This window comes from Scomber scombrus, chromosome 3 (assembly GCF_963691925.1).
Source record: "Scomber scombrus chromosome 3, fScoSco1.1, whole genome shotgun sequence".
Classification (NCBI taxonomy): Eukaryota; Metazoa; Chordata; class Actinopteri; order Scombriformes; family Scombridae; genus Scomber; species Scomber scombrus.
In genome coordinates, this window is record NC_084972.1 from 6,963,806 (window position 1) to 7,107,984 (window position 144,179).

A 144,179-nucleotide genomic window follows, 5' to 3' on the forward strand; every position below is an offset into this window, starting at 1 on the left:
TCCTCTCCCTGCCTCTCTCAGTACCTGTCACCAGTAAGTCAAGGGCAACATGCACTTCACACCAAGCCTGACATTCTGTGTGTGTGTGAGTGAGAGTGTGTGTTGTGCTGATAGAGGGCCCAGATTTAATGATGCACACCTGGTCCTCATTCATAATGGAAGGAAGATTTCATATTAATTTGGTGGCGGTCCCGCTGTCCAGGGTGATGTCGAACAGCTGTACAGATCCAGTTTTCGCTGCATAATGTATGATATCTCACATTTATTTAAAAGCAAAGGAGTGAAGTTGTCATTGTTCTAGCTGTAAACAACACAAAGGCAACTGACTGACTAACCGCGTAATTAAAGCCTTAATGAGAAAATGAACTTTCAAAAAGCGAGACAGTTTGACAGAAAACGTCCCAAAACACCTCAAGTTAAAGTTCTTGCAAATATATTTTTTTTCACCAGCATGTGGTGGGTGGCTGGGTGACTGTCAGGCGTAGGTGTAGGTGCAGGTGCAGGGTGTAGGTGTAGGTGTAGGCATTTGTTACTTGGTGCTGCAGGAGGATTGGTTTGTGTTGTACAGTACGTGGGCAGGATTGACAGATTGTGCCGCATAAGGCAGAATAAGATGACCTGATCACCTTTCAGTGGTCAACATGAATTCATGCTTAAGATGCCAAAAAAAAGAAAGAGAGCAAAGTCAACTTTTCCCATTTTGAAGAACAACATTTATATTTAGTGAAATATAAAGAAATGCATATATTCCTAAATGTACCTGAAGTTTCTACGATGGGAGATTTTGGAGGAATTTAAAGGAATTTGGTCAAAAATAGAAAAAGAAGCAATTTTGAAAGAACAGACAGATCATTTTTAGCTACAGTGTCAAGGACATGTTCACATTTTCAAGTCTAAGTCTAAGCAGTGCTCACAAGCCTATAAGTACAGTGAAAGCATTATTAGTTGCTGTAATTGTTCCTTCTCTCCGTACCGGCTGTAAAAACATATCCTCGTTGCACTCATTTTAATGTAAGTGATAAGGCACAAAATCCACAGTCCTTGTTCTGTGCAAAAAGAAAAAAAAAAAAAAGAAAAAAAAAATTATATATATATATATATATATATATAATTCAGCTGGAAGTAATAGGAGGCTGCGGGAGTCAGCGTTTGTCAAATCAGGTGTGTATCTTACAAAGTGTCTATCTCTCTGCCAAGGCTCAGCATGGAAACGCTGTCTGTTGAAGCACAAAGAGGGAATTTCATACTAAAAACAATGCACTTAATAACTGTGTCTGCTGAAGCCTCATATTAACTTCAGCTGAAATTTGGAGTCCACTTTTTGTACAGAACAAGAAATGAGAAATTGCTTTGACTAAAATTGCCTTAAGAAGAAACCTCTTAGTGGCCAGTACAGATAACAATAATAATGATAATTATTATAATATATCATAAAAATGTAATAACACGTTATTCATAGAGAGTTTTTCAAGGTACTCAATGGTGCTTTAAACAAAAGAAAAAAACATGAAAAAGGTGATAATTATTTTAGGTCATAGTGGATGGTGGGTGATGTTCTAGGCTGCATTTTATTAAATAGTGTGCCTAATATTTTGTCGGCTCTGTTAACATTCATGAGGGGGGCAAAATATTAGGAACACCATTCAATATAATGCACCCCAGTACAGGTACAGTACCACTTAGTATGATTTCAATAATGAACATAAAGTAGAATTATCACATTTTTGACAATGTTAACAAGAACTGAAAATGTATAAACTTAAAAAGTGTAGAATTTATGGAAGAGCTGTTGTATTGAATTAGATCCTTATGAAGTGGCTTGTGAGTGTATAAAACACAATAAAATCAAGATTATATATTAAAAAAACATTAGAGGTTTTTTTTTATTGCTTAGGCACTAAATTATAACTATACGCTATTTTACAAAACTCTACACATTAACCACAAAACCCTTACACCAAACCAGAAAAACATTACACATGTCTTGCAAAAACAAACAATTCTGGCTAAACTCTTAAAAAAATGTTTTTGCATCGATACAGTCACACAAACCATCATTTGAATAAGCACCCAGAGCACCAACTACACACTGATAGTCCTGTGTGCAGGAAAGACCAATCTTCAATCAACTTTAACAAACCAATATATACAAATCAATACAAATATTATTATAAAAAAAATTTCAAAATGTTCTAACACTCCTCAAACAACAAAAGCACAGAAAAAGGAAACAAAATCATTTGTGTTCATCACAGCATAGTGCTCAAGCTATGATTAGCAAATGAACTGATTATCTACAAGTGTTTTCACATGTGTCGTTGTGGAAAGGCAATTGGCAAAATAGTATAGCAATACAGAGACCAATGCTTACAGTTTTACTAGAAGTGTGTTATTAAATTGCAAACAGTGAGTTGCGTTTACAGTTTGCAAAAAAAGTGTGACAGAGCAGAGAATAGCACTCAGTTTGGCACACTTGGTAAATGCATTGGCTACAAGTGTTAATGGTTTGAAAGATAGTGCTTCATGAATCACTGATAGTGTTTACGCATTCAGGAAAAACTATAAGCATACATAGGAAGTACATGTGGCAATGTGACAAATCCACCAGACTCATTTCAACATAAAATCATACAGCCATAAAAGACTCATATATATCAGATAAGAACATGAACAATTCCACATTCACTGCAGCGGGTCGTGTGAACTTCACAACTTTATAGATGTGAGAGGCTGCAGTGAGATTTGAGAAAGTGTGATTGGTTTTGGGTGTTTGTGTGAAGAAAAAAAAAATCTACATGCTTATAGCTCCTGCAGCAATGTTGTCTGTGGCCTAAAACCTGCTGGCACGTGGGAGTATTTTCTTCTGTCCACATGCCCAGATATTCTGTTACAGATATAAATCCCATTGTGCAGGCAGTTAGGCATTTGCATTTCCATTGATTCTGATTCATCAAGAATAAATACTGTCAGAGCAGTTGTTCTTATGAAATACAGTATTTGTCCCACGTAGTTGTGTTGAAGTGAACCCCTGTTTAGGGAGTTCAGTCTAGTTTCAATGACAGCTTGCTATTTGAGATATGACGTGAATATAAGCAGCGGGTCATCACAACACAGATTGCGGCACACCGATTTTACCTCAATTAAAGACCACCCACAAGTCTAGATTGTGACAAATGAAGGCATTTATACACCCGATGTTGCATGAGCTTTGAAATGTGCTGCGTGACAGCATGAACAAAGAACTTTAGAGGGAAAACTAAAAGATTTTTGCATTTTAATGACCAGAAGAAAAATACTAAACACCAATCTGTGTGCAGCCCTTAATAGTGAGGAAAGATTTGACAGTGCTTAACAACATTAAAAAGCCTTGAACACCTACACAGTTTTCAGTTATTCAATTATTCTGGATAGACCTCTGTCCAGGTTCAAGTTTGGCAGAGCTTTCTCTCTCCATGTTTACTGTGTGTTTTTGTTTTCAACTTTCAGATAAGAAGCCAAAAATATGAGGCTCAATGCTTAACAGATGAAACTGCCGTTATAGGGAAGCAACCATACTCAGACATTACAACCAGAAACAAGAACAAACAAATACACTCCATGAACTCAGTCCTGGTTGATTTAGGATACCTGTGGTTACAGGCAGTAAAGGCAATTTTATAGGCACCAAAGTTCTGTTGGAAATAACACATGCATCGACCACTGGGGAAGCTAAACACACCTTGAACATCTACTCTGTCAGAGGTGCAACAGCAGAAGAGGAACTACTACTACTAGTAGTAGTGAATCTTAGATGCACATTGCCGGTAGGAACAACTGGAGCTTTTTTAGCAGCAGACATTTTTTGCCTGCCATAGGACGAAAAGGTGGGAGGCCTGTCAAGCTTTGTATTTCTGATGATGAAGCATGGCGCTGTAGTAAGAAATATACTAGAGGCATTATAAGAGTTTGGAGGTGGTAGTCCTGTTTTTTTGTTTTAGTTTTAGCTTTAAAAAAAAGAGTAAAACTGTAACTGTGTGTTAATCTTCTTAGATGTAGGCTGCAATTCATAGTATGTCTGGTTAGTATCTGTACTGTATCTGTACAGTAGTAGCAGTATAGATTAGTATGGTAGTCTGAGGTTATAACCCTGTCCATGACAAGAAGCTGTGTCTGAAATTAAGGACCCACAGTTTCAAAAGATTACTTAGAATATCTGCCACCATTATCATTATAAACTGCATGTGAGATGTAACAATATAAAGCTTAGCATAGCAACAACATCAAGGACTAGGGCTTAGTTAATAGTCAATTCCAAGTCCTGATATTTACATGCTGGCTGCTACAACCCAAAAGACAATCAAGGTAAAGGGAAGGGACATAACGGTGCTGTAAACAGGCATTTAACACCATTTATTGTGTAGAAGAAGAAGGAGAGGCCTGATTGGAGGTGATACGATGGTCCAACTAGAGAAGAGGGATCCAAAGCGGAGGGAACCAATCAAGGAGGTGGAGCAGTGCAGCGTTGGCTCATTACCGGAACACTTCAGGGAACCGAGCAATATTTTATCTTATTAGTTCCACCTGTATATTTTTCCCATGACAAGTGAAAATGTCTGCTGTTAGAAAGGTCTATTATGTTCATCAATTCATCCCGACAAGCCCAAGTTGTTGTGCTCGGAGATTTGGCTAATGCCCCAGCTGGTGTGGCCACTGACTGAGATGCCAGATGAGAAATATCATTACCCAGCAGGTCCTTCCCATTTTCCCCCACCTTGTGCCTGCCCACTAATAATTCTCTCCTGACTTATTATCCTTTGGGCACATAAGAGAATTTGATACATTGCATACTGTCACACAACAGGTAAAATATTTATTTTGTTGGTTTTGCTCTCCGTTTCTGCTGCCAGGGAAGGTTGATGTATTATACAAAGGGCTCCACAGAAGCAATGCATGACAGTGTACAACAAAACACTTTATGTCTCAAAGTGAAATATGATATTGATTGATACTGTGGCGTGTTCACCTGACAGTCTGCCATGGGGCTGAATAGGAGAGGGCTTCTTCTGTCAAAGAGTGGCAACCCTGAGAGACACATGGGGCACAAACACACACTTGCAAATACATTACATCTCTATATTAAATCTAAAATTAGATTGTTTTGCAAAGCAGAACCCAAATGTCTATTAAAATCTCTTAAATGACCGTGTATATGACCACTCATAGAAATCCATCAGATGTGGTTATCGATGTGTCATTTGATGCTTCCAGTATAATGCATTGCAACAGGCAGCACCATACTCTTTCTTTATCACAATCCGTTGTGCTACTGTATCATATTTTCGTGTTAATGGCTTCCACACCAGGTCGATTCATATGTTTGGAGACAAGCTAGTGGAGCAGCTTGATTGTACTGTCTGGTGTTACTATGTTATCATTGCATTAGCTATTAGCTATGTACATTACCCATATAAAGGACAATCCAGACAGATATAACCTATCATTTTCTTAACCTGTTTATTCCTTTTCCTATTCAGTGTTACACAAGGTTGGAGGTTCTACGGCAAGCACTGATTGAACCTTGAGAAACACACATACAAATGGTTACTGGGCTGGGAGCTGAGCCAAGGCCCTTTACACTGGGAGGAAACAGTGCTAACCAGTGAGCCACAATATGACACCTCTGGACATTATTTCCTTTTTTTAATTAGCTTTTTTTTCATCCATGTCTTGGCAAATTGTGTAGTTATTATAATTAAAAAGATACATTGTAACCCTTTGCTATGAAAAAACAGTGGATCACAACATAATACCCCCCAAAAGACAATTCTTTCGCTACCCTGAATTAAATTAAACTCATGTTGGAGTAGACAGCCAAAACAATTGCTTTTATAATGTTTTTGCCTTGAAGGTGCAATAATACATTCTGCTGCCCCATTACACATGAACATCATATGCGGTATTTGTTGCAAAGAAAGTTGATGCGTCAGGATTGTTGGTCAATACCAGTGACTTAATGATTGCCTTGTCAGATGCATAGACTTCAGATTTTTCAAAAATGCACCACAGACCCTGGTGTAGCACTGCAAACACGGCTAAAGTGTCATGTTGTCAAGCCCAAAAAAGCAGATCACATGCAATATTATGATTACACAATGACTTTTATATTAGACTGTTCCATTGTGCACGGTTTACTTTCAATTACAACTTTCAGGTTGAATGCAGGAAGTAGTGTGTCGAGAAAGGCTGTGGAAGTTGGTTTGGGGGATGGGTATATCTGCATTTGAGTATTTTGAGTGGTTCCCATTTCGGACCAACAATTGATTTGTACAATGGCCACTTAACCAAACCTTAACCATGTTCTTCAAACTCCAAACTTAACCATACCTTATACTTTATACCATCATCATGATTTTTCACAAACCACAGCTCATTAAAGTCTCCGACTAATTAAGTTTATACTACTTATTTACAACAGCAAGATTGTGTTTTTAATCTACATAATGAGGAGACATAAATAAGACAATGTTGATAGTCAACACACTGTATCAGTAAATTACTCACTGACAATATGTTTTATCTGTTTTCATACAATTTTTTCTTGTAGAAGCTAAAGTATGATTTAGTTATGTTTAGGTACAAACAGCACATGGTTTCATTTCTCTTGACTAAATATTGAAGCAGGTGACAGTGACTTGAGGCACAAGACACAATGTGTTTACTGTAATAACATCTAATTGAAACCACAATCTTTCCTTAACCAAAGTGCTTTAGGTGCCTTAATTTAACCACATGTGAGACTCACGTATCCGTCCTCACCACCTGCTGCAGCTCGCGTGTAGTACAAAAATGTAGCAATTACTTCATTCAAAAAAATGACATGATTCAGGCATATTTGGGAAAAGAAGTACATAAAAATAACCAGTGTTTGCATTCTCAGTCTGTCTCTAACCATAACCAAATGTTTTAGTTGCGTAACCTCAGCCCTTATTGTTTGTGTTATCTGATTAAAATCCCTCCTAATAATCAAAGTATTTCCTAATATTAACCGATGATGGTTACCATGTGCAGATACTTCAGAAATATAATGGCAGTAGTTGTCAGAAACATTGCCAGTCCTAATCTGTCCAATATTAACATTCTGTCTCATTGATTGAGTTCTGTTGGCTTAATTTTATTACCAAGCTTTATTGTCTTTTTTTGAAAATGTGGCAATATTTGTTCCATTTATTAAAAAAAAAACCAACAAAAAGCCATTTGCTAAACACTTAAGAATATTACTAGCCATTAATAAAAGTCAATAAATTCTGCCTTAATGCTCTTTTAAGTGGTTTAAAAAACACACCAACATACTGCAGTTAATCACATTTTTCTATCCAGATTATATTAGATAAAATGTTTAGGCATCGATCCCACTGTGTAAATTGAACGCACAGGCGAAAACAGCCACTGGCTCCATTATAAGAGTTTATCATGGCAGTCACCCACCCTAACTGTGTGTGTAGGAAGACAGAATATCTGCGTTGAGGGGGCTCAGAGCTGGAGCCAGGACATCTCAGCGCTTCCTGATAGTGTCGATAGTGCTTATTCAACACCCGGAGACCAGTGAATCAATGATCATTTAACTGTTAATCAATCACAACTCACTGTTATTCTCATAAGACCACTGTAGCTTCATTACTGTTCGACAATTAACACTGCCAGGAGGGTGATTGGTACGCTGACTGCCATGATTAATGTGACTATAAAATGGGAGGAGGTCAAATGAATTCAAATTTAGTTGATAATTAATTACGGGGTAGTTATTAATTTATTATAGGATAAGGTTATTGTGTTTGATTGCTTCCTCCTGACACGTATCAACATGACTGAGGCTTAAAAATACAACTTTAACTGCGTTGGAGAAGCAGGAAAAGCTGTTTGTGTTGATGTTGTTGATGTTGGCCCGAAAATCAGAAGAGTGATAGATCTGTCCTTTTCTTGTTAAAAGTTTGTCACAAATCAGTGAGCCTGGTAATTGTTATTCTTATTTATTTGTACTTATTTGTATGTGTGGCTGGTATCACATAAGTTTCAAGCCATGCACTTTTAGCAGACCTGGACTGACTGTTTAAAACCAAAAGAAATGTATAGTTCCTCATGGAAAAAGGTGATTTACATGATGAAGAATAGCAGGTACTGTGGCAGACAAATGCTAAATTGTGTCCAGATAATGAGATGACTAAAGACACCATCACAGCACCTCCTACCCACTGTCATCCCAGATGGCATATTTACTGTCAGACATTGAAAATACAATAAAACACACACACACACACACACACACAATCCTTGTTTTACCTCCGTCTCTTTCCCCTGTGTGAGATTTAAGCGTTCTCCCACATCCTATGTACTTCATGTCTATTGATGTGTTTGTTTATTTGCAGCTTGTGCTAGAGGTTAGTGTTACAGCACCTTGAGACTTGAGACCGCTCTGATATTTTTGGACAGAAAGGCTGCAACAAGAACGAAAGGACAACATTTTGAAGTCAATAAGTCTGCCTCTGGGTTCATATCCTTTTGCAATCCAGCCTTGGTTCACTGGCACATTGAGAGCTCAATTTTGCACATTTGCTTCAATTCGCTGCCAAAGTGCTAATCACATGGGAACCTGTAGTCACACTTCCCGGCAAAAAAAAAAAAAATTTAACGTTGATTAAATTTTAATACAACAGCCTGCAACAGCGCTTGAAATGTAAAAGCTGAAAGCCAAAATGAAAACGGCATCTGTGGTCAACTGTGACTGCTTAGTGCTGTAAATCAGAGACTAAATAGGCTCAGATTTATATATACTTTTTATTTTTTTTTATTTTTACAATGCCACCATATCATAATATACTAAAAGTTGTTTTTTAAGCTTGACAGTTTTCAGACACATTCAAGAGATACGTATATATGTACTGGCCTCGACCCTGTGTGAAGCCACGACAGGAAGAAAGTGGGAACAAGCACAGATGAGCTTGTTATCCGAAGAACCTGTCAATTAAGGCAGAGAAACATACAGTACGCAGTGAAAATATACTCCTCCTGAGCCTTAAAGGGGTGCTCCAGCGATTAGTGTTGCACTTCTATACAGTTGGTGGACTTGAGAGAGACGGGGTAAGAAAAAGAATGGGGGGAGAATCAATACAGCAGAGGTGGGGATATCCTCACTTTTAGTGCCTTGTATAGGTGAAGCTCTAAAAACAGTATTACACCATCCCCTGCATCTTTCAAACAACACACCACCTGCAGCGCCAAACAGACAGAATGCTGTAATGCGATGAAACAGTCTTCTTGCCATCACTGATAAAATGGAATACTTGGAAGGACAATGCAGAAGAAATAACCTGGTCATTGATGGTATAATGGAGTCACTTTGAGAGGCATCGGCCGAGTCGGAGGAGGAGGTGAAGAAGGTCTTCTCAGAAAAACCGAAGCGGCAACAGGAGATCGAGGTGGAGAGAGCAGAGAAAACTGTGGCTGGAAGCTACAGACCCAAACCAATAGTGGTATAGATAAGATACGGTATAGGTAAGATATAAGGACAGATCAGCCGTGTTGCAGAGAGCCAAAAATCTAAAAGGTAAAGACAAATGCTATCAAGAGAACAGTCATGTATAGAGCTATGAAGGAAAGGAACTCACTCCAGAGACACATCACACATAAACACAGTAAAGTTTGATCCAAATCATTAGTAAAACAACATTTTTTGAACAGAAACAATGAAATGTGTAGGTGCTAGTAGGATTAAGTAAAGTAAGTTGCATATTGCAAATATTAAAAAACTTAATATAAATATTGATGAATAAATAATCATAGTTATAATATTGTACTGATTATACTGTGCATCATGTGTATGTATGTATTGTTTGTTAATGGTGCATTTGCACATATGTGTATGTATGTGTGTATGAGTGGGTGTATATATGGACATAAATATCCATATAAATGATAATATGGGAATTATATAGGCTATATAATATGTAGGACTGATTATTCAGTGATATTTCTGATCTATTGAATTATTGGTTATTGATGTTAAAGACCCTTTTCATTTCTGTGGATTGCTGATGATATGAGTGTCAGTGTGTGTTTTGGATGATAAGAGAAACAGACGACTGAAAGAACATTTATATAATTGACATTATCTGAAGACACTACTGTATTTCGTTTTTGTTTTTATTATAATTATTTCTATGCATATGTGTGTGTGTGTGTGTGTGTGTGTGTGTGTGTGTGTGTGTGTGTGTGTGTGTGTGTGTGTGTGTGTGTGTGTGTGTGTGTGTGTGTGTTTGTGTATACGGCAAGGCTCAGTAAATGGGAATCCTAATAAACTAAACTAAAGCAGTTTGTAGCTGTTTGTTTAAGCTCCGCTAATTAACATTTTTATATTAACAATGGGTGTGTGCTCTAATATGCATTTTAGTATCTTTTAGATCATTGTTTTGTTTTTATGGCCTCCAAATGTACTGCTTTGGTTCACTCTCACAACTCTCATCAGCCCTTTAATGGTTGTTTTCAGCAACAACAAAAAAGCTCTGATAAGCAATCTGCTACCTGCCCAGCACCAAACAGCAGACAGACAAAGTTAGCAAAAATCAATTGATGCTGCTTTAACATTTTGTAGTCTGCAGGCTGGAGGAACGATTGGCCTGGTGACGTCTGCAGGGATTATTTTCTCAGACTACAGCCACAGAGGACATTACACAACCAGTTTCCACAGGCTGAGTAGTTCTTGTGACGAGTAAACTGATCTTTCATGCTTCTTTAAAGTCCCGCTGATAAAACAATAATTTCTAAATCAACAACAACAATATACAGACATTGAGTAGCGAAAACGGCTTTAACTTCTTGCAGAGGAAAAAAAAATTGGTTTTGTGCTTTAAGAGAAGATTTGGAGGCTTTCCCATTGACCGCCCCATAGCTAAATGTGTTTTTTGGAGCCAGCACCTGGCAGCGATTAGCTGTTTATAGCAAATTACCGGTCATTCTCACATTGTTTATCAGCTATATTCTGCAACAGTATGACTGCTTTGCGGTGTACATTGCCTCTGTGGCGGCGAGTTTGCTCCTGGTATTGCTTTACAACAGGTCCTTGTGGAGACTGAACACCCTTTTTATCCCTTAGCCTGAAGTCGCAATCAGATAATTGTTTCTCAGAGCAACCATTTGAGACTGCAAAACCATGTAATCCCCAGTGCTGCTCTGATGGTGCTACAATGGCACAAGCTGAAACTCTGAGGGTGTCATTGTGAGCTTGTTTCTGAAAAGACATGCTTTTCAGAATTGCTTAGGTTAGGATAGGGACAACAAATACTTAAGCCATAGTGGACTATCGCGAAGGCAACATATATTATCAAAAGGTTGAATTTTCTCTCCACCCTAGAATGATGTGTTTGTGTTACGAAATCAGCTGATTTAGTGGAATCGTATCTGTCAGCTGCTGTTGCTGTTGCTGTAGTCTCCTATAATGGATGAAAGCTTAATTTCTCCTTCAATTAGGACCCCAAATCTGCTTTTCAAGTATTTGAAATTCAGTTGTTGTTGGGTTTTTTTATTGCTTTGTGCACATTTGCCATTCTACCCCGAATGTCCTCCTGGCATTTATCATCACTATATTACCTGTCAGCTCTCTGCCTCTGTCATGTCCCCTCCTGCGCCGTATGGGAATTTTTGTATGCACATTCTACTCAAGCACGACAGCATTGTTCTGTGTGGGCTGCTTTTAAAAGATGCGACTGTAACACTGTTGCAGAAAGAGAGAGAAAGAGAGAGAGAGAGAAAGCCGGCAATATGGTGGCATATCTCAGGGACCAATGTGTGTGTGTGTGTGTGTGTGTGTTACACTTGAAGAGGATGAGAAGAGAACCTTTAGATTGACCTTTGGAGACTGACACGGTGAAATCACAGCCGTGGCATTTCAACTAAGCCAAATTATATTTAGAAATGAAATGACTAATTGCAATAGAGAGCTTCAATTCCCACCTCTCATTATTTATTTCAGCTAAATCATTACTCAGGGTAAAGAATTGATTGAAATGTAGGTTTTCTTTTTTCTTTTTTTTTCTTCTCTAAGAAACAACATCCCTAATATATTCAGTGTAAGAGCTCCTTACCACTCCCCGAATGTCTCTATTGCACGAACACGGAGGAAAAAGTAAGTGTTTGCTTGCTATGCTTAATACATACAGCATGGTGAATAATCTATTTATAAAGAGAGCACACATAGTTGCTACTTTTCAGCTTTTTTTCTTCTTTTTTTGTGCAATTTAAAGTGTTGTTATTCCCCACGGGCAATCAACTTTTCATGAGAGCTTTTGGTTGCAGCTCGTAATGCTTTTAAAAGCATGCAGGGACAAAAAGCTTTCCTGCAGATTGCTTTTGTTTATCTAATTAAAAATTGAATTTAAAAGAGGTAAATTTGCTGACTTCTTGCAGAACAAATATTTAAAATGGTGAGAAGTGTTAGTGCTGGGCTTTTTATCTCCACTGGCGCTGGTGGAGAAAAATGGTTTTAGAGCAGTCCACTTCAACTAACTGTGTATATTTCATTCACCGTCTCCTCAATACAATGCGGTGTGCTTTTGTCGTTTTTGTCCATCTCTGGAACATTTTTAAACCAGTTAGTCATTTTCCTTTTCCTTATTCTTTTTTTTTTCTTTTTTCTTTCCCGGCAGCGATCCAGACAAAATAAAGCCTTTCACGTCAAAACCTGAAGCAGAGCGATTTCAAAGTCGCCCTCTTTGTGTAGAAATCAGCCGGTGCCGCAGCCTGCAGCCGGCAGGTGTTGGTCTGTCTAACAGAAACGATGAGACGCACAGTGCCGTGTGCTCGTCTCAAAGGTGTCAGTCATGTTAGCAAAATAACTACTGTCTGGTTGAATCCTGATCCCAGCCTGGAAGCCTTGGGCCCTGTGCCTGCACTGGTTGACAGACAGGTGCTCTGCACCTGGAGTCAACCTACAAAGAATGTTACTGAACTAAAGTGAACTGAACAGTAGCCTTTCTATACACTAAAGAAAAATCCCTCAGGATCACGAGGCTCAGAGCAAAATTAAATGTTTGAATGATGAAACGAGCATGAACTTCAAAAAATGTCCTGTGCGCACTGACTGTAAAGCATCATTCAGAGTCATCAGTAAGTTCTCCACCAGTTTAAGTTGATATTAAATATATTATAAAAAGTGTCACTTTTGCTTGCGTTAATATTCTGTTGCAAATGCTCAGTCAGGCAAATTTAGGGTACAAACTGAGCTTTACTTGAGTTAAAGGATAATCTTGGTTTCATATCATTGGCTATTGTTTCATGAAACAGTATGAAGCATGTTTACGTATCAAAGTAATTGCTGAGATCAGAACAGTGACATCATTACAACAAAGTCTGAAATGGTATTAACCAAATTACTGAGTATTAAATTAGATTAAATTGCTGTCTTGGTCTAATCAGATGGATTACATTGTTGCTATGAGAGGACAGGACATTGTGATCGCTCTGTGTATGTTCCATCTTCTGTTATGGCTTGTGTTGTTAGATCTTTTTTTTTCTGCCACACTTTTCTACCTGTGCTAATGCATGTGAGTTACATAAATGGACGTCAATGCTCACTGTGGAGGAAAAAAAATCCAATCTGCTCTTCTGTTATTTGTGCAAAAATGTCATTTGGATTCTTCTTCTTTTAGTACTTCTTTTGTCATTGTTACAAAGGCGCCAGTCGAGCACAGGGCAACTGATTGTACCATTCCAATAAAGAGATTTTATATTAGCCTGACTTTTCCTAATTTGATCCACAGTATACAAAATGGAAATAAAATCCTTTTTTTTTTGTTTTTTGCAGCTGATATACACTTTTATATATGCAAATGTACAAATTTGACCTGTAAGTAATAAAGTAAAACAGTCATGAAGTCATGAAGTAATAAAGTAACAGAAACCGAACAATGAACACTGCCAAACCCTTGCTGACCCCCTACCAAATTAGATGCGGTCAGTTTTACTACCAGGTGTCCTAACCCTAACCCTAACAAAACGCCTGAGTCTAAGGTGTTTACAGAAGTTAAGGCACAAACATGACACAAAACATCCCTCACAGTTTTTGTTTTTTTTTATTTAAAAATCAGCATTTGAAAATGTTGTATTCATCATATTCTCAAATAGTGATTGTGAATGTAACTTTTCCATAAGATTAATCAAACATGTATTACTGACTGATGGGGAATTTATGAATGAGTATTGGTGTAGAGACTATATTATGAGTCAGAATATGAACAGAATGTTGGGGTTAAACTTCTTGCGTGAATCTCAGGAAGACTAGTACACACTTTGTGAAAGGTGATGGGAATCCAAATAAAGAATAACACAACTTTGTTCATATTTGTACTGATAAACATGATTTTACTACTGATGTGTCCTTTTCAGTGAAAAAGACACCTCGGCCTCTCACTTAAACAACTATTTCTAGCACCACTGTTTGCTTAATGCAGGAACTCCAGTCTCCTGATTGTGAATACCACTCTGACTGGGCTGTGATTTGTATCATTTAAAAAGAAAAAAAACGGCAGCGGCACTTCAGCAGCCTGTGATTTCTATCAGACAAACATCTTGCGACGAAAAGCAGCTGCAACACCCAACAAGCTTTGCATTGTGAGATTCCAACATTTGATCAGAAGTGTGGAGGCTCTGAAATGTTTATTTGGAGTTTGGTGTGGGTGTGATATTATCAAATCCCACTGCAAAAAAGAAAAGAAAAGAAAGTGTTTTGTGTTGTGCTTGTGAATCATTCCAAACAGGCATTTTTATTCAAATGTGCCTATTGAGGCAGTCATATTCAAATGCTAAAATAAATCTTACTTGATAACATGAAACACTGTGTAACTGTCACAAGCATGTCAGTGAAATGGATTTGGCTCTGGCAAAAAAAGAATCACAGGTGTTTAATTTTTCAGGCGTTTGTGTCAGGATTGGAGTGTGTATATTTCATGGGCTGTTCCTGATACTAAAATTCACATCTAAAGAACACTGTCAAATGATTAATACAACAGACCCAGCTGTGATTTGTGTATATCGTGCAAGATACAGAGAAATAGTACAGTGCTAATCTTCAAAAAAAACAAAACATGAATAATGACAAAGCAATGAGGTGTAAGTAGGCATGGTATGTGGTTTCATTTACAAGGGCTTATATAGATCATTCTATTTCCTCTTTTCCTTCCATCTCCTTCACTTTCTGCTCTGAAAGGAAAGACAGCTCTGCAGCGTTAGCGCATGCTACCCAATACTTATTATCCTGCAGTCCTGTTGAAATTGCAGAGCTCTTTCTCCATTTTGGCTTTCACTGTAAATTCATGTGCATAGATCAAAAGGCTATATGGTCCTGGCTCTGCGGGCTAAGATTGTTGTCCAGGCCTGCCGATCTAATCCGGGCCACACTACTTGTTGTATGGGAAGAATAATGAGCAGATTCTTGGCTGATGCTGTGAGCATGCCAGAGGCAAATCTGCCCTCCATGTGTCTCTCCGAGCATGAACACTGTGAACAGGAAGACCCCAGAAGTTTACCAAGTGCACTGAGGGATCATCGACATAAGGGAATATTACTAAATACAGTTTGGGACATGTTTGAATACAGTAAGTGTCTATAACTGCAATAGTGCTGCATAATGGGGTTCTGCTGTATATGTGAAAAGCCTCCAAATCTTCTCTTAAAGTATAAAATATACTGGTTTAATGGAGAAGCAATGCTGCTGCTAATACTGCTGTATTTTTTTATTGCGGCTGATGCTTTATGGCAAAACATTATCATCATCAAACTGCATAGAAAAACTAATCCTCACACTCAAATCTGTGTAAGAACCTTTTTTTACAGCAAGCTTTCAATCCGAGACCTTCTGTAAGACTTGAACAGATAGAGAGTGAATGCAGCAGTATAAAGGGCTGAGAGAACATGACCTGATTGGCCTTAATGCAAAACACTTGTGTCAATCAGTTGAACTTGTTTGGTTACCAGTTCTCTACAGTCCTTTATACCACCGCATTCATGTGCTGCTTGTGATGCTTTGAAGAAGGTCTCTAAAAAAAAAAAACAATACAAAAAGCTCGCTATTGAAAAGCTAGTCGAGTGTGCGGATGCTTTTCTGATACACTTTAATTTATTTTTAGTTCCGGCAATATAGCTATGTCTGATACCAGGTGAGCCGTGTATTTTTCTCTATTTTTGAAAACATTACTACAATCAAAAATATGATATATCATGAAATGTGAAAACATAAAATATAGTGTTTCTCCAAATAATTTACTGATGTGCAGACCTTTAAAAAAAAAGAAAAGAAAAAAGCAATAATTTCATTACACGGTCCCCTTTACATTTGTATGTTGTGTGCTTGCAAAAGGACACAAATAGAGTCATGTGACAATACACGTGACAGGCTATACTGTAGATTCCTGATGATGGTTTCACCTTATTCCACTGATTGACAGTTTGTGGTGGCAATGCAGAAAAGAAGAGGTGATTGATAACAATGGATTAAAAAAAAAATGCATTCATAACGTGACCTCCAAACTAAAAGATAAAATATGTCTCTTACTGCCTTCATAAACATCCCCTATGAGTGTTTTCTGAATATGCATTCAAGGGCATCTACATAAATCTACTTGTACATAATGGCAAAACTTATTTTAGAACAGGTAGGTTTATTATGTGCTTTTTAATTAAATGTTTGCATTTTTCATACGAGGATATACATATGCACAACTAAACCATTACTGTAAGCATCAACCACTTACATGGAGTACTCCCTCCTGCTGCCGTTCACAGGAAATAGGGTTTACAGATTAATTGAGATTGCTTAATAAAAAAAATAGTTGCTGCTTTAAAAATAGTATCATTAAAATCATTAATTTGAAAGGTGAAATGTCTCATAACTGTGCAGAAAAGCATTTACTGTTAGATCCTGTTGTGTTCCTACAACAGGTGTGAATATCATTGTTACAGGGTTATTTAAGCCACTATCTAGCAGTTGCCTATACAGTGCTGCCTTTGCCAGCAGCTGCACCGGTGGGGGTTAGATGCAAAAGGTGACATCACAGACTTCTGTTATGTTGCCAGTTCAAACTAAAATGCTAATTTGTTGTCTGTTGCAGCAAACATATCTGTTCTGTAAGAATTTATTTATATTTTTGCGTCATGATAATTTTGCATTAATCTGTTTGCAGTGTTGGGGAGTAACTAGTTACATGTAATTACAATATAAATGCAACTGTAATCCGTTACAGTTACTTATGAAAAGGTTGATGATTACAAAGGGGGTTACATGTGAAGTCACACCTTTAAGATGTTGCTCATTCTTTAATATTCAACATGTTACTGAGAACATATATTGCTGTTTTAAATTCTTTTAAATCAGTAGTTTTGTTATATTTCGTAAATAAATCATGATGTGGGCTTATTTGGAGCACACATGGGCTTAAATTGTGTCACAGTACCAATTAAGCCCATGCCAGACGTTTGACTTTTTCATAGAATATCTTTATTTTATATTCCAAAATCTACATGAACTAATGAATACATTTTCAAATGAGAGATACATCTTGCTTTATTAGAAATGATCTCCCTTATAAATCATGTCAGTATCCATGAAAAACACCTGAACTTAGATGTTGGTGCTTAATGGGGACACTTACCCTAACAGCTGAAAATTAGAAAAGTATTATCAAATGTTATATGTCACTTTAAGTAGTTGAAATAGTTATTACGTATTACATTTTAAATAGAGTAACTAGTAATCTGTAACCTATTACATTTCCAAAGTAACATTCCCAACACTGTCTGTTATCTGTTTATATGGAGAACTTATTTCAACTTATTTCAATAAACCAAATCAAATCGTGCATAAAGCAATAATGTCAATGCCTGTGTTCAATCACAGACATAGCACACAGTCACACTGAGCCTGACCGCATACTGCTACACAACACAAGAGAGAACACAGACTCTGAACAACAACCCACATGAGCGTTCCTAATATCTCCTTCTTATCTAACTTGCAAACAGGAACGAGACCCCAAACAAACGTTCAGTGGGAAAAAGTACACTACTAACATAGTGCAGCAGTTAGCAGGCTAGGAAGCTCATTAGTAGCTCATTAGTTGCGCAGCTGCAGCACATTATACAGCATGCAAACACCCCTGCAAAAGTCATCATGTCAAATGCAGGTGTGGTTATTACCCTTCAGTACCATTGTTAACAACACGCTATCTGCCCATGACATGTATCCACAGCAGTTTGTTTACTTCGTCTCTATTTCCTGTGGTATTACACTGGCCCTCTGGCATCCTCCAAGCTATTGTCAAATAAACCCAGACAGGGGCACACCCCACCAGCTGGCTGAGAAGAAAAGGAACATTCCTGACTTTTTTTTCATAAAGATCACTTTTCCGTTCTTTGGATATTACAAAACAAGTAACAATGCATTTTTAAAAACAGATTGACATTATTTTTTATTGGGATGACTAATTTTAACTGATGAACTGGAAACACTGGAGCAACAGATGACTGCTTTCTTCGACAGCGATGGCATTTCTGTGGACAGCAAGGAAATCGAGGCGTGTCACACGCTCCCATGAAAAGGACAAGAAGGGCAAAGCAGCAATAATAATTTGATTTACGAACAGACAAAACCAAACTGCATTGCTCAGACAAGGAAGAAGACTGAAGGGAACTAATGTATGCGTGAATGAGCACTTAACTAAGAAAAACGCTGACATTGCCAGTGGGGTGCGCTGGCTAAGGAAGCTGGGGGAAAAAATTCAATCGACATGGACGACCAACTGCAGAGTATTCATCAAGCTTAACGGGTCACCAGAGGAGGCAAAGGTGCTCTGCATCAGAGAGATTGCAGAACTGGATAAGTACCAGTAACTCCCAAGTCAGCAGGGTAATCAACATGTTTGTCTGCATACTGTAATGGACTTTTGGACACTAAAAAATCAATGAACTTTGAACAAGACATTGATCCCAAGGGTAATTTCTTCATTAACTTAAACAATAATTGCTGTTATTACACTGAAGAACTGTTTAGCAGGAATAATAAGTCAAAGCATGGTTTGCCAGTTATTGAGTTAAACAGCAAGAAGTGTACTTGCAAACATCCAAAACATTAAAGAATATTTAAATCAATTTAACTGTTCAATATTATTGAGGTATCTGAGACCTGGCTCAACAGAAGGCATGGATTTTGAGATTGATGGATATGACATACATTAATACATTAATAGAAAGACCAAGAAAGGAGGCTTTATATATTGATGGGTCAATGACGTTTTTTTGTGTCCATGGAGTTTAGTAAAATTTTAAGGGGTTAAAATGTGAAAATAAATGTATGAATAGACCCAGCATAACATTTCTGCTTTTAATCCATTTTGAGACAATATATTAGAGATAATGGCAAAAATGTCTAAGTGGTGTAACCATAAAAACAAAATTCTCAATAAAACACCATATCAACTAGTTTGGCATGATCTTACATTATAACTTTTTTATTCATATATCATTTTAAATTAAATAATTATTTGTATAAGTACATTTAAATACACTGTATGTTGATAAAATATTCATTATTCATCATTCTTTTGTGGGTACACCGTTTGACATTTTGAGGAGCATTCGGTCTTACTTTTGGTTAAAAAAAATGGTGCAAATGTCATTTCAAATGTCATAAAACCAACAAAAATACAAAATGTACTAACAAACCTGATTCTGCAAAAGTTATTTTTGAATTGCTCATCTTGTCAACCCTTATTTGTCACCTTATATGACTAGAGCCTTGTTTATATAAAGTAGAAAACATGTCTACAACCATTGATGATTTGATGGAAAATGGGGAAAAAGAAAAATTTAATAAGTTGTGTGTACAGAGCACTTGGATCCAGCATTGAAATATTGAAGAAAAAGATGGGAGTAATGTTTGCTCAATCAAATTAGAAGGTTATGTTTATTTTGTGTGGATTTTTATATAGATTTGTTGAATCCCAACAAGCATAACATGACTGAGTTTATCAATGCGACATATACAGTGAGTCTTCATCCAAAGCTCTCAAAACCAAGCAGATAACAACCCACTGTACCACTCTATTTGACAATATGTTCTCAAATAATACGGACAACAATATAGTGAGCGGGTTGCTAATGAATGATATACTGTAAGTGACCATATACCAGTTTTTGTTATGTATAGCTGTGATTATGTGAAAGCTATAGATTACAGGAGAGTGAGAAGAGAAGAAGCTGTGAGTGCACTTCGAAATGAATAACTTAAACAACACAGGAGAGAAGTATATGCTGAAAATGTGGCCAATAATGCATTTCTAAGTGCATTCACAACACTATATGATAAAAACAGTATAATAAGAAGCAAAACCATATATCCAGATATACTGTGGACTGCACACTGCCTATAAAAGAAGAAGACTCTTTATAGGCATTTCATAAAATATAGAATGATAGAGGCAGAAAATAAATGAAAAAAGATACAAGAGTAAGTTAACTAAAATTATGATAATATGCAACAAAATGTTAGAGAGAAACAAAGACAATATCAATGGCATATAATATATAATGGAGCATTAAATAACATTATTACAAACAAAAGCCACCCTTAGTATTTCATTGACTATGATACAACTAAAGACAATGGAGAAATGAGGATTCAGTTTGAATCAAAGCTGTAAAAAGAAAAAAAGTGATGAATACATTTTGTTAACAAGTGTAAGAAAAACATGTCAACTGACTTCAATGGAACTGATATTACTTTAATTAAGAAAGTCATTGATGGTAATGTAAACCCACTGACTTATATCTGAAACTTGGCTTTCACAACTGGCACATTTCCATATATAAAAATAGAAAAAAATTGCTAAAGTATCCCATGATATAAAGCTGGGGATAGACATCGCTTTACCAATTACAGGCCTGTGTTCTTACTTTGCCAGTTCTCTAAGATATTGGAAAAAGTCTTGAAAGGTTGGATAATTTCATTTAGAAGAAAAAATTGTTGTCAGATAGTCAGTGAGGGTTAAGATCAAATAGATTAGTATCTATGGCATTAATGGAGTTAATCAAAGAAATAACAAACTGAACTGATAACAAGAAGCATGCGCTGGATATATTTATAGATTTTTTGTATTTGATACAGTTGATCATTAAATCTTATTTAATAAAATGGAAAGATATGGTACCAGAGAAGTGGGGATGAATTGGCTGAAAGGTTATATGGTAAACAGAGCAATTAGAGCAAATTGCTGACAACAAATCAACATGCTTGGGCATTACTTGTGGAGTCCCACAGGGGTCAGTATTAGGCCTCATACCATTTTGTGTATTAATGACATTATGTAAGTTAGTTAGTAAGTCTATTGAAATTCATTTTATTTGTGGACAATACCAATTTTTTTTGTCCTGAGGAGAATTTACATCAGCTTTTCAAATCAATCACAGCAAAAATGACAGAAAGTTAAAAATGTGATTTGACAGACAAAAAATACTGTGTCATTAAATCTCAACAAAACCAAACTTGTGTTTTTTGGAAATCGATCATGGACCTGGTAGAATTTAAGACTGCACAAATATTATACAAAGCAAGAAATAATCTACTTCCTGGCAACACACAAAAAACTGTTGTCAGACAGGGGCGAGGGGTATAATTTTAAGAGGAATCATTGTATTTGTACTGCTCTCAAAAGTATGTGTATTTCACATTGTGGGGTGAATTTGTGAAATGGGTTAGAGGAGGAACTTAATGAAAGCAGAAACATAAATCAATTCAAAAAAAGTTATAAAAAATAGTTTTTGAAAGGTACACGGATGAGGAGGGGGCGTTCTTCGCTCATGACTGTGACACTCATGGTGGATGCTGTTATTGTTCTTGTTTTTGTTGTTGTTTCTTGCCATATAATTGTATTCAGATGTGTGAAAATTGTAATGGACAATGCAAATTAAAAATAGTAAAACTTCTGCTTGTTACAAACGAGCTGCAGCAACTAATGTTCTGCATTAATTAAAAATGCTCACATCTCTGATTTTGCTTCAGCCAAATGTAAAATTAGTTTTTATTCAGTTTTTTTTATTATACATGTTTTTCAAAATAAAGTTTATCAAATCAAATCAAATGTTGCCTCATTTTATGTTGTAGCGAAATACTAAAATATATATTAATATAAAGAATAAAGATATTGAAAGCAAGCTTGAAGGAGCTTTAAAGGTACAGTGTGGTGAACCACCACACCTCAATATAAATTGATTTGAAAGAAACCAATACTGAAAGTAAAATATACAGCATTGACTGGCTGTCACATAAGATGTAATTACATAGCTGTAACCTGAAGATAGATATATTAGCATATGAAGATTGCAGGGATTGCACATATAATAAAACCATTCGGACCCACAATAAGATATGATGACAGATCTGTGATCATGGGAATGTGGGAATATGTTTTGAATACACTGCTGGTGAGCCTGCGGTTGGATGTGACGTGTGCTGGTGGTGATTGATTGTGTTGTTATTGCTAAGGACTCTCTTCCGGCTGCCTCCGGGATCCTTTTCGATCCATCCACTGTCTGTTTGTACTGCTGCTCATAAATTTTACAGCCAGTGCTGGAACCTACTGGGAGTTTAAACAATTGCTTTATTGATGAATTTCCCTCATACAACGAAGAGCACCACACCAGGCATGGTACTTTTCACCACAGCAAAATGAATATAGCTGGGTCGTTTGTTTGTTTTTTATTTAAAACTGATAAGTGGAGAGATGTTCTGTAGGTGGATTGCCCTTGAAAATGTTTTGCCGGTGCTCTATATTTACTGCCTTTCTGGTCTCTAAAGATGAAATGTATCTTGAAATGGAGAGTTGAAATCCTGGTTTATTTTGCTTTGCAAGGTCTAAATTGTTTCATTACCTTCCCTGTGGTGAAATAAATATAAAACTGTAGCACTGAACAAAGACAGACTTTGGAATTAGCATTAAAGGCTCAACATTATTCATTATAAAAGTAACCTCAGACATTACATTGCTCTGTAGGAAACCTAAATTAATTACAATGAGTAGTGCTGCTGTGATATAGGTGTTGTATATGTGTAAGAAAGAGAGAGGGCACGGTTTACAGCTTGTGTGATGCTATTTATAGGTGCAGGGTATTATGTTAGTGGGTGGATTATTGGTGTTATTAGTCTTGTGCTACTAACCTACATAAGAGGACTTGGGAAGATATATTATGTCATTAAAGTCAGCTTCTTTAGATGGTCACCAGATCAAGCCCAGTCACCTATTGAAATCAGTGAATCAGTACGACATTGGCTGTTTTTAAAGAATAAATATTGCAAGGAAAACATGTTTAATTCTTGCCAGGATCAGCTCCAGGTTCCTGGTGAGTCAACCGGGGGTTGGGGAAATGGAGTACTGAAATATTTATCAGAGCGTTGCATATTCAGCTGAGGGTCCTTTGTGCGTGCTCGTGTGATCTTTCACAACACGTTCACAAATTAAATATTTATCACATTTAAATAAAAAGGCTAGTGCCGGGTCTCACTGAGTGGTTGTGCGTGCATGTGTGTGTATGTGTGAGTGTGTATGTCTTAGTGCATGAGGGGAGAAGCGAGCCATGTGCTATCAGGGATGATTGGTGTGGAATCCCGGGAGGCGGGGGTGTGTTGAGCCTGTCAGGATGGAGATATGAGACTCACCTTCCTATCTACTCATTCACAGAGACCGGAATCAGCCTCCGCTTAACCAGCGCGCTGTGGCTACTGAGGGGGCTGCAACAAACAAAAAAGAGCACTGTACTCTATTTCTGACCTGATGCTGCAATATAGCACTACATACATACACAGTTACATATGGAAATAAATGACTTCCCAAAGGCAAAACACATGCACACTAATCACGTTGTTGTTTTGCTTTTGATTTCAGCTTCTCAGATAAAATGAATGGATACAACACTTTTATATGTATCTCTTTTCTCTCTGGTATTGATTTAAAAAGGGAAATCCATCCAAAAGAAAAAAATATGTCGATAAAAATAATACTAAAAAAGAATGAAGAGAATGAAAGGGGAATCCATATACTTGATTCCTAAATATGTATGGTGTCTTCATTTTGCTATGAATTCAACAAAGAAGGATTACTGAAGTGTATCTAGCTATTGATGACTATTATATGCTTAATACAGAGCAGTGTGACAATGTAAAAGTTAACTTTATAAGAAGTGGCGTGGCGTGACTTTTCCACTATGTGGGGCTACGGAACTAGGTAGCTTTGTGTACTTTGGCCGCATGCAGCCAGCTGCTGGTGGCTAGTGGCCATGTTAGCACTTTCAAAAAGCTTATGTTTTGGTAATAAATAATAATAATAATAATACATTTTTTGTAACGCACAAATCTCAAAGTGCTACAAGGTAAAACATCAATATAAAAGACAGATTTTTCAGAAAATTCGAACATAAAACATCATAAAGATACGAGCATAAAAGCAGCAACCAGCAAGGTTAATTAGAAGTCAAAGGTTCTGCTAAAAAAATTAATGTTTTAAGTCCTTTTTTAAAACAGAGTCTGCAGTTCCCTCAGCTGGTCAGCTGGAAGGAACAGAAGGCCTGAAGACCCATGGTGCTGAACTTAGTCCACAGGGATGGGATGTTTTGCAGGGGGTAAATATTATCTGTTATAAAATCTGGCATCAGTTCTTGGGTGTAAAACTTTACGTCACAAGTCCAGTTGTGAATTTTTTGTAACTTTCTGTAACCAACAAATCAGACAATCACACCCTCTTCATGTAGTGACTAGCTAGTTAGAGCTGTAGAGTGGAGAATAAGGACAGGATTTGAACGTCTTTCTCACACAACTACTACTTCTGATACTTGAATTGCCTTGAAAAAAGGAAAGAAAAGACTGTCTGTGGCGTTTTGCCCATTCTAACAATGACTGTGTCCGGTCCCTTGCTATGATGGCAGGTATTTGGAGGAGCTGTAAACATTGCCTCAGACATGGTTGAATGACACAGCACAAAACTAGATTCTTTCAAGCAAAGTGGCGTTAAAGGATAGGGTTGCAATTTTTCAAGTCAGTCTTAGAAAAAGGTGGCCATATGAAGAGTGAGAGAGGTTTTCCTCACTGTAATCGTTCCTTCTGTTCATACTGATTATCAAAAGAGCCTCTTAAATGTGATTTCAAAGTAGGTGAGAAGGGCCAAAATCTACAGTGTGCCCATTCAGTCATTTAGTGCTAAAATGCATTTAAAAGTTGATGTGAAGCTTAAATGAGGTTTCAGCAGTCTGAGTTAATCATATCAAGAGGATTGATTGATTCATTTTAATTTATTATTGTGTCATGTACAAAGTGCGTAGCCCAACAGGGGTTACAAGACACCACAAAAAAGCACAGACCAGATACTAGATACAGGTCATGCTAAACAAGTAAACTATCCTGACGTTTTTTTCAAAGCTTTAGAGACAAAAAGTAGCCAACTTATGAACATTAAAATTTAAACAACCATTCCATTCTGTCATCATCAGAGCACCAAAACGTTTGTGGATTTTGAACAGACATTTTCATTAAATATCAAATATCTTCCACATTTACACTCTTTTCATCATCCATTTCCCTCTCTTTGTTTTCTCTGACAGTGTTTACCCGTTGAGTTGTGGTGGAAGAATATTAACAAAACTTTAACACTAAAAAGATTAACATTGAAAGATATTGACTTGATTGAACTAACTTGGATGGCTGTAGCTTGATATTAGCTTCAGTTACACTTTTAAATACATTTTTGCACAGAGGGAGGACTGTGGATTTTGTCCCCCATCACTAACTCTGTAAGTGAATCATGAAGGGATCTTCTATGAACTTGAGGAATGATTAAAGCAAGAACCTGTTTCAATGTTCATTTGGCCACCAGACGATTGTTATAAGACAGTCTTGAAAAATGTTGTAAGCTAATGTCCGAAAAAATTTAAACAGATATTGCTATTACTGAGTCATATTGCTGACTTTGACTCTTCCCTATTTGTACCACTATATTTGAGCATGTCATAGACAAAAGTATACTTTCAGCTGCCTCTGTTTGTTACATGACCATTTGCACATTGTGATATGTACACCACCCCACTATGATGATGTCTTTAAAGCAACTAACTCAAGTGGATGTTCGAAAATAATGGGGAAATTCAGTGTGCCATTATTGCCTACAGTAATTGCTAACTGTGGCCAGAATAAAATTCAGAAAAAAATATTTATTGGAAAGAAGCTACAAAGATAATGTATGAAACAAAGGTTGAATCCCCACATCCTGTTTATTAGAGCTGGTGAGAAATACTGTAAGTAAAAGAGTTAATGCATACTCTTTTCTTCCCAGCTTGCTGAAGCCTTTCCGAAGGCCAAATGTCAGTGTACTACCTCCTCACTAATGACACATCCAGGAATCAGCGTAAGTGCTTTAAAACATATTCAAAGGTCCAACACCAGCAGGGACATTTTAATCACAGCATGTCCAGATGACATCTTTTATCTTACTGAAGCTGATATTTCATTTTGTTTTCTGACACAGGCACATTCAAGTCAGATTCTGGAGTTACCTTCAAAGCATAACATATCATGAATATGGCTTTTTTGTGTTCCCGGTGTGGATTTGAAGTACAGGTCAGCAGGTGCTGTGGGCAGACGAGCTGTATGGAAAAAAGCTCAGGTTGTGCTTTAACAGTGGCAACGTGAGTAGAGCCGACCTACTGCGACAGAGACATCAAAAATGAGCCAAACATAATTAGCATTGAAAAAGACAGCATGTGGGGGTGTTTTATGTGCAAAATAATACCTCATCAACATTGACAACAGCCATTACAACTTGACAGAAAGCCTCTATTGATGAGCGAAGCCTAGCACGGAGCGCAGCGTAAATCACTGTGTGATCCCTTGGAGGTTTTTTGTTTTTTTATAAGATTATTTTTTCTTTTGGCCTATTTTGCCTGTATAAGAAAGTGGGAAGTGAGGATCAAGGGGAGAGACAGAGAAGGATATCTCATGCAACAAGGGTCCCTGGTTGAAATCAAATCAGGGACATTAAGGTTACAAGGCATGTGCAGTGACCATCTGGCTACCAGGGTGCTCCCCCTTCTTTGGATCTGAGACTACTGCATGGTTATTAATACTACTTGACAAACACTGTAAACTCAGGTAAATTTGATTTCCATATCTGAAAGCAGCTCTTTAACTTTTTTACTGTTGCACTGTCAAGCTAAATCCTTGTTGACAAGGACACCCTGGCGAGAGGAAATTGACCTCCTGGGAAGGGGAGTTTCAGAACAGCTTTGTCTTCAAAATGTAACACCAGTTCATTAAAGGTTAATGGTGCATTGATGATAAGTTTTATCCACCTCCTCTCTTGTGGACTAATGGTGCACTGCTCACATGTTGACATCTTTCAGATAGGATGGATGTTTGAGTTTTCGAATGAGGTGCAGAGGCTTTCCTAGTCACCAATGCAGTACAGGTCTTTGCATGAAAATGCCAGTTTTCAGAGACAGGATTTACAACTCAAGGCACCTGTATTCTCACCTCACGAGACATGTCAGTAAGTCTTCTTGTATTGAAAGGATAAATCTAAGACACTATGATGTGTTTATAACCCTGTGTCTCAGCATTGCTCTAGGCACTAGCAAAGGGTGTCATATAATATTGCAACACTGAGACTTAGACATTATCACACTGAGAAATATGTCTAAAAATGAAAAACGTTATAAACTTAAAAGTTCAGTTTCTCACTAGGCATTAGACATGTGGTGGGAGGACATACCTTTTATATGTCATCAACTGCAATGGCAATGATTACAAAGGAAAATGTAGTCGCAAGTGGCAATTCTGGGTTTCAAGCCAACACAGACTGTTAGAAGCTGAAAGCATCAACAGCTTAATTAAAAATATCCACCAAGTTGATGTTCGGACAAACTGTCATTGAGTGATGGCCAAATTTACATCAGTTTGAAACTGGTGGCGCCTCCTACTGAGCGATTTCAAATAGTTTTACACACATGGTTCAACATATTATGGAACATAATCTGCAAGTTTTGTAATGATTGGACATATATTTTCTGATTTATGGCCTGATGTGTGTTATGCTATGCCAATTTCTTACATTTGTAGCTTCCCCTAGTGGTTGATTTGAATGAAACTTTCAGGGTACGTGTCAGGTACTTATGTGGACATATCCAACCCAAGTTTTGTGATGGTTGGTCCAAGGGGTTGTTGGTCTATTTATGTGCTAAGACACGTCTTTTTGAAGTTCACTGGTCAATAACTTGTAAAATAAATAAAATATCAACAAGGTCTACACAACTGTTGATGGGCTTAGTCCAATACTGATTCACAAAAAATCTAGTAGCGATCGGGGCTACTAATTAGGAGGAGATGTCAAATTTCCAAATGGCGGAAATTCTATGTAGGCACAAGTGGGCATGACTTATATGGATTTGTATGAACCCACAAAATACGGGATAAAAGTTTGTGAGATTTACAGTTCAAAAGTTATAGTATAGTTTGTTATTATATCGCCACCATCTGGCCAATTGGGGTCATATTTCTTAAGCAGCACTTGCCACAACTACCAATCAATAGACACAATCTTATGTCTCATGCTTTAACCATCTCACATAAACATTTCTGAAAAAAATAAATAAATAAACAGCACAAAAACAACAGGGTTTCAGCCCATTGAGCTTGAGCCCCTAAAAATGTAAGAACGTAGATGGATTTATAATGTCTAACTCAAGGAAATATTATGTTATCTGAAAGTAGTTTGAGCCACTGCATCATTTATTTTCATGTGTTTTAAAATGGAAAGTGGTGAGAGATAGGAGTTTATAATGCTTATATATTAGCTCTGGAGGGAAGAGGCTGCAGTTTACATTCCTGGCCACTGGCCAGTATGATCTAACTGCTTTTAAAGGGAGAGCTTAGATTTTTTTTTTTTAGATTTTTATTAGAAATATCAATACATAGATATAAACTCAAGCTTGGATGTGTTCAATAGTGGATCAATATGGCAGCCTATTCAGTCTAATCAAAGTACACCTTAATAGCTTCTCACACTTCCTATGTGGGTGCCTATAACATGCATTACTCTTTGTCTTTTACAACATCTTGGTTGCTTTTAGATACATATTTGCCTCAATAGTTGAAACTTTGACTCCTGTGTCCCAAGGTGTAACATGACCTGCACACCAAAATAGCCACAATGCCAAAATCAGCACACAACACAGCAGTGTTCCAGGGTTCTCAGTTTAATCTGAGCTAACAATGTTTAAAGAGTTTCAGACAGCTGGCTACTGGACAAACTGAACTCAGCTGCACAAGATTGGGCCATAAAGAAAAACCTTTAGAGCCTGATTTACTAAAGGTTTGCGTGTATAAAAACGTGTGCAAACTTGACATCACCCGCAAAAAATGTGCAAGCTGATCTACTAACGCAGCGCACTGAGGTTTGCGTCTTTCAAATGTGCAAGATTGGAGGAGCTGTCCATTTAGTACGTTTGCCATAATGAATATGTAATATGGGGCATTTCAATCCCAGTGTGTAAAATACAGGGAGGAGAAAATGCAAATATGTTATTTAGCATGCGCATTGTGATTTACCAAACCTGAAGGTATTATTTCTGACGCTAACTGCGTCTATAAATAATATCTTTGAAGGGCAGGTATTAACTGGCTGTGCACTGCGCTCAGATGACTTTTGTCACTGTGGAGAGGAGGAAACGGAGGCACAATGACAGAATACGCACAGGACGGAGTTTTTCCACCTGTGTTAATAATTTTGGAGTGGAATATTTTTGGTTTTACTAACAGCATTGACTTCGTCACAAATACTCTCCCATATGTTGGTTTTTCTGGTAATATTTGTTTTTGTTATAACTCAATATATGTGTTAACCTCTTCCACTAGAACCTGATCACATTTAATTTTGTGCTTGCAGCTTTCTGCTCGACCAAACTCTCCATAAAGACACGCAAAACCCTAATTTAAATACTGCTGTCTCCACCCCGTTGCACCTGTTACGCAGTTATTCTTAGTAGATCACCCGCAAAACGCACGCAAACGGCACACGCAATCTATTGCACCGTGCACGCAATTCAGTACCCACTATTTGGGATCTTAGTCAATGTGCTTTACATAACAAACATTTAACAGTAAGAATTGGAAACAAAAAAAATAATAAAAACATGCAATTTGAGAAATAAAAATAAAACCCAAACATTAAAACATACAATTAATGTGCTCTGATCTCATTGTTCTGGTCAAAACTCGAGCTGTAGTGTTCTGAATGAGCTGCAGCTGTTTAATGCTTTTTTGTGGGAGTCCAGTCAGAAGACCGTTGCAGTAGTCGAGTCTACTGGAGATGAAAGCATGAATCAACTTCTCCTGGTCTGTTTGAGACATAAAACCCTTCACTCTGGATATGTTCTTAAGCTGATAGAAGGCTGTTTTGGTGATTGATTTGATATGACTGCTGAAGGTCAAATCTGAGTCTATCAGCACGCCAAGGTTTCGGACTTGGTCCCTAGTTTTTAGAGAGAGTGACTCGAGATGTTTACTGAGAGCAATCCTCTTCTCTTTATTGCCAAAAACAATTACCTCAGTTTTGTCCTTTTAATTGAAGGAAATGTTGGTTCATCCAATTTGTTACTTGCTCTAAACAGTGACACAATGACTGTATTGGACTGTAGTCATCTGGGGACAGTGCTAGATATATCTGTGTGTCATCTGCATAACTGTGATAGTCTACATTAGAGTTCTGCAGAATTTGACCCAAAGGCAGCATATATAGACTGAACAGAAGGGGTCCAAGAACTGACTCCTGAGGAATTCCACATGTCATAGCCATTCGATCGGATTCATAACTTCCAATGGTCACAAAAATAACCTCCAAGTAGGACCTGAACCATTCTAGGACTGTTCCACTGAGTCCTGCCCAAGTTTCCAACCTGTTCAACAGTATTCTGTGATCCACAGTGTCAAATGAAGCACTGAGATCCAACAGGACCAGAACTGACACCTTGCCTGAGTCAGTGTTTAACCATATGTCATTTAACACTCTAATAAGAGCTGTTTCTGTACTGTGGTGAGGTCGGAAGCCTGATTGAAATTTTTCAAAAAGTCCGTTGGGGTTCAATAAATTGCTGAGTTGATTAAAGACCACTTTATCAATGATCCTATAAACGGAAGATTTGAGATAGGTCTGTAATTGTGTAATTTTAAGAGTGGCTTAATGGCAGCTACTTTTAGGGGTTTAGGAAACGTGCCTGATTGAAGTGAGCTATTTATTATTTGTCGCAAGTCTGTTTGGACAGAGTTCACAATAGTTTTAAAAAAGTCTGGTGGCATTGTATCAAGACAGCATGTTGATGGTTTTAGATGCTGAACTGTTTCCTCTATGGTTTTTTGGTCAACTGTTTTAAATTCTGACATCGTAGTTGAGTCATTCCTGGGAGGTCTTAGGGATTGCATCATTTTATTGTTTTGTTGATTTGTGTTGATATTTAACCTTATGGACTGGATTTTTTCACTGAAAAAGCTAGCAAATTCATTGCATTTTTCTGTGGAAAGGAGTTCTGGAGCTATCTGTTTAGGGGGGGTTGTAAGCTTATCAACCATAGCAAACAGAGTGCGAGTGTTGTTGATGTTCTTATTAATAATTTCAGAAAAGTGTCGCTGTCTAGCCTTGAGTAACTCATAGTTAAAATTACAGAGACTTTGTTTGTATAGGTCATGGTGAATTTTAAGTTTAGTTTTTCTCCACTTACGCTCTGCTTTCCTGCATTCTGTTTTCAAGGCCTTTACCATCATAGTGTTCCTCCATGGTGTTCTCTGTCTGCTCAAGGTCGTCAAAGCACTCAGTCCTCCAGTTTGCAGATGACACACCACTTATTATTGACATTTGAGATAAACCCACAAACTGCCAAACATTAAAATTATGTTTTTTAGGTGACATACTTTGAAAACTTCACCTTTAAATGTGTAATTAGTAAAGTCAAACAATATAACAGATGCCACCACATTTTTTAATATCATTGGATAAAGATGATAACTTAAATGCTGAAGCAACGCTGCTGGCTTAAAATAGTCTGCCTGGTCACTGTGCATCCAGCCTATGGCCTATTTAGCAATGTGGCTAATTTATCCTCCTTAGTGGCTATTCTTAAAATTATTCATATCTTAAAGATATATTAAATAAGATATTATGGAAAAAATTGAATTATTCATATTTTCCTCATGCCTCTTAGTTATTAATGGTGAAACTGTAGCCAGATTAATTATCAATATGCCACACTGTGCTTTGTTGCTGCAGTGGTGTCACCTGCCTATTTTTTGTTGCATCAAACATTAGTAACATACTGCAGGCCTCATTCTACCACTCTTCTGTATCAGCAATATTATATTTCTGTGTTGCAGTTTGTGCTATAACTTCTACCATTGCACCCCCATATTTCATAAGCCCCTTCAGTGATTTTCGTCTAGGACTGGGCCTGCTGTGAACTACAGGCACGTTTCTCAAATGGAGACAAACATGGATCTCATGCAGCTGAAAAATTCAGATATACTACAGTGGTCCAGTTCCGCATATTCCTGTCCTCAATCCTTGTCTATTACAGGCAGGATCATCTAAGCTGGCCACACATAAACCTGTCAGCTAAAATTCACTGGCTGCAACTTGTTGTTCATCCACATATGTTATTTCTGTCACTACTGAGCAAAATCGTCTCTGACACCTCAAACCTCGGCCAAGAATTCTTCCAGACCCCTTCAATGGGAAGCGCCTGCGGGCAGAACCACAACATTTAGACACAATAACAGCTTTTTCCCCTGTGTATCTGCATTGCACAATACGTTATGCACAAAACGGCACTGGACTGAAGCAGATAATGTTTGCTTTCTAGCATGACCTGTATTCTTCTTTGATGTCACAATCCAGGGTTTGACCCCATCTCAGACCAACAATCAATATCTTAACAATATTTGACATAGAATAATCATGATTTTTAGTACTTTTATTTTCCTAAACTTAACTTTATTAAAGCTGGATATTGTAGGAATTTGTTCTTTCAGACATTGACATTGGCGATTGTGATCCAGGGTTTTGAAGAATCACCCATTTTTCACACTCTGCTGGGTAAATAGGTTATTAGCATCCACTGTCTATGCCAGGTCACTTCACCCTGATTTCAATCCCCCACCTACCAAGTGCAACAACTAACTATAACAATATGTCACATATGTGTTATTATGTGCTACTGTGTGATATTACAGTATGTGCACTGTGCCATATTGTAACTGTTGCCTTAAATAGCTTACTCACATACATTCTTGCTTGCCAGACTCTCATGCTGCTCAAACTTGACTCTATTCTACACTACAGTACTTTTTTTCAGTGGAGCCAGATTGCCTGTGGAGACATGTTATTTTTGTAAAACTGCATAGTTTTCTGTGCCAAAAGGTCACATTTCCTGAACTTTAAACCCATCATGGGCTGATGGTCTTTATGAGTAGAGCCAATGACTGAAGGCTGCTGCTGCCATCAATTATGGGAGCGATATTAGAAGGCCAAATTCCCAGAACTCTAAAACAATAAATCTGTATACTGTAATACAAAAATCCTACTTAGTATACAACATCCAAAAATGTTATTGAAAGAAATAAAGGCAGATTTAATGTTATTTTATTTGTTATATTTTCTGTTTTTGTCTGTTTATTCAACCATTTTGTTTGCATTTTTGACCCAGTTATCTAAATTATGTACAGTGCTTTTTTATTCCTATTATTTGTTGCACACACAGAACAATTGCTGGTATAACCAATTGCAGAAAATGAATATATGTACATATAGGAAAACCTTTAGGTGGAATAGTGGTATCTCTTCAGAAAATGAATTTCATGTACCCTCATTTTCAAGAAGATGTCACTATACAGCATTGGCTCAAATTATTTAGTTGCATTTTTTGATAAAAACAGTATTTGACTCTATGCTGAGAATGTACATTTACTGCAATAGGCCATCTTAAGTATGTGCTAGAGGAAACATTACTTCAAAAATTGTCTCTCAAAACTCATAGCTGGTAATCGAAGAAGTTAACAAGCTGACACTAGTTCATGTAGCAACTGAGGCATTTATAATAAATTTTATTCTTTGTTCCTCTCAGGGGAAAAAAAACTAAATGTGAAAACTGAAATGTATAACCAAAATAAGAAATAAGAAAGCATAAAAGAATAAGAGCGCTGATCGGTACTATTTGACATACCTTCTAGCTAAAGTTTGTTTTTCAAAGATTTCCCAGCCATGGGTTTTGTTGTTAAGCTTATTATACAAGAACCATACAATAATATCCAGCCATCAATAATGCTCTTGTTAAGATTTGCCAAATGTTGGAGGAAGGTCACCAAAAGGAGAGGCAGGAGTAATCTTCACCAAGTATATTTATTTTTTAGAAGATACCGGATAAATACACAAAAGTAGTTCAGGCCAAAAAAAACAGCCAAAAAATTCTCAAAACAACATAAGAAAAATAATCAGTAAACCAAAATAAAATCTAAGCCAGGCCCATGGCTACAGGCAGGCTGCACACAGCATATCTGCAGCTGAACTGAGCAAACTTACAAAACAAAAAAACAAACTAACAAAAGAAAAAGAAAACACTCTGAGATCTTCGATCCCTGCCTTTTATAAAGAAAGCCCCTTTTTAGTTACAAACAGTTTTTTTTTTTAAAAAGCAAGATGCCCTAACATAGAAAAAATTGACAAAGATATTGTTTGGAGTACTTTAAAAGACTAATCCCCCAAAACAATGAATAATCCCCCCTATGTACTCCAACCCACTTGGTACAGTCTGGGTTCCCCCAGCTATAAAGTGCTTTGGAGCCTCCCACTTCCTGTTTGGCAGTTTGAATTCTTGGCCAGCAGGTGATATGAAGTGGAGCACATAGAGCACAACAAACATTTGTGCTCTGAAACATAAATGCAAGCAAATAAGAGTGGTGTCATGGTAAGTTAGCCTAATTACACACTTTATGAAAACTTTATAGTGTTGATGGAATTGACAATGTAGTGGATGTTTGGCTGAAGTGCACTCCATAGAGGACATAGGCATGCACCGTGACAGTTCAGATAACTAAGGTTGGATTTTAAAAAAGCTAAACAAAAAAAACATTGGTTTTGGACAAGAATGAGAATTAGTACATGATTATCACTGGATGGATTAAGGTATAGTGGGACAAAGAAGAAGAGAGACATGCTTCCTCACCTGAGAACTCAACAATGAGCACATGTGACATTTTTTACCTTCGGAGGACTGAAGGCCTCCTGAGTCATTTTATTTCTTTTAAAGTGTGTAACCTCAGAAACCACCAAGAAGACATGTTGTTCAGCAGCTAATTGAGGAGGTCTGAGGTTGTGCCAGAGTTTTGTTTGAGAAGCTTGTGCTGGTTTTAATTAATACCGGTGGGCCTCCAAAAGCTTCTGAGGGAGAAGTCATGGAAGGTGGGTGCTCGATGAACCGTAGACTTTTAGAGGTCTGCAGACACAAGCCAAGTGTATTGATATTTTGGTAGAATGCACTGCATATGTTAGTGTGAGTATACTGTATTGATGTTCTGGTTGTTGTACGGGTTGTTTGTTCCGAGCAATGTTCCACTGCTCACTGTCAAACACCTGTTATCTTTTGATGAATTGCGTAATTGAACTCTCTCATTTTCAGTAATTGCTGCTGAGCCCAAAGCATTTAGTGTTTGAGCTCTGCATTTGGTCCGTGCTGGTTCCATGTGGTTTCTTAACAGACAAATGTGCTGTTTCCGACACAGTCAGCCATTCCATTATCCTACTATTATTGAGATTAATGTTGTTGTGATTGTTATTACCTGTGCCATTATTACGGGCAGAGAGTAGATCATTTTGGAGGTGTGGCGGGCCAGTCTAGCCACATCTGCTTGTGAAGCCTGCGGGAAGTGTTGGAAGACATCTGAGATGCGACCCTGACATTCCACTAGCGAGCCAGGTTTCTACATCACTGGAAAAACCTAGTGGCAGAAAGAATAATTAGCTAGATTTATCATTTGTGTCCAGCTGTGCAATATTGTCTTATCTGACTTTGGCCTAGATCAGTCAGCTTTGCAAGAGGAAGATGTGAGTTGGTGTAATGCCTGTCTGATCAGTCTATCTTGTTTCCCTCCTTCTACGATTGGACACCCAAATTGTACTTCTAATTATGATTTTTTTTTCAGTGTTTGATTAGAAACAAGATAATTTAATTGCCACCGCTTATAATGCTGCCTGCTGCTTCTGTATCATATAGGAAAGTGATGTATTGTACTCTCTCAAGTTCCTTTTTGAATTCTTGTTTCTCAGACCTTCTTGCTGAAGCTACACATACCGAGCCGAACAGAGATCGTGGATAAATAGATACTCTCAGCTTACAGAGAGTACTGCGGCCCTGGGGGTGAGCATGCGCCTTAATAGATGGGTGGTGATATACATAATATTTCAGTTTTGACAGCAAATCTGTTCTTAAGTTGCCGTGACAGCCACTCAAATCCATGCCAGAAAGCTATCAAATGGAATGGATTATTCCCCGCGTCCCCCGTCTACAAACCAAACTGAGTGGGGCATGACACAGTTCATCTGGCAGTGGTTTGTGGGGTGGCTTGCTGCCAGGGAACAAAGGCCCCAGCTTGGCAGGGCCATGTGATGGAACAACACGAACATCTTCATAGCATCGCTCAACCTTCAAAACCTGCACAGGTGAAGAAAAACAGCTGTGCTCAGTCACTGCCGCAGACGATCGCAGTCTCACTCCGTAGTGAGAACGCAGCTGCTTATTGTGCTCAGTGTTATAGTGAATCATGCCAATTAATGTCCTCATGTTCCTTCCTTCCTGGCAAATTTTATATGACTGCCGCCCATCGGTTCTCTCTTGCAATCGCTGAACGTCTCTGAATATCAGTGTATCAACATCTGCAGAAAAGGCCACGTGTAATCACTGAGAGGCTTTCAGCTTCATGCACTATTTATGTCTCCCTGAGAGGTCTGTGCTCTTCCTTGCCTTTCAAGGAAATAAACATTCAGCTCATTCCTTTTGTGCTGTTGTCTTGATTTAACATGACTACAGCATGGCTTGTACAAGGCAATTTCATTAACATGTGACAAGACATGACAAAACTTCTCTTTGATTAGAATTCAGTGCAATTCAATCCAGCTCAAATTTAATTGCCCTCAAAAGAAATCTAGTTTGCAGACAGGGGTTTCTGTAGAAGTAGGGGGAAAAAACACAGTATAAATAATAAAAACACGGTCCAAATACATGTCAAATTAAACAAACTAACCAAAATTTATGTGAAATGCTGCTTATTTAAACAAGCAAAGGGAGCCACATCCGTGCATGCTCAAATGAAGCAGTCTACAAGAGCCAGACTGATTCTTTTAGTCTTGTATTAACACCTAAATTTGCACCCGAGGGGCTTTCACTGCAAGAGGGAATAGCATGAGTTTTCTTCACCACTACCGCTGCCACGCTCCTCCAAGACTTACTTATACCAAGCTTCCCAATCTGTTTATTACTGCCTCAGAGAGAAAGCAGCCAAAACAACAACAGACTACTTATCAAATTCAGATAAAACTAATTTATCATTGTGCCTGTTCCTACAAGACAGTAGGAATGAAAGCATTGGAGACAAATCTGATAAAACGTATCTAAATATTAAAATATGCAAGCATGTGGAAAGAGCAGAGCCCAGGGAGGAGTGAGTAGATGAAATGTACTGCTCTGACAGGACACCATTGGCCCAGATAGTGAATTATGTCAGTAAGGAAGCCCAATATCCTTTCCATAATGGTCATGTATTTGATTTAACATTTGAAATAACATCTGGTTTCTTATAAACTGTAACTTAAACTTTTTATATTTATCCCTCAGAGTTACTTCCAGCTCTTTTAAGTCTGCACGCTCTTTTCCAAACTTCACCCAAATGTATTTTCTCTCTGCTTTCCATCTTTACAATCTCCCTCCTCTAATTCCTCTGTCTGCCTGCAGTGAATTAGTTTGTCGAAGGCTGCTTCAAAGTGTTGAACGGCTAATGTTTTCCAGCCAGTCTAATTTGTTCACATTTTATCTCCATCCATTATGGCTCCCTAACCTCCCATTCCATTTCTTACCTACTTTTTGCTCTTTTTTTAGGGATGCAGAATGTGACCGGCGTGACTCTGCAGCACTCTATCAGTTCAGCGGTCATAGAATGTTGCTGAAGTTCAAGCACAGGTCAGTGAAAGCAGGAGTTTTCTTGAATGAGAGTTGAACACGACTTTATGAAGCCCAGAGGTTGAGATTTAGAATAAACTCAATCTATTTTTTTTAGAAAGTGTGAAATATGAATTATGCTTCTGTACAAAAGGAAAGGCGAAGTAACATTATTTTCACCAAATATTTGGTCAAAAAGGTTTTAGCATTCGGAGTAACTTAAGCTTAAAAAACAAAACAAGCTAATCTGCGTTAAATGCAGTCAGGCGGTGTAGTAACTGCATTGTGTCTTTTTATTGCTGCCCCAACTCCACTTCCTATATGTCTGACATGATATTGAATCTGTCACAGGGACCCACTTAACAAGATAGCTAAAGTAAGTGAAAGCTGACTGTGGGCAGTGTTGCCAACTTTGCAACTTTTTCAATCAATTAAAACTGGCTTACGGACGTCTGAGTTTTTACTTTAGGATTCATGGAGTTTTGTGTAAAGCTATGTAAATAATATATTTTACCCGTGCATACTGTTCATATTCTTTTTGACAGGGTCTAAGAATCCCCTCATAAAAAGTGTCTATACCAAATTTTGCACCACAGATCTGTTTAGAAAGCATCAGTAGTTGATCTGAATGATTAATAAATAGTTGAATAAACCTTGATTAATGTTTCAGAGAGCAGAGAGAGTGTATTTTTGGGGAAAAAAACACTATTAACACTATTAACTATTCTATTAACTAAAAGACATGTCAATAGATACTGGTCAAATCTGACCCGGAACAACCTCAATGGAAAAAAACATTTGTAGCACCTATACAAAAGTATAACATTTAAAATATTTTAATTTTTGTGCATTTCAGGCCACTTTAGTCAGAGTTGTTAAATTTCAGGGTAAAAGACATTTGGGGTATTTTTCCAGCTGTCAAATATCAAAATGGGTCAAATTTGACCCGAACAGTATGCAAGGATTAAATGAGTTAAACTGTAGATTTATTTATTCAATGAAAGATTAACATGAACTTTAAATACAAACCAGGTAAAAAATGGACAGGAAAGCTGAGAGAACAATTTTTGTTTAGACACAGATTCTCTCCTTAAAGCTCTACCCAAGCAGAGTGCAGTATCTGCATTTTGTAGGTAAAATGTAGGTTCTATGGCTTTTGGGTGAAATAATCTGCCTTAAAAGGCATAAAATTAATGCATTACAATCTTTCTATCTCGTATCCAGTTTGCCAGCCAGCCTGAAACCTTTAAACCCTTTTCTTAACTTCACTGGCTCTGTAGTCGCTGCTCTCTGCCTTTGTAGGACATGATTTATAATTATTATAATTTGGTGATGCTACAATATTAATGTATGGCTGAGTAATATTTTGCCATGATAAGTGAGTGGCTGCTAATAACATACAGTAAGCATCATGTTATAAAAAAATCATGAGACTTTGTAATTAAAATAATGAATGTATTGACTGCCAGGGGGCACCAGGCCTATGAATTTACACTGTGGAAGTCCAATCAGTCAGTGCAACTGCAGTATATAGGCTATATAAAAGATATTTACTTATGTCTCCTTATCAGAAAGTGTCTGACTCTGTTGCTGCAGGCTTGTATTTACTCTCTCTACCTATTATATATGGATGTTCAGAATTCCCAAAGATCACTACTGTATTTTACATGTTGTTGAATTAAATTTTCATGACTACAACATGTTCCAGCATCTATTGTGGCCAATTGTTGGCTTAGTTGTGATGAATTATTAATGTCAATTAAGCTGTTTGCACAGTATAGTGTTATTTTAGTTTGGCACCGCTTGTTTTTCAAGATGATAAAGATGGTGTTGCTTGTTACATGATTTTCTCTGTTGTTTTTACTTGCTCACATTTCTAACAGAGGTCATAATGGGAAAAAAAAATTCCAGCAATAATCACATGATAAGCACTGGGGACTGTTGTGTCCCAGATATTCCGATTGTTTCTATTTTAAAGGGTTGGTGGGTCACATAACTCTATCAAAGCACATCTGATGGAAAGTGTGGACCATGTGACACAAAGTGGTTTCGTGTGACATAGAAAAAGTTATACAATTCTGGAAATCAGCTTATTTGGGGGGGTTTTGTGCAGAGAGTTAGATGAGAAGGTACATTCCACTACCTAAATATAAAGCTGCTGCAAGGAGAAAGTTAGCTTAGCTTAGCATAAAGACTTCTCTCAAATGAATACATTATGTCACGTCTGTATACAAAAACCTGATCATGATGTTGTGTCACACTTGCATTTGAAATGCTTCTACAAAAATAGTTCTGTGGTACATCAGTGGGCAGCAGTCTACTTACTAAAGGATGTGAAAGCATACAGTAAAGCAGTGGTGATTCATAGCTTCAGCTGCACAGATTAAATCATTCAGATGTACAGTTCAGTGAGAACTATCAGTGCTCAACTATGTTTAACTAAATGTGTCAAAATACCTTGGGCACTATTTGCCCAACCATTGCAAAGTGAAAGAAAACAAACATATTCATGCATTTTCATATACACATATGCACTGACAGAGCTGGTCAGTGAATGCAGTTTGTGGAAACATGATGTGAACATTCAGGCTATTGCAACACCAAACAGGGATTTTTTACTAAAGGAAAAAAAACCTAAACACAATGAGAGGCATTGCAGAATGTCACGGAGCAGTTGTCAGGCTGTTGTTTTGCAGTGAAACAAGAGACTAGACATCACTCACAGCAGAATTTCAGTATTTTAAATGAGAATTTTTGCTGCTTTTCAGTATATTGCATGCAGTTATGTGAGTGATTTCACAACACAAGACAGGTCTCATTGAATTTCCTCAAATAAGTGACGTCAACTCAGGTCAGGCTTATATTAAAGAGAGAACTTTATTTCTAATGACTCTATTTGAGTAAGTATATTTGCTCATATTTTGGTATGAAGCCTCTGTGTTTTCTGATCTGCTTGTTTGCTGTGTTCAGTTTTTGTTGCTTGCATTACCGATAATCCACTTACTCCCACATGCAACAATAATTCTAGCTGTTAAATTCCACCCAGAAAGTATTTGCAGTGCACCACTTAGCTGTAGCATGCAGGTAGCATGCTCACATAGAGTTGCCACTGTCATTATTATTAAAATATGCGCCATTATCACTGTATTTAAACAATATTGCCTCTGTGATGAATTTTTTTACAAAAGGTATAGTTCAGCTAGTGATATTTTGAATTATATATAGTTCAGAGATCTATACCTCTTCCACCACACTTCTGCCAGTCAGGCACAGTCACCCATTTCCATGGTAACAACAATAAATCAGTCAGTGAGCGGTAGACTATGAAGATAGATACATTTTTACAAAGACTACCTATGTCTACAAATGAAGTATATGAAAAAAACAAAAGTAAGGTAATATGATGAGGAGGCTTTCCAATATGGCTTTATTGAATTGGGCGGGAGGCTGAAATGTCGTATAAGCCGTTTCCATACACATGTGCTGACTGGGCTTAACTCGGTTAGACTCAGTGCGTTAACCCAGTGCGGCAGGAATTTGCATCTCCACTTGAAGGTGTGTCTAACTGATGTCACCCTTTGTATTGAGTCCATATTTGAAAGCAGCAGGCTGTTTACATCCATGGCTGTGACTAGTGGCCAGAGGAGCGGTTGTAAAACGGTGGATAAAAACATCTAATTCCCTATAAATTATTTTAAACTTTTAATATGAAGTAGCAAAAATACTGAATGTTGGGTTTGCATCAGCAGTAATTAAACACGAAACAAAGAATATCACCTCTAACTCCGTAATAAATACAATTCATTTCCAAAAGGTCTGCGCAATAAAAACTTTTCAGTACATTATTGATGGAAAGCGACTCAACACGACTCAGTGACCTCAGTGCAGCAAAAAATGCCAATGGAAAAAACTTTGTTATATGCCTGCAAGGTCTTAACAATGAGGCCTTTCAATTTGAAGAGGTATGACGAGACCAAGCATCCATATTACATAAAAAAGGCTGGTCTTTATTTGAGAGGAAGGACAGGGACTACTGCGAGAAGCAACAACAGATGATGACTGATATGTCTGTTCCTGCTAAAGTATAGTTGGCCTCCTACCTGATCGCTATGCCTCAAAAGCCCCAGACGTTAAAGGAAGAACTGCTGGTCCATACTGCAGTGGAGATGTGTTGGGTGATGATGGGGAATGTTTTGGGCTCCACATTGAGAAGTGTACCTCTTTCAAATGACACCACCAGATAAAAACTTGAGAACAGGATTGAGAATATCTAAATTTGTAGTTCAATTGGATGAGTCCACTGATACCCAGCCCCCCCATGAGAAGGAGGGAAGGATCCAGGAGGATTTTTTATTTTAAGAGTTGACGGGGTAAGCAATGGGTGAGGGGATTTTCAATTTATTAGATATGTACATGGAAACTGGCAATGTGAGTTTAGAGAATTGCATTGTAATTTGCATGGATGGGGCATCTGCCATGACTGGATGCAAGAGTGGGGTGGTGAGACGGAGCCCAATCCAATGAAGCTACCCACCCACTGCATACTGCACAGGCAGGCTCTGGCGTCAAAACCATTGAGTCCTGAGCCACACACTGTTCTCATTACTATGGTGACTGTGGTCATCAAATAAAAATCACTGCAATCCAGTTTATTCGGCCAGCTCTGCAGGGAGATGGGCACAGGACAGGACAGTCTACTGTTCCACTCAGAGGTGTGTTGGCTCGCCTGTGGAACAGTGCCACAGCGGGTCTACAAACTGCCCTCAGAGCTGTGCAAATTCAACCAGAATGACAAGCCTACCACTGCAGCACTCTTCTAAGACCCCAAATGGATAGCACAGGTCACCTGTCTCACAGATGTGTTCAACTCATTGAACCAACTCAATTTGTCTTTTCAAGGGTGATATGCCTCTATCCTGTAGGTAAGATAGAGGACAAAATCAAAGCATTTCGTGGCAAAAAGGAGAACTGGAGAAAGTGGGTGCCAAATAGCATTACCTACATGTTCCCCCAACTCATAGAGGTTTTGGATACAAACCAAATACCAGCTGAGATTGAGAAATATAAAATTGGTTTACATCTTGCCTCACTCAGTGACTATTTCAATGATTATTTCACTGACGCTGACACTGATGCCTGGGACTGGGTACGTGACCCTTTCATTACCCATACATCAGCACAGGGTCTCAGTGGAAAAGCAGAGGAGGAACTGCTGGACCTAGAATGCAACTTGACATTGACAATCCGATTCAGCCAAGGGCCGTGTGTGGGCTTTTTGCTTCTGGGTAAATGGAAGTATCTGGAGCTCCCTGCTGTTGCCGTGCAGGTGTTGCTCCCCTTTCCAACCACATCACTGTGCGAGTTGTCATCCTCAGCACTGACCACCATGAGGACCAAGTACAGGGCTCACATGGGAGTGGAGAATGACCTACATGTATATCTCTTATCTATTTCTCCATGGTTGGAGAGATTGTGCAGCGATAGAGGGCCCATCCCTCACATTAATGGTAAAAGCACACTGTCTCTCTCTCTCTCTTTGTCTGTGTGTGTGCATGAATGTGCATGTGCTATAGAGATATCACATACATTGCATTTATTGATTTATTTTATGTGTGTCTTCATTTGCAGAAAGAAGCAATCAGCTTCAGGGACTACTCCTCATCAGTGTCCAGAGCTGACTGCCAAAACAAAGTAATGGTTTTGGATTGTAGCAATAATGTAGATATTTTACAATCCACTTGATGCATATCTTGTAATGCAGTTTGTTATAGCCTGCTTTTATTTTATGATTACACTTTTATCAATCATTACCATTTCCATTACATGAACAGTTTCATAGGCCAATCACATTCAAGTCCAAGGATAGATCTATTAGTGTTCTTTTTTATGTTTTGATTATATTATATGATTCATGTTTTGTTTATTACAGTATATTTAAAAACATAATAATCCATGTTTTATATAGCCTATGTATGCATTAAGAGTGAAACACTTATCTCAGCTATATTCTGTGTTCAGATAGAGAAAAATAGTTGTTTTATAGCTAATATCTTTCTAATACATTTATCTTGTGTTTTTCTTTAATGTAACTAAGACCATAGAAGTGTACAAAATAGGTTATGTCAGATTATTCCAAGGGACATACAGGTTAAGTCAGTTTTTATTTATATAGCCCAAAAATAAAAATTTGCCCCCAGGGCGTTCCATGAGGGGGTCCCTGGTATATTCTCTATCTGGTAAGGGGTTCTAGGCTGAAAAAAAATTAGAACCTCCAGGTTATAATAATAATAATAATAATAATAATAAATCACATTTATATAGCGCTTTATGTGGTACTCAAAGTCGCTTTACAATTTCCCTATTTCCCTATTAAAACTGTGTAAACAAATCTTTATTAATTATAGAAGGTTAGAGTGCTACACATGTACTCATAGAACTGGAGTTACATCTATGTAACTACTATTTATGCTTAACTGACTTAAACATCTACTGTAGATACCAGGAGTTTATCTAGCCTTGGCTTTTTCCCTGACCTGTTTTTGAGGCTGGCCTTTATTTGTTTGTGCCCACCGTGTCCCCCGTCATTACCCAGGCTTTTACTTGAGTACCATATTTTATTTGAGTAAATACTAATTAATTACTAATTATTTATAAAATGTTAGATAAATTGTTGACACAACATAAAGAAGTGGCTAGCAGGATATTGTGAGCGCTGGAGTGTTAATGAGGAGGATCAGGACAAATCTTGGTGGGTTTGGGGCTCACTGTGGGCTAACTAACATCATTAAGTCTTGCTGCAGCCTGAGCTGATACAACTGTATACTTGCAGTCTCTCTGTATTCACATACAAATACAAACATATAAGTAGAGGAGTTAATGAGCAGCCCTTCTCCAAAGTGGTTTAGTGCTACCTTGACCTGCATGACATTCCAAAAGTGGGTATCTACTCATATTCAGCAGCGTTCAACACATTGAGCTGAAATGGAGAGCAAAACACTGGAATAAAAAGGTGGCACTCAGAAGATATGGATTAAAAAGAAAGAAAGAAAACACTGAAGCAAGATGCAGACAATGATTGTGTGGGTTTCATACAAAGAGAGAACAGGTCATGCATATACACACTTGATGATACAATACCTACTGCTGTCAAACAGCAATACTGTCTCTCACAGCACAAGTGAATAATAAGCTGTGAAAACTGTCTATTTTACAAATTGAATGACTCATACTCAGTTTGAAAATTATTTATATTACAACTTAGACTTCCAGAATTATGCTGTCATGCAATGAAAGCAAATACATTTTCTAATATAGCTTAAACCAAGACAGAAAACCATCCAGAGCAGTGAAGCAAAGAGGAAACACCAGAAGCCACATGCTGTGTAGATCCAGGACTAAAACTGTGTGTACGCACAAAGACAGAAATATGCAAACGTATTCTTTTTTTGTTATTATGAAGCTGTGTGTATGCATGGTACTGTTTTATAAATCTCAGTCATTGATCTCACTTTTGGGATTGCAAACAGAAACAAAATTGCAGAATGGCAAAAAGTAAGTTCCTTGCAAGTTCTGAGCAAAGGACATTGGCAGAGGATGTTAAAAAAAGGTCCAAAAAGTGCATCAGTCTACACAAAGAAAGCATGAGGACAAAAAGAGGAGGGCCAGCAACCTCTGCTTTATCTAGTATGGATCAACGCAGCGCTTTCTATTTTGGGCCAGTCAGCTTTGTGTGGCATTGTTGATGACCACGAAGAAGACACACATGGAACATGGTGTGTTGGTTGTTTTATTCAGATGGTTAAATCAAGCTCAACAGAATAGTTGAATAAACAAAATGTTCCACAAATTCAGGCAATGTCCACTAAGGATGGGCATCTTTAGGGTTTTATTGATACTGATACTGCTTATACCAATACTTATCGATACTCTTATTGATACTACTCTCTAACCCTAACCCTAATTTGGTGCATAAAATTAACACAACATGAAAAGATGTGAGAAGATTGAATATTTATTTTACTGTTACTTTCTTGCAGAAATAAGTTGGAATTGTTTCCTTCAATAATGAAAGCTGTGGCTGCTGCTTGACTGACGTTGTCAATGGGATAATTTAAGAACATGAATTGGAAGTGCTCAAAACTGATGCTTACTCTGTCTTCAGTAAATAACAACAGACTTATTTTTATAATGCTAACGAGTGACGATGATGAGTCATGAGAGACAGTTGCATTTTTAGTTTGGCAAATCCCATCAGCATCAGGGCCGGAAGGCTGAACTCTGGATGACAGTGAGGCAGCTGCTTTGTGAAAATAGTCAAACACACTGCTTTGTCTTAGATTTATAGAATGTTGAATTTTTAATTGTTTCATGATGTTGCTGGTGTGGTACGTCCTTTACACACAATACCTTTAAATTCAGTAAAGTGCGTCCACATTAACGGTTTGACCTGTTAGCCATGACTGGAGAGCACAGACTGTAAACACATACTGTAGATATGCAACGTCAAATGTTATCACCTGGTGCCGGCGGTTTGTTGATATTTACCCAACTAGCATGTCCATGTGGGCCCCACATGGGTTAAATGCAGGCTACGTGGTTACTGAGTGGGCATGGGCTTGAACTGGGCAAATTTTGCGGGTCCCACATGTGAAGCACTCACATGGGCTGACTGTATGAGTCCCATAAGGGATGTAAGTGGGCTAAGCGGGCATGGGCGTAAACAGGGCACTTTGTATGGGCCCCATATTGTTTCAGAAACATAGTCCCCATACGTGTAACTCACCCAGTTGGGCCCCACCTAAAACCCAGTCAGAACCCACTCGAAGCCCATATGGTCAAACACAGGTGGGGCCACCATGGAAGCTGTACACAAACCCACATGGGACCCTTATTGCAGCCCAAATTAAACCTTTATGGACCCCACATGGACATGCTGGCTGGATAGGTGATTGTTAGGAATTTGAAACTATGTTAGAATGAATTAACGTTACATACATTTTGATCGTGGAACTTAATTAACTCAATATTTCTGTATTGTCCAGTCAGGAACCGGTACCAGTTCTCGATACCCATAAGTAATGACCACAATGGTTCCCCATGGACACAGGAGGTTGAGGGTGGAGAGACTGCATTACCAGTGCACATGGGGAGGCTACTTTCACTGCTTGTGTGCAATCTGTGCCATCACCTAACCCTACAAGTCGTCTTAGGTGCATATTCTTCCAGATGATGCTGGAGTCACAGAGAGAGATTATAAATGCAATCGACAATGTTGTAATGGAGTTGATGGAGTTAAGGATTCTTATGTCTGACATATGTAGCAGTTTAAAATAACTGGTAAGGAAATACACACACAACTTGAAACTACTAACCTATAGTCAACGAAACTTGTCATTAACCGTTATCCCCTATAAATGAGAAGAACAACAGATTTTGAATAGTAGACTATGAAATCTCAATGTTAAGCTTGTATTTTCACTGGCACAAATCTTACCAAGAAGCCACCCATGCGTTACTCAACCAGCTTGCAGTATTCTCCCAACACTGCTTTAAGTAAGTGTAAATGAGTCATGGGAGGGCTTTTGTAAGCATTATTTACGCATCACAAAATATCTGGACATTGACATAATGAAAGTGTTTCCTGTTCACAAATACATGCTGATCCTCCCGAAGGTGCCCATATTGCAAAGTGTGCAGTCAATTGCTTCTATCATATTTAGAAAACTGGAAAACAAATTCTATTTTAATGATGCCCTGCCCACTCATGTCTTACTGGAATGTGATGTATATCTGATTTAGTTTAATAATGCAATCTTCCACTGTGAGCATAACACAGCTTAATGTTGAATGTGAAATCCCAGACCTGTGGGCAAGCTCCTTCTGATATGTCTCTGTCGAAAGGAATCCAAGTGTTGTGAAAAACCCGGAGACTGACAGGAAATGAATGCTTTCTTTGGGTCTGGAACTCTAAAGCTGGATCCAGTTCCTAACACAGCCTGAGGAGAACAGCCCTTGGAAGCCTAACATGGCACTTGAGCCAATCATCGTCATTATCCAGAAAATCTGAACAATCTCTGAATACTCGTTCCCGTCTTATAGCCGCGTTGGCAAGGTACTCCAACAACGCCAGAGCCACCATCCTTTGCCACGCACGCTGCTTCTATTTATAACACCCATAGTGTCTGCATCGTCTGCAGTAATGTCTTAATTATCAGCAAGCTGAGAAATGATTGGTTAATTAAAATAGTATCGAAACTGTTTACTGAATGCTTCACAATGATGGATAATGATATAGGATAAAACAATGCTTAAGGAGCATAAATAAGAAGAGATCTGATTAAATTGAGCACACAAGCACAATTATTTAAATTGCAGTTTATGAATTGTACAAGTTTACAGAGGCTAAAGCTGTGTATGCAAGTTCTGTGAAGTTGGCTATTTTGTTTAATGTTAAATTTAGTGTCTCACCTTATTTTTCGTTTTCACTTCAATGTGTCACATTTGGCTCTAGAATCTCTATTGAAATGGTGCATGCATCATTTTTCTGTGAATGTATCGTTTATGCATGTGGCTCCAGGTGTGTCGCTGAATCAAAGTGTTTTTCTTTGTAGACAGTTCATATTAGAACATTTCAGACTCAGCTTGTCGCGCTCAGCTTTACTATGTGAACAGTGGGCAGACCTGACTTTTATCAGCCTCAGAGGCACTTTGTTAGGTGCAGGTGTTCTCCCTAGGAGTCCACATCAAAAGCCAGACGTGAGCCGCATTTAAGCGCAATTGAAGCATTCTGTCCATTCAATCAACACCAACTCTGACCTGCGTTCAGCCGTCTCTGCCCACAGCTGTCTGTCAGCAGCAGCTCCTGAGGAGCCGAGAAGACAGCTGAGGGTCGGACCGCCTTCACAAGGCTGACTGATTTTTATATAGGCTCCACAGGAAGAAATCAGCAGAGGTTGTATTTATTGATTCATAGGTTTTATTTCCCCGCCCACTGCAGCAACGGAGGGGAATCTGCCTACTGTGAAACAGGCACGCTCATAGCCAGATTGGAGCCTTTATCAGTCAATATAGATACCGTTAATAGATTCAGAACATAGATACAGTAGGAGATTTGTGTGATTTAAACAGCTGTCTGTGGCGATTAACCTTCACTAAACCAAAGGAGAAAATAAACTAGGACTTGACAAATGCAGGGGTCCTGGAGTGACATGTGTCCCACATGTCTGTCTCAGAGTAAGTGTGGATTGATACATTTCATACAATGTATCTGTTCCATGAGATGTGTGAATGACGGACGTCAAAAACACTTCTAAAGAATGTTGACTGGCTGTCAGATTAAGCTGCGCTTTGTTCTCATAATAGATTGCTGATATGGTAGCATTTTACAGATGTGTTAACAGATTTTGTGACATCAAAACCAACATAGAAATTTAAAGTAACATGAGTGCACTGTCCATATGTTTTGCTTTACAGTTGTGTCAAACTCATGCTTTTCATGTTAAAACCCAAGCTTGTCATGTTGCAGAGATAAAGAGCCCATATTTTCATATTCCTTTTGATTTCTGTATTCACAAAACCCACAAATACAGTATCCTGTCACTGCTCACACTACGTTTCTCCATCTATTTAACAGTTCAACATTATGGCCGCTTTATTAGGTACACCTGTACAATCTAATTCAATCCAATACAACAGCTCTGCTTTAAAAAAATTTTTTTTTAATTTTCCATTTTTTTTTTTCATTTTTGCATTATATTGAATGGTGTTCCTAATATTTTGCCCCCCTCATGTATGTTAATGCAGTGGACAAAATATTAGGAACACTATTCAATATAATGCACCCTACAACTTCACCATCACCCACTATGACCTCAGTAATAAACATAAAGCATAATTATCACCTATTCTGACAATGTCAACAAAAACTAAAAATATATAAGCTTCATAAATGTAGAATTTAAAGCAGAGCTGTTGTGTTGGATTTAATTAGATTGCACACGTTTACCTTATAAAGAGGCCAGTGAGTGAGTGTATATATGCATCAATATATTTGAGCTATTTATTAACTATCGGACAGTTTTCTCTATCCGAAACACTATAAACAAACAGTCAGACCAGCAAATGTATTGTTAAAGAAAAGGACTTCAGCCAGCTGTGTTTTCTACACAGTATTTGGCTTTTCCTCCATCCTTTGCATTGTTTCGGACCCATCATACAGTGTGTAATAATACCGGTTTATTTTTCTTTGCATTTCCTTTCTTTTTTTAATCTACTTTTTTTCTCCACTTGTTCCACCTCTGACAAGTTCACCGTGAAGCGCTACCCACATCTATCCTTGTTTTTTTCAATTTTTTTCCCTCTTTGCAGCACAAACCTAAAGTGCACCAATAAAACAAAGTGTTATTCTCGCCAGTGGATGTTGTTATACCCCCAACTTTAGAGACCTGGCAGTAACAACAATGAGAGCAGTACTGTATGCTGCCAAGCCTGGAGCTTAAAAAAACTCTCACTGGGAATCACTGTACAGCTTCAGGTGAATTTGGTCTTTCTGATCACTTTCCACTTTGTTTTCTTTTCCTCTAAACTTCTCTCCTCGTACGGTTTCCTTTCATAAGAGCAAATTCGACTCAGAGTATGAAGAGGAGAGGAGAAAGTGCAGAGCAGCATGATCCTTTAATAATTATACACATTGCATTTTCTTTCCATGTGCAGAAGAATGTCAGAGGAGCCAATCAGTTACAGAGCAGCATGGGATTCAGATTCATATTTAAGAGCAGCAAGCTGGATGCTTCTGAGCCTTTTGACCTCTGCCAATTTTCAGTTGATTTGCATATGTTTATGCCAGCATATGGCTTCTTAAAGAATTCCCCAATTTGGTGCAACAGCCTTTATCAACCCAATAGTTTGTACAGCACTTAGGAAGAGACAGAGCTGGTATTGGAAATGCGCTGCAGAGGAACCAGATTGATGAAATTTGCATCAAACCCCCCCCCCCTCCTCAGAGTCCTAACTGACACAAATCAGAGCATGTCAATCAAATCAGTGTGACTCACTCTTTCCATTAATCCCTGTTTCTCTGTTTATCAAGCATAAGCATCTGTTATATTAGAAATCATAAAAAAAGACACTATGCAACCTCTGCTCTTTCCTCATCCTCATTAAATGTAGATTTTTACTATCAAGTATCAAATATAACCCGAAGGATTCTAGTTTAATACAATATTGATTCATGTTTAAGGTAAAAAATGGAGTTTGGGTATCGCCCACAGCTAATTCACTGGGTCTGTCTCCATTCCCACAAGTGGTATTTGTCAGTGGGTGCTGGCATGTTGTTGCTTGCTGTCAACAGTACCCAAGAGGTTTATGAGAGCAGCCTGGGACACTCTTGGTTAATGAGGCCATTCCGTCACTCACAAACATACAAACATGACTCACTAAAAAAACATATGGTGTCAAAGATTTCTGCACTGAAAAAAAGAAAAAAAAAGTTGCAATAAACCACAAATACATTATTAGAAAATGTAGTTAAGGCAAAACTGAGTATTGCACTGAAAATTATGTGAATTTAAATGATTTATGTGTGTTGAACTGTACTGGGGGAATCTTCCCGCTATGTTTTGAAGCCAGAAATTACAGTATGTAACAACATCCTGTCAGTTAGAAAATTGAAGGCACTTTCTTTATATTGTCCTTGATGTCGTGATTTATCAGACCTCATTCAAATTTGTCGCATCAACCATACAGCACGACATTTGATGTAAAAAACATGTGCTAAGGTGCTGATGAAGCAATTAAGTAATAGAATAATGAGTCTGCTGCACATAAATACTAAATAATTGTCAAGTGTATTATGTTTAATAATAACATTGATAATATTTATATCATTATTAACAGCCTCATCAAGATATCAGTCGATATTAGGTGAAACCCATCTGGATGCTCTGCTCTTATTGTGTAGTGTTTGGATGTGAGTAATGATATTCATGCTAAATGCAGCATGACAGCTTCTTCATGTCTATTGATTCTCAGCTTATAGATGCATTACTGTCAACAGCTGGACTACTGTGGCGACAGAGCATTAGCAACATATTTTTTTTAACTCTATTAAGTCACTGTCAAGGTCCAACAAGTATATGGAAAACTAACCCTCGCTTCTATCCATTAACATACACAGATAAGTTCTTTTTTTTGTTGGCTGTTTTTATACTTTCATAAAAACTGCCGGATGACCAACATCAAATGTTTTTTTACTATGTTTTCTTCCTTTTTCACAGTTAACCCTGACCACGATCATCCCATAACTTTAACCACATGGTTACTATGGTAACCATGATGACAAAAATCTCTCAATACTTAAGGAATCAGTCACTTTAACCAAAATCATAGTCATGGTTTTTGTGCCTAAACCCTAACAATACATCGGCCACACATCCTAAAACATTTTTTCCTCTTTCACAGTCGGCTGTAACAGATTTAAGAATTTCTAATAGGCATAGACAAATGAAGTTGCCCTGCTGCTGTCAATAGGGCGTTCAGATCAGAAAAACGCTTGCATGAGTCATTCTGGAGTGCATGAGACCATGGATGTAGTCTGTCATTTAATTTGGAGGGCATATTTTTGGGGAGTCCTTGTAAGGATTCTTGCTTTCTGTCATTTTCACAAATGGTGAAATTTGACATGAAAAAGGTTTAGAGACAAAATGTTCACATATTCTTTGGAAATGTGGCAAAATCTTTTCTTATTAAGGTTCAGATTTAACAATAAAGTTAAGTTCTAGGAGTTTGTCGTTCTCCAAGACTCTCTGCAACATAAGCTCACCTGTATACAGTACTTATTTCACCACCTAAGTTATCTATGTATGCATTTTGATTATTGGCAGTGGCGCCATATCTCTGCTGACCTTCAACTGTCATCTTTCCAAATACCCCCCCCCCTTCTCCTACCAACCACTCCACAACCAATAAGATACCAAATGACCTTAATTAACGCCATTTCACCTCCTCTATATTTTCCATCAGTCTCTCAGAAAAACCCCTGTGGGCTTCTCCTGTGCCCAGAAACATTAAATATTCATATCTTCATCATTTTAATATTTAAGTCAATCAAAAGGATTGCGCCAGATAAAACTAACAGCAATTATCTATGCAGTGATAGGGAGATTTATTTAGTGTGATGAGTGACAGTTGGTGAAACATGAGGCTGAATGTGTGCCTCTCTTCCTCTTCCTGGTGGTTATTTTTTATTTATTTATTATGTCTACTGTGCCTCTTCTTTCAAGGCTCCCCTGAACTTGAAAGAGAATCGCTGGCAGGGCTTATGAAGAGTTTTGAAAATGAAATAATCCACTTTTAAGAAGAAAAAAATTATACTTACTCTTTTTTTAATGGGACTACATAATAATTACAAACTGAAGTGCCGTCCTTTTTAGATTGCCGTGGATAAAATGGATGATAGAACCAAAGAGGAAGCTCAAGTTTTTATTGAGATTTAATCATAATGAATTGCACATGTTTGATTCTGCTAGTGCTCTGGAAATTTGGATAAACACTCTTCCTTCACTGCACCATATCAACCTGAGTCAAGGCTATAGAATTTCCACATCTTAAATATCAGAAATCAAAGATACAGCAGGTAATTTAATTGTGTGTACTCCTTTTGAGAGAATGTCGGATCTCTCCGGTGGGAGAAAATCTTTTGTCAGTTGACCCCAAAATCGTGGCCCTCAATCAATTATTCAGTACGGTGATGAATTATATTGGTAGTCGGTATTGGATGTTTTTCAGTATTGATGGTGAAAGGTCCTGGTTCACTTCCGTCTACATATATCTCACAAGTAAACATGATGGATAGAATGAGAAATGTGTGTAATATATAATTCTTGAGACCTTGACGTTAATGGAGATCACTTGGCCATAACTTTATATACATTTCTAGATACATTCCAACATAGCAGGTATTATAAGTGGCAACATTGCTCTGAATCAGCTGGTATGACCTGTAAGATCTGTATGTACATTTTTAGAACATGTGGTTAAGGCAAAACTAAGTTGTTAAACCAAGAATTATGTGAAACTCAGTTTATGTAACAAGATCCTGTCAAATTAAATAGAAAATTGAAGGCACTTTGTTTTACGTTGTCCTTGATGTCGTAATCTAACTCATTCAGTGAAACTAAAGAAAAGATCTGTTTTTGTTGGAAGAATATGCAATAATACAAAGACTATGAAATGAAATGGACACTTTAATACTGTCAGAAGTTAAAAGGAATGTTTTTTAGAATAGCTTTTGTGTTTCTATTCCATTACTGTGTAAAATATTCTCTTTTTTTCCCGTTTAGAAACATGTAGGTTGCAGTACAGTATGTGGTCTACACAGCAATGATTAGTCTGTCTTTGAACATGAATATCAGGTCCTTAAAGTGCTTTTCACTGTTGGACATTACAATGGTATAACACTCATATACAGTACAGTTTCCTATGTCACTGGTCCTAACAAGAGTCTAAGATAACTCCTATATAGCGTTCTGGATCGACTATGATTGTATATATTATATATGTTCTGTGTTGAGGAATTCATGCACCAGCAGAACGACAGCAGAACATTTAAGACCTTGAATAGAGCTGTGAAAATAGTCACAAAAACACAAATGATTTCAGATGCTTGCATCATGAAAACAATTAAATTGAAATCAGGTGACATTGTACATGTATTTATAAACCTGCAGGCACTGAAGCACCTGACCACGTGCCACTGTATACTTCTGGGTAAAGTATACATTCACACCCCTCAGAAAAGGCTCCGCGTGAGAAACACTGCATGTGAACTCAATTGGATATTTAATTAAGATGATTATTGATTATTTGATTTTAAGTGTTAACCTCGTGAAAGCATCTTTGATGATATGTTATATTAATTGCGTATCACTTTTCCATCCATCCCCTCCTCCGGCGTGCTTGCGGCAAAATTCCTGCATCAATTTCCATGAAAAAACAAAACAAAACACTAAAAAAAAACTAAAAAAAACGACGTTTTCGCCGACTGAATCTCAGAAATCAGGCTGCTGGTAATTGTGATAAATGAGTTCATTTTCAGAGTGCCCCCTTGAGTCTTTCTTGCTTTCTTTTATTCTAACAGATTATTGATTGATCCAAAAATAAAAAAATATTTCTGCACATTTCCACTTTATCCCTTCTCTCCATGACGCTAAACATCCAAAGATCAAACGTGCACTTGCTTAAAGCTGAGGAATGGCAGGTGCCCATAGGCTGGTGGCGCATTACTGTGTGTGTGTGTGTGTGTGTGTGTGTGTGTGTGTGTGTGTGTGTGTGTGTGTGTGTGTGTGTGTGTGTGTGTGTATGAGCTGCGATGGGTGTTTTCACGCGTCACCAGTGGGCGCTTCTTCCTGCGCACAAAGAGAGCAGAGCCCGGGGATGCGCACAATGTGAATCTCCGCTCAGAGGCACCGCTGTCCTCGCTCCCTCTCTCTCTCTATCCTCCTCTCTCTGCTTCTTGGCAGCATCTCGTGGAGTGTAATACGAGGAGGTCGAGGAACATCCCCCGGTGTACAGCCACCCTATCATCCTCATCCTGCAAAATTCACCGATTGTGGAATTTACCGAGGCAGAGGCTATATACTCCTTGTTAGTCACATCCTCAAAAGATCGAGAGACGCACTTATGTAGAAACGGAGCACAATTAAGTGCAGAGCGCAAACACACTACTGGAGCACAGAACAACCTCTTCTTTTTGGCTTGTGAGAGGACAAGAGTTGCTGTGAAGAATGTTCTCCGCTCATTAGAGCCCGAAATAACACATCGAAACCGATAGTGGAATTACAATCCAAGCAGTTTAATGAAGAGGAAAAAAACTGCATCCTAGGACAAGTAAGTATCCATCACGTCCATCAAGTATCCATCTATCATCCAGCATGCTTCCTCTGCTTTTCTTTTTTAATACCCACATAAACTGGATTGCTGCTGAGTTTGCAGCCTTTGCTTTTGCAGATAAATACAACTTAATGTGACTCATAGAGCAACATAGTATAACCTCTAAAGCTATAAGCCCCTGGTGAGATGTCTTTATCTCATTTTCTATAATCGGAGGAAGGGGGTACTGAGACAGTGTGTGCATGCTGATATTGGTCACACATGCACGATGCTGATGATTGCGTTTCTACTCGAGCCTCAGAAATGGTTTGGAGGGTCCTACTGGGATTTCTACTGATGGGGCTAATTTCCCTCATCTAGGACAAAGTCCATATGGTGCTGCTCTGCTCAGTCACACAGAGAAGCACCATCAGGACTGCACGCCTGGAGAAAAAGCTCTCCCAAGTTGTTAAAGGCATTTTTTTTCTATCTCTGCAGAGTAGAAGAGTTCATGTGGATTATTTAAATACTGGTTTAATGTTACTGAATTGCAATTGTAAGCCATTTAATATCATACCGTTCTGATATTTGTCTAGCATCTATCCAAAAATCCTCCCAGGATTATGATAGTTGCAGCCTACAGAGGAGCATTATTAAAGACATTATCTTAACAGTTGAGATCTGGAAAACCAAATATTTGGCCACCAGTGATCTGCACACAACTATTCTTTTTATTTTTTATTTTCCCACCCAGACAGCAAAAAAGGACAGACCCAGCAGCGAGAGGAAAAACACTCAGCCCTGCTGCATCTTCAAAGTATCCTACTATTCAGCAGGGATTGTAATCGTTCCCCCCTTCTATTCATGTTTATTTATAGATCCTTTGCACATATTTGGGGAATAACAAGCAGTAGCCAAATGAGAGGTGAAATGTGTCTTTGATGCCATGCAGCAAATTATTCTATAACGCAGCAACATTCAGCATGGCAGTGCAGGGATGAGTTTGTAGCACCATTTGCTTTGAAAACCCTTTTGATTGAAGCCGAGTGGCAATTACATTGAACAGCCAGTTTTTTTTCCGGAAAGGCTGTGAAATTGATTGAATAGTATGCACACACACGCACACACACATACATAAAACTAGGGGGGGAAAAAAGTAAAGAGGCTGTGTGTGTGAGTGTCTCCTGCTCCTCATCCTTGACCTCCAGTCATGTGTTTGCGGCTGTATGTAGGATGAGGGTCTGGGGCTGTGCCTGGCTTGATGATGGGGTTGAGAAATGGATCGCTGCTTCCCCTCTCTTTTAAGTGCACTTACTCTCCCTGCCCCGCGTTAGGCAGCAGCTGAGGGATGCAGCCGTGTTTAACATCGGAGGGAGTCACTGGGGGCGTCCTGCTGTCTTCCAGGGATTCAGTGATTTTTTCGCATGAAAATACACAGCTGTATAAGGTCTGAAGAGCGACCCGGCCAGATGTTTAGTTGTACCGTGGTGGACATATATTTAATATATATTTTTTAAAGCTGGTGAAAAGAGGAGTTTGAAATGAATGGGGTATGACTATTTTTTATGTCTTTTGTATGAAAACAACATGTTGAGTTTGAAGTGCTTTAATGTCCCTGCTCTTTCACTGGAGTGGCACATCGCAAAAGAATATTTCTTTCCATGGAGCCGCCTCCTATGTTAAACATTCATACTTTACTATAGTCACAGTCCTAATCATGCTGTCTTATTCATATATGCAGTGTGACATGTCAGACACCAGTGTGAAGTGGCTACTTTTTTCTTTTCTTTTTTTTTTTTCTTTTTTAGCTTGACTGTGGCTAGTGGCTCCTTGAAATGAAATAGAAGAAACATCACAAGAGAGAGAGAATATGCATTCAACCAGTTCTTTCATGAATGTTAATGTAACAGCTGTTGTGATTGAGTTGGTGGTGGTGGTGGGGGGGTAAGGAGGAGGGGAAGGAGGGTGGGTGTAAATGAATGAAATGGCTTTATATTTGAAACCTTAATGCATAATTTGCCATGGGAAGCATTATTCACTCACCTAAGATAATGCATAGTTATGGCACGATCAATACGGAACAATTACTCCTTTGCTCTTCTTTTCATCAAGTATTTTGCTGCAGCCTAAGCCGTGAAATACAGACATTAAGCTCTGCCTTTATTTGTTAATCACTCCACTTATTTCTTTATTTATTTTCTCATCTTCCCTGGCTCTTGTGAAATAGACTCGCGCAGGCCTTCAGTCACTTAGAAGTAAATTAGGAGGCATCAGTATACGCTTGATTGTGAATTCTTCATTCATTGGCGAAACCACAGAGCAGCTGTTTGTTCAGATTGAGTCCGTCCCTGGTGGCAGATCCTTGTCTCCCAGGTTCTCATGCTGAGTGATTTGATGGAGATGGCAGCACATTGTCATAAAGACAATATCACAGTGAGAATGGATGCATCATAGTCAATGCATTGTGCCACCGGTCTTCAATTTGAAAGGAGATTGAGGAGCTTTTTTGCAATATCTGATATATCTGGTTACTTCAGCTCTGTGTTGCTTGTGTGCTGCATGTGATCTGAATACAGACTTTGAGTGTGCACACCCCTATGATACAAACTCTCTCCCCTTTCCTCCATCCCTTATTAGATTCTTTTGCAATTATGCTGCCCTCTGGGGGGAAATGGATGCCTTTAACCACCTCTCCTATCAATTATGTGCCAAACAACAGCCCCACTAACCAAGAAGTCATCTCATTTACTCCGGAATACATTTAGCCAATGACTTCCATTAGGTTTAGCTTCTGTGGAGGTGAAAGTGTGATGCCTCATTACATTTGGCAGAGCAATCTTTTGTTCATCATTTCAGTTGAGAGAGCCAAGAAAGAAAATGCCACCTCACCTTTTATCGCCACAAAGCCCAGAAGGAGTTGCTTTTACTTTTATCAGTGTCCAGTGTTTGTTTCTTTTTTGGATTTACCCAAGCTTCAGCTAATGAACAGTACTGCAAGATCTGACACCGATGCAGGTTTTGAAGGTCAAAAGTGCTATTTCACCCACCTTTAATTTCAGCTTTTAAGCTGCCAAAAAAGACAACTCTTCATTGTGTTCCCTTGAATTATAACTTTAAACTGCGATTCAGCTGAGGCACACCCTTCTTAGACAATGACTGGAAAACTGGTATATATCAGACCATTTTAATAAAGCATTAATTAAGCAACAAATCAATTATGTGAAGAAAAAAGGTTCAAAAAATGAAAATGTCAGTGCAGGTTTTTACAGACTGCAGAATAAAGCTGTGATCAGAGGAAAGCATCCCTAATATCAGAGGAGACACTAGCATGAGCTGTGTAACATCCAACTTGCAGAGAGTCTTTCTGAGGAGATTTTCCTCTCAGGATCTTGGAAGCTTCTCGGACTGATGGCTCGGGATGACGAGGTTGGATCCTCCAGAAAGCGGATGGTAGTTAATACTGCACTCAAACTGAAAAATGCAGCACACCATTTTTTTTCTCCTTTCCCTCCAGTAGAATCTCAAACCGTGTAATCCAATGTGATGGGTTTTTAGAGTGGCAAAACGCCCCCTAAATTTTGAAAGACACCAGGAAATCCACTCTGAATCTCTCTGTGCCTGCAATTACACCAGATGAAGAACAATTACTGGCATCGGGACAGTTGAGCTAAGCCAACACTGGCCATTAAGTTATGATCAGGCAAATGGGATGATTTATCCCCCCCATGTAGATTCTCTACTGTGTGGCTGCTCAGTACCAATGATGCTGCCTCTTACTCTCCCCCATAAGATTATGTATCCATGCTTTTCATGTCAGACCACAGCCACAATCCTACAGTTACAAGTTGGTGAAACAAGTAAGTGGTGGTATTTAGGTCTGTTTCAAGTATTCCAAAGATAGCCCTGGGTTAATCTGCACAACAGGGGTAGTGTGTTGTAAGGATGAGGGGTTGGGTTGAATTCTTAATCCTGAGAGGCGTATCAGTTTCCACTTACTGTGATGTAAGTCAGAGCTTGAGCAAAGCCCCCTCCTGTGCCACTACAATTACAGTCTTAAAGCTTTCGGTTCTACCTCCATATGAGAGAAGTTTTAAAGGCTATTTGGGTCATTGATTACTAGTTGGATGGGTTATCTGAAAGAATCCATTATCTGAAAACGCTCCACTTCATTACACCGATTGCAAACAGCCCAGTTCTTTGATTTGCAACATTGCCAACAATGGCAGAATACTACAGATTAAAGGGGTCGCCCAGAAATGTGAGGATCACGCTTCCACAAAGTTGGAGAACTCACATCAGACATGAGCAGAAATAAATAATGCTCCAAATAGATACAGCAGAGGCTGAGATATTCTGACTTTAAGACCTTTGTATGAGTCAGACTCCATAATCAATGGATCGTGGTTGGGGAATTTATTCAAAAACTCTAATTTAATGACCTTTAATGATCTCATTCACACTTTATAAATTCTTGGACAACTTGTTACATTATATTAAGAAGTCATGTAGTGATACATTTCTTTATAATACCTAGTTCATTCAGCGACTCCAAAGCTACTCTAGCCTTATGTTAACGTGATGAAAGACGAAATGAGACACTTGAGCAAGCAGCCAAACTATTATTTGAAAGTATTTACTAGGGCAAGAACTTGTCTTTAAACCTGTTTGAAGGAATGAGACAATATTCTGTTCAAATTCATGTGAATGCAACTCATGTAACTCCACTGATGTTCCATTCATTTGTGGTATCTCTGCTGCCTCACCTAAGTGACAAGCTAATGATACTCTAAGACGGATGCACTTAACAAAGTCAGCAAGCACCTTAATTTCATGATGTGTCTGTTTGATTTAGATTTTACAATACTACCTCATGCTCCTTCTCAGATGGTTTAGCATCAAGATTGGACACAGCTCTCTAGTTTCTTCTTAGCAATGAGAACAATAGCAATGTATGTAAAATATTAATTACTTTTAAAGTTTGAGTTAAGTTGGAACTTGAAGGTTTGAATTAAGATTATTACATATTTATTTGATTTCACACATTTAAATGGTACTTTGAATTTTGAGCAAAAAGTGCCCTTTACTGACAGTTACTGACCAACAGCTAGATTACTCACTGGTGACTGAACTGCCCCAAAACTCCTGTCCTGACAATGAAGCTGTGTGTGAAAGCCGCTCCATCTGTGAACCTACATGCTCCTCTTTTTATAAGTCTCCACTGTCTTACTGTTGCAGCTCGCATCATGTTGAAGTCACTAACGCTCACCCACAGACTCGTGCACTGACACGACATCCACCTACCTGAACTCCCTCAGACAGGTTCATGAACCTTCACATTCACTACCATCTGCAAATGAACGATTAGTAGTCTTATCTTCTCTATGAGGAAGGAAATCTCAATCTAATCTCTTCTCCTGTGTGCTCCCTTGCTTGTGCAATGAGTAATCTAACTCAATTCTGTCATCAGAATCTGTTATTGTCTTCAGAAATTGCTTGAAGACCTACTTCTTCTCAGACTACCTTCACTCCTAATATGCCTTCTCTCTTTTTCTCTTTATCCTTCTCTATCCAGCTCCTTCTTTCTCTAAAGAAAAGGTAATTTGCTATACATTCATGTGTTACTAAATGTTGTGTTACTTATCCCTACTGTTGTCCTCTGGTCAGTTTTGGCCCAGGAGGACAACATGCGTTAACTCAAAAAAGAGGTTTCATTTAAATGAGGCCTATAGACCATAATTTCCAAAGATATGTGTAGATCCTGTTGTAATAAGTTGTAATAAGTTGGCTGAAAAGGTCTAAGACAGTATTGGGTGATAATTTATACCTTATTTATACACATTTTGACCCAGGAGGACAAAAGTTGCACAGTTGACAGGAAGACATGAGGAGGGTTATTCTCAAAGGCCTCACCTTGATCCAGTGTTGCTTGGATTATACCTCATTTGTACTCTATGTCGGACAAAAATGTTGGACAATACAATTTGCCAAATGAAGAGATGTAAATGTATCACCAGAATTGACCCATTTTGGGTCAGCATAGCACCAATGCAATACTGGGTTACCTTTACCCAAGATAATAGATTGCTTTGATTTAGTATGTATGCTATTTTATGTAATATTGTTGTGTAAAGTACCCAAACTAAAATATGGCATGGGTTCAAACTGTTATAACTGAGCCTCATGTGTCAAATTGGTGGATTGCCCCTTTAAATGGATAGACAATAGTATTTTTCATTTATATCGCTGAACCCAATAGATGAAAATGCCGTTTACCATATTTATTGTTTCATTATGTGACCGTCTCATGTGTGCTGTTGATCTAAAGGAATATGATGCATGTGTTCCAAAATGAAAACAGTCATTTTACTTACATTCAATCGACCACCAAAACCCTTTGTTGAAGTATGTGGAGTGCTGTAATACACAGTCTGCCAGTTCCTATTAATAGTCAAATAGGGAGAGAAAAGTATCTTTTGAGGTCAATCATTTCCTTCCTCACTCCTCTTTTATTAAAGCGGCAGAATTGAGCTTGTTAGGCGGGATGAGAAACACACGCACGCTAGAAGAAAACATACCCATTTAGCAGCTGCTGCTTCTTCTTCTGTGCCACCTGGTTGTATCCTCATGTTTTTGTCAGCTGTTTTCTGCCATTCCTCTTCTCACTTCCTCAACATTCACTTCACGTAACTCCCAAATAATAAGAACCAATTATGTAACTTAGCAGTGCTATAATCGTGTTTTTTGCTGTTGAATGCTTGTCGTATTTGGATCAAAATGTCATATTTTAATCACATCCATAATTACTTTCCCCTCAGATTAAAATTCTTGTATTCAAGGGGGAGCATTCCATTCACAAGCAATTGGATGAGAGTCTTATTAGCCCTCGGCAACTAAAGATGATGTTACCATGGAAACAAATTGTTCTGCTATCAATCACTGGATGCCTTGCAGGTAAGATATTTTAACACGTATTATATTTGAGACTTGCAGCTCTTGTTGTCATGGTTTATGTCATGACAAAATCTCTGCTAATAAATGGGTATTTTTACAATGCATATTCAGGATATTAGTGATCTTGTTTTTCTATGTTACTCCACAATGCCACAGACAAAGTGTATGTCTCTGAGGTTAGATATTAAAAATAACATCTCATTGTTAGTAAGCAGTGTTTGTATGCAATATGTGGTTTTATCCATTAGTGAGGAAAGAGACAGAATCAGAACAGTTGTAAATAATCTCGGAAAACCTCTTCTTCTCGAACCAAAAAAGGTTACACTGATTAAGTTTGCAGTCATTACATGTACAGCGTTCCAGTATGATGTCCTTCACCGCTCCCTAGAGCAGTGTCCTGCTGTACATTTACAGTACACTGTCAGGGACAACTGGGAGTCCAATCCCATTCCTGTTTATGGCCTGTATAGATCATTATCGGGATCCATGCAATGAATCCAGCCCCGCATTTTAGCACAATCTACTAACCGGCGTGCCTCACTCTGCCCTTGTGGCCACCTGGGATTCGAGCAGCAGAGACACAGACACTCCAGCAGAATGTCAACCCTTGTTCAAATGACATTGTAAATCCCAATGAATGTTATTCAAATTGGCTCATGGGTAATTCACGCCCGGCACTCAAGGGAGCGAGATCCGAGCAGTCTCACCTTCCTAGCGGATGGCACGTGTTTTGTTTTTTTTAGCAAGGCTACTGTTACTACCCATAGGTGCTAGTTCTTATTCAGTGTTGTGATCGTACACTTGAAAACCCCTCAAAAATCACTGCAGCTGATAACAATCATTATGACATCTGAAGTGTCATATTGTCTGGCTCTGTATCCCGGGACAATGTGTCAGCCTTAAAAAATACACTGGCAACCTTAGATGTAAGCCTGCGTGGCATTTTATTCAAATTCACATTAGGGAGAGGCTGTTGAATTAAATGAAGGCCGTGGTGAATTAATTTGATGTCCGAGCCATGATGGTGATGCCAGTTGTTTGATCATTTATTAATTCTGCAATAATCTTTTCTGATAGTGTCAGAGTTCACCCAAATTTAACAATAATTTAGCTGTGTCTGGTTTCTCAATCTTATCCCACAGTGTGTTGATTGCTCGACGTAATACGACTGGTTAAAACCACGTGTGGAACTGCTAGCCACATGCTGCAATCTGTTAGCAGTAGATATTAATTAGGCCTACTCTGTCCCGTCTGCTGACTCTGCTTTCATTTACACCAGATTGTGTTCCACATCTTTTCCTTTTAAGCTGCTGGCAAATGAGTGCATCCTTATGGCCTCAATTAACCGGTGCATGTGGAGTATGACATAGAGGATCTAAAAAAAAAAGAAGATAACACTGCTTTATTTGTCAGAGCTGTCCCTAACAAGGAATCATTCATTACTGAGGAAACATGTAAAAATGGACTTTCTACCTCAGTAGTCAACTAATTATAGACTTCAGCCCTCAAATTTAGTCCTCAATTTTCATTATCTATCATTTTGATAGTGCTTCTAGCAACTTGATATGTTTAGTTGTATCACGCAGTACGGGTCAATGATTTTTTTTGTGTCCATGTGGTTTTGTCAAATGTAAAGGGGTTAAAATTTTAAAATGAACGTATGAATAACATGCACACATTCTTTTTTTGTGGACCCAGCATAAAATTTCTGCTCTTAATCCATTTTGAGAGAATATATTAGAGGATTATGGTAAAAATGTCTAAGTGGTGTAACCATAAAAACTTTGTACCAAAAAATTAAACATACTAAATTCTCAATAAAACACCATATCAACTAGTTTGGCATGATCTTACATTATAACTTTTTATATTAAATAAAGGTAATGGAATACAATTGTTCTAAATATTACATTTAATCTAGGGAATCATGTCAATCAAGAACCATTTACATATTTTTTAAATGAAGTAATTATTTGTAGAAGTCCACTTAAATACACTGTAGGTGGATAAAATATTTAATATTTATCATTGCATTCAGTCTTACTATTGGTAAAAATGGTGCACATGTCATTTCAAATGACATAAAACCAACAAAAATACAAAATGGACATTTTAACAAACCTGATGCTGCCCATATGTGAGCTCTGTGTAATCACATAAAACTATTCCCAAACTTCTGAGACACTTAATATTTACACAGTAATCAAAGCATTATAGGACATGTTTGCAGTTCTATTATACAGTTGCATTCTTACATACATATGTATTTTGAAGCAGGGGGATTAATCACTTCTTGCACGCTAGCAGCAATATAATGATTTATTATGGATTTCCCCATGGAAAACAAGCGCCGTATGCAAAACAGGAGTATATACACACACAGCACATGTCAGTGTTGTTGTTTGTTTTCCTTTATTATTTCAGGTGTCTGGCTCATCTGAAAAATGCAGGAGCATATAGTTAAACAGATACCAAATATGTCTTCATTAGCAGTTAATGTCACAGATAAGTAGGATTTACTTTACTCACAGCGAGATAAACAAATACTGTACACATCACATCATGGGAATAGTCCTAATGTATTTCTTTGCTTGTCGCTGTAAATAAAAACACTGCTCAGAGAATTGGAGTTGCACATACAGTATAGTATATTAAAAAAACTATAAATGTGAGAGAGTGGCTGTATTTCAGCAAGATTAACCATTCCTCTTCCCACTGCCTATGATTTTACAGAATACTTCCAGTGTTTTCTCTTAAGGTCAAACAGACAATTTTCTGGCTTGTACTACGACAGACTTTTGTCCCCTCTCCCCAGCCTGTATAGAGGATGTCATATTTCAAGGGCCAAGATGGAGGACAGAGCCAAGTGACCTCATTTTACCGATCAACTCCCCAGACCAGCAGGCTACCATCACGTGCGAGGCAGAAGGCAGCCTTCTTCCGCAGTACAGGTAAATTACCACATCAAACGTTACATCCCCCACGAGCCTCGGCTACAGTAGCCGTCTACCTGCTCCGCGCTTTGCATTTGCATCACACAGTGAAAAATCCATCGCCGCTTAATTGCTTGTGAATCTTCATCGCCGCTTCCACGGAAATCAAAGATGGCACTGATAGTGTTGATTGCTATTGATTTGTTCAAGAACAACGTTTTCTGGACCTAAATGAGAGAGAGAGAGAGAGAGAGAGAGAGAGAGAGAGAGAGAGAGAGAGAGAGAGAGAGAGAGAGAGAGAGAGAGAGAGAGAGAGAGAGAGAGAGAGAGAGAGAGAGAGAGAATGCTACTATCCACCAAAAAGACAGGCTTCAAAGAGCGACTGCTTAATTGAGCATCCATTTCTAATTGAAAAAAGCTTATCTATTTTCAGCCTGAGCTGTGATGTAGAGTTAGAGTCAAGGGGCTGCTACTGTGGTTGATGAATATGCCAACTCCTCCGATATGAGTGAGGTTAACTTTATTAATGATAAGATTTAAGCCACTGTACTGCTACAGCTGATGATTTATAATGTGGTGCATGGCTTAAGAAATCATTAGGAGAGAAAAGGAGATTCCAGCGGCTCATTTGCACCGCAGATCCTTTGATATCTCCCTGGCTATTCCCTGGCGGTGCAGGGGAGCCTGCTTGAAAATGGCAGCTGGCGCGGTGTGTTTTCTGTGGTAGATTGTGTTTCGGAGCTTGGTCAGCACCATGTAGATGCAGAACAGCAAACAGGAGAGAGAGAGGCAATAACCTTGTGAGTGACATTCTGTTAAACGCTTACATTTCCTATAATGCGTCTGTGCTGAAAACATGGGCCAGGCACAGCAGCGGTAAGGTGGGGAGGAGGAGGGGTATCATGATTACTTGTTGTGCAACCGGAGATAACCCAAGAATGAAGTGGAAAGCATCACTTGCATTATTTCAGTGCAACTTAAGGCGTTCTGACATTCACTTGTGTTGCTCTGGATGTTCTCTCTTCCGGGTTCAATCGGTGGTGATTTCAGTATCATGTGCAGCTTTCCCTCCAGCTGAGAAAGCTGAGGTCTGATGTAACATAACAGGAGCTGTTACAGTATGCGCAGATTATTGTCATCATAAAGCTGCATTAGCCAATGTTTTATATGAACAGTGGATCAGATGACGGTGTGTAATGTGGAAGGAGTCTCTCCTAGTGACAAACCCACAGAGAACTGCCATCGATAAAACACTTCCATCCCATTGTTTTGGTTTTACAACCTGCAATTTTAATTTCTTTAATGCTTTGGTTGAGTGTAACCACTCAGCACCAAATAGCACACAGACATTAGTGACTAGCAGGTGAACATATAGCATTTAGACTCTTTAAAAGCCATAGCATGTAGCAGATTTACATATTCCTGTCACAACCAAAACGCAGCTAAAAGGAGTATTTGGCTCATTTTAACCTGAAGTAAACAGGTCTCCTAATTTATTCAGATCTTGCTCAGTGTCTGCTAGATGCATAAATAAGCAATAGTTTTCTGGCAAATTAGCCGTGTTACTTAATGCAGCTTTAAGTTCTTTGATTTTAAAATCAAAGGACTGCAGTACACATTGTAGTTGTTCATTATAACTTAAATATTTAAATGATACCACACTACAAATTATTCACATCTTCTCATTGTCTTTTGGATGGTCATCAAAGTAATTCTCTTCCAAAGCTGAAAAGATAAGTTCTTTAATCAAAAAGATGATTGTAAGAAATGTTATCTTCAACTATAAGTGATTAATTGTTTCATTTTAATATTTGAAAAGAAAAACAATGTAACAACATCACCTTACCTGTTAGGAAACTGTGATCATCATGTTTCATGTAATTCTGACATTATATGAGAAACAATCAGTCAAGAAAATGACTGTGACATTAATTGACATTACAAATAATTACAGCTCTCACTCTTTCTGTTGCTATGATTTTTTTAACCTCATCGTGCCTCTGTAGTGAGTCTTCTGGCTCCTGTCTAATTTAGTTTATTTTAGTGTTTTTCTCAGAGTTGTACCTGGATTTCACACATTTTTTCATGATTTGGAGGAGACTCGGCTACTGTTTGTAGGACAAAAACAACACATATTTCACACTGCTGATATTCATCTAGGTCAGCAGTTCCATTGCTCAGAGTCAGTGCCCTCAATTATGAATAAAAAATCTGAAACCAGGTTTAGAAGGAGGAATTGGTGTTTGAGTGAGCAATCTCTCACCGCTGTGGATTGACATTTCTGGAAATGCTTTTAAAGACACAAGACTCCTGCCCTTAATTTTACTTTGAGGAAGGAGTTATTTTTCTGAGCTTTATTTGGGTTGCATCAGTTTTTTTGACACTGATTGTCCTTGACTTGTTTCCCTTCGGGCAAGGACAGAACTGTGTTGTCCTGATGATAAAATAGAAAGCATACATTCTTGGCAATTTATTTCACTAACACTGAAATTAGAACCTCAAAATGTCCTGAGCTGACTGAAAAAAACATGCCTTGAGGAAGTGGTCATGCTGTGACTTTCACCAGAGCCTGAAAAACTATGTATGGGCCTAGACCCTGCAAATGGAGAGTATTTGTATAATTAGATATGCCAAGAAAGAGGGTATTACATTTAGAGCTCCACACTTAATTGCCTCAGTTACTGCAGCTATTAAGAAAAATTCATCCATTTGGTTTAATATCCATACAGAAAATTGGGCCAGGCAATATTGAATTTGTCAGAGCAGTTGATGTTAACCCTTCCAGGGAACCACACACATGCCTACTGCATCTAGCAAGGCAGTTCAATCAGAATGAGCTGTTTCAGCTTTCCTTTATACTCTATGGTTATGGATGTACCACCTTAAAATCCATATTAAAACAGTTACTGCTGTTAAAATATTAGTCATGTATAATCTGGATCTACTTTATTTTCAGAAGGCACATATTTTATGTGCATTGCATAGTTTGTAGTAATACAAGATATGACTAAGTATAGTATAGTGTCGTATCGCATCATATTTTATTGTATCATATCGAAAAGAATAGAATGTAATTGTATTATCTTATTGCAGTGGTTCTCAAAGTGGGGTCCGGGGACCCCCGGGGGTCCCCAGGCCATTGCCAGGGGGTCCTTGAAACAGTTTGCTACAGGTCAAGTTAGGCCAAAATGCAATGAAATGATTCTGTTTGAAACTATTGAGGTATCAACATAACATGTTCTGGTAATAAAATGTTCCAATGTATTTGACAGAACAGATGTTAAGCCTATATGATGTAAGTTGTAAGCCTAAATTTGTGTTGTGATTAAGAGGGGGTCCTTGCAAAATATTTTGCATCATTAGGGGTCCCCGACCCCATTAAGTTTGAGAACCCCTGTCTTATTGTATCATATAGAATAGAATTGTATCGTATCGAATAGAATGGAATCATACCGTATGGTATTGTATCTTTATTGTATCTTTATCGTATCCCATAGAATAGTATGTATCGTATTATATTGTATCGTATAGAATAGAATGGAATTGTATCATATCATATAGAATAGGATAGAATACAATACAATACAATAGAATAGAATGGAATCATATTGTGTCATATCACATCACATCACATCTTATTGTATCATATAGAATAGAATGGACTGAAATCGTACTGCATCGTCTCATATCAGCACTTGTGTCATGCATATACATTATGTGCCCAGCCCACTTGGACTTAATTTTGTTATTTAGACAATATATTTGTAATGTAGGGTACCATACAGTACAACAGACCATCTTTCAATTTGTGCTGCACATCATGAATATTAATATTCTATATTTTTCCTGTTTTGAGAAGTAGTCCAAGAATGGCCAGGAGTCAAAAACATATAGTTTCATTTTTTTTCGAAAGGCTCAGTGAATTCCTACAGTACGGCACTGTAGTTTTTAATAAAGATTATCTAGACTGAAGTAAATAGTGCATTTGTTGGGGTCTATTTATAGTCGCAGACACATTTGATGCTCAATAGTGACTATTTACAGCAGGGTGCAGACTCAAAATAAACTACACTGTATGTTCATGGTAATGTAGGAACATGTCACTCAGTGCAACAGTGTTGCTCATACAAAGGTTTTTTTGTAATGGAACTCTAGGGAACAAAAAGATAAGATATATTAGGCTTTGGATACACAGACAGTACTTGTTAGCAGGATTAATTCCTCATTGATTTTTGTAGGATTTTTGTAGGATGCTTTGCAATAAGAAAAACAGAATATCACCAGCCTTATCCTTTAATTGGAGCAAATCATTACTGGTAACTCAGTGTTGGACTGTCAATCAAAGAACAAAATGCTTTACTGGCTTTACAGACTCATCAGTTTGCACTGATGCTCAGCAAGCATGGAAAAATCAATCATTGAATAAGACTCAGCAGACCAGAATGCAAGCAGGCTAGCATTATAGAACATTCAGGAAACCACTAACTGGAGAAGACATGGATTCAGAAGAGTGAAAACCATATAAATTAACAATAAAAACGTCCTTAATTATGATTGTTGTATCATAAGCTGCAGCGAGTTTAGTCGGCTTTCCTGGACACTGTGATGCTCCTCTCCACCTTTTAGCTCGCCCACACTGACACGGCAAATATACGAACAGGAACCCTGACAGTTCTCCAGTTGACAAATAGTCCGGTGTAGTGCCAGAGCACACTCCAGGGCTCAGAGCTGTGCTTTATGAATACACCTGTCAATGTGTTTACTATGAATCTGCTGTAACACAGGATCAAGGGCACAGTAGTGATTGGAAAGGGGAATAAAAACGTACTCCGGCTGGTGTGTCCTATCATGTAATGTGACTTTGGGCAGATGTATGACTCTACCTTTGTTTAGGGGTCAGCACAGGGTAAGAGAGACATAAATAGAACTGAGAGGATGATTCTAAGATATTGTTTTTTGTGTTGTGAGTTCAGTGGCAACAAAGAAGAAGATAACAGCACTGAATCTAGAAAATGTTACAGATCAAATTTGACAAGTGACAAGAAAAGTGACCCTTTTGAAGGGTCACTTATCGTGTTATTCTCCTGGGTTTATGAGATCCCTTAAAAAAACAGCTGGATAAACTCAGGGCTGCTGTCTTAAATAAAAACTATATTTATCATTTTTTCACTCATGGTTGCATGTATTCACTTTATTTTACTTCAATTGAAATGAAAACATCATATCCAGACTATAAATTGTAATTATAAAAGGCCTTATGACAAATATTTGTGACTCTGTGCATGCAGGTACAGTATGCATGTATACATTCTGTGTACATGTTCTGTATTTCTGGTAATGTTTCACTGATTCCATAAGATTTTATAAGCTGACACACACACACACACACACACACACACACACACACACACACACACACACACACACACACACACACACACACACACACACACACACACACACAGGCACAAAAACACTTACAATGATACAGGGCAGTTTTAGGAATATTTATTGTGCTACATTTGGCTTGAAAGTCAAATGAACATCAATCTGTTAAAAAGCAGGAGCACTAACCTACTAAACATAATTGTAGAGAGTACCCTGGTCAGCAGTTGAATCTCCATTACCAGCTCTAATCTCTGCATGTGCATGTGAGTGCGCGTGTATGTGTGTGTACGTGTGTGTACGTGTGCGTGCACGAGAAGGGTATGTGGTCTGTGTGGTCACTGCTGTCTCTGTGGGTGTCTGGCCTCAAGGAAAGCCAGGTGAACCAGTGCTGCAGTACAATCCCCAGTCTATTTGATGAGGGGAACTCATGCAAAATTGATGTGAACCTCAAGGTCACGGAGAGTTCATTCAGAGCATGCTCAGATCAGCCTGCGCCTGCAGCAGCACACTGCAGCTAATGGGACTGTTCTCCTGGACTTACTGTAAGCTCCTCTCTGTCTGGTGTGGTGTTAGATTCAATGTGTCAGTTTGGGTTGCGCTGCCATCGAGACCTTTGATCTGGCTGCTACACCTCACTGTTTCACTGAGTCTGTGAAGGAATTGTAATGTAGACAGACTCACAAATATTGGTAGAATGACTGGAAACTAGTTATTGATTTTTGTTATAGATGCTTTGATTGAATTTCCTCCATCAAAAACAATAACGTATTACCCTTAAATACAAAAATACAAAAATATCTGCTTGGTGTTAGTGTAGACGTGAGCTGTCAGGTTTCTCCCTGTCAGATTGTTTTTTTCATTTGAAGGATTTTTTAAGGCCTGGTGAGGGGAATGTATTTGATATTTCACAAGAAAAAAGCAAACATTTGAGAATCTTTAATCATCTTGTGACCACTGAGACTTCTGGGTTTGGAAGAACTGGAGTGTAGAGTAATGCACACACAAAAATCAGTATGTTAATCGAAGAACTCAATATTTTACTCTTAGTCCACTAGATAATGTGTTCACCATTCATGTTTTCTGAATATCTAGTGGGAGTAATTATATCATATATAGTAGGCTCAAATTATCCATGTACAATTGATGGTCATCACCCAAGCTTTATCAGCACCACTTTCCCATAAAGCTCCTTATGACTGCTGTTTATCCTCCATCAGCTTGACTCTTTATCTATCTTTTTAGTTTACTAATTCATCATGAAGATGCCTCTAAATGTATTTTGAAAAATTAAACATTAACTTATTACCATTTATGACTGCAGACTTGGACTGCAATAAGAACCCTTTATTAAAGGCTTATTAAGATTAGAAAGTGAGAAACAAATAGTCCATTGAAATATTTAAAATGATATTACATTTATACCCACTTATTAACTATTATTTATAATATAATGTAAAACACTTCTACTATCTTTTATTAATGACGTATTACCATTTAGGACTGCTTACATGTTTATTACTCTTTTTAAGAAGTTATTAATACATAAATGCTTACTTGCAGGCCTGAAGTTGGTGTTATTAATGGCTTATAAATGATGCATAAATATATTAGTATAAAGACTGAATAATGACTTGAGTAGTGTCTCAAATAGTTTTTTGATTTTGCCTTCTGACACACAATATAGTTCTCTGCACCACAGAAGTCCCTAGTGGGTAGTGAATAGTTAATAGTGAATGATTTCTACTATAGCAGTCAAACTGACTGAAAATGAGACAGATATTTATCCATTTTTTCCCCAAATTCAATAATGATGCTGTGTGTTGTCACTGCTGAGAAAATGTTATAACCAGTAGATGTGTCAAATTTAAACATATGCATAACATTCAAATAGTAAACCAAACAGCAAAATAGCAGGTTACGTTTCTCGCCAGTAGTGTTAGATTTTTTTTTCCTCCTGATTACTGACCTCATGTTAAGATGATGCGTACAGTTTGTGTTGCTGATGTTGTTTTCACATTATCGAAATGAGATGTTTCACTTTTTTCCCACTTACTTCACACTGCTACCATGTGAGAAGTAGCCAATTGCAGGTTTATTCTTATGTTGATAGGTAGTCCGTAATGACAAAGACTGAAAATGCATATATTTCACAACAAAAATGATATATATTTTAAAAAGGCATGAGGCAAAATGACACTACCCCATTGGCTCCTTATGTTTCCTTCTCTGGGTTGACAGAGGTGAACACCAGCTTTCTCGTGACAGGTGTCTTCGATATTAAACTCACCATCCTGTCTGAAGTGTCTCTGCAGCAATAGTAGGAAGGTGGCTTACTGATTGTGTCAATGGTGCAGAGACACCATCACACCTGGCCAGCTGTCTGCTCCAGGGTTGTGTGATCTGTCCAGACTACCCACCTTCCTCTCCCATTAAGTTCAATCATGCTGGGTGGCTGCAAGTATAACTAGTTTTCCATCCCTTTCCATTTAACCTCCTCCCCTCTTGCACATAAAATAATCCTCCCTTCGGCACAAATAGAGCAGGAGGAGGACAACAGAGAATTCAAATCAATACGTACAAGAAACATTGTAATAGTAAAATGTGCGTTTTGTTTTAAATACTCACACAGTATGCATTCTTAGGAATATGAGCTTTGTTATGACAAGTATTGGACATTTAAAAGTAATATTGTGGTTGGAACAGTGACAAAATCAGTCAGATTAAGTGACTGGTACAGACTGTCAGATGAATAATGCAGGCTACAAGATGAAAGACTGCTTTGTCTTTTGTAGTCTGTCAGGCAGGAAACTGGGGAGAGCCACGACTGGCTTTAAGACTGCATGAAGCATCATTCTAACTGCCTGTTAGTTTGCCTGGGAGAAAAAAATTATTATGGATTTTCTTCACCTGCTTATCATTGGAATTGTCATTTTGCAGTCCTCTCTCTGAGGCAGGCTTACACACGGAATTCCGACAAAGCTTTGTCTCTCAGACTATAAGAAAAAGTTAAAGTAATCTATTTTGCTGCTAATGCTCTGAGATAAAGTCCTGTTACCCTCTCTCCTCTTATAGGTATCACTCAGTTCACATCTTCTTCAAATATGTCACCTTCAGGCTAGATTTCAGTAAATCACATCACATATAAAGTAGTTTCATTTTTCAGCATAAACATTATTCAGTGTTCTGTCTGTGTTGGAAGCTGTGATTAATAGTTGTCACTTCCTGAACTGAGCTCGCATGACAGAGTATTTTGTGACCTTTCTTTGAAGGAAATGGTGTGTAGACAATGCAATATGAAAGTGTCAGAAAGCAATAAGTCAAAAACACAAAACCACAAACATAAACTAATTAGAAAGCACTCAGACAGTGCGTAACTCTGCCAAGGCGTTGCAATTCTTTCCTTTCCTTTTAACAGTACACAATGTTTAGACATTTTTAATCTGCATTAGGAATCGAATCAACATCAAAGTTCATCCGGAAGAGATGTGCAGTTGTGAAATTCATTTTTCATTCACGTGATTGATGAACACACAGAAAGAAGACAAAGAGTCTAGAGCCATGCTAGCAGCTCTATGAGGCTTTACTGAGGCACATTGATGCTTTGAGCTAAATGACAATGCTAACATGCTAATGTTTGCCATGTTCACCATCTTTGTTTAGTGTGCTAACATTTGGTAATTAGCACAGAACACAAAGTACAGCTGATGCTGATGGAAATTTGTTTTGGTTGCAAACTCGAGTTTTGGACCAATTTAATTCAGACTTAATGGTGCTAGATGAAATGATCAGTGTTACAATTCATCCTGACAGGGACAACAATATCTGTCCTGCTAGTCCATGCCATAGTTGTTGAGACATTTTAATCAAAACCACATAATGTCCAACTTTTGGTGGTCCTAGAGGAAAAGAAGGGATCACTGCAGTCATTAGGATTCATCTTCTGGTGATCATGTATGTCTGCACAAAATTGAATCCATACAATAGTTATTGAGATATTTCTGTCTGGACCAAGGTGGTAAACAGATAGACCATCCACTGAACCATGCTGCTAGCATAGCTGAAAATAGCAAACATCTTCAAAATGCTCAATCTAATTATCAAACATCATTTCCTTGATATCTACCTGACCTTAATTTACCCTACATGTAATGACGTCTGTGAACAAGTTATTTAGATATCCTGCCGAAATTTCCGCCAAAAATCAATAAAATGTGTTAAAAATTTATAAAAAAAAAGGTTTTTGAAATATTCTTCTAACTTACAAAGAGGATCAAAAGCATAACCTCTTTGATGATGGTAATTAAAACTGTGATGAAATAAAAAATCCACCTCAGTATGCAAGAAGGAAAATCAATACTCTCCACTGCAGATTTCCTCAGTTTTGGAATTTAAAAATTCAAATTAAAAGACAAACAAAATACTTAAAAATGAAGTGATGAAAAGTGGGAGCTACAGCTGTAAAGAAAATGCACAGCAGTCACCTTTCTCTGTTAATGTTACAGAACCCTGATCTTATTATGCACTTTTATCTTCTCTGCATGACGTGGGCGGACCGATCCAATCGATCCTTGTGATAAATACTGTGAGCGTGCATCTCCAGGGGCTCAGCTACTGATTGTGTTTGCGTTTTTCCAGATGGTCACTAAACGGAACACTCATTGATCTGGGGAATGACTACCGGCGTCACATGTCTGGGGGCAACCTGATCATTAGCAACCTGGACAAGGACCAAGACATCGGGATGTACCAGTGCACGGCTTATACCACGTGGGGGTCCATCCTCAGCCGCAGAGCCAGCCTCCAATTTGCATGTAAGTGATCCTACAGTTGGTATCATGCTTTTGGCACGGCTATGACATTCTGGCATCTCTTTTTTATCTGCTGTGTATGGGCCTGACATGCATGTAATATGGTTGTGGCCCAGGCTTTCTTTCTTTCTTTTCTTCATTTGCTATTCCGATTTCTCATTGAGATTGCTTGGGAATAGATTTTCGAGAGGGGAAATGGTAATCGAATGAAATGTCAGTTGCAACAAACACAGTGGGTGAGGCAGCTTCTGACTGCCTCTGAACTCCATTGATTCTCATTAGTGGTTCCAGCTCTGACAGCATCTATGCTCAGTCCAAATTGACTCATATTTTGCCAAGTGATACGCCAGCTCTTGTGATTCAGACTTTAAAAGAAACTAACACAAATAAAGCTTAAGAAGTGTTTGTATCTTTATAATCATCATCCGCTCTTTTATTTATAATATACGGCAGGTTTTGAGTGGATGAAACAGTTGACAGGCTGCTTTTCTGCCAGTCTGCTGCCTAAAAAGACAAAAGGCGGGTTGAAAAGAGATGCTGTGGAGTGGGGTCCTACCTTCCAGACAGGAACTCTAGAGGTACCGCTTCTCTCTTGATCAAGCCTGCCGACTATTGATCATGTCCCAAGGATAGAGAGCCTCTCACTTCCTCTCAGGAGATGGACTGCCATTATCCCTATAGCCTGGTAATGAATCTCACTTGTGGGGACCGGGTGAAGAGCAGAGCTGCTTGACATTTATTGTCTTGCCTAATGCACAGTGAGGGAGGTCTTGGAGATCAGCATAGCTGATACTTCGTTTTTCCTTGTAATGAGGCCACTGCCCTAAGATAGAAATGCTGTGCCTTCTTTCCGGCTTTGCTCGCCTTCAAAATTCAGCTGCACCAACTATAAGTTATCATCCTCCCACAGCTCTTATTAGTAATAAAAACAACAGAAATAATGTGTAGAATTATACAAACTTGCAACATCAATAAATATATTAAAATTGATCTTTTTCACACTGCCTTAAAGGTAAATCCTAGTTTTAAACAACTTGGCTCTTACTTTTATAGTTTGGACCATCATCATCAGTTATGATAACATTGTAATCACCACATTAAACTGTTAGATCTAGGAACACTGCGACACTGACACTGACAGTGCAAGACACTGGACCACTCAGATGATCACACAAGCACTCATCAAGACAATCAGTAAAATGATTATCCAAACTGTCTGCTTTAATCATACATCACAGTTCAGTTTGGATGTATTATTAGAACTGAATTCCGGACTCCGAGACAGCATCCATCTATTAGAATTAAGTACTGGGCCAGCACATTAACCAAAAATGTTTCTAGCCTCTTGGTTTGATTCCGCATTGAGCAGCCCACTATATGTTTCTCTCCCAGGCCCCCATCTACTCCATCCATTGACTTTACATTGAGGTAATGTTATGGTAAAATGGTAAATGGACTGTACTATTATAGCACTTTTCTAGTCGTGTGACCACTCAAAGTGTTTTTAAACTACATGTCACATTCACCCACTGATGAAATAGTCATACACTCATGGCAAGGGGGCTACCACACAGGGAGCTAACCTGCTCGTCAGGGGGGAGCTAACATTCACTCACACATTCATACACCATCATCGGGAGCAATTTGGGGTTAAGTATCTTGCCCAAAGACACATCGACATGCAGACTGGAAGAGCTGAGAATCAAATCAAATCTTCCTATTCCTAACTACTCCATCTCCTGAGCCAGAACCACACCAGATGTTATCCATGTGAAAATCATTTTTCTTGGCTTTGGGAAAATTTAACAAATATGAGACCTTCATGGTTTAATATTTTAAAATATGAATACTAGTAATTGACCTTGTTTGCAGGTAAAGGTGTCCTGTCAACAGTTTTACAGACATTTTTTACAATGGTGGTCTATGGTGAAAAAGCTTTTATGGACATAGTATTGTGGTCGGTCATTGACGCAAAATATCAACAATACAAAGCCACATCCAGCTCTCTTTGCGCTTTTTTGCTGTTTACTGATCGGCTTTCTGCTTCGAACTTGCAAAATATAAAAAACGCATAGAAACTTAGAATAAAGAATAATAGCCAAAGTTGCAGCAACAAAATAAGACCCAAGAAGTCTTATTACATCTGTATTCTGTTGCCTCTGGAGCAGGTAAAAGTAGATTTGCTCAGGCAGTCTTCTGGACACAATAAATAACAGAGAATGTCTATACAGCGGCGCCATTGCCCAGACCAATCATCTTGGAGCTGTAATGGTTGCTTTCTGTAATCTCTAGGCCAACCATTCATGTATGGCAGAGACTGATTCTGCTTACAAAGGAATCACTGCAGCTACAGTGAGTTTGGCCTCTAGCTCTTAGAGTTACAGTGTGTGGTCAGTTCACTTCAGTGAAGCCCATTATTCTTCTACTGAGAGGCCAGGGAAAGTGTTTCCCCTCCAGCACGGAGTCCAGCTTCATCTCTACCCTCCTCTGTGCCATTTTGCGCAATCCGGGTGAAGGAGTCATCCTTTCCTCGTCCGTTAAGTAATTATTAGTAGCTCTCTGATTCACCTCCCACTGCTTCAAAAGCGTTGCTGTTATAATTATCAACTGCAGTTATGCCGGGCTTTTTCAATCAGTCGTGTACTGTATGTGAATCTCGCTCCACCTCCGCTCCTCAGAATCATAAATGTCTTCAGGAGACAGACTCTGTATTTACTAAGGCGGCCTGGCGAGATCAGAAGGACATCGCCTCTGTCTGTATTTCAAGTCAGCCATCTCCTCCTGTGGCCTCCTCAGTGTCCTGCCGTGACTTGGCTCTGTTTGATTCCACTGCGGTCATCAGAGAGCTGCTCATTAATCTTACCAACACTCTGTCCCACTTCTCTCCATAATCTTCCCTCTCCTAATTTCCCTTATCGGTCACACTGACTTCTTTTGTTTGTGTTTGGAAGGCTTACTCTAGGCTGTTAGCCAGAGGGTGCAGACAGAGTACAGAGCGGACTGCGGCAGCTTCCCTCCATCAGTCATGACGCCAGGGGTGGTTTATCACCCCAGGTTTAGGTTTTGTCTGCCAGCAACTGCTCATTCATTTGCAAGGGGATAGATTGTGCTGAGAGTATTGATGGGGAAGCTAATGCTTTTAAGTGCAAGATTACACCACATTTAATAATGATGTTACTTATTGCTGCTGGCACTGCAAACTGTCATTTGTCATGCACGCTTCCCCTAGTGTTTGTTCAGTTCGTGCACAGTGTTCTCCCCCGCCACACCCCCTCGCTCATTTTATCCCATTCCAGCCTAATCTCTTCCTCGCGCGAAAAGTGTAGCGTTGCAGGGTAAACGTCATCAAGTCAGATCTATCTACGCTATTTCATCAGCACCCAAGATGCCTTTGAAAGCTTCACAGGCTGTCAGGAGGTGTCCCAGGGCAATCAATGATGCCCTATTAAAGTCCCAGTGCTCAAAATGTAACATCAAAAACATGCCTCAGTGAATCAGTGAAGGGAGAGGAGGGAAAACTCATGTCCCCTAGTTTCAGAACTATCCTTTTCAAAGAAACCCTTGAGAATATACTGTATCTAAAAAAACAAACTTTCAGCTGTCAGATATTCACTCCAATACTATGAATAATTTAACTTTTTTTTGAGCCACAGTCTAACTCTATTTCAATATTATCTGACTCATCAGATCTCGATACCTTCAAAACCCAAACGGTGAGAAGTGCTGTTAATGTCCGCGAGGGCCAAGGCGTGGTTCTGTTGTGTGGGCCGCCTACACATTCTGGAGGTAAGTTTACCACATGGCACTTTTTGTGCCTGTCTTCTGTTATCCATGCATGACTCACAAGAATTAATATCACTTGTTTCACATTGCATTTTTAATGGAAGAATACTTCCCTACTCCAAACTATGTTTACATATGCTCTTAATAATCGTCCCCTTATGAAGTTCATACAGAATATTATTAAACCAATCCCTACTGGGATGTTTTGTTTGTGTTGTTTCCGTATCCAGACTATTTTTCGAATTAACGCAGTCTTACAGGAATAGCTCAACATTTTAGGATATACATTTATTTACTTTCTTGCAGAGAGTTAGATGAAAAAAAGTGTGGCATAAAGCCTGGAAACAGGGGAAACGGTTAGCCAATGTCCAATGGTGACAAAATCTGGCCACTCGCACCTCTAAAGCTCACTAATTAATATGTTATATCACAATGGGGTACAGTGAAGTATGAAAAAAATTAGTGCTTTTACAGGGGTCATATCTTGGCCTGGACATAGTGACTTCCTGGGGCCAGTTGCACCAGTTAGACCTACACCTGGATGTAAGACCAGGCTTGAGGCAAAATGCACCTGAAGCCCCAAGTAGAATTATACCTGTTGCACCATCTAGGTGTAGTGCTATGTCTGAGACTAAATCGTACATCCAGTCAAAGATAGGTGTGAAGTGTAATGTCTTGCAACACACTCCAGGTTTCACAGTTGTTTTGTCCGACGGTTCATATGGTCCTCCACAGGTAGAACAATGTCCCACCAGGCATGAAGGAGTAGCGTTAACCGGCAGTAAAACCCTAGATTTTATTCAAGTCAACTCAGTTTAGTGAATTTAATGTATGTCAAACTGAGAGGTGGCTTATAATGCTTTATGCAAAGTTTTCTTTGCTACTAAACAAGAATATATTAAACTGGCCAAAATTTTAAAAGAGTCTGGTTTGACGTTCCCCCAATACAAAAAAATGGGGACAGTTTTGTCATTGTTGTCATTGTTGCTAGCTGTCAAATATGCTGAATTTAGAGGACTTAAGATATCCAATTTATCATTTATTTAAGTTTATATCAACAGTTGTAGCAGGAGGAGATTTTCGGAGGGGGTCCCACACCTGGGATTTTTCAGCAGGCTAGAGTCTCTCATGGCTGCCTGAAAAAGGTCTTTGCAATTTTTCGCCGACTTTCCAACTTCCTAATCCACCCTTTGCTTTGCTGACTGCCGTTGTTCTCATTTGCCAGGCATCTTGTTCTTTCTTATTAGTTACGGCATTGCTTTGTTTGCAAACTAAAATATGCATACTTACTGTGCCATAATTTTTCTTGTATCACAATCTGAGTAATTTAATTTTCCTTTCTTCGGTTCAGCAATCATATCTAATCTGTTTCTTGTTGCCAGGAAATGTACGTTTCTAATCATAGTAACGTGAATGGTGTGGCAATTATCACAAGTGTCAGTGTAGATGATGTACATCTACACTAGGAATAGCTGCACCTAGTTGTAGTTTAAGATGGTGCAATAGATGTTCATATTTATCACAAGGCTGAGTGTAGCTAAGCCAGGCGTAGGGGTTACACCCAACTTTCATCAACATCCAACTGGTGAAACCAGCCCCAGGGGTCTCGTCGTCACTTTGAGGTTGCCAGGCAACCACTGTAGACTCAAAGAAGTAATTGCAGAGAAATGGTCCAGCCCCTTCCCCCTATGTAAAACCAAAACCTGTTGTTTGAGCTTTAGAGGTCCTGTTAGGTGGATTTTGTCACATTTGGTCTCTCTTGGCAAGAAAACGAATAGACGTATTTCCCAAAATGTAAAACTATGTATTTGTTGAATGCCTTCCATAAAAATGCACCTCCATAAAACCAAAACAAATGCTTTTATTGTTCAACTGAAAAGCTAGGCATGTGTTCTTTAAACAAGAGGCTACAAATAAGAGATAAAGATGCATACTTCTCTGTCCCGCCTCTCTGAGTATCTGCAGAAAGCTTAGGACATGGACAATGGCTGCTGTCTAGCTTGTCTCCTTCCTGATACAGTAGCTTGCACATTGGAACAACCAATTTCCTTCACAAGAGAACAGTTTGTAGGGCAGTGCATTGTATAGCTGGTCTATGGGATAATTGGTCGGAGTACTTTGTGTGAAATACAGTTTTACAGCCTTCCTATCTGACATAGGCTTATATGTAGTTGGCTGCTGTAACAGTAGCGCCATTATATTTTCACATTTTTAGAAGGGAATGAAAGTTAAAGTAGTGCGAGCCCGCTGTCCCTTTCTTCGTCTTTCACCCTGTTACTCCCTCTCTGGCTCTGTCTTTCTCTCCATTTCCTTCCTCTCTTTTTCTTTCTCTCTTGCATTTTGAAAGAATTGATGTGCTAAGTAACCTTGAAACTCAACGAAACTTCATCTAACGTCTATGAGGCGCCCCTTCTGGTTTTCGCTACACTTCATTAGCTTTGGCTTCTGCAAAAGCCTTCTCTGCTACCATATTAGTTATCACATCACACCGATATGACAGATTAAATATAGTATTGTCACAAGCGAACATACTGTGTCACATCTGTTCCCCAAAATAGATGTTTGTTTACTCTGAGGTATTTTTTTTCTTGGCGCATAAGTCACGTTTTGTACTTCTGCTCTTCATTTGACTTGTAATTGCTTGACAGTACTCTATCCCCACTCATTACAGCCACATTTTTCACATGGAGGTTATGTTGGCAACAGATATGATTGACAGTCACAGTGTACACCTTTTTGACTCGGAGCTCCTCACCTCCCAAGTGGTAGATTACACAGAGCATCTCGCTCCTGCAAATCTGTGCAGCGTGTGTTTCCTCCAAAAGATACAGTGATTCATTATGGCAGGTCTCCCCTTTTTTTATGGGCGACCTGCTGCTTGTGAAGGGGCATGACAATATATTTCTACTTCTGTAGATCGGTTTGTCCATCCACCCGTCCGTGCCGCCCACTAACAAAGTCACTCAGTGACCTCAGGAATAGAGGGCATGTATCAGGGGAGATCCACTGATGCGCCATAATCTATTTTGTTTTGGTCCCTTTACTTAAGCCTCCAGTTTCTTCTTATTACATTTGCCACATCTTTGTATTGCATTCCAAGAAAACTGAGATAAGGGGAGGAAAATGACCCTATATGCTAATATTTTAAGTTCAGTACAATAGGCTTTGTTTTGTTTGCTTCAGCCATCCAATTCATAGTGGCTGATCAATATAATATGTGTAGAATCAGTCGTGCAGAGAACAGTACAATTACTATTTACAATTTCATTTAGCAGATGTTTTTATCCAAAGTAGTGACAGTGGACCAATGCAAAGTTCAATGGTTTCCCTTCTGTTCCAGAGCTCACTTTCGCATGGATCTTCAATGAATATCCATACTTTGTCCAACAAGACAGTCGTCGGTTCATCTCTCAAGAGACTGGGAGTCTGTATATCGCCAAAGTGGAACCCTCAGATGTGGGCAACTACACCTGTGTGGTTAACAACACCATCACGAGGGAGAAGGTGCTCAGCTCTCCTACACCGCTGGTCCTCAGAAGTGACGGTAAATGTCTTAAAACTACAGGGCTCTTTTACTGTGTTGTACCAGTTCGTCCCATTATGTACTGTCAAGTTTATTGAACTCATTGAGCTGTGTGGCATCGATTCAAAAGAGTTGATAATAGCAAGAAAAAGGTCCACACACTGCAGCTCCCACAGTTATTTGTAGTAGTGAGGTGTTATTGTCCAGTAAGCATTCATTTGGTGATTGGGACGTCAAAAGATGTCTTTCAGTTAAAACTGGGCTTAACTGTTGTTACTGTTGTTCCAACAGCATTTCAGTGAATATTTTAATTTCAGGACCAGTCCACTCATTAATGAAACTGCCATGTAGCCTTTCCTCCCCACCAGCACACATCTAAGATCAACAAAAAGGATTAGGGATGTCATGGGGTGTTGCTCTGTGCAAGGCCAGCTTAGTAGCACCCTTTCATCAATTGGGAGCATTAACAATTTTGCCCACTCAGATTAGCTCTAAATGTTTCATATGGCATCATCAGACAGGGAGAATAAGGCTGGTATTATTATATATTTTTTATATTGTGAACAAATTTCATTACAATTTCCCCACATGAGCCTGACCACCAACATGTACATACATTTATCAATACTCTCTGACTGCCCTACCTATTCTGTTGCTCTCAGTGCCACAAGCACAGTACCAGTCAAAGGTTTGGACACATCTTGCAATTCACATAAATGAGAGTTTTTTTTTACTGCTCAATTGTTCCATAAAACAGCTAGCCATTGTAATTTTACTGGTAACGAGAGAAAGGAGTGCATTTGTTAGGGACAATTTTCAGCTGTGGATTATAGTGCCAGGACTCTTTGATGAGTTTCTATTTAAAGAAGGAAAAAAGAAACAATTCATTGGTGGAATATACAACATGTTGCTAAAGGAACAATCTAAAAATGACTCACTACAAACAATAAATGATAAGTGGAGTAAAGATTAGCATTTTAAAGGAGCCAACAGAAAATGGAAAAAAAATGCCCATATCTTACATATAACACTACTGCAATTAACAATTTACAGATAATTCAATACAAATTAAATATACTATACTAGATACAAACTCTTCCAATTAGTGTGTGAAGTGTGGCTCTCATCGCTCCCTTATGCACTCCTTCTGGGTTTGTGCAAAAAGCCTGTAATGAAAACCAAAAATGGATATCTTTTACCTCTAAAACAAAAAAAACAACTTTCAGCTGAGCTGTGTATTTTTCAGGCTGCTGAAAAAGTAAGATATCCTATGGGATGGCAGATTATGTTCTCCTCCCTGGTTTACAGGAAGCTCATTTTAAAACACTGGAAGAAACAAAGGCACCTTCTTTACAGATTTGTAAAGAGTTGATGTGATATAATTTTCATAGAAAAGACACTGAATGAAGATAATAACAAATTGAAGCAGTTCAGTGAGGTTTGGAAGTACGTATATGAAGCTGTATGAGATTAAAAAGAATTTATAGCAAGGCTGGGAGGGGAAGGGGAGACTACAATGGAGAACACAAAACATAGTTAGGCATATGAGAGTGTGTGTGTGTGTATGAGCATTTTATGTTTAAGGATAGTTGGGTGTTAGGATGAGAGGAATATCTGTTATTTGAAGATGAATGAATGTGACAGAAATGTATTTCATGTCTTATATTTTTCATTTTTGTGTATGTGGATGGTTTAGTTATTTGTGTGGGCTTGACAAAATTGTAGAATAGGATGGGCCTATATTATATTGCACATCAAGGTATTATTGTATATCTATGTTGGTAATAGATTGTAAGCAAAGTTTCTTGGTGGAAACCATGAAAGTAATTTTTTATTTTTTTTAATACTATTGGAAGGGTTGCATGTAACCTTAGTTAAATATTGGCCCAGTTTTAGACTCAAAGCCTAGGTGTTGTTTGACCTGCACATAAAACCCTAAAATATCAAAGCTTTCATGAGCTGAGTTACTGTTGTGTTTTATTAATCAGAGACCTTTCTATGTTTGAAAATGCCACCAATCATTACTAACTAAACACAGAGATGATCAAAGTGTTATGTGTAGAAGATGCATTTCCATAATCTGGGTGTTTTCCAGTTTCTGTGTGAGACGCTCACACTTATCACAGCTTCTCAAAGTCTCTAACCTTTCATCTAAAACATTGCGTAGGACCGAATCAGCTCTTGGTGCCAGACTGTGAGGCTGGTAATGGTAAAAGGCACACTACTGTCTCTGTGAAGGAGTATTTGACCTGCTCTAGTGATGTGAATATAAATAAAGTCATAAATGAAGTCAAATTGCCACTGGTGATAAATCCCTACTAAGCAAGTCATTTCCTTGATGTGTTCCCTGAATCTTTTATAAGCCATCTCTGGTTTTTTCCCCCTCTTTAGCATCCTTACTCTTGAACCACACCGCCTACCTGAGCAGCATGTGTGCTTTTCATTTTCTGCATTTATGTTAACGTGTTAGAGCAGCCACACAGCCCACGTGAGCAGCACGGCTCAGTGGCGTGTTATCTAGAGTCTGTGTTGAGACTCTTTTTTTTCCCTCTGCGCGATACACGAAGTTCTCAGCAAAAATAGACAGTGAAAATGATCTGTTGATATTCATATTGACATCCTGCCAGAAATATTACATATTTGACACCTTTCACAATACATATTATGTCTATATCTATAGAATCAGAGTAATAAATGAAAAAATATTTATAGGACAAATTAAATGCCACATGTGTACCATATTTCCTGTGGAGCATTCAGAGCTAAATATAAAGCACTATGGCTTTATCCACATCCAAGGAGCATTGAATCAAAAGCAACTGGACTTAGTTGTAGATGTTAAGACATCGCACCCCTCATCCAAGGGGCTCCTTCAGTTCAAACTGACTGGCAGGGAGCATTGGTATTTAACCTCTGTGGGGTTAAATACCTGGAACTCCCCGGTATTGTGGTCATTATCAAGGTTATTGAGATACCAATTGGTTTGTTAGTGCTCCTGACTGTTGTAACAACAGTTGTTGGAGTTGTAACATGGTCAAATGTGAATGGTTGTTAAATCTCCTGGGAAGCACCGTAGGTGGGGGTTAAGTGGTGTCATGGACCTTCTCCTCTGTTGAAGGATGGTTTCTCTACCTTGACGTAGATAGCCTCCTTTTCTCCTCATTTAACCCATCTGTCCTCCCTATCCAAAATATGTATGTTGTTGTCCTCAAAAGAGTCCCTTATCTTTAAGGTGTGGGTAAACTGCTGTAGTCTGTAGATGGGGGAATGCAACAAACGCATGGCTTAACACACAACACCATTTATCACCGACCTACACCTACTCTGTTCTTTCATCCCTTTCCAGGAGATTTAACAGTCAGTCACATTTGGCCTCATGTGACATCTCCAATGACTGTCATTTAAACTTTGCCCCAGGTGACTCCGACAACTCTTAACAATTGTTGTTGAGATAGCCAGGAGCACTAACGAACAAAGTGGTATCAATGACCTTGATTACAACCCTGCAGAGTTAAACACCTGGGACTCTGTATCAGTCAGTTAGAACTGAAAAAGCCTCTTGTGTGATAGGTAAAATGACTTAAAGTATCTACGACCAATTCCAGTTGTCCTTGATCCAACCCTCCTTGGATATCAATGTAGAGAGAATAGGGTTGGCCGAGGCAGCATCAGCGCCACAGCAGCAGTGTTATCTGTGTGGACACCACATGCGTGCGAGCTGCAGCAGTTCAACGAGGTAGCTGTCACACACAGGTAAAGGTGGGCGTTGTGGCCAGGGCTCTTCAGTGGTCTCAGTGGTGTCACCGTTTTCTTTTTGATGCGATGTGAGAGCCATGTGTGCTGTTAATCAATGGTGTAAAAAGCTTGTCATCTTTTGTCTCCCTTTTTTGTAGGAGTGATGGGTGAATATGAACCCAAAATAGAAGTTCATTTCCCTGATTCAGTTCCAGCTGCGAAGGAATCGGTGGTGAGGCTGGAATGCTTTGCTCTGGGAAAGTAAGTCAGTCTCATTGTGTATGTGACATAAGCTGTGTGCTCATTCATGCATGAATGCGTGCTAGTCAAGATGATTTGATGATGCACAAGCGTAACACTACTCATACTCAGATTCATCAATCCATAGGAGAGCAAGGGCGACAATATGACAAGACAAGGGAGCGGAAATCAGAGCTTCTCAAATCTGAGCAATCACAGTTATGATTTGTAGGGAACAATAACTCATAACACTTTTGTTCCATCTCCTTTTGTTTTGTGCTTGATCACACTTTGATCACTGCGACTGACAGCTGGGATCATCATCAAGGGAACTTTTTGTCCCCTCTCTTTTGCAGCCCTGTACCAGAAATAAGCTGGAGGAGAACCAGTGGGGTCCCTTTCCCCAGCAAAGTCAAAATGAAGAATTCAAACGCAGTCCTTGAAATCCCCAATTTCCAGCAGGAAGACGCTGGGACGTACGAATGTATGGCGGAGAATCGGCGAGGCAAAAATGCGGCGCGGGGTCGTATTTCATTCCACGGTTAGTGAACCATTTCAAATTGAATGACAGTTGATCCATAGAGATGCAGCAATCAATGTGTGTCTGGAACAGATATACACATTTGTACAGGAAACATGCATGTGACCAGCAGCTTGAATCTCATTTGGTTGTCAGAAAACCTATTTTGTTCATAACATGTAGGGCACAATGAAATTACAGGATAAGCTGTGGATCCTGCCTATAAAAGCAGAAAGAGAATATAAGGAATGGGGGGGGGGAATAATTCCCAGTCAATCTTCAAGCTTGGCATTCTGTTAAGAACATTGTTAATACTTTTGTTTACCAACCTGTATTTCTCATTGTGATGATAATCCACTTGTTGAGTTTAAACTTTGATGATTTAATGCAAGGCTGCTTTTACAGCTTGTGATTTCTGATACCGTTATTTACTAATCCAGTGCTTCTATAATTAAAACACATGTTTGAAAAAGTAATCCTCTGGTTTTTTTTCAAGCTAAACCTCACTGGCTCCAGACAATGGCGGACACAGCTCTGTCCATCGAGGAAAACCTGTTCTGGGAGTGTAAGGCCAACGGAAAGCCTAAACCGTCCTACAGCTGGTTGAAGAATGGGGAGCAATTGATGGGCGAGGTATGGAGATCTGTTGGATTTGTCATACTATTGCACACAGAATTGGCATAGAAACATGACAAATGCAACTGCTTCCATAAGTGTTCAGTGATTGAGGGAATATCTTTTGGACGAATGGTGTTCATCCCTCCACTTTTAAAGACTTGTTGAATTTATGCTAAGGAGTACTGAAGCAGTGATGAAGGCTTGCTGTGACCCAGCACCTTACTAAGACACTTAATGTTGGCTTTTCCTTTAAAGTCCATGTAAAGCAGTAATGAATGCATTCTGAGTTTGTTACACCACATCAGAAAATCATGTAATTAACCAGCCAGCACAATTTGAACTTGCAAACTATATAATATTAGGTTTCAAATTGTGGGAAAATAATGAGGGCATGTCAGCTAAAGGCGTTGAAAGCATAACCGTCTGGGTTAACAACACTCATACCAAACTCACTTATAAAAATACACAATTTAAAATAGGCCTGGTTTGTAGAAGGCAAGCAACATGGATGAGTAAGTTAAAAATTAAGTAACGTTAGGAGCCATTGTTTAAGCCGGCACATATTTTGTGGGTAAATGTCGACTTGTGTTAGTAAAAATGACTTGATAACAAGCGACTCATCACCAATCAACAGTATATTAAATTGTTGTTTTTTCAGTGGAGTTTGGTGCACTAGTTTATGTCATCAAGCCACCATTTCAGGCCCTACCCAAAAAACCTGAACACAGAAATGCTGAAAAACAGTTTAAAGCTCTAACTCAACAACTCAGTACTACATGGTTCATAGTCTTTGTTTTTATCCTGTATAATGTGATTTTCCTTTACATGGACTTTAAATTTGTGATGCTGCTTGAGCTAGTCCAAGCCTTTTAGTATAGACTTCCTTTGGTCTCTTATTGTCTGTCATAGTCACAATTGTTTTACTTCCCTGCATTGACCAGTTCTCTTCCTTTTTTTCTGTGTAGTTTAATTTGTCACCCATCTGTACATCTGGCTCATCTTCTGTTGTACTCAAATTGTCTCTCTCTTTACACAATTGGTGTTAAAGTCTTAAATTGCCATTGTCCTGTCTTTTTGACAGCTTTGGTATTGTCTGTACTGTGTTTATGAACTAACACAACTACTGCTAGGTTAACTGAATCAAATGAAGAGAATGAACAGAAACAGTTGCAAGGATTGTTTTGACATTTTGCGAATACACATATTCACTTTTTGGCGGAGAGCTAGATGAGGATTCTGAATAAAAAACACTTCAGTATTTGTTACACGATGTTACACCTTGTTTGTTTAATCCATACAAACCCAAAGTGTAAAAAAAAAAAAAAAAAAAGGCAATGTGCCATTTTACAAGGGGTCATGTCATCATTTCTTGGCTGGGAGCGCTAACTTGTGCTGTTGCCTGGCAATGGAGCCAAGCTAGCTGCTCCCCCTGTTTCCACATCTTAGTGCTGAGCTAAGCCAACCGTCACCTGGCTGTAGCATTGTATTTAATTGACAGATTTGAGTGGTATCCCTTCAAACTTGTTGCCAGACAGAGAATAAGGATATTTCCAACTGGCAACTGAGCCAGGGTAGCTGGTTCCCCTGTCTCTATGTCTTCTTGCTGAGCTAAGCTAACCATCACCTGGCTGTCACATTGTGTTTAACAGATAGATTTGACTGGTATCTCTTTAAACTCTTCGCCAAAAATAGGATAAGCACATTTCCCAAAATGTCAAGCTTTTGCTTTTTAAAATTTTTTAGAATTTATGCATGTTCTGTATGGCAGCTGACTTTTGATGATGATGTTTCTTAACTTATTTTCATGAGTTGGTAAATGTCTACATCTTTCAAACATCACACTTCCAATTTATAGGATTTTTGTCATTTGCTTATTTTCTTAAACAGACAAAACAGAAGACATTATACTGTACAGACTGTTTTTCACTCCTTTCTACAATCAGTGGAGTGTCTCATTTAAATCATTAGGGAAGCAAAAATATAACTGTAGAAGCTTGCAAAATCCATGCAAGATCATCTTCTTTGTGAAAGTCAGCAGTGTTTACGTGCTAAGGTGACTTTGCGCCTTACTAATGTGCTCTATTTTACTAAGCTCCACCTCTCATCTGCATCTGTAATTAAGAGTGCACGGTGAGAAACCACACTTGCTGCAGCATGGAGGATCTCTGTGCAGCTAATCTGGTTAAAAATCTGTCTCATCTGAGCTGTCATCATAGTTTTTCCAACCGAACAACCCCAGAAAATAAATGGCTTTTTAATATGCTACGGGTGCTATTGTCAGCTTTGCTTCTTTCTGTGTATGTAGGAAGCAGGTTAGCAGTTTTCTCCACTGCCTCCTCATCTTCATCCCCATTCCAATCTGAACATACCACAAGGCTCTTTAGGCTTTTTTCCCCCCTCTTTCTCCTCTCCTGCTGTCCTCCTCCCCTCCATGGTGTATCAGTAATTGCTGCTGTGCCTTTGGACATAATAGACTGGCATTGCAATGGATATGCAGAACTGTTTCCTTTTCTCCGCAGGGCCAGATACAAATCGAAAACGGGGCCCTTTCTATAGCTACGTTAAACCTGTCAGATTCTGGGATGTATCAGTGTGTGGCTGAAAACAAACATGGCATTATTTATTCCAGTGCCCAACTAATGGTGTTAGGTAAGATTGCCTCCTTCCCTTTGCTTTTATCCTGCTTATCTGTCTGTGTGTTTGATCATCTCCTAAGATAAAAACCAGCAGCCTGCTATAGCTCTCCTCAGCAATCAGTCTGCAGACTCATTTGATGTCACTACAGGCTCTGCCAGCAAAAATATGAATCTGATGGAGTGTCTCATTTTACTTTCGGTCGTTTCATCGTATTGATTTGAATACTACAAACACGTTACTTTGTAGCATTGTGCATGCTTTCTCATGTAGATGGGGTATTGATTTATTTGCAAAGCTTTGATGATTTCCAACTGAGTGGCTCGATGAGGAATTAAATTCTGTCTTGATATATGTGATGACACTTGGGGGTCCAAATCACGGCTGACAAAATGTGATGATGAGTGCTGACAATGACTGGAACCTCTGCAGGCTGGATGCTCGGTGAAGGTGGAGTGTGTTTGTGTGTGTGTGAGAGATGTAGGGGGTGGGGGGTGGGGCATAGCCTTGAGCCCAATAGGCATTTCTTCTTGGTTCATGCTGAGATTTTGAGCTGCAGACACTGAAAGCACTAGGAGAGTTGATCTTGATACAGCAGGACTGACCTGCAAAGGTTCATGTTGCCTATATTTTCTAATCTCACGCCTTTCTCTGCTCCCTCACACACAGCTTCACCTCCCAGTTTCTCCAAAAGTCCTTTAAGGGCCTTGCTAAAAGCTCGCTCAGGCAGCGAAGTCACTCTTGAATGCAAGCCTCAGGCCTCGCCCCCAGCAATTAGCCTGTGGAAGAAAGGGAATGAGATCCTGCAGAGAACTGAACGGTAGGATGAAAATCCAAAGTGCATATTCCTAGTAGCTTTCATTCAAATTCACTGCAAGTTGACTTGTTTGAATAGTGTATTTGGCATTTGTGCAGATCCATAGAAGGAAAGGCTAATGAGGAGAATGAGAGCAAGGGACCCACCAGGAAAATTGTGCAAGGCTAATATACTTCGTGCACCCTCATGTGCAAATAGCTTGGTGTGAGGGATGAAGATGCTAGCTGGTCATAACAACACTGCATGCATGAAATATTTAAGAAGATAAAAGCAAATGGGGTTGCTGCCGGAGACGCTGTCTGCTTTTAGATAGAGGAAGGAATTAAAAATCTCACTGAAGCTGTTGCACCTGTAATTATGGGAGGTAATAGTGTTCCACATTATCATGACATACAAATAGAATTTGATTCATGCAGTCACAGAGGGTGCAGGAATTAAATCCTTGTAGATTAGAAAGCAGACGTCTCACCAGGCTGGAAACTCACACCCACAGACGTAATGCAGGCAATGAGCAAACTTCAAGCACCTCTTAAAGCAGCATAAAGTAGTGCTTAATTTAGTTTGTTGTCCTTCTTTGTCTGATTTCTCATTGAATACGCCAGAAGCGGAATTTGAACTAAAAAAGATTGCATACACTACCAAAGAGCCAATTAAAGGTGTAGAAGTATATAGCCAAATCGGCAGCAAAACATGACAAACTTCAATCCGTTCACAGACTTTTCATCACCCCAACTGGAAGGAGAAGAAAAGCTTTGCATAGTGACTAAACCTTACTGAAAATCAGTGCTTGCACACAGAGAATTCATTGTGAACACACACACATGCGCAAAAGACAGGACAGACTGAATAACAACTCAAACACAGGCTTCTCAGCGCAGTGAGGAAACGCTTAACTTTGTGTTGTTTGAATCGCTCCCTAGCTGCTTATTCAAAAAGAGGTCTGAAAGAGAACAATGCGAGCAGAGCATCTTGTCAAAACAGCACTGAGGCTCTTTAGTAGTTGGCTCCAGATGGGGAGCCGCATCTATAGCTGCAGAAAATTGGTAAAATTCCCAAGTTGACTGACATTTAGCACACTGAATGCGAAGCCCACATAGTCTTTCAAGGTACACAACACTTGTATGCAGACGCTGGATGCGAAAGGTTGTCTCATACATGCAGGCATACTGTAAATTGGAGCAGTGTTTAGAGAATGAACTGTGTGCACATTTCGTGGCTAAATACTACATCAGTTAAAGGGTTTGTTGCACCCAAATAATGAAAATATATATTTTCAATTACCTCTCATGGTATCTTGTCATGCAGATAGTATTGGTTTAATTTACCAAGGTCACTGTGGTTAATCTACAGAGCACACTGACAATTTAGAGGCCATTTCTTTGGATGAAAGTAACCCCAATAAAAACTGCTTACAGTAAGTATGAGGTCTACAGTTTATCTAGATATTGTTTCTAAAAAAGACACATTGCTGCTGTTGTGGTGTGGGTTTTCAGCTTGATTGTATTGGGGATGGACGCAAAGCTCCGAGGCAAATACCTTAGTCCAAAACCTGGGCAAATAAAACAGAACATCTCTGCACGGCTAGATGCAGCAAATGTCAAAATATTTGTCTGCAAGACTATATAACCTTTTGAAAGAAAGAAAAAAATAGTCTTCCTCTTACAGCTTGAAAAGTTGAATTCCTAATCAATCAAACAAACCCTTGCTAGACTCAATATACTCACAGGTTTTGCTACAGTCTTACTTGGCCTGGTTTGACTAGTTGCTATAATGTTAGCAAACTTGAGACAGATGTTGCTCTATAACAGACATCACAGAGTCAGTTCAATGACTTTATAACTCTTCTCCGTTTGTGCTACTATTACACTACATTTTAATATTTAAGATCCTGTAATTGTCACTTAATGCTGTTCATTTTAACCCTTCAATAAGCCAAAATCTAATGCTTTTTTTTAAGAGGATGGCTTTGGTCCCTTTTCACAGTAGAAAAAGCACATGTGTATATAATAATAGCATTAATGATGGCTCCATTCCATGAATGGTGCCAGTATGCCAGTGATTGAGCATGCACAATACCAGAGACCTGGAACTGGCTCACCTTCATGGAATGCAGCCATCATTGATGTTGTTGATTCTATTTCTATTTTTCAAGCAAAACATCACTGTTATTATATTTACCAACTGTATAAGTAGTTACAACACAATATTAGTTATCTATTTTATTTCTTTAAAATATTTAGGAATTGTCTTTAACATTTTTGGTTATTCTAAACTTTGTGTAGGTTGGCTTATTCAGCTCTGTCTTTAGCTTACTGAAACATACTGTATAAGGCTTTTACAAAATATCCGGCTGGTGACCTCCCAGCGTGGTAGAGGTTTCTGTCTGACCATAGCAACATAAAGCCTGTAAACCACATTTGATTTATTCATTGGTTATTCTGTGATGCTGTTTGTAAAATATTTCTTTATTTCCTAATGTGTTTAGCCTACCACTGTGACAGTAAAGGTGGGTCATCCTGCCTGCTGCTAAACCGCTCAAAGAATTTCATTTTTCTGGGCTTTGGTTTAGAGCTTTAAAGTACCACAAGGTTTAAAGTGCTTTTCTGAGGATATTCCACTTTGACAAGAATACAATTGCAGTAGAAACGCCACACAATAAACTTACTACATGGAGAAAGTAAAGAAATTAAACTAAAATGGTCGCTGCAAAAGAATGACTACAGGCAGATTCAATACAAAGCTCAGTTCTTGTAACTTGTACACTCTCTGTTGCAGTCAATACAGTGAAAAGCTGCTTTATTTCCCACAGGATTACTGTGCTTCCCAATGGAACTTTAAAGATCGCCAATGTAACCAAACGGGATGCAGCCAGCTACACGTGTGTCGCTAAGAATCGGTTTGGGACAGCAAGCACAACAGGAAGGCTGCTAATCACTGGTGAGTCGTCTCGATTAACAACCCAGTAAAAACAAATTGCCCATGACTGACCCTTTCCTAAGCTCTGGCTCCCTTGGTTACCATTGCTTTGTCTTTTCCATTCTAGCACTGCACGTATGCACTTTGTAATGGTAATGTAGGGTGATTTCCCACTTGAGATTTGTGGTAATATTTGAAACAATGGGCCCTTGACTTCTCATTTGACTGTTGATTTTCGCTGGCTAAAATAACAACTGTCGCTGGCAGATTTAGTCAGCAGGCAGAGGCAGCAGATGTCAGCTGTAGCTGGCCTGCTAACATGCATGCAGTGAGATGATTTTAAAAGGTCTGTCTCTGGGTGACTTTGTTATATTTCTAGCTGACTCGTATAAAAATGAGAAACATGCAAAAAGGCCCTTAAATTTGCATTTAAACCAAACAAATGCATTGGTTTGAAACATAGGCTACATGAAATCATAATAATTTAGGTTGATGAGAAATGTATAAGACATTTGAGTTAAAAGAGCATCATTGCTGTTACATAATACTGTACTATACTGTCAATTGAATTAACTAATGTACAAATATTACTAATGTACAATATGTACAAACTCTTAAGATACCTAATATCACTGTTTATACAATCCTAAGGACACTGCTTCAAAAACCAGTTTCAGAAATGCTGTGCTGAGTTGGTTTTGGATGTGATACTAGCTTACTACTAACACCCTAAGTAGCCTTCCATGCTAACATTTGCAGCCTATGGTAGTACAAAGTCAAACATCTTTTGCTCTTGTGTTTTTGATTTTTAAAAGTTACGAAAGACATTCTTAAGATACTAAATATTGCTATAATACAACCCTAAGAAAGCTGCTTCAACATCCAGTTTCAGAAGTGCTGTGCTTGGTTGAAAAACTTGATTAGCGGTCAATCATTTCTAATGATTCTATGGCTTGATAATACCATCATTTCTATTCCTTTATACTATAAGGCACGTGTACCATTAACCAAGGTTATTGTCAGATTAATGTTGCTAGTGTACAATTTGCAAAACAGCAGTTAAACAAGCAACAAAACATTATTCTTTTATTTAAAGGTCATTATTTATGAATGCAGTGGCATAACACGTTCATGTGGCCCTCCGGTGTAATCTATTGTGTGTGTGTGTGTGTGTCGCCACCTGACTTATTTTTTCTCATTAGCTTTTACTCCTCTCATGCGCTGACAGCTGAACCATTTAATGCCATAGAATTTAATTACTGTGACCTTTCCTCAACATACTCTTAATGCTTCCAATTCAACACAGTCACCAATGGGAATGCGCTACCATCGCCGTAATCCTGTTTCAAACGTTTTCTTCCAAATTGATCCCCGAAAATAAAGTGCGAACTGGAGATGTCATTAAATGTTGCTAATGGACAGGCTTGGAATTTAAGTGCTTATTAAAATCAGGAAAAGCACACAACCATGGGTAATTTAATGGTGGCGGTTTGAGTTAGCTGTGATTTGGAGTGAGATGGGGTCACCGTGGTGTTAAAGGTTCCCGTGGCAGGAATATTAACATGTGTACGCTGTCGTCTGTTGTCTGGCCAGAGCCCACCAGAATCACCATGAGGCCTACTAACATGGAGATTATTGTTGGCGAGAGCATCGTGTTGCCCTGCCAGATTGCCTGCGATCCAGCTCTGGATGTCTCTTTCTCGTGGGCATTCAACGGCCAGCTCATCGACTTCCAGCGAGACAGCTATCATTTCGAAAGAGTGGGCGGGGTGAGTCATCTCAAGCATTAAACTCAGCTTCTTTCCGGCTATTCTGTGATTAATTGGGACATACTGTGTGATGTGCAAGGGTATGCTCCACTGCCCTGTTGAGGGCCTCTTAGACACCAATAACACCCAAGCAGAGAAATTGATGCCAAGACATGTCCATTGAAAAGTTTCCCTGCGGTCAGTGGTGGTAAAAAATGTAGATACCTATTAAGAAAAAGTTACATTCTTTCATTCATACTCTGTAAAAGCCTGAATGAATGATACTATCAGGTCAATAATAGGGATCCTTACCTTTTTTGAATTGGCTGTGTGAGCTGCCATATGCTACACTTCTAAAAATATATTGGTGAAATGCCATTTCAGTCATACAGAGGTCCTCATTTTATACTTGTAATCCCTTCAACTTCTAATTTCCTTACCTCAAGAGAGAACATTTTCTTATCATCTCCCTTTGCCATGATTGAATTTGCATACCTATTTATGAATCTTGAGCCCCTGAAATAATTAAGTAATGAGCTGGCTGGCATTCACCAAGGGTAGGCCTGGCATGTTTAAACGTTCATTTGAAATCCTTAGGCCTTGAAATAATGATATGTGATGACTCTTTGTTGAATATATGTTCCTTTTGATGAAGGGCAAAGTCAATTGTTCAAAGCCTGTCAGTATAAAATTACTTCATACGCTGTTTTTTTCTTTTTATTGCGCCAATTTATCATCCACGGTAATAGTCTGATCACTGCCATTCACATCTTAAAAGCTGACATCATATTTGAATGCCTTCACAGTGTTGTGGACATGCCAAATTAAAATCTTCATAAATGCAAATGGAAATTACTAATGACATGGTTACTGTGTGTAGGAGCACAATGAGGTATATTTTCATAGACTCGGTATCCCCTGTCAAAGAGAGATTACTGTATTTCCTCAAATAAAAGATGGTAGTCAATTAAAAACTGGGTTTCTGATAATGACCGTGGTCATCACAAACAAGTAATGAACAGGGGGAAAAAAACAAGGATGAATAAACTCCTGGTGCCTCTTTATATAATGCGCTTGTCATTTAAGCATAAATATTAGTTACCTGGATGTGACACCAGCCCTCATCTGGTGTCACAGGAAGGGGAAGGTGATGGAAGTGACACGATTTTGTTTAAATACTGGGATAACAATGCATATTTTAATAATAATGACAGCAGCAACATCATATGAACATGGGTAACCAGGGTAACGGAGAGCATACATCCATGAGCATGCCACTTGCATGCTACAACGAAGTGGTGCACTGCAAAAATGTTCTGGGTGGAATTCAAGAGGTAGAATTATTGTTCCAAATGTTGGAGTAAGTGGATTACTGCTAACAAAAAATGAACAGAAATCAGAAAACAAGAAGGCTTTGTACTAAAATATGAGCAAACATACTTGTCAGACCTCTCTCTAATATAAGCCTGCTTCCAATAAAGGCCTTGTACCCTCTGCAGGCCACTGCTTGTGAAATATGGTACCAGCCCCCTACTCAACAGCTTCTGATGAATTCATTTACATAATTAAAGCGAACCTGCCTCATCACTTCCTTCCTGCCAAGGCAGAACGCCTTGCTGCTCGCAAGTTCTCGGGTAGGCCAGGTGGTCGCTGACACTGGAGAGAGAATTAGACGTGGCGAGCTACGCCTAAAATCTGTCAGGTGAAAGAAGAAGAGATGAAAGGGAGGGGAAAAGAGAGCAGGAGGGGTAGTCTCTTTACCCCCGTAGCTGCAAAGAAGTCCCATTCTGCTCAGCTCTGCTTTGTCAGGTGCCTCTGAGAGGTGGAGATCCACGGGTGTTCATGTCCAGTCGCTGCAGAGTGGAGCTATGATCACTACCCGCTGGGGGTGATGAAATCTGCTACGACTGCAGCAAGCCTTACCTGGCTCACCCCGAGGTGACTTGTTTTCCAAAGCAACACCCTGCTTTTCACAGGCTGACATTCTTTGTGACAAGCTACTTCAGGAGGTGACTTTCAGTAGATAGATCTCCATGAACAGACAAAATGAGAACAGGATAGCAGTGTCTGCACAGAATGTGTTAATGCAGCATTTTAAATGGCTTTATACCCCTGAATACCTACTGTATGCCAATGCAAAGAATAAAGACGGGAGATTTTACGTCAATTTTCTGTCATGAAAAGACCAAAACCAAGAATGAATTGATGCCACTAAAGGATTATTTCCTTGCGTATACACGGTGCAATCCAACAGTTCATTGCATGTCACACTGTGTGAAATTTGTCTACTAAAAATCTTTGTTGCAATCGGTGTCAGCCTTCACTATATCACCTTTTTAACATGCCAGCTTGTTAAATGATTGGTGAATTTTAGTTCAACAACATATCACGTTTTGAAAATGGAACAAAATGCAAGATTTGGCAGTAGTGCTTTTTAAAAACTTACCATAGATACGGCAATGTAATATCCATGTTTATATTTCCCAGGGCATTAACAATGTGGTGTTGGCCAGCATATTCATATCATGCCACATTTTGATTTGTTTGGCTTGTAGACGTGGGTCGTAGCTAACAATCGCATTGTCAGAACTGGGTCCTTCTGACTGTGTGAGAATTTTGACACAAGCTGTTTTTTTGTTGCCAAAGCTCAAAATCAGCTGTTGTGACTGTGTCTCACAGCGCAATTCAGAAGCAACATTTTGTTTTAAGGCTCCATTGTTGTCCAAAAACGATTAAAATTGCATCAATGAGTCACGCTGTTGCATGGGGAGACATGTTCTTTCATTCCAATGAGCGTGGGTACTGTTGTTGGTTTTTGAATTAATCCCACATACACTGGGCACTGCTGTGAACACACCAACAATGTATGTTTATTGTGTGAATTAATCCACAGGTGAAAATAGTCCCTCAAAAATGACTATTTATTCCTGCTTGAGAAACTTTTGCTAAAAAAAAAAACTACAGTGGCTAGATGTTTTGGGAAATTACTGAGCCTAAAAAAATAAACTATACACTGTATCTGTTATTTATTTTTAAAGATTTTTCTTGAGTAGAATCGCCGCAGTAGGAGTGCCACTGAGAGGGTAGGGAAGATGTTAAGAATAACACATTGTTGGTTTCAGTGTTTTCATAGGATGTGTTGACAGCATGAAAAATTCATAGTGAAACAATGCCTTATGCTTTAAAATATCTCCGTCATACAGCTACACATGAAAGTAGTGTTCTTACACAGAAGAGAGAGTGTACAATATTTGATGTGATGTTTTGCTCTATTCCCTCATGGCCATCACATGAATGCAGCTCATGTAAAATAATATTTGTTCTTTATACTGGGAGTTATACTTACATCTTGCTTGATCTTATGTAATTACAGAATAATTAGGATTTTCTTGCCAATTAACTAGACTATGTTTGTTTTGTGTGTCCTGTGTGGAGCTGGTAGTTGTTTGCATTTGGTTGAAGGGGGGCTGGTTAGTGGGGTAGCCGAAGGACAGCCGATAGTATTATTTTTGTAGAGTACATTTGCCTTTGCTGTTTTTGGTGTTTGAAGAGATGCAAAAGTCATTGGCGTGGAGAGGCTCAGTTGTGCAAAGCATTCTAAATGTTAAAACATCTCAGAGCCAAAAGCTGGATGATGAAATGAAACTACATCTCTTACTTTGCCTTATTTCTTTTCATGGATCATATTCTCTTCTAGACTATATCAGGGGATCTGATGATTCGTAACATTCAGCTGAACCATGGAGGGAAATATGTCTGTGTTATTGACACGGATGTGGAGAGCCTGTCCACCTCTGCCATCCTGGTTGTCAAAGGTAAGAGAACCTATTGATTAAAGGAATTTAGACTACAGCATGAATAGACCAATATGTGGATTGTAAAATAATGTGGTATTGAAGTGTCTGTAGAAATAATGAAGATCGAGGGAAAATCTCTGAGGCTTGCTGTAAATATACAGTGCAGGGCAACATTATATAATAGAATGGCGTCTAAATAGAGTACCACTTTTTAGGACATTTTGCATGTTGTGCCTACATGTTTTAAGCTTTTTGTGTGTCATTTAATGCTGTTGATTAGATTTAGGCACAAAAAAAACACTTGGTTAATGTTAGGGAAAGATGGTTTGAGTTAAAATGACCAGTAAAATGCAGTAAAAATGTCCCAAAGAGACTATTTAAATGTCCACTTAGTGATCATGAACAGTGCTCTCCTGCACCTTTTGCAACTATGTAACCATCCACCCAACCCACCTCCTCCTAATAAGCCTTAAATCACCTTATTACAGAAAAGACACATTATCTCCTCACTTATCAAACTTAACAATAGGTTGTTTTTAGTGACTGAATTTACAACCAAAATTGCGTAAAATAACACATGAAAAGCAAAAAATGCGTTGTCGTAACACGTGAAATTGGCGTGTTATTCATACGCCATTTGATGATAACAACCACATGCTGCGTCATTTGATGTAGCAGGTCAAATGTGACTCTAAAATGATAAATATGCAAACAAAAATGTATAATATCAACATTTTAATCATCGCTTATTGTTAAATCAATCAATCAGACTTAACTGCTATGGCACTTTTCATACACAGTGATGAAACGTAGTGCTTTACATAATAAAATACAAAACAAAAAAACACCCAAAAAACAAACATTCCGCCCCCTCACCCCCAACACACACACCACCCCGATCCACGCACAAACCATATGACTGCTATAAATAATGACTCAGTAAAAACAGAAACTGAGGAAACGCTATGATAACCAAGGTAGGAAATAAATGTAAAAATTCAGCATAGCCAAATAAAATTAATATAAACGAATCATAAAAGATTATAGAAATGTAGCTAACTAATAAGTATTTGCATTTTTGTGTATTATACTTGGTGCAATTTTGTGTCTGGGCGGCCACCTATGTCGCCTATAGGAAGCACCCCGTCCTCCCCCATTTCCTCCCCTTGGTATTCATGCCCTTAACAAACTGTAATAGCTGTCCCAGGTGCTTTGAGAAAGCATGGTTTACCACAGAAAATGACTATAATTGGCTCATTTACACATCAGCAAAAAATATCACGGAAAACATTTGAATAATGGAGCAGCAGAGCAAACAGCAGCAACATCGTAATGCCAGAACGTGTAACAGTCACCAACCCTCTCTTCTCTCTTTTTCTCACTGCACTGACTTCTTTTATTCCTCTTTTGTGAAGTTCCCTCCCCACTCATTACCTTTCTCATAAATGATCTCATCCAGTATCTCTTTTCCAGTGCGGGTGTGTTCAGTAATCACTTTGTGGCCCAGCACATCTCACACACACACACACACACACACACACACACACACACACACACACACACACACACACACACACACACAGTGAATGAAAAGTCCCTGCGCGCGCACACCAAGGACGCAGCTCTTAATTAAAGGGAGTGTGATGGCCTTGATAAGTTTGATGAGGGGTGGCTTCTTGGAGCAGGAGGGAAGCTCACCTTGCTCATTGTCTCATTGATTTAGGTCCGCCAGGTCCTCCGGACAAAGTGGCGGTGGAGGAGATCACAGACAGTACAGCCCAGCTTTCTTGGACCCCCGGAAGAGACAACGGCAGCCCCATCACAGGCTACATCATCCAGGGCCGGACGCCTTTTACAGTGGGCTGGCAGGTTGTTGACACAGGTAGCGCCAAACACTCCCCCCTATATCCCCTTGTGGTATTGATGTGGCTCCTTTTTATTTATTTATCATTCAATTTCTGCCCTGTTGTGCAGCAGCGTGATTTTCAAAAGATTTAATATCCAACTTGCAGTCCCTGAGGTGGTCAACGGTAACATGCTCACTGCCACGGTGGTGGGTCTGAACGCCTGGGTGGAGTATGAGTTCAGGGTGGTGGCCCGGAATAGTGTGGGTCTGGGAGAGCCCAGTCCAGCATCGGACAAGACCAGGACGGAGGATGCCAGTATGTAAAACTTAACTGCACTCACACACACACACACACACACACACACACACACACACACACACACATGCATGTAGACAATATGTTTCAGGTATTTCAGTGATGGATTATGATTGCTCAGAAAATTAAAATGAACCCCTCACACTCACCTTGCTCAACTCTTCATTAAAGTTTTTCAATGAAAAAAAAAAACACCATAGCACAAAGGTCGACTTTAGACCCCATGAACGACTATTGGATTATACGGTTTTAATGACACATCCCTAGTTCTTCTGAAGTTTTGCGCAACCATGATGGAAATTAAATGTTTTTATAGTGACTCTAAGGTGGATTGAAAAGCTGACCATCACAGAGAAGGGAGGAGGATGGGGGAGATGCAATATCATTTAAATACAGTGCATGTCTCCTGGAAGGCAGTTGTTTGTTCACATGAGAAGTAAAATAAATAGCAAGAGTCGAGAATGAAAAAGGAGAGCTTAGCAGGAGAAGTTGAAACCCTGACTCCTTTCTCACCTCTGCACAGCTTGTCAATCACTGCGTGTAGTGGGTGTGAATGGTGGCTTGTCCATTCTGTGAAGTTACAGAAATGGTCCCCCTTACTTGCTGTCAGAAAGGTGTGGGGGAGGGGGCTATGATGGGCATTTACCATTGTCCAACAAGCCTCCAGTAGCCAATTTTAACCTGAATATATTGTGCTCTTTCTAGGATTTCACGCCATGAATGAAATTTGATTTTAATCACAGAGCTGCACATAAGTAATTATAGACAATGTTTATTCTTATTTAAAGACTTTTGTCATATAATTGTTTAATCTCGCTGCTGTGTAATGGCTACATGTGGTAATAAATTCAAAGGAAAGTCTACAAACAGAACATTAATACTGAGTTACATTGGGTGACGTGACATTATTGGTAACCTCACCCACTACAGACTACACCATAATAGCACTCAAAGCCACATTTTAAGCTGTAATAGACATAGAGTTGTACAGAAAAGTGAGAGAAGCCAAATTCAACATGCATGAAAGGTATTTTGTCAGTGACAAAAATTGTGACTTTTGCACAGCTGTGTACAAGATGCAGTTTATATTACTATATTTTCTTCCAACCAGGACTTTGTCGCTTCCTATTATTTGGCATCACATTTGTTAGTGCAGTGTGAGAGCAGGAGACAGAGCCTGGAAGTGTGAGCGTTAGCAGCCCTGCAATGATTCTAGATAGTATTTAACACCTATATTACAGCAGTAATGGCATTTCAAGGTCGGAATATAGCCACGGTAGCTGTTAACATTAATGAGGTTTGAAAAGGCATCTTTGTTTTAGTGCATAGACTCCAGTATGCAAACACACACACAGACACACACACACATACTACAATTCACAGCTTTCTTGCAGGTATTTTTTCTTGTGAAACAGGAGCAGATTTTGGCAAGAATTCCCAGGAAATAACAGGATCTCAGTTGCCGGTATTCAGCCCAAATAGACAAGCGTACACTTGGAGCTCAACGTCAGAGATAAATGCTGCCTCAACCCTTTGCTGATATGACACATTAAATGTGATGCTCCACTTACTTAAAGATACTTTAAGGATATGCATGAGTGCTCCTCCACCTACGCTATCAGTTTTGCCATCACACTTCAGTGCACAAACAGCTGAGCGGGAATAAGAGTGGAGTGGGTTGAATCGGATGTCATTTGCAAAATCGTACAGATCTCGGCCCGCTGTTTATGCACGCTGACATTTCTGCAATATTGGTAATTCACTATTCTCTGGAATGTTTGTTTTTTGCACAGTGTAGGGGGGTTTGTGGGGTGTAAAATAGAAGGCGGTCTCCAGCAGCCATGTCATAAAGCTACAAGTACAGTTGAGGCTTGGCGTTGAGCTTTGTAAACTGTGTTCTAATTGCTCCCCTCTGGGCTTTATCCCTCCAGTTCCTGATACTGCTCCCACTGATGTCGGAGGTGGAGGCGGCACAAAGTCTGAATTAGTGATAACATGGGAGGTAAGTCATCTGTCACATTTTACTGTTCTCTCCATCACCGAGTAATGGTTTTTGGTTAATTGTGCAGAATTGAACAGAGCAATTTTACGACCCACATTAAAGCGAGACACCTATCCTCCAGCACAGCCTTAGAGTGCCGGAAAAGCAGGGACAGAGAGCATTTCTTCCCATTTTTCCTTTTTTGCACTTTAGTCACAAGCCTAAAGAGAGGGGAGAAAAAAGGATAAGGTAAAAGGTGATTCTGGAGTGTTCTGGGTGGCGACGGTAAAGAAAGGGGCTGTCGGTCCTTTGTCGAGGTACAGCGCAGAGACGGGCCTGTCTGTTTTTCTGTCTGTATGCGTTTTAATATCACTATAGTTTTGTGTTTTGCTCCCAGCCTGTGCCCGAGGAACTGCAGAATGGAGAGGGCTTTGGCTACATCATCGCCTTCAGGCCAGTGGGCATGGTCACGTGGACGCGAGCGGTCATCTCCACGCCTGGCGTGTCACGTTACATCTTCCGCAACGACACCATCCCTCCCTTCTCGCCTTTTGACGTGAAAGTTGGGGCGTACAACAATCGAGGGGAGGGGCCTTTCAGCTCTATCGCCACTGTGTTCTCAGCCGAGGAAGGTACGGTACAGGAGGAAGTGATGTTTAAATAAACTATAATCTCTCTCCTTATAACTATGACCTTGAATAGTAGTGATGAAATTATTTTTTTGTTGTTTTTTTTCAATGCTGTTATTCCCCCTCCCCTCAAAAGCTGGGAATGTCAACTTGATATTAGTTATCATGCTGGTAGATTACAGGAAATCCTAGCTGACACTTACCACACCGCGCTGTCAGGGAGGTATCCTGTTAATTGAATTTGCTGGGCAGATAGTCTTCCCTTATGTCAGTCACAGATCCCATTAAAAGAGAGCGGGGGAAATAGCTTTTCAGTGAAACTACAGGTCTATTCTGTTCCTCCTTCTTATTGCTATTAGTGTGTGTGTGTGCGATAGTGTAGGATGAGTCTCAGGGATTCTCACCAGCGCTCTATTTCTGCAGTCCCCAGTGTGACTCCTAAGAGGGTTAGGGCTCGGAGTGTGTCTGCAGTGCAAATTGAAGTGATCTGGGAAGCTATCCCCGCCATCCCTGAAAGAGTGCTTGGATATGAGGTATGTTACGACTCACTGCAAAATCTTTCTTTTTTTTCCTTCTTTCAAATAACATGATAATTGAGCTTTTCCCTGTGGCTTGTTTATCACCTCATAACCATCCTTTTATTGTTCTTATAATTAGTTTTTTCTCTTTATTTTTCTTTTTGCTTCCACTCTATCTTTTAAGCACACCCCCATCACTTAAGCACACCGATGGCAAACCCACAAGAGGAGACTAAAATCCCTCATCCTTTCAAGAATGCAAAGAGGGCTTTGCTGTTTTTCTCAGCCCACCCCCCTTTGGTGCTCTTTCAATATCTGTCACCTCTGGCCCTCGGCTCAAAGCTCTGCAGTTGCCATAGCGCTGGCCACATTGTCCTTTTAGAACAGAGCTCATTTCTTCAAACGCAGTCCTGAAGTGGATTTAAGCCAGTGAATCTCAATGGGCCACCAACAGTATAGATCTGCACACGTATGGCACTCAGCCTTTAATTGGACTGCGTCTGGACTGCAAATGCAATCCGGTTTCTGTTTAATGTAATCATTTAGAACTGCTTCAAAGATTGCATTACTGTAAACTGAATTCTGGTGCTTATCATACACAACTTTAATTGTTAACAAACATGAAATACAATAATTTATGGATGATGGAATATCGAGACATCCCCGAAGACAGACTTCACATTTCACTTTAATTATTTATTGACTTAACTTTTATGTCACTTAATACCACATGCATGAATATTGAAGATGACCCAAAGCAAGCAGCAAATTACTCTGTTTGCCTTATCAAATATCACTTCACCTGCACCTTTAATTTGAGGCTAATAGCCTGAAGGGAAGATAACGCTGCAGCTTGTTTTACAAGGAGTGCAGAATATTTTTGCTTGCTGTCGAAAGTGGTGATTTGTTAGTAGGGATGAAAACATTTTAAAATACACTTTTTAATATCCACTTTTCTCAGATAAAAGAGTTATTTTCATGAAGAAATCAGGCAATAATGATGATTTTTTTCTTCCTGGGTCACTTATCATACAGTGTGACCCACTAATGCTCTGTTTATATGACCAGGGTGACTGAGAGGATGTGCATCAGTAATTGAGACTCCACTAGAGAGAAATGTATTATTCATCAGCGCTCCCTCCCTCCCTCCCTGTCTGCAATACAAACAGCATTTCAGATTTCATGCTGGAATATGAATTTCATTAATGCAGTGAAATGCACCACTGAAATCTGACTGTTTGTGCATGTGATCGGGACTTTTTCTATTCCCCGCCCCATCAGGTCGTGTACTGGGAAGACGACACCAAGCCTGACACTATCGGCAAAGTGCGCATATCTGGAAACTACACGCTAGTTAACATCACGGGGCTGAAAGCGCACACAGCATACTACCTCTCTGTGGCGGCTTTCAATACAGCTGGCCCCGGGCCGCAGTCAGCGCCCATCAACACCACGACAAAGAAACCACGTGAGTCCGTCCCTCAGGAGGGGCATTGAAATCATTTCTAAATGGCACTCGTTCATGAACCGTGTCAGCCAGCTCAAGTTGACGTCCTTCCGTCCTCATGATAGGCGCAGCGTTTCTCTGCTTTGTTAGTTGTGCCTCTGAAATTCAATTTGACAAGAAGGCTTTCCATTTACCTTTGGAAAAACCATGGAGAGAGGGAAAAAAAATCAGTGGGTTGAGTGGAATGTAGCTGCTGTGAAAATGTAGGTGTTAAAAAAGGATGTTAAAAGTGATACACTAGACATCTGCTGCACAAGCTACAGTAGGTTCTTCAAATTTGGGTATTTCAAGCCCATTTTTAGACATCCAGAAATATGAGTAAAGAAAATAGACACTGCATCCTTCTGTTTCATGGCACCAAGAGGATCAAAGAGGCCAGCTTCCTCTGGCTCTATCAGTTTTTCATTTCCTGTGGCAAGAGATTTGCCACAAGTGACCGTCTAGCATTAGATGCTACAGTTTTATTTAGGAATATAGCGAGGATCCACTCTTTCTCAATAAATGTGGAGGCATTGCTGCAGCCTCAATTTATTATTCAGACTGATAAGATGAGTTTTCGTGTCAAATCTCCAGTCTGGGAAGTGTTCTATTTATGTGCATTCCTTTTTAGAAAGACAATCACAGTATTACAGTATCACAGTCACAATCTTTACTTCTGGATCTTTTTCTAGCACCAGACCAGGCTCCACTCAACATACAATGGACCATGATTGGCTCCACACTCACGCTGCACTGGGACCCGGTAGTAGCCATGGAGACAGAGTCAAAGGTCACTGGATATTTGGTAGGTCCCAATATGCTGCGGAGCTCTGATTTATCTTCAGTATCAAGGATGACGCTTTCTGCATTAGCTCATTTTTCTGCGTCACCCCTCCCCTTGCTTCAGGTGCTGCTGAAGAGACACCGCTACAATGACATCAACACTATCCTGACCGACAAAACCACTGTGGAGCTCAGCCTGTCCGCCAATGACAACTACCTTATTCAGATCAAGGCCATGAGCGAGGGCGGCGAAGGCGTGGGCAGTGAACCCATCCACATCCACAAATTAAGTGAGTTTACTGTTGTCTTTACTTTCTCATTCCATTTCCTTTTTTGACCACTGATGAAGCTTAAGTGAGGACTCAATAATTCAGATAGAACCTTTTAATTTGGCTTCATTGCATCCCTTTCCAACCATGTGTAATAGACTTATTTCGAGTGCGAGAAAAGCGACCTTTTTAGAAATGCGTGCGCAGTGTCATCCATCTCTGCCATTGGGTTATTATTCCTTGTTGACTGGCTGCACAGCGCTGCAGCATATAAAGCAGTTCTGTGCTCCCATACCACTGCTGTGCAAAACTGTGAGACGGCCCAGTTTGCCCTTCTCCTCTTTGATGTGATACAAACTTTATCTCCTCAGGATACTTTAAATAGCCTCTTCTGTTGAGAGCAAAGGCATAATATAGATATGGAAAAGAAAGCTCACTTGGCTTTTGATTTATAACAGAGAGTGTATGTTTCTTGCTTTTGATCGGGAGGGGGTTGTTTCTGGTTCCTCACGAGCTGCTCTACTGGTTTTGGTTGCAGGCATGGGAGCGCGGGGTTCAGGAGCGAGCCGTCCAAGCCCATTGTACCTCTCTGCAATCGTCATCAGTGCGCTGCTCTGCTCCGTCTGGTGATTACAGCCTATGGAGCGCCCTCCCTCCCACCCGTCCCTTCGGTCAGCCTGTCCTATGTTAACCTACACTGGATTGGCAGAAAAAGGCCTGGGCCTCAGTGGCAGGACTGGGAGAAAGACTGGAAAGGACTGGACTGCGCCAAACTCTTAAGGGACCACACCACTAACTTTAAAGGACCATCAGATAGAGACGTGATGATTTGCCTGCATGATATCTTTCGGTATTTCTTCCAGCGTCATAAGTGCCAGCGTGCTCTAGGTTTCATTTTAGAAGTTATGATGTCTACACGACTTATCTTTTTGGTATCTTTAGGAGATACTAATGCCTTAAAATCCATTTTTGTACACATACAGTCCATACCAAAGTAGGTGACAGAGGCTGCTTGCTTTATGGTTTTTTAGAGCTATTTAAAAATGTTTTGCAAAAAAAAGGGTACTCAGAAAAAAACATCTCAAGGTCAGCGTTTCAACAGAAAGATTAGCCTATAATCATTGGTTGCATTCATATTTTATTGTTTAAAAAAGGAATCATAGAGGTTAAACTAAGCCAATTTATTAAATACTATCAGCACTTATCCCAATTTTTTTGCAGCTTTTCCCAAAAGACACATCCGTTGCATGCTTAAACTTTCTACCCAGCTTTGTCAGATATACAGTATAATGGATGCATAGCAAATCAACTGTGCCTCAAACCCACTAATCTCTGCATACTGAAATAATATTAGATCTGTTCAAGAGCCACAGGCTCCTGAGCTTATGGCTGTCTCTACAGTTTCCTGATAGATCTTGCCATTTTGTTCTCTATCTCATGCTCCTCTAAATAATAAATGCCCATCACACTCTTCATTCCCAGTCTAGCGAAAAAGCCAGGATTGCAGAGAATAGAGATGTGTGGTGTTACTATGTCAAGCAGATCCCATGTGTACTGTTCCTCCTCTACATTTAGACAACCTCTGTTCTAGATACGTATATCATATTACAGAACATGTACCATCTACACCCTAGATGACCAGCTGGCCCAGTGCACAATGGACTACAGGATAACAGTGCCTTCACTAGAGCTCACTCTTTGATTTTTTTTTCTTCTCTCCTTTCCTTTTCAAATAGCTCAGAAAGATTCATGTTGCAGAGGAGGTGTTGCTTGCTTTTCTTTCAGAAGAAATTAGTAACGAAGGACATGAAACTCTGTGGCAGAATGTAGAAGAAGCCCATTATTGGAAAGGGTATGTTGATTAAATTTTCATTGAGACAAGTACCCCTGGAGCACCTAGGACAAAAAGGGTTGGAAGCTTCAGGAAAGCCGCAATGGATTGAGATATATGGTGGAAATTTTGGTCCTAGTATTTATGGTCTGTGGTATAATAAATGTATGACTCCATTTGTGGCATAATTTATGGGCTATTAAGGCATCAGAATAATTGATGCCAATACCATGGTGAAAGAACCCTGACTGGAAAAGGAGCGAAAGGCACGGCTGTCATTTCACCCCACGCCCTATCACCATCTATTGGACACATACCAGACTGAACAGTAACAAAAGAACATTGCTGCTCTGCTGAGGGAGCTACTTTTCACGCCCTTTTATCATGTGGATGAGTCTGTCAAAAACCACCCAAGTAAGAGCCGAGGTGTGATTACTGGGGTCCTGACAATGTTCATGTGGATGTGGAAGGATACAGTCAACTGAACTGCTACACATTACTGTGCCTTTGCCGAACATGGGGCTGTGTACGGTCATTAGCTCGGAGGCTGTTGTCGTCTGTATTTTGCACACCCCCCACCCCCTCTCCAAAGTCGAATGAAAGCACAAGGAATTGATGCAAGGTGACTGGATGTCCTCACTTAGCCATCTGAACAGGTGTGCAGACCCCAGAGGCCTCGTAAAAAGTCCAAACGGCCGACATAATCAGGCTGTCCTATCTGTTCCTTGACTGGTTTCATAAAGCCCTGCGCTTGTTGATTAGACTGCTGCAGACCAATCAATGGGATATTGATTTTCCTGCCCCATTATTACAGCTGTCATAATTCCCCTGCTTGATTGACTGATGGCCACGTTCTTATTGCACCCCTTCTATTGTGTTACAGTCAGTGATGTTTCAGATGTCCCTTACTTCTCTCCTTAACAGACGACTTCACAGGCGTTATGATTTGTGTTGTGTTTTGGATTGGTTTTAACAGAAATCTCATTGTATTTGCTCAATTTTTCAAAGATTTTTAAAGTATTTTGTAGTGTAGTGGTAGATAGTGACTTTGAATTGGAGCGTTGACCTGAAATTGACTGGCTAGTTGATTCTTTTGAGTTACACTTCGAACACAACCATTGTTGGGTTGTCGTGCTCCATTGGTAGTGCAACTGTATCTTTCTTTCCAAAAGCATAAAAGCCCAGTCACACCAGCATTTCAAATGGTGAGCTTTCATGGCATAATCAGTCCAATTTAAAGGAACTTCTGAGATTAAGGATTTCACTTGCAGGGCGAGGCAATTCTATTACATTTGTTCAATCTGTTCAATTAAATTTTGGTGAACTTTGGCATGCAATTTTGTGCCATTGATTAACAGAAAACCATTGTGACATTGCTTACCTTTGAGGGGCGGACACCTGGATAATCCAAAATGCAGAAAACTAAGATAAAATAGCTTATTTGCTGTGTTGCACTGTCCACGTCTAATTACTCTAACTCATTTCTGCTTGAGTATCCTGTCCACTAAAGAGGAATGAGTTTTAGACAGTTGTGAGACAGGAGTCACTGGTAGAAAAACATCTCATGACTAGTGTGTGAACCTTTTCCTCATTTTCTCATTAGCAACCGAACAAGCTTTGCAACAGTCAGCAGGCTAGCTAACTTGGGGAGTTTTTCCCCTCTCAGTAACGCTGTGTTGAATGCCAGGCACACAAAACGGCAAAATACAAAGAAAATATAAAGAACCTTGAATTGCTATTGTGACTAACTAGTGTTTGCATCTTCTCAGCTGGCTAGCATGTTAGCCATTAGCTTGCCAGCTTTATTAGTTCGCCAATAAGCCCTGCAAGTATTCCTTAGTCAAAAAGGCTCCATGAATCTAGCTATGTCACTCTCTGGTGTGACTGGGCCCTAAACCAGCTTGTGTGTGCAAATACTTCAAAGTGGTGTAATAATATTTCCGTTAATATCCAAATAAGGTAACCTCATCGCCAAATAGCCAGCTCATAGGTTATTCATTTTCAGTGCTTGATTGTGTGGCAGTTTCTCCGAGCTTTTTTATTATTTAGTTCATTACATAGTTGTAGTTCTTACCTCTGCTCATGCTCACATAAGAAATCACTGTTTTAGGCCTTCTGCATAAATATTTCAGGCCTTCTGCACATAAACTACAAAGTACAATCTAAATAAAAATGAAAGAAGTGGAAACCACCAGCTGGAGTGGTTAAAATACTGATCATAAAACAACTTATCTATTTATGTTCACAGTTCATTTGGTTGGATTGGTTTTTGTGGTTGTTGTTGCTAGAAAGGAGCGTAACTGGTGCAGTGTAAATAGCTTGCATATATTTTTTAAACATGGCCATCCAAGACAACCTTATTGCTTTTATATAGTGTGTTCTCCGACCTTAATACTGGTGTATTAATCAATGATCTCTGTGAGATACTGACATGTAGAGTTGCATTTTCATATTGAAAAGTAACTGTTTTGTCTTGTATACTAAAATTGTGCATGTTAGTCATTGTTTGTGAGTTTGTGTTGGATTTTTCTAAAACTATAACTTAATAAAAATGTTTATTCCAGCCAGCAGTCTGTTTTCTTTCTTCTGCCGATCTTATTGACGCACAACCAACCCTCTTCCACTGAGGATATGGAATATTTCCTCATACTTGATTTTGATCTGATGTAGGGCTATTAGGCTGGATTACAAAGCAGACAAAAGCTCCAGGTTCTTAGATCCCCAACAGTTATTTTCCTACTGTATATTAACATATATATATATATATATATATATATATATATATATATATATATATATATATATATATATATATATATATATATATACATCACAATATGGCAAAGATATACTAAGTTGCATGAAATACATTTTCATGAGACACAACAGGTAAAAAATAAATCAAATTCAGTTTTTTTGGAATCTGTAAATTTGGACGAGAAAGACCCTAGAATGGATGAACTGAGACAAATTAAAAACCGAATTAGCTCAAAAAGTACACACATACCAAATGTAATGACAATTGAGAAATTTAGATAATTATCTCTGCAGGAGCTCTAGGCCCTTAAGCATCTAATTATGCATAGAAAATTGACCAATTAATGCATGCAAACATACTTGGATCTCTGTGGGTGAAAACCCTCAGTAATTGTGGTTCTATGTAGAAATGACACCTAATATCAGTAAAATTAACCATTTTAAGCACTACATAGTACATTTAGTAGTAGTACATAGTAAAGTACCAGGGGACTTATAGAGCTATAGACCCTGCTGTTGAATAATTCAAAACCATTAATTGCAAAGACATTATAGACAAAGTGAAATTTGTGTAAATGAGATGAATAAACCTGTAAATGGTGACATCCACAGCCGTGCCTGATTGAACTAAAGGTGCCTCCTTCCATAATCCGAGGCAAGAACGACAGAAAGCTCCTCTGCTTGTGGGATTCGCACATCAATGGAAAGCAGGCCTTTTTAGTCAGTCAGATCCAAGCAGGATTACTTTATGCCACAGCAGTTTGTAGAGCAAAGGAGTGTTTCAGAATATAATCACCCGATTCATCAAAGCACGGCCTTGCACTGCCTCCTCTGCTGTGCATTTTACCCATCATTAGCCCCACACAGGCGAAGTATCTATGAAGAAGAGATGATTCTTTCTTTCTGACCAGAGGTCATCTCTAAGTAATACACGAGTCATGTGATTTGAACTTGCGCTTATGTGTCAGAAAAGGTTGCTCATTTGCTTTCCCACCTTGTTGACCTCGTTGTTTGGCTTTTACAATACCTGTGAAGAAATGCAATCCATTATGCATGCAAATGATTACCACTGAATGTCCTGTTCTAATGAGAAATGTATAAAAGCTTTTCTTTAAACCCCTGTTCATGCCCTTGTTGTTTATTGTATGTGTGCTTCTTTAGATTTGCAGCAAGTCTCATAGTTTGATCTCTACCATAGGTCATTCACTGTCCCTCAGGTTGTGGCATGTTGATACATACTGGACAGCAAGATATGCTCTGTCTCCTTCTCCTGGAAGTACTTTTAATCTTAAAAGGTCACTGAGCTCTTTGAAATCTGAAATTACAGAGTCGAGCTTGTTAAACTAAAAGTTTCTTATTTCATTGAATGTTTGACATTGTAGGAGCTTATTATGGTTTAGAAGATTATGTATAATTTAAGGTTATTTTGTACTTTATTTATTCCTTTTACATATGTTTATCAGTGTTTTATAATTAAAGTTCTCTGATGTTTTCACACAGAACGACTGATGTGCTATTGAAACTGATTATAAATTGTGTTTCAGTTACAAAAATGTTTTTTAAATTTGTGCTATCTCAAGAGTTCACTCCCTCAGAAATGTTTCATTTTTCTCAGAAAATCACAGTCTGTACTTCCTCCCATGTAATAGCTTTTTTATTCAAAATAGTGAGACATAATGTCGCAGCTGCTTTAAAATATTAAAGCCATGTGTTGACACAATCTGACAAGTACATCGCTCCTCCTACTATTTGCTAGAAATTCAAGTAGTAAACATACATTTGTTTCAAACTTGTTCAAAACTTGGAAGAAAACTATTTGAAACATAGTAGTTCAATATTTCAGGAAAATATGTAAAGTTTGATGAGAAGAAGGATATCACATTCTCATATGGGAGTGGTTTTGATCTTCCTGCCTAACTTTCGGCAAGAAAGCAAATAAGTGTATGTCAGACTTTTCCCCTAATATGCTAATACCGCCTCCCATTTAAAGGTGCAGTGTGTAGGATTTAGTGGCATCTAGTGGTGGGGCTGAAAACTGCAGCCAATTTAATACCCACACCCACTCCCTTTTCAAGCATGTAGTAGAATCTACGGTGGCCATGAAACTAGTGTTTGGTTTTACCATTCTGGGGTACTGTAAAAACATGATGGTGCAACATGGCGTGCTCCACTTCCTATGAAGATAGAGGGATCGTTCTAAGGTAATAAAAAACTACAATTATTATTTTCAGGTGACTGTACAATAATTAAAACATTCTCAAGAATATTATATTCCATTTCTACCATGTCCGTTTTACTAGATGCAGTGTTGGGGGTAACGGATTACAAAGTAACGGATTATTGTAATTTCGTTACTTTTATGGGTAACAAATGGCGCTTTTCCACTACACAGTTCCAGCACGACTCAACTCAGCTCGACTCGACTCGGTACGGTTCCAGGAACGACCTTATCCATTACAAAAAAGTACCTACTTAGCGTGGGCAGGGTCGTCATAGCACGGCTCCGCGAAACTGCTGTGACTTCGTTTTATACGCGACACAAACACATAAACAACGGAGGACATTGAGGCAGTGGGGTACTTGCTGCTGTATGAGGCTTTTTGTCACACACAAAGCAAGAAAATTGAGACGTATGGCTGTAGCACTGTTGCCGGTATTTAAATATGCCGGGTTTGATTCTTGTGTGGGACGGCTCATGACTCTTCCAGCGACAACTCTTCTGACAAAATCAGTGGCTGACAGTCTGTTGATGTCACATTTAATATCGGCTCGGCTCGCTTGGAACCTCACCAGAGCAGGTACTAAAAAAGTACCAGGAACCAGGTACTATCCCTAGTGGAAACGCAAAAAGTCGAGCCGAGTCAAGTCGAGTCGTGCTAGATCTGTGTAGTGGAAAAGCGCCAAAAGTAAAGTTAAAAAATTCAGTAACTACACTACTTTACTAGACTAGTGGAACGTGATTTCCTGCGTTACTCAAGCCATTTCTGCCAAAATGTTCTGACCTGGTGCATGCATGCAAACATAACGTTGGCCAAGAGAGAGGGCGTGAGTTGACTACGTCACTCGCTGGTACGTATGTAGACGCGTTACCTACACCAGAGGAAAGATGGAGAAAGACACCGGAGGGCTTGGTCTGTGGCGTTTCTCGCATTACTTTCAGTTTATTGCATGTAAGGACAGAAATATAACTGTGAAATGCACCCTGTGTGCAGACGACAAGTGTCTGTCAGCAGCAGCGCAGTCAATGAGTAACTTATCGAAGCATTTGTCAAGCGTGCACAACAACATAAAACTTGTGGCAAGAGACCCCCCGGCTCGCAGAGGAGCAGGCAAAGACACACGGTCTTGTCTCGCGCCAACCCCCCCCCTAAACAGGCCAAGATTTTCTCTCGTCTTGGAGGCAGAATTGACCAAGTTGGTGGCTGGTTACATTGTGGAAGATATGCTTCCCCTGTCCACGATTGAGTCGCCCAGATGGAGTCCATTTCTGCCTTTTCATACAATATGCACTATATGTTGAAAGGCTAAGACTGAAAATTGAAAATGAAGTGCTTAAAGGGCCATGTTTGTCTTGTACCTTATGGTACATTTAGAATTTGTAGGTAAATTAAAGTAAAGTAATGAGTAGTGAAGTTACTTTTCTAAAGAAGTAACTAGTAAAGTAATTTAGTTACAATTTTAACAAGTATTATTAACTTGTAACTGATTATTTTTTGGAGAAACTTCCCCAACACTGACTAGATGCCACTAAATTCTTCACACTGCACCTTTAATGTCATGGGGCTTAGTTAAAATACTCTTTACAGATAGTGAGAGATGACAACCCTCATAGAAATGTAGCCAGTGATGAGTATTTATCTTTGGATGTAATAGAATAAAAGACATAATTAGTTGAAATTATAGTGACGAGAAATATCCATTCAGTAAGGTCAGTACATTCACATCTGTTAATTGTTATTGTGGCAGACTAACACAGTCAATAGCTATAGTGATAGTGAGAGTACCAGTAACAGTAGTAGTACAACCCTTGAGAAGGTAGATATAATATTAGCTGCTATATCTAGCAATTGTACACTTCTGTTGAGTGGATAAACCATCAAAAGTGAGCAATGATTAATCTTTGTGTGTGCTAGTGTCTGTTCACCACACTCTTGGAATTCTGTGCATATTTGCATGCAACCTGTGTTTTGGGACCAAGTTATTCTCATCACAAGGCACCAAATGTCACATAATTAAGCAGGTGAGTGACATTGAGCATTTCACTAATTAAGGAAGAAAATGTCAAGCTCATCACAATGTTCAGTGTGAACCACAGATTTGACTGGAAAACACTGATGATATTTTTTTTCAACAACTCAAAGGCATCACGTAATATTTAATTTTAAGGTCAAATAGCCAAAAGAAACATACAAAAAACAACACTAAAATCCTGGAGATTGAGCAAATATATTCTCTGGGTATATCCACCTGACTTGCATTATAGGCTACAAACAGATGAAGATTCTGCTACAGTGACATTCATGGATTTATTTTCAGCATCAGCAGTGCTCCTTAGCTTTGTCCACAGCATTATACTGTAGATGCTCCATCAGTGTTCACTAATTAGGAGGGTGCCTTTTTTAAAGACGACAAAGGAAGGGACACAGGAGGGAGGTTTGGAAATTAATCATAGTGGTTTATTAATGTTGGTATGTGCCCCGTGTGGCCGGAGAACAATATGAGAAGGCGTGATCAGAGGCGAACGTCATCCGTCACTCTGGTAACTGTGTGAACACACCGACCCAGCAAAGCTTTAGAGGCAATCTTTAATGAGATGTATCTCAAATAGTATATAATTATTTGGGCCAATATGGACCTCAGCTATTAATGTTTGCTATTGTTCAAAAGGCGAATGATCTGCATACATTCAGCATGAGTGGTCCTGAATGGATTTCTGTTTTAAAAGCTCCTGAACACTACATATATTTTCATGAATATTGGACATTGCTTGTAGGAGGTAATTATCGCTTCCTGTGTCCACTATGTGGCGCTAGAGAACACCCACTAATTATACATCATGTTGCTTTATATCATGTGTAGAACACCACATAAATTTTATATAATCAGATGATGTTTGAAACATAAGGCTAACTTCCTGTTGTCCGTGGGTGGCGCTATGACTATGCCCCATATTTACATGTAGATGTCAATATGGAGATACTGTGACCTTTCCGCTGATATTTCCACCCAAAGTGACATAAGCATTTAGAATTCAGTCTTTATAATTTTCTGTTTCTGAACTGTTGGATACATCCAGGAGCCACATTAGGCACAGAGGGTACATGCAATATATATTTTTTGAATGGGTTCCTGCTTTTTTATGACATAACAAAATGTCATCTCCCCTGCAAAAATTGCATTTTAGATTAATTCTTGCTCAATTCCAGCTTCCCCTCTCTGTAACATCCAGATAACACAAAATCCTCATGGTTACATATTACACACTGTGCTATGACCTCATCAGCAAGGGTCTGAACTCGTCTTCTACTTTGTGATTTTCACATCGGCAGCTACGTAAAAATGGGTGATCCATGCTCAATATTTGAGCGACTATTCAGCACAGCTAACAATGGTTAAAAAAAAGGGAACCAACCTGTAGTATTTCTTTCCGTTTAGTTATGCGTTGAGTGTGTCTTATCATTGTTACAAGGCCAAAGAGTTTCTTCTTTATGCTGTGAGCAAAATACTAACAATTAATCAATCACTGTATAAGAAAACTCGCTGAGATTGTTCTTTTTAAAAATATGTATGTTTGAGAAAGTGTCTTCTTTACATAGATAATGCACTAGGGATTGCCATGGGCAGCAACATGTCTCCTAACTTAAGTCATTCATATAAAACATGTTTTGAAAATGATTATGTCTCCTTTGAAAATCCCTTTCATAACCACATCAAACTATGAAAGTGTTATGTGGATGACATTTTCATGGTTTATGATGGTCTTGTTGATAGTTTTCTGCGATTTTATGAGTATCTCAATCGCTGCCATGAACGCTTAAAGTGTAACTTCACCCCAGGGTCTAAGCCTAATTCCACCCACTGCATAATTTTGAAAAATGCTAAAAGCAGGCGAGGGACTGAGAGAGGGGGGTTTGTATGTGGGAGGCAGGAAGACATGAGTTGCTGAATGACATCCCCTGCCCAGAGAAAAAATATGATAATAATAATAATAATAATAAGAGGAAGACAAACAGAGTGAAGACATTTAAATGAACCAGAAATCATTTTTAAATAAACCTGTCTCTGTTTAACTTGGTTTATGTAGACAGTTTTAGCTTCAGCAGCTAACAGCAGCACTGACCTGCTGGAGGAAATCTCTCCATCTGTGAATGTCCACGGGAGAAAGAGCTGCTGGCAGCCACAAAAACAACAGAAATCCTCTTTGCATTTCATCATGTAGCTCTTCAGCTCTCCGGCTGTCTGCTGGGAAAAAATCTTGTTTTAACATTAAGCTGCTGCTCCGCATTGGACAGATTTATTAACGATGGAGCTCCAGTTATGCCACGATTGAACATTTTAAAACAAGTGGCCAGCATAGTGTTATTCTATTACAGCTGAGGCCAGTCACCAGTTTGTCCAAATTGTCCACCCCTGGTTTTACAATCCATTATGATTTTGGGTTTTTATGCTCTTGGCCACTATGCAGCACACTCATACCAGTACCACATTTTTGCCTTTCTTTGGCACCAGAGATGGCAGCCTTGAACACAACCTTAGATTAATTGACTGTTCTGTTCTTATGTTCTGTGTAGTCAACAGCTGAGGTGAGACCTCTGGCTTGTTTATTTGTACTCTTTAGGAGTAAAAAAGTTATCACACGCAATGTTGTGGCCACAGGGTCCCTGCAAGGACAACTTGCATTCCTTGGTTCTTCTGAGGGGCTCCTCCAGCTGGCTTTCCCGTATACACTTGCAAATTCCACACATATGATGACAGGCATCACACATCTTGATTGCATATTTTGCAGATTTATGTACTGCTTAATGGAGCAGTGGCCCATAAATGACATAAGTTGCTCATCAACAGCAACATTGGGCCCAGAGTTTTAAAACAGGTGAAGATGATCCACCCACTTGTCCCACACTGACCTGATGGGAGCTAGCTTCTCTCTCTACCACTAAGCTAGTCTAGTGTCTCGCTAATGGAAGTGGATAATCATTAAAATAATGTGGAAGTTTTCAAAGACATTGTTGGACTGAAAAGTTTCTGTATCCTAAATTCTGTGGATTCCCCATTATATCTGAGAACACCAGAGATAAGAACCCCAAAGTAAGCTGGTGAGTGAGTTTGGTCCATCTCCTTCAACCTCTCTCCTAAACCACATCTTCCCACCAATTTAGTGCAGTCCAAATTGATTTCTTTGGTGCTGTCTGGGATGAAAAGATCAAAAGAAGACTTTATGTCCTGCACATGAGTAAACGCCATTCACATCAGTCCTGGTTGTATCCTTATCACATTGACAGCCATGCGTGGTGGCTCATTCTTTGGGCAACTATTCACAATTTTTTTGACATCCATATTTCTTCTCCTGCAGGCTGCTGATGGGCTAGTCCTGGGCCTGAGGGTCAATAACATACTCTTTTTCAAACTCACTGTCAGACTGAAGTGACAGAAACGTGATACTCATATTCTGAGAACTCTTCATCTTCCAAAGCGTCTTTCTCTTCTGAAATCATTTCTGAGGCCCTCTGAGCTAAGAGTCTTTTTTGTCATATTTATTTGGTGTGTCTCACCTCAAAGTTGCCGCTGAGATAGAGTGTGAGAAAATATAGAATGTTTAGAATGTTTTGAAATAACATTTTACAGATTCCTGCAAGGCATTTTGTAGCTCCACACACTGCAGAGATTAAAGAATGTGGCAGAGCAGAAAGGTTTTTGGTGCTATGCTGAAACGTTGAAATGTGTGTGTTTGTGTGTGTTTGTTGTCCATAGAGAAGCCGGAGGTGACTTTTGAAAAGAAAATAAATTAGAATCCTTATGGACTTATTTGTATTGGGGGTTGTATTGGTGAAGGCTGGGTGGGTGTGGAGGACAGCGAATCTATGAAGCATGTTTCAAATCTAAAGGAACACATGCACACATACACAAACTCACACACTGGCACATTCTGAGGTCCAATCCACTAGTGTACAAACACCCCTGACTTGAGACATATGCTGGTAAAATCCGATTTTATCTTCGCTAAGAATACAACTATTCTTCTTCCTCTACCAGGGATTAATCTGCATAGTTCATGTACCCAGGGCAATTTTATATACCACACATACTCAGCTGATAGCAAGGAAATCAATGAGTAAAAGGCACTATATCTTGTTCCACAAGAAATGTAGTCTATCTAATCAAATGCCCATATGGTTTAGCATATGCAGGAAAAACACAAAGGGCCAGTTTCACCAGCTGGACGAAAACAATTGAGTGTAAGCCCCATGCCAGACTTCGCTAAGCTTAACACCGTTATAAATATTTACACCTGTTACACCATCTAAAACTATAACCAGGCAAAGCTACACCCAGCGTAGACGATGCACCTCCATGTTGACAAATTCTACTGCAGTGATAGTTGCCATGCCATTCACATTGCTATGGTTACAAACTTGCATTTACTGGCACCAATAAGTAGATTAAGTATAACTACTGAGCCGAAAAGACAAAAAAATAAATTACTCTCCGATTGTGAAACAAGAAAAATTATTGAAGTGTACAGAAAGTATATGCATGTTTTAGTATGCAAACAAAACAATGCCGTCACTAATAAGAAAAAACACGTCTGCAGATGATAACAGCGACAGTCAATGAAGCAGAGGGTGGATTAGGAAGTCAGACAGAGACAAAGTAAAGAAAAAAAACTAGCCTGCTCAAAAACTTGCGCCAGCTTTATAGGCCTAATGGAAGAGAAGCAAGTTGAAGCTGGAAAGGCCTCAGGGTTTTCTTCCACGTTAAATGCAAGTTCATCAGACTACAGTTATGAAAATAAAATGGGCTCTTAAACATAGTAATAAACCTGTTTCCACTGGGCGTACACAAATTTATGAAGCAAGTTTTATTTTGATGAAGCTGCATCTCTTGTGGAGTCCCCCAACCCTCCTTCAGCACCGCAGACAGCTCCAGACACCACAGCAACTGTTCCTGCTTGAAGGGCAAGAGATCGGGACTTCCAATTTGTGTTACTGGAGAAAGAGTGGAAATGGAGACAGAGAAATTATGGGTGGAAAGGAGACGCTTGAGCTTGAGCTGTCATATCCTCCTCTGTGGCTTGTTCTCTGACTTGTTCCACCTAAAGTGGCAACTTCTGGGGCTGAAAAAAGAAGCCAACATGGAAGTGTCAAAAACTGCAGTTCCTCGAATGCCAATTTAAAGCTGGCTCCAAAAGCGAGCCGCTTTGAGTTAATCCTGGGTCCCACCACAGGCAAGTCGCTACCATGAAGACAACATTGGTTATATAATGTAACCATGGTGTAACCCCAGATTCATAGAATATGGAAGTAGCTGTTACAATGTTTATTTTGATAGTAACTGGCAGAGATGCCAACAGGAATCAGGGAGAGAGAGAGAGGGGGGAAGGACCTGCAGCATAGGTCGCAGGCTGGATTCGAACCAGGGACGCTGCGATTATGTGGCATGCACTCTAACCACTCGACCACCAGGACACTCCTGTACATTTTTGTTTCGATGGTTTTACGCCTGATTTTTTGCTAGTGAAAATTAACATTACCATTATCACAGTTAACCATAGACTATAAATGCACTGTGCTAATGAAGCCAGCAGCTAGCCTTAGAATCAGTTCCACCCTCTCATCCAAATATGGTCACTGTTGGCACTGTTGACAGTCAAAATCCAAACTCAAGACTTCAAAACAGGAGTCCACAAACCAATGGGTAACATCACAGTGGCTACATCCATTGTTTTTTACTGTCTGTAGTTCCACTTATGCCTTCACTGCTCCCAAAATCCTCCATTGGGTGTATGCCCTATCTGACCCTATCCTAATTTAACTGTAAAATCTGTAGAATCTAAAGAAAAAATTATTAGTATGTCTATATGCAGTAGCTATGCATCATCTTATAAGATTACTATCTGATAACCTATACCAATTTAAGTGCATACTAAAATAAACATTGTGCATATTTAATCTAAATATAAGCTGCACATACCTGCACTTGAGCACTACTATGCAGCACTCAGTGATCAACCTGGTCCGTGTGTGCATAGTTACACTATCTTTGCTGCTCCATCTGAGATACCATGACAGATGTCATCAGCCACTTCTTTAAAGGGTAGCCACTGTCTCCAAGCATTATGCTGGAGAGTCGTCCCTTCCTCACACACTCTTGCCAGTGTGCTCTCCTTCAAGCTGTGTGCTTCATGGCGTGATGACCCTTGGTGTCATTGTGTGTTTGAAATGCGCTTCACATGTCTTTCTGCTTTTACAGGTGATCGTTGGAGCACTCTCAGGTGTTGCCAGCTTACCTAAGCCTGGATGCAGCACAGCTCTCTTTCTTTTCTCCTACTTTTCTAATGTGGCTGTTGCTAGATCGCTGCTCTTTTCAGGCTCCCCTTGGTTTTGGTTACTTGTTTTGCTTTCATGCACCTTACAACACTTTCACATATACATTTTTAAACTTTGACATGGTGTGTCTCCCTTTTGCTGTGGCCGCATCAGTTGGGTCATAAGAAATGGGTGATTTTCCATTAGGATTACTTTGTTCAGAAGTTAGTGCTTAGGGTAGCAGCTGGGTGCATGGCTTGATTGTGAAGGTGATGATGTGATTTGTTCCAGTTGTGTGCTTTTTTTGTGCTGCCTGTTTGGTACAATGCATACATCTTGTGTTTTCTTGAAGGAACCATTGGTTTCTGACCTGGTGTTGGATTGTCGTGTGCCATTCAGAAGTAAGTGTTACTGTTTTGATGTGCTTTTTTATTCCCCTGTTAGATTGCAGTCATGGTTCCCCTTTGGGTTGCATCCATGTGTTTCTTGTGTAGTGTTGTGGCAACGTGGTTAAGGTTAGCTGTTTTCAGGTAGTTGTCTCGGGGGCCACATCTGCAGGATTTTGCGGGGTTGCCTGCTTGCATGTTACAAATCTGCTGGTTTTCAGTGCATACTTACCTGCTGCAACATGCATGAAGATAAGGAGTGAGTTTTTAGCAAGCTTTGGTTATAGTTGGTCATTTGCCCAACTGAGCATGTTATTATTGTTATTATTGGTAATTTGCAATTATAGCTTCTTGTCAGGATTATTTGATGCCTACAAGAAGCCATTATGTGCCTTTCATGGCACTTGTAAATTGCTCTAAAAGGAGCCGTTAGTGCAAATAGCTGACCATTATAGCCTTGTTGTTGCAGAGAAAAGTCATAAAGAAAAGAAGTTTTGTTGTCTTTGTTTGAAGGCAGCAAATTAATTACATGTTGCAACTGAGATGATAACTCATCAATTAATTCAAACAATACAGCCCTACTGAAGTGAAATCCCTCAATAATTCCGTACTTCCACATATATCCAGAGGATTGGTGTGCTCTCTCATCCTTTCACACCTGAAAGCACAGTGATCGTGTTGCCTGGATATTGGACTCGCCACTGTATCAACGTCTTTACTGTCACCTTGGAAACTATTCAAGACATTTTACACCTACCTTTGACTAGGCATAAAATTTAGTCTGAGTCATAGAACTAGGCTTAGATAGTGCAACAGGTATTAATTCTACACAGGGCTTTAAGGAGCATTTTATGTCCAGCCTAGTCTTACAAACAGGGTGTATGTCTAACAGGTGTGACCGTAGTAGCTCTAAAAACAGGGAGAGCAGAACACAAAAGCTGCACCTGGTGGTAGTGCATTTCAGAACTGTCACAAGTAAAAATCTAACTTCCTGATCAAGAAGCATAAATATGTAGAAAAGTATTATTTTCAATTGCTTTGCCCGCAAACAAACTCTCATCATAACAGTTTCTATGTTTTTAATTTCAATATCAAAAATAGCTTTGCACCTTAAAAATCACAAGTGCTTTTTCTTGCACGAGGGAAAGGTTAGACAAGCAGGTTTCTAACTAAAAGGTTTTCACTTAAAATCCCAGACCAGTGTGGTAGTTAAGAATTTAAAAATAATTTGATTTTCCAGAAACATAATTGATTCCTTTTCAGCGTTATGCATTGTGTTCAACTTTCTTAACACATCATTTCCTTGTTATTTCAACTAAATTGCTAAAGTTATTACTGTGGAGAATATGCAGACAAATAGGTAATGTGTGTTCTTTGTCTGGGTTGATTATGCGTCGATCTATTGGTAATGCCTCAGGGCTTCAGTAGGGGGAATCGCGCTCAATCTCTTTATCACTCAATACAGACGAGTGAGGGCAAGAGCAGAGTGTGTGTTTATTCATCCCTCTTCCCTCACTATTTTCCCTGTTTAAGGTAATTACCGTACACAAAGCACTATAAATCTAGTGACACACGTTGTTGATAATTGTTATTTTGTCATGGTTGTTCATTGTGAGAGAAAGAGGTGAATTTTGTACTTTTATGTTGTCAAAGAATTTCTGGCTAACTTCGTCACCGTGTAAGCTAGCTACTGTTATTGTCTCGCTTTAGCGCCTGACTGTTGTTCCGCCATTTTCTATATTTGAGTTTGTCACGGAGGTATTTTCTGTAAGATGCTTAACAATGTTATTTTATTACTGTAACAAGTCAGTTCATGTGTCAGCTAAAAGACATAAGTTAAAAAGGTAAATGTATTTCATGTAAGTTGCAGTCTATGCTTGTTAAAAATATAATTTACATTATTTAGAAAACCATAGAGGATAACTTAGTCATGGAAACTGTGGTCCTGAGACTGAGTGTATTCATACTGGGAAAATGTGTGAATTTGGTTGTACTGTATATAATTAAGACTCAATACAGACGAGTGAAGGCAAGAGCAGAGTGTGTGTTAAATTCATCCCTCTTCCCTCACTATTTTCCCTGTTTAAGGGCACAACACCAGCAGGGAGAATCTGAGCAAGGAAGGCAAGGCAAGTTTATTTGTACAGCGCATTTCAACAAGGTAATCCAAACATATATATATATATATATATATATATATATATATATATATATATATATATATATATATATATATATATATTTACATACTGTAAAACATAGAGGGCAAGATAAAATGTAAAAGCAACATCAGGCCATATAAAAAAAAACATTTAAATACAATTAAAAAGAAAGCTAAAATAGAATGAAACAGAAAACAGGGAAGTAAAAGTTACATTGCAGTGTAAGATATAAATCAGAATCCTTAAATTTGATTTAATAAAAGGCAAAGAGAAAAGTCTTCAGCCTTGATTTACAGGACCTTAGAGTTGCAGCAGACCAGCAGTTTTCTGGGAATTTGTTCTAGATATGTGGTGCATAAAAGCTGAATGCTCGCGTCTTCATGTTTTCTTGACTCTGGGAACAAAAAAAGCAGACCTGTCACAGACGCCCTTAGAGGTCTGGATGGTCTATAATGTAGGAACAGATCAGAAATGTATTTTGACCGTAGACCATTCAGTCCTTTATAAATCAACAGCAGTGTTTTAAAATAACATTATTTGACAGACAGGAAAGCAGTGTAGAGACCTCAGAAATGGAGTGATGTGATCCACGGTTTTTTGGTGAGCACTCAAGCAGCAGTGTTCTGACTCTTTTTTTTAGAAAGACCTGTAAAGACTCCTTTATTTTAGTTGAGTCTACTGAAGATAAATGCATGGAATCGTTTTTTCTAAATCCTGCTGAGACATAAGTCCTTTAATCCTTGATATATTCTTCAGGTGATAGTAGACTGACTTTGTAATAGTCTTAATATGTCTGTTGAAAATCAGGTCTGAATCAGTGACTACATCAAGATTTCTGGCTTGGTTTGTAGTTTTTTTAACATTACCAGTTGAAGCTGAGTGCTGACTTTTAATCATTCTTCCTTGTCTCCAAAACTATAACATTCTGGCACATCCAATCACTGATTTGTTTAATGCACTAACTCAGTGTTTGTATGGGAATATAGTCCCCTGGTGATAAGCTTATGTAAATTGGTATGTCATCTGCATAATTATACATATTCATCATATTTTGTTGTTTTACATAACATGAGGTGATGGGAGCAAGTAAATGTTGAACATAAGAGGCCCCAGATTGGAGCTTTGGGGAACTCCACCGGTATTTTTTGTCCACTGAGATGTGTAATTACCTATAGACACAAAAAAGTCCTTGTCCTTGACCAGTTAAGTATTGTTCCAGAAAGTCCCACCTAGTTTTCCAGTCAGTATAGTGGTATGTTTGGTCGACTGTGTCAAATGTAGCACTGAAATCCAGTAATACCAAGTCAGAAATTCTGCCATTGTTTGTGTTTTAGTGGATGTCACTAAAGACCTTAACGAGCAGTCTCAGTGGTGTGGTGTACACGAAATCCTGACATCCAAGACATCAAAACATTTGTTTAGTGCCAAAAGTTGTTCATCTGTTGGAAAACTGCCCTGCAGTGATTTTCCTTTAAAACAGAAGGTTTGGTATGGGCTTATATTTGTTCATTAGCAAAGTGTCTAGATTGTTCTTTTTTAAGAGTGACTGCAGTTTTGGGGCCTTTGGGAAAAAACCTGAGAGAAGAGACGTGTTGACAATTTGTACAAGATCTGAGGACTTGCAATTAGAAGCATTTTTGGAAAAGCCTGTTGGCAGAATATCAAAGCAGCAGGGGGAAGATTTCAGATCTTGTGTAATGTCCTCCAGGTTTTTATGGTTGATTGGATAAAATTGTGTCATACTACTTGAACTGATTTTAAGTGAACACAGGGACAACACATCCTGTATTTGATATGAAGGCGCTAGTGAGGAATGAGACAAATTAAATGCAAGCCCTTGAGATACAAGTTCAAAGGCTACTGGGTTGTTAGCCTGTCGACAGTAGCAAACAAAGCATGTGCATTATTGTTGTTTTTGGCGATGATGTCCGAGAAGAAGAAACACCTTGATTTTCTCAGTTCCACATTATAAATGCAAAGTCTCTCTTTATAGATGTCATAATGAACCTGAAGATTTGTTTTTCGCCACTTGCATTCAGCTTTTCAACACTCTCTTTTTTTCCTAATCTGACCAGCATGGCATTTCTCCATGGAGATCTTTTCTTACTAGAGACCTCCTTAACCTTAGTGGGTGCAATGGCATTAATAACATTTGTAATCTTGAATTGAGAGCCAAGAGAGGGTGGTGTGGAAGAGAAAGCCTGAATAAAAATTTCACTCGTGTTATCAAGAAAACAACACGGTTCTTCAGTCCCTCTGTTCTGGGGCAACATGGAAGTTAAAATCACAAACAATAACCAGAGTCAAAGTCAATACAGATTATAGACAGCAGCTGAGCCAAGTCCAGTCAGTTTTATTTCTATAGCACCAAATCAGTAGTTATCTCAGGGAACTTTTCATATAGAGCAGGTCAAGACCATACTCTTTAATTTACAGAGACCAAACATTCTCCCATGACCAAGCACTTGGCAACAAACTCCCCTTTTTAATGGGAAGAAACCTCCAGCAGAACCTGAGCACTAGGTGGGCGGTCATCTGCCTTGACCGGTGGGTTGAAAATGAAAGAGGGAGGGGAAGAGGGGGGAGAGACTAATAACATCAATTATAATAATAGAAATATGATTAATAATAGCAGCAGGCGTTCTGCAACTGAAGGTCACCTGTGAGACAAGAAAGCACAAAACTCCTGGGAAGACGCCAAGTAACATGCATTAGTAGGGCATGAACTCATATAGATTGAGAAGGAAAGGAGGGGAGAGGAGCTCTGTGCATTGTGGAAGTCACCAGGCCTATAGCTGCATAACTAGGGGCTGGTCTGTGGAAAACCTGGCTGGCCCCTAACTATAAACTTTATTAAAAAAGAAAGTTTCAAGCCTACTCTTGAATGTGAAGAGAGTATCTGCCTTCTATTCTACTTTTGGAGGCTTTAGGAACCACAAGTAAGCCTGCATTGGGAGCACAGTGTTCTAGTGGAGTAATGGGATACTATGAGCTCTTTAAGATATGATGGGGCCTGACCATTAAGGGGCTGTATAAGTAAGGAGAAGGATTTTATGTTCTAGTCTAGGTTTTACGGGGAGCCAGTGCAGAGAAGTTAAAATAGGAGATATATGAGCAAAGTCATCCAAAAAGATTGCACAGTATTAGGTGGCCTGTAGATTTTTAGAACTGTAGCTCCATAAGTGATGTTCTTGCATTGGAGGAAACCATTACACAAAATGGCAACTCCACCAATTCCTTACTTATGCGCTTTAGCTTCATTCATAAACCTGAAAAAACTGAAAAGCTGACTCAATAAGAACAGCTGCACTGTTGCACTTAAAAAAAAGATTGTGCTTGGTGATAAAATCATTGATTACAAATGTTCTTGTTTAGTGTGTTAAAAGCATTATTTGCCCTTTTTTTGGTACAGGCTGTGGCTGACAAGGAGTAGATGCTACATTTGATACATTTACAGAGCAGGTTTAGTGCCTCCTGTTTCTTAACAGATTCAACACTGATTTTTTTTCTATTACTTACCAGCACACCAGGCCTTGGCTTGTCCTGAGAATATTCATGAGTGCCATCAGCCTTGTGGTCTGGACCCAGCAGATATCAGTTTGCTCTATTTTGTACACAAATAACTGAACATGCTGTGCTTTTATCTGGCGAAGGAGACAGAGGATGATTCTGATGCTGTCATGGAGGGGAAGAGGGGAGGGGAACAGGGGGGTGGCATAACTGTGACGAATTTGTCAAAACTGGCTGAGGACTTAAAGGTGGAGGAGGATGCCGGTAGGGGGGAGGGTTTAGGGGAGACAACAGGGCAGTAGGGCGGGGAAGGGATTGGGTGTACCAGCAGCGAGAAGCACTTTCATCTGGTCGGTAAACTACATGAGGAGGGAAGATGGAGAGAAGGAGGGAGAGAGAGGGTGACTGCATAGGAGGGTGACCTCGATAGGGTTTGAGGGGGGGTTGAAGGAGGTGAATCCTCACAGGTCGTTGGAGGGAGGGATGGAGACTCTTCTTCTCAGCTCTGGTGTCTCTCATGATTAAGGCTCTCTTCAGGTGGGGGCTAAGAGGGCTCTTTCAAGGTTTCTGCCACGTTGTTATGCCTTCTTCTTGTTTCTGTTCCTCTTGTCCTTGGCAGAGGGAAGTAAAATAGGATAAAAGGAAATAAGGAAAGTGAACGAGGGATGAATGAGTTTTTTTTCTTCCCTCAGCCCCTATATATATAATATACACATACCACTCTTGATATAGGCACTTTACTCCCATTTGCCCTTGTGGAGCGGCTGTGTGCCCAACAGCAGAGGACTATGACTGTGCTGGCCAGCTCTGAGCTGTGAATGTAACTGAGTGAGTGGGAAGCGTTGCATTCACATTGATAAGAGATATCAAATTAGAAAAACAAGGTTACCTTATGCCTCTGAATGCTAACAGTGTTTTACTTTCAAAGGGTGACCTAGATCAGATAAATTGATTTTTATTCATGCTCTGAATATGACCAAAGAAGGACTTCAATGTTAAAGGGATTGAAAATTACCTCTGTACCTATCTTTAATGAATTTCTAATGCAACAGAAATTTCAAAAAAACTTAAAATCACAGGCAGAAACTTTTGAACTCAACTTTTACTTTAGAAGATAACTCCATTTTATTATAAGTTGGATCTTGGGGCTGAAAAGTAATTCTGGAGCTGGAGTTCACTGAAGCTGTTCTGAAGCTTTTGATTATATTAGACATTTTAAATATCAAACTGTTTAGTCTGATTGTCTAAAAAACTCTTATCAGAGGAAAACTGCTCCAATTTTACTCATTAAGGCTGATTTCCAGGTCTTGGAGCGCTACTGCACTACTACTGCACTACTACTGCATTACGTGAATTAAGCTGTATAAACTCTTTTGTGGTTCCTCTGTGAAGTCTGATTAATAGACTTAAGTGACATAACTTGAGTCAGCATTGATTGGGGTTGAAGACTACAAGTTTAAAAATGAAAAAAATGAGTGGAGTGAGGCAGAAATTAGGTTACCAGGTCTCTGTAGCACACTCCTCATCTCTGCTTGAGGCTAGTGGCTCGAAAACCGCCCACATCTCCAGCCGAACTGATGGCTACATCTCTGGTGATGCTACATTGATTCTGATCCTTTTAACTATCCATCGTAAGTGCAACACTATTAGAAGTGCAACGATAAATTGGTGGAGTACTCTTTCCATGCAAGTGCACCCAAAATGTTGGTAATAATCCCTCATTGCAAAGTGTGTGTGTGTGTGTGTGTGTGTGTGTGTGTGTGTGTGTAACAACAATGACTATGGTAGGTCAGTAAAGTGGTCAGTAGACATCTTCCCAAGTCCTCCAACCTAAGTGAAAACATTTTTTTGTCATTGCCTAAATGGCCATATGAGCCATTTCCAGATTACGTCATTTGTCACTGCCTTGCAAAACTGTTACAAATGACTGTTTTTAAGTGATTCATATTAGTGTTTCCTGCTCTGCTACCTCTATGGTTAAAGCTCGGTTAGTTTTCGGCAAAAACTTGGTCAAGGTTAGGAGACGATTTTGATCAGAGTAAAAAATAAACACTACTGACTGTTGGTTAGGAGACAGGATAGGAAGAGCGGTCTTAAATGTCAAGGTCACATACTTTTTGTTGACCTCAACTATCCACCTGACCTTCTTTTGCTGCGCTACAACATCAAACTACTCACACAGCTACAAGAGATCCTTGTCAGGAAAAATGTAAATGTTTGTTGCTCTGTCTTTGCTCAAAAACTGCACTCACATCATGTGTTATCTGAAATTGCCTGCTTCACCCCCTCTCTCCCTCAGCATCTCTCGTCTCTTTTCCCTCTTCTGAATGTGAAAGGCGTCCTTCAGCTTTGCCTCTTGTGCGCAGTGTTTGTAGAGTTTGTTCTCTTTGTAGGTCTTTTTTGTACAGAGAGTTTTTTGTAGCTGTGTTGCTTCTTTATATTGTAATTTCTTTATACACATGGAACAAGGATATCCTTTAACTCTGTTTTCTAAGTAACTCATTCATATTTAAGAGTTCTGCTATTCTCTTTTTTCTGGTAGAGCAAATATCATTGAGCCTGATCAGTATGTTTTTGTTGTTGGGTTTTTCAACGACATAATCCACCAGAGAAAGGTAATTAATTGAATAAATCCATTTCATCAGCCATTATTGCTGTAAGTGTTAATCCTCTGAGTCTGGATTCACGAGCAGAAGCATCTGCCATTTAAAACTGTTCAAATAATCCAACGTCTTGGTTATATAATATGTAACAACGAACAGGTGCACATGTGATTTCTTCCAGATTATACCACAAATGTCACTGAGAGCTGCAACTGAACATAGTGTCAAAGTGTAACTGTAGATGAGGGCTCATGAGGAAAGTGGCTGATATTTCTTACATAGTTGCTCACCCCCTTTTTTGTGAACTTGTCCAATTGCATTTTGGTGAACCTTTTCTGATTCATATTTTATTGCCATTTTTATTGCAGAGCATTACATGGCTGCAGATTATACCAGCACATGCACCTTGGTGATCAAGACAGTGATAGATGATCTTTTTCATGCTTTAAAATTTGTCCCATACCAACCGCTTAAACAACTTAAAAGGATCTGCGAAAGCTCAAATAATAAACCTTAATGATAAATCTTCCCCTGGGTCCATGCAATAAGGTGCTAAAACTAAATTATAGATAGATTAGTAAACTTTACACATAGTATACTTGATATACTGATAAAAAAAAATCTGTTTCCAACTTGAAATCCTTTTTTTTTTAAAGGAACTTTGTTACTGTAGTTTCTCCTGCTGTCTCAGCTTGTCAAATCTTTGAAGAGTTAATTAGAGAAGTACACATTTTGTATTTTCAAGAAAATGTAGTATTCACAAGGACAATTATAAGTCTCCTTTTGTTTGCCAGCTAATCGGCGTAATTAAAGGTTGATCACATCTACTACAGCAAGTACCAAGAAGTGCTAATCAGGCAAGCGTAGAAAATTGCCAACCTTGTAACACTTTTATTGAATTGTGTAACAATTTAAATGTTTTAAAGTTGTTGGGTACAAGTTGGAGCACATGTTAGTTAGACGTGCAATAACAGTAATAACCAACATTGCACTTTCTTCATAGCTTTTCTAATGGGATTCAGTGATGTTCTACAGCTTTTAGAGAGTTCCAATTGAAACTTATTTGCAGAACACCGTCCCTAAAATGTAGCTAATTATTTTTTCAAATAAGTGATAATGACAGCAACACTTGGGTGAAATTATTATTGCCAATTATCTGTGTCGAAGTGTGCAGTATTCCAACCCTGGATACATTCACCCACTGATAGCGCAACCATAACATTAAGCAATGTGTTTTTTTATCATGCTCTATCATACATACTACCCACAATAATCATAGTAAAGTAATAGTTATTGATTTTTCAGGACCTGCTGTACAAGCTGTAAACATACAATTTAAATGATGTCATTATAAAGATAAAATGGCTAACAAGCAGCAGACACAGACCAATATTTACATTCATATGGCTTGGCTCGGTGTTTCCAGCCACCTGGTTGGATGCAAATCCCAATACTAATCTACATTTAGCTCTGTTTTGTCCAATACTCCTTATAAAATATCAGCTTATTTAGTTGCAAATGTAACGTTCACCAGCTAGTATCTAACTGTCTGCTGGAAGTAATGTGGGTTTATGAGAGCTTTTTTTTTTTTTTTTCAAAAACTCCTTCTACTCCTGCTGGAAACAAAGCTGATTAGTAGTACAAGCTGAAAGACACTAAACCATTTTGTAGAGCTGAGGAGAACTGTGGAGTTGGGTGATCAGGCTCTGAAACCACAAGCATGACGAACCCCTTTAGCATTACACATTAGTCGTTTGATCCACGGTTTATATAAAATGTTGATTTGTGCAGCTTATAATTCTTTCATCCGAGTTGTGATACAGAGAAACAGTGGTAAAGGTTTTCCTTGTTTAGCTGTGTGAAAAGCAGGCTGCCAAGCCTGTAAATTGACAGCCATAGTAATTGTGTTCTTTCATTCACTTTGATGGGTAGCGCCTTTCAAAGCAAGCACAAGTAATGCGTCTTCGGCTTTGCTTACTGAAAAGGAGAAGACTATAATACAGAGCCTTTCTTAAATTTTACTCATGTTTACCAAAAAATCAATATACCGCCGCACACCGGGATGCTAGGATTGACACTTTTATTAACAGATTACATTAAAAACAAAAAGGCCCTTTTTATTTGTTAATGTAATCTGTTCAATTCTTAGTATCCTGGTGCGCTGGAATATGGATTTTTTTATGTTTTAAGTTTACAGTGGTTTACCATGAACCAGCTTGCCTTGCACCCTGGAGAGAAGCACCTCTGTGCATGGGGTACCTTTAGTTTCTTAACTCATGTTTCTTTATAAACAGTCTCCTCCTGCATCAAAACCTTGTAGGAGAAAACACAAGCATCCCAAGATGGCCTATCAAAGTTTTTGTGGCCTCCATATGTGTGTGTGTTGCTGCTGTGGCCCACAGGTTTGGTTAGATTTTTGAGAAAAGGTTACAAGCTTATAAACTCCTAAGCTTTTAGAGCACAAGTACAGATCCATCCTATTATCTACACATGTAGGCTGCATTTGGTACATCTGAAAGAGCTTGGTAAATGGGCTGAAACGACTTGCTTGTGATTATATGCAGGACATACAGTATTACCCTTTGAGTTGCATGCATCATAGGAGGCCACTTACAAAATCAGTCAGAATGACAGTTTTTAAGAGACGTGCATGGAGAACTTGAACAGGCATTGAACTACCATAAAACCAGAGCGTGGCAGATGACATATGTTAATATGTCAGTTCTTTTTCTGCACCGCAATTTGTTCTCTTGCACACAAGCCTCGAGCAAATTAAATATGTATTTGAATTATTTGAATTATACATTTGTATTAACGGCACGCTAAAGCAATGGATGGTGTGGTGATTAACATTCCTAAACTGCTGTTATATAAAATCAACCTGTGTGTACACGTGCAATTTTATTAATATATTTTTGAACGATCATACGTGTTCAATGATAAATATCTTCTATGGAAATTGCCATGTCTCAGCAAAGTATTAGCAAAAGAATCACATTAAGTCATTTGTCACAATTTATACATTTGGGGACTTGAGTCCTGCTTGTAGCTTGGAGTCCTCTGAAACATAATTTCTAAAGTCTGTTCCTGGTGGTTTGTGTTCACCTGAGGTTTCCTGAAAACTGGGGTGCCAATCATGGAGCCTAGTTGTATAAATGAGGTCTGACACTGGGCACTAGAAATCCCTGAGCTGGATGTAGCATCCTGCTTCTTTATTATGCCTTAATTAAGCCACTCAGACACAGATGTTGAATCTGTATGCTGATGGTGTTGAAATGAAAAGTTAAATATACTCACAGGAACCTTTTCACTGTAAGAGGAACGGGGGGGCTTTGTGGCTTTTCTACGCATCTGTCAAGATGTATATATCAGCACAAATATCAGGCGGCTGCTGCTGCTGGTAATTGTTGTGAGATCCAGCTGCACTTGGTCGGATGAACCCACATGTCTCTCCAGGCTGTGGCAAAAGGACACTGCAGTGTGATGTTGCGTATCATTACACTAATTTAATCCCCAACAACCCCCCTGGGTTTAATTTTGATATCGCTGAAACACGATTTGCACGAGAAAAAATGCAGTGGAGAGGTTGTTATATGTGTCACACATATCTGCTCCATTCTGAATAAGCCATGAACTGAAAAGACATTTTTTAATTTTCTCTTTTTACAGCGTAAGAATTCATGCACAGGCACATACTGAACTGATGAGGAAAGCGACATACCAATTATCGGTGCCAATATCATGTGATTGGGAGGCAGGGTGAGTTGATCATTGCTAATCTAGTTCATAGCACAGTGGCTCTCCTGTGGTTTCAACACAGGGCTTCCTTGATCAGACGCCAGCGTTTCATGGCGGGACCTGGATTTAGTGAGGCCTGTCGGGGCAGGAGAATGTGAATTACGGCTCAATGTTCCTCGACAGTGCTGAGCTGGTGGCTTCATCTGTTCTGACAGGCTCTTGACTGTGTGTGATGATGAGAGACAGCTCAGGGTTGGCGCTCTGCACAGAGTCTTCAGCTGACAATATGAATTATGGAGACCCGAAGGAGCAGGAGCATGCATCAGCAGACCCTCACTCCTATTAATCCATCCCTCAAAGGTTCCACCGCAGGGACCCCTGGTGTACCTCGCTGTGGCCTGCACGCACTTCAAACACTGGCTGAAACATAATGGGGGGCAACAGACCCAAGTGCTCCATTGAGTTCTGTTTCAACATATCTCTTATATCTATATGTAATTCTTCAATGCATTCTGTTTCCTTTGGGAATGAAACACTTGCCAGTAGTTCCAGTAGTTGCTATATTAATAAATGATAAGCTTAGAAATATAATATTCCCTGTTTTTATCCACATATGAATGATTTCAATGTGTTTTTATACTTCTGCAGCATTATCATAGACTTCAAAGTGTATTTATATATATATATATATATATATGAATAGTGACATCATTTTAGAAATAATCACAAATCAATTACAGCACTTTTTAAATGTAATTTTCTTGTACTCATTTTCATGTTATAAGTGTTCATTTTGGCTTTACTGTCAAAATGTCCTTTTTCAAAAATGCGTTTTTAATGCTATAATAGAATTTTCCCTTTTTAGTTCATGATGTCACTTTTCATGACAGTGAAGTTGTCACCATTCACCTCCCCCTCAGACATTCACGCGCCCCCCTGCCTCTTTTAAACAAGCAAGCTCAGCAACTGCCAACACTTTTTTCCCCCAGCTAGCTCCTGATTACAGCCATGTAATATGTAATATATATCTCTGAAGAAAGCAATTTAAAAAACACTGACACATTATTTTTTTTAACAAAAACACACACTACTTAACCTGCTGACTAACTAGGCTGGGTTGTACAGGAGCTTAGTTTAATGACAACCCGTAGTGTGCCGGCTAGTAAGGTAGCATGGTCAGTCTTGTATCACTGTGTCTTTGTATTGTGCTTATGTCCAGCAGCAACCTCCTTTTTCTTTTTTAGTTAGCTTGCATTGTTGCATTTTTAGCCAACAGGAGCTCACTGGTTAAATCTGATAGCAGTTTTTAAGCTCCCTTTTTTAAATTGAAGCGTGATTGGGTGAAAAGTGAGGGTCGGTGACTTGTGACAACTTTACTGTTATTACACTGAAATAAAATAATAAAATATATGAAATAAAAAAGGGACATAAAGGAAAATATAATTATGAAATAAAATTGCCATTTTCACATTTCTAAATAATTCCAAAAAATTCATTCATTCATGATAACATTTTTATTCATTAATTTAGGAAAATGTGGGATTCTATACACTCTATTTTTTATCATATTGAAACCACAATTTTGTTCATCTACAAATCATATATTCCAAGCTCACAAAATAATAATTCATAAAGTCAAGGTGTGGCTGTTTTTCTGCTAACATCATAAATGAATGTTTTCTACTGTAGCTGATATTTTAAATAATATCTATCATGCATTTTCCATGTATTTAGAATCCACTGAAATAACAATCTTGCGATTCCAATCATTTGAAGAACACAAGCTTTGGTTAAAGGAGATATGAAAATTGAGCCATTCTAGAGAAAAAGACCAATCTTGTTGCATGTTCCTCACTAATCCTCCCTTTGGACAGTAAATGCATCGCAGAGCTTAGAAAACACACCACCCAGGCTGAACTGTGATGTACAAGGAGACAATAGAATTGGTGAGTGTATTTTTCTCATCTCATGTCTTTGCCAAGTTCACATGCCCACACACACACACTCCGGTGCCAACTGCATCCCTCCCCCCACCCTCAGCCTTCACAACCCCTCCGCCACCGCATTCCACCATAATATGACAGATTTATATGCCGGAAGGTATTGGTAGGACTATATGAAAACAAGTACACCTTATAAGAAAAATCTTACACTTAGTGACAGCTTTCTGCACAAATGGAGGTAGTAAGTACTCATCAATATCCACTGATACTGTATTTGCTCTTATCTCTTAATCCATTGAATCAATTTAAAATACCTGTTAATTCAATGATAATGTGAAAGCTAATGGGTGCTACATTACAATACTGGAAGACTATTGGAATCTTGCAACAGTAAATCTGACCAGCATGCAGAGTGTGCGAAGAATGCTTTGCAACAGAGACTATCCTGTTGCACATATGCTGGCAGCTAATCTCATTACTTAGAAAGAGAAGTTGGCATGTTGTCTAAGGTTAACACATACACACACACACACACACACACACACACACACACACACACAGAGAGAGAGAGGGTCTTGTTGAATGTATCTATTTCCCTTTCAGTACATTTGTACGCGTTGAACGAGATCTTTGCTCGACTCTAATGAAGGCTGCAATTGATTTTACATTCCGGGCATGTTGTGTTTTCCAGACGTTGGATGGTGATGTTCCTGCATCAAAATCTATATTGTTGGACTAATCAGTGCATTTGTGTGAACATTTCCTTCCTGACTGGAATTTGTAAGTGTATCACATCATAGAATGTATCCCATTAATATTATTTCTTTTGCTTTCTTTTTACTGTCTTAACTTGTATGTAACCACTCAAAAAGCTAATACTCCCTTTTTCCCCATCCAATTTAAACTGACTAAAAACACTTTATGAATGTGCATATATATAGAACAGCAGTTTAGGAAAAGCAGCAGACATTTATTCCTTTCATTGTTTTGTAATGTGTCATTTACAGGCCGTCTATCCTGACTGTCAGGGACAATTAGATTTGTGCAGGAGAATTGTCAAGTCACATCATTGGGTTTTAACCTCTGCTAAATTGAATAAGACTCTGCACCGATATTGAATTGACAGCTCCATACTAGTTTGAGCCAAACCTCTTCCCTTTATACAGCACTATATGCATTTGATTCCACAAAATTAGATTACTTTGATATCAGTCACATTTCTTCCACTCAGTGTTTTCACACAACATCACCATCATCTTTTATTATCTGCCACTACTTTGGAGGTCCTCCGCTGCACTCATAAATACAGTGGATTATTCAATTGCTGTCAATCTGTCTGCTACCTCATAAATTTACCGCCACCCCAAGAGGGTCATTGAATTCAAGGGGACAGCTCCTGAATCCCAGCTTAATTTTTGTGTGCAGGAGAAGGGGTGTGGTACAGTATACTGTATGTGAATCACTCTGCAGCTGCAGGACGGTGGTCACATAGATGTCACCAGCCTTAAACAGGTCATTCCAATTAATTACAGTGTAGGTGGGAAGATTTACAAATAACAGGTTTTAACGTATTATAATAATATAGGTTGGCAGCATATAAAACAATGTTTTAGATGTATTTGTAACAAATAACTCATTACTATTATTCAACCTAGTGTATAAGCAGTCATTGAACTATGAATAACAGTTCTATATTTATTTAACGGTTACAAACATAAATAAATCTCCTCATATTCTTTTATAAAGCATTCATTTTGTAAATTCCCCAAAGCATTCATCATTAACAGTATGTCACTGAATACTGTATGTTTTAAAATGAATACAAATACTTTTTAAAATTTCATTCAACTGATTTAAAAAATAAAGAAAAATTACATGGCAAAGTCAAAGCATGTTTTAGTCTCGCTACCATCAGCTCATGTTTCTAGAAACCAGTTGAAAATCTCAGTGCCATCATGAAATATAAGTGCCAGAGGCAAGTTGGGCCTAAAAAACTATTTGTGAGTATGATTGTTGCAGGTTTTGACAGAAAGAAGAAAATGTTTTTTGAGGGGGCGGCTGTGGCTCAGGAGGTAGAGCGGTCGTCCCCCAATTGGAAGATTGGCGGTTCGATTCCCAGCTCCTCCAGTCTACATGTCGATGTGTCCTTGGGCAAGACACTTAACTCCTAGTTGCTCCCGTTGCTGTGCCAACGGTGTAGGCGAGTGAATGGTTAGATTCCTCCTGATGTGCAGGTTGGCACCCTGCGTGGTAGCTGCCTGCCATCAGTGTATGAATGTGTGTGAATGAGTTGTAGTGTAAAGCGCTTTGAGTGGTCGAAAAGACTAGAAAGGCGCTATATAAGTACAGTCCATTTACCATTTACCCCATGAGAAGAAAAAAAAGAAACCTTTTACTCAAGTTTCTGCCCCTCCGAGAAGTTAGTCTAGTTTTACAGTGCACTTTCATCTAGAAGGCAAATATGATCAAACAGCCTTACTGGTATACACTTAGATGATGCAATACTTGCAGTGAATATCTGTGTACCTATAAACTACCCAAAATAGTTGAAGAAAAACACTCATGCAGTTTTTCTCCTGTGAGCGTGGCAATCAAACTGATTTTCGCTGCATGCTGGAGGGTTGTGATGTAACCATTTTGTTTCAACAGGAACTATAAAGGTCTGCATTTGTTTTAAGGACAAAATTCCAGCTACTTTCTCATTGTCCTGTCAGTCTATTGCACAGGTGGGGTACAGGTGACAGACATCTTCAATTATGCTGTATAATGTTAAGTTCTGGCAAAGTCAGCAGTGCTAGCAATGCCTTCCTATTCTTATCTCAGCAGGAAATCTGATTATCTAAAGGCTAAAACCTTTCAAGAACTTGTATTATATAATATTCAGACTGAATGAGAAAGATACCTTTTTCTTTGAACTTCTCGTTAATAAACCCCACAGAGAGCATAATATGGAATGAACACTGCTTTCTTCCATGTGCACTTTTTTTTCTTTTTAGCTGTTGAAAACTACAATATAATGTGTTAGAGTTTGGGAGGAAAAGTAAACAGTTCATCCACAGGTCAATTTTAGGAACTCAACTGTGACACAGATTGGGCTTTTATGTCCGCCGGTCAATTGTCTGTTCAACAAAAGAGTTCCCAAGGTCAAATAAAATGGCTGCTGCAGAAGCTCAACACATTGTACTCTATTGTATTGTGCTGCTGTCTGAGACTGACCTTAAAGGACTTTGCTGCACTCAAATTTATTCCATATATCATGCTCAGATGCATGTGTCAAAAGTCAAATTTAGAGCTTGCAGACATTTGAGATTATTAGATAAAAATGTGTGCACTATACAAATATATTATAAAGCTTTTTCCCAAAAGATGTCATTTGGACTACAGCATTATATTTGCTGCTCATTTCACCTCTCTTATTTTTAGGGTCTTTTCAGAGCTATACTTTTTAGTTCAGTTTGGTTTGTTTTTTCCCTTGGTAAGATTCATTTGGGTAAGTTTGTACATAGTAATCACACTTGGGTGGGGACCAAAACAACAGCACCAAGACCATTTAGATGTTGTGGTCTCATACCAGTCCAAAATGAACTCTGTGGTGGGAACATGATCTAGATCTGGTCCAACTATTAGGTTAACTACATTTAGCTCCTGTAGCCAAGCAAGCTTTGCAAAGTGGGATGTGGATGAATGAATCTGCAGTTGCTAACAATAGCCAGAGAATGAATTAAGGCTGGACCTGGCCTAGCTCAGTGTAATACATTGTGCTTTGCCAGTGGACCACCTTCAGGACTTTCTACCTATGTTTACCTTCTTGCTCCCACCCCAGACACATCTGACCAATGAGTGAAGTGAACATTCTCAGGTGGCTTGTGGTTCATGCTCACTTGGATTTTTCTCTGTGTGAAAAGAAACCCAACCAAGGGCAAACGCACCAAGTTCACCAACTCATCAACTGATTCGGACCAGAGCAAACGTACAATAGGTGTGAAAACGCTCTTAGACTGAGCTGAAGACTTTGGGTAAACATGTGCAGCTCTCAGACTTGTTCCATTGGACTAAAGCTGAATGTTTGTTTTGCCATGGCCTTTTCCCCCTTGGCAAACACTGCTGCTGTCACACAGGGTTCCTGAACCTTGCTGAGCTCTGAATACAGACATGGCTTGTCTATTAGAAAGGCTCAGTCAGCACAATTCCTGCAGTGCAAAGAGACTCCATCCAGAGGCACCAATCCCCACACCATCCCTCCACCCCTCCTCACCCCAAGTATTCTTTAATAGCACTCCACTTGATGTGTGAGAAGCACAGCTTGTGGTAGACCACAAAGCATTGAATCATTGTTTGCTGATAAAACACTCAACACAGTGAATGCGTACAGGGAGTCCATCTCCAGAGTGCCAGCAATGACTGCAGATGAGACCGAGTAGCCCATGCTGGTCGATTTCATTACAGGCAGATATAATGGTATTGTGTTTACCAGAGAGAATGGCAACTTCACTGGATACTGTTTCCCAGGTTTCATTTCATATTTCTTAAGCCACCACCGGCAGGGGTTATCAACAAATAGGATTGCGCAGGATTTTGGCCCATGAGTATAAAAGGATAATCGCTTGACTTCTGCAACAGTTCTCTGTGAAAGGCTCCAGTTTAGTAATTGGACCGGCTTCCCAAATGAGATGCAGAAATACAGGATGAGGGTTGAATGTTTGATGCAATGCCCTGTCTCCATGTATTTAAGTGTTCTCCATCTTTTGAAACACCATCCTCTACTGCATTCTCATTAATCAGACGTAAAATGATACAAGTGTTGTGACCTTATTTTATTTAACCACATCATTATTGCACAAAAACATCCGCTCCTCACAAAAAAAGGGTTATAATGCCATGTTAGGCTCCCAAAGTCTGATAGGGATGCAAAGAAGGGTTTCAACAATTACCTATTAACAAGAGATGTGCACTCAGATAAAAATAGCATGCAATACACACAGAGCTTGTTCTGCTGACTGAGAACCTGCAGGCAAAACAGGCTGAAGTGAAGACTGTCAAATTAGGCACCAAATTATGCATTAGATAGCTAAGGAATGGCTGGTGACTGGTGTGCCGTAGAGCAGCACAAGTGCTCCAGGAGGTGAGGGTGGAGGGTTGTCTCCTACTGTAATGGAGCCAAACAATGATCTGTAAAAAAAAAAAAAAAATTAAAAAGAGAGAGAGAAAAGCAAATCCTTTTACCTTTAAAACACCAAATGCCTCAAATTAGTTTTTTAATCCTATTTGTTAGAGTCAAGTTTTTTAAAAGATCTATTTGCAGTTGGATTAATTTGGTTCTGAAAAGGCAATAACTGTAAGCACATATTAAGCTCTATCTACAACATAACATAACAATATAACACAGTTCATAAAACATAGTTTACAGTTAATTCTAACATTGCCAGTCCTATAGCCACAATATTGCTATGTTAGGCTTCAAAGCTTATTACGATGATGATGATGATTTTAAAATTTTGTTCTATATTTGTCATGTAAAAATTGGAAAGAAAGATGGCCCAAAAGAAAAAAGAAACATTTATAACCTCAGCTAAAAGGTTTATTCTCCTGACATTTAAGGATATCTGAGATTCAGGTCAATGTTCATCAGTGTGAGATCTACTTTGACAGTAGCACGTTCACTTAGCATTCTTACATGCCAGGTTAATGTTATCATGTTAACATGCTTACAGTTAGCATGATAATGTGCTAAAGTCAGCATGTTTGTGTAACATGCTAGTGTTTGCATGTTAGCAGGTAGCCCCATTTGTGACCTCAGCAGTCCTTTACTACTCTGTCACATACGTTCATGTGCAAAACATAGGGTAAGAATCACACATTTAATAATTAATAACCTTTTATCCAGCAGCCGGTTTTATCTTCAAAAGTATTTTTGTGATCTCACAGTCTACAGTGTGCCTGTGGCGAAACCAATATTCAAATCCAAAATTTCTATCTCAGTATGGAAATGTCGGATTAAAAAATGTTGGTTTTGTCACACTGTTTTATTATTCTAGGCATATTGTAGACATTATTGGGATCACAAAAATACATTTGAAAATGCAACTTTCTGCTGAGTAATAGGTAAAACCAACATTTTGACTTTCTCCATAAGGTTTGGGTGGGGAATGCTTAGTAGCTTAGTGGCTAGTTAGCACGTAAAGTTGCACTGCAGCCCAGGCTCTGTGAAATTCTGGGAGGAGGTATTCTGTTTAGAGAGGACGTTTTGGATAAGTAGACACCTTTACCTGTTGGTGGTGCTAGGTCACAGCAGTAGTTTGTACTGCTGTATGTCTGTAT

At 39.0% G+C, this 144,179-nt stretch overlaps 1 protein-coding gene across 1 annotated transcript; it reads left to right on the forward strand.

Moving 5' to 3' along the window:
• The first annotated feature begins 63,062 nt into the window (after positions 1-63,062).
• On the forward strand, positions 63,063-109,035 carry cntn3b (contactin 3b). Its single transcript, XM_062415254.1, has 22 exons — positions 63,063-63,117; positions 65,933-66,068; positions 76,074-76,249; positions 79,934-80,032; positions 83,370-83,573; positions 87,446-87,548; positions 87,884-88,068; positions 88,544-88,680; positions 91,185-91,314; positions 91,969-92,119; positions 94,926-95,053; positions 96,626-96,801; positions 100,478-100,595; positions 102,301-102,459; positions 102,590-102,739; positions 104,671-104,741; positions 105,118-105,352; positions 105,773-105,882; positions 107,149-107,335; positions 108,046-108,158; positions 108,261-108,426; positions 108,944-109,035. Exons 1-22 carry the CDS (start codon positions 63,063-63,065, stop codon positions 109,033-109,035), a joined length of 3,081 nt encoding a protein of 1,026 aa, XP_062271238.1.
• Positions 109,036-144,179: the final 35,144 nt, after the last annotated feature.

Excerpts from the sequence above, each read along its gene's own strand:
- cntn3b (XM_062415254.1), top strand. The coding sequence starts at position 63,063 with ATGATGTTACCATGGAAACAAATTGTTCTGCTATCAATCACTGGATGC. Across the intron at positions 96,802-100,477 it reads ATTTCGAAAGAGTGGGCGGG|ACTATATCAGGGGATCTGAT; the intron begins GTGAGTCATCTC and ends ATTCTCTTCTAG. Across the intron at positions 105,883-107,148 it reads AAAGAGTGCTTGGATATGAG|GTCGTGTACTGGGAAGACGA; the intron begins GTATGTTACGAC and ends CCGCCCCATCAG.